At 41.7% G+C, this 100,957-nt stretch overlaps 3 protein-coding genes across 4 annotated transcripts; 1 reads left to right on the top strand and 2 right to left on the bottom strand.

Annotated features, from left to right (window-relative positions):
* Positions 1 to 3,458: 3,458 nt before the first annotated feature.
* PKNOX1 (PBX/knotted 1 homeobox 1) lies at positions 3,459 to 40,820 on the bottom strand. 2 transcript variants are annotated; one of them, XM_057382684.1, is made up of 12 exons: positions 40,740 to 40,820; positions 30,027 to 30,109; positions 25,735 to 25,836; positions 23,526 to 23,653; positions 22,216 to 22,387; positions 14,346 to 14,516; positions 12,924 to 13,023; positions 11,966 to 12,063; positions 9,860 to 9,988; positions 8,742 to 8,818; positions 7,060 to 7,232; positions 3,460 to 6,117 (listed from the first exon to the last, which is right to left on the bottom strand). In XM_057382684.1, exons 3-12 carry the CDS (start codon positions 25,783 to 25,785, stop codon positions 5,906 to 5,908), a joined length of 1,311 nt encoding a protein of 436 aa, XP_057238667.1. In that variant the 5' UTR covers positions 25,786 to 25,836; positions 30,027 to 30,109; positions 40,740 to 40,820; the 3' UTR covers positions 3,460 to 5,905. The 2 variants fall into 2 exon arrangements, with proteins under 2 accessions (XP_057238668.1, XP_057238667.1); XM_057382685.1 differs by lacking the exons at positions 25,735 to 25,836; positions 30,027 to 30,109; positions 40,740 to 40,820 and adding an exon at positions 24,754 to 24,864 and having other exon boundaries at positions 3,459 to 6,117.
* A 16,782-nt stretch (positions 40,821 to 57,602) lies between these two features.
* Positions 57,603 to 66,039, bottom strand: NDUFV3 (NADH:ubiquinone oxidoreductase subunit V3). The gene is made up of 4 exons (XM_057382694.1): positions 65,938 to 66,039; positions 65,772 to 65,838; positions 61,564 to 62,520; positions 57,603 to 57,898 (listed from the first exon to the last, which is right to left on the bottom strand). Exons 1-4 carry the CDS (start codon positions 65,986 to 65,988, stop codon positions 57,732 to 57,734), a joined length of 1,242 nt encoding a protein of 413 aa, XP_057238677.1. The 5' UTR covers positions 65,989 to 66,039; the 3' UTR covers positions 57,603 to 57,731.
* Positions 66,040 to 66,083: 44 nt separating this feature from the next.
* On the top strand, positions 66,084 to 85,318 carry WDR4 (WD repeat domain 4). The gene is made up of 11 exons (XM_057382693.1): positions 66,084 to 66,220; positions 67,803 to 67,865; positions 68,574 to 68,720; positions 70,970 to 71,126; positions 71,667 to 71,779; positions 73,788 to 73,848; positions 74,855 to 74,953; positions 79,974 to 80,038; positions 80,656 to 80,839; positions 81,709 to 81,778; positions 84,784 to 85,318. Exons 1-11 carry the CDS (start codon positions 66,099 to 66,101, stop codon positions 84,963 to 84,965), a joined length of 1,263 nt encoding a protein of 420 aa, XP_057238676.1. The 5' UTR covers positions 66,084 to 66,098; the 3' UTR covers positions 84,966 to 85,318.
* The last annotated feature ends 15,639 nt before the right edge of the window (positions 85,319 to 100,957 follow it).

Below are 100,957 nucleotides of genomic sequence, written 5' to 3'. Positions count from 1 at the left end.
ATTGCTCCCTGGCAGCAGTGGAGTTAAAATTATTTCCAATTATATCACCAGGAGTTACTGGCACTACTCTCAGACACTCTCCTGAGCTCAGACAAAGAAATGATAAATATTCCTTTGTCTAGAACACAAATACTCAGCTATCCACACACAGATTAACCCTCTAACAACAAAATATCACCCAAAATCTGCCCTCCTCCCTTCCTGAGGCACACATGGGTGTCACCAGGCCAGATGCTGGGGAAGAGACAGCAGCAATAAATAATGCTCCAGCAGCAATAAATAAACTCCAGTGCTCAGCAGAAGTAAATCCACAGAGCTCTCACGTCTGACTTCATCTCTGCTGAGCAGGGCTCACACGCTGGATGTGAAATGAGTTTGAAATTCTTGCTTGAGGAGACTCTTGTAATAAAAGAGCTACTCATTTCCTGAAGATTTCTGATTTAGCAGAACTTGGTAATTTTAGAAATGCATTACAACCTGGTTTAACGTGTTAACTCATGGGATCTGCAGAGAAGAAGTGTTTTCAAATAAGTCACTGCCATATATGCTTGGAACCATTATTGGAAGTTGGATGTCCATGCCATTTTTAATTCATAATTTTTAAACAACAACAAAAAAGAACCCCATCCAAAGTCACAAACATTATAGACTATTTACCTGCTAATTCTTTCTTGCATCAGAGCTGTTCCTGCATTACAAAAGTGTAATAAAAATCCCCACACTGCTAAGAACTAGTAAACATTTTTCTTCATTTGCATAAACAAGAAACCCCAAACAAATGCAAAGGCCAAGAACTTTCCCTRGCCAAGAACTGGTTAAATAGTTTGAAACTATGCTCAAGATTTCCTGAAAACGTATTTGTCTTTCAGCCAAACAATACTGTTAAWGCAATGTAAATGCTTTGCTTCAAAAATGTGCTTTTTTTTTTGTTCACAGAGAGCAGCAGCATAAAAATAAATCATCCATGAAGCATATTCTCATTTTTAATTTTATCCCTTGACAGATCAGTTGYTTCAAAATCCCTTAACAAGCAAGGAAAGGAAAGGACAGGGTTCACATTGTGAGGATTGTCGATTGTACAGACCCAGGGCTGCTAATCCACGGGCAGATTTATGGGCCACTTCCKTCACGACCTGAAAACACTGGATTCCATTAACACCAACCATGAATCTTTACAGGAGTCTGCAAGGCTGGAAAGGCATTTCCCTGCCTTCTCACACCTTGCTTTCCTCTGGCAAAGCCAGCTGGGATCGCTCAGCAGGTCCTAAACAACTAAGTCACAGAAAAGGAACAAATTTTATATTTCCAGGTGACAACAGTGAACAAATCACCCGATTTGGGCTATCACCTAAAAGCACATCAGTGCCAATCTCACCTTGCACTGTGAGATCASGTTACTGCAGGACTTGAAAATGAAAAAACCCAAAAGAGGAGTTTACCATGCAACCTTTGAARGGGTTTAGCATGCCCTGGGTAGGGGAGGGGGGAAGGAATCCACGCTGAGTTGGAATCTGGCACAATGAACCTGCTTTTCTCCTCAGCTCCGCCGCAGAATGAAGAGCAAAGGGTGTCCAGCTGATGCTTTGATGCCTTCACTCCACAATTAAACGTGCATGTTCATGGATTTGCTGTTTTCAGGAGGTGGTGAGAGTTTGAATTTATTATTAGGAAACAAAAACATTTCACTTAATTGTTTAACATGCGAGATTTTCATGAGGGAACGAAGGTTAGTTACATTTCCAACAGGATTTCAAAACTACATTTTGCCTATTCAACTCTAAGCCAAATGTAAGGCTGAAAGGTTGAAGAGACTAATAAAAGGAACAGAAGTTAGAAAGACAATAACAATATAGTACCTAAAAATGGGTAATTCACACATTTTTGACATTTGTGTCTTGCATAGACAGATACTTATTCATTTTTTTCCTCCCACGACGACTCAGCTTCAGAAAATAAAATGTTAAATCAACTTTAATTACAATTAAACCCATGTGTTCCAAATTTTCAAAACACCACGGTGTTCTGGATTTTTGTCTGCTTAAGTGCAACTATCATCCCTTGGAAAGGCTTTGTTTCACCCTGTGGGCTGCCAAGTTCATAAAGTCAGGAAGGTGAACTCCTGATTCTTCCAGAAACAAATCCATGTGTTATTTCAGACATTTCACAGAACCCACAAGGAGCCCARCTCTCACTGAATGGCTCACAAAGGGATCAAATTCTGACCTTGGTGTCACTGGCACCGTGCATTTGAGCCAATCTCAGCTCAGGAGCTGGGGTTTGAGCCACGTGTGCTCCTACTCCACTCAAATATCCATARACCTGAAGCTACTTTGGAAGCACAGGAACTGGGAACTACAACTCCTCACTGCAGTTCTGGCTTCTGGCTGCATTTTGAACGTCAAAAAATAAATGTGTTGCACACCAGGTCAACATGAAATCCCTCCCTGCCAAGCCCTTCATCCCTACCCTGGTTTCCACTGGAAGARCCAGGTGTGCAGGCAAGGCAGAGCTGGAGGGGTCTCCAGAAAATTTCTGACAGGGATCAGGTACCAGAAAAAGGAACAATTCCTTGGCAGTAAATGCAGCCTGACATGGATCCCTATGGAGCTTCCCTGGGGTCAGCAGGACTCCACTGCAACACAATGTCCAAGGTRGAAAACCTTCTGCAGAGCCAGAGTTGATTCTGAATATTTTCCAGCGTGATTATTTTTTTGTAACAGTCATTCAGAAACTTATCCTGATCRTTTTGGAATTGATTTACTGAACTGCAATGCTTCCAAAGTTAAAAAGAAARAAAAAAMCAACAGAAAACTGCCTTGCCTGTTCCAGGAATCTTGAAAAAATTGGACTGAGAACCTTGTTTTGSGTTAGATTGAAAAAAAAAAAGAAACTAGAAGTTTAAATAATCGTATTTGCAGGAGAATTATGTTGATTAGGAAAACAAAATAATTCTATTGCATATGAATATGACTTTAACTGGGGGCAGGGGGGGGGAATTATATATGGACTTGAAGTTAGGTCCCCTATAAAGACTTTTAAACTAATGTAAACATGTACCTTTCCTGAATGGTGATGCTTTGCTGAAACCAGCAATCTTTCTCACACAGCAAAAAAAATAAAAAAAGACTCTTTGTTTTTAGTTTTTTCAAATAATGAAAAGAACAAGCACTTCCCTGCAGTTCACACCCACTAGAGAATTCTCACGGAATTAAAAGAAGAGGTTTGMGTTTCGTATGTTAAGCAATAATTTTATATTGGTGAAGCCTTTTCAGTGTCAGGAATTCACATCCCTGTATTTTTTTCTAATGTTTCTAATCTGACAGTGAAACAATTCCATATTCCCTTTYCATAGTAAACTCTGTAAACTTCAGTCTCCAGGTATTGATAAAGTAGATGAAGACGAGGTCACAAATGTTTTGGAAGAATAAAACTTCTGCTGCAGGTAAGGTGGGGGGAAATATAATAAAAAAAAAAACCTAACTAGAAAATGGCTTCTTTCTGAAAAATAAACTTCCAGAAGTTTGCAAACCCTGAGGCTTGGTTGTTTCCAATTGAGTTTCCAATAAAAACCCCAAACAAACCAAGAAATATAACCTGCTATAGAATGGAAACTGTGGGGGTCATGAAGCACTCTTAAGAGTTAAAAAAATAATTYAAAACAAAAATACAGAATCTGTCTCTCAGTTCCAGTAATCTGAGCTATCTTTTCTAGGGGCAGTAGAGGCCTAATGTTTCCAAAGGAGCAGGATTTGCACATGGTTTGTATTTTTAAGTGTTTTGGGGTCAAACTGGATTTGACAACAGCCTTTGAGATAGTCATGCTATGTCAGAGCCTTCCTAATTAAATATTGCATTATTCATTTACRGTGCTGTTATACAAACATGGCACATTAGTGGCAAAGCAGAGAAGTCAGAAGAAAACCAATTCTTTAGAAAGAAACCACCAGTCCAGTGGGGCAGATCATTACAGCACTTGAACGAAGGGAGATCCTCAGCCAGGACCCRGTGAGAACCAGAGCAGAAACACCACTTGTGTTGAATAAAAACCATTTAAAACAAAACTGAAAACTCCTGTTATTCTCCATGAATGTGTGGCAATGCTACTGATTTCTTCCTGGAGTTTTTCTTCCTACCAACTCAGCCTTGCCTTGGAAGACAATCTGCCATGCCCAGCTCCAACCATTTAAGCATGTCCAGCAGTACATTCCTTCATCTTCCTGAAATCAAGGGGACCTAAACATGTRCCTGAGTGTTCTGAGAAGCAGAAATTAAGTACTCAGTTAAATATTTGCATCTGCCAAAGGGCTTTGTTCAAAKAGAGTGTCTAAAGATTCTAAAAGCTACCACCTTTCTCCCTGCCACATTAGAAACACACCCAGATTTGGTCAAAATCAGAAGTCCTGGCTTTGATCTAAGCCAACASTGTGACAAATGGACAGGGACAAAAGAAGATGTTGATCATACCACGAGGCTCTTGAGTYTCTTATTTGTACTCAACAATGGGAAGTACAAAGTTCCAAAAGCAAGTRTTCATGGATTGACAATCACAGACTTCAAACTTTGGGAAAATAAAATAAATGAACTGTTACCACAACAAAAAAAAAACCCAATCCAAAACAAAACAAAACCAAAACCCAGCTGTTTTCATCACCAGCTCTTTTTTTTTTTTAAATGACACACAAGGATTTCCTACTCTAACAAAGCCTGCTGTATATTCTGGTAGTAAACWTCAGATCTGAAGAAATTTTATATAAATCCATGTTATATCTCTTTTTGTATTAGGGGAAAATATTTCAAATGCAATAAAATAGCAGAATTCATGACTGTATAGTAGGCAACTTTTCTTTTTTTTTTAGATTCAGTTGTACAAACTATAAACTGTTARATTTCTCTAATAATTGGAAAAGTTGTGGGTATTTGAACTTACTTACCTGAATACTCATTTAGCAAATATTTTCAGATACAAGTCTAGATACAGAGTTATGCAATTTGAATATTAGTTTACACATAATATAAATCAATGTTTGACAATATCAAAATCCCATCAAACAGTGGGCCCTTCTTATGCTATTATCAAATATAGTATATCACTGTGGGACAGTTGAGAATCATAGAATGCTACTGTAGGCTTGTTTATTAAATTGGGTCAATTTTCAGACCTTCCAAATAGGAATACTAAACATTTATTTTTCCCCTCTGGAAATTTTTTTTCCTCCTGCTTAATACAGTTGTCATCCCAATTTCTAGTGAATTTATAAAAATATTTTTTTTTTATCCAATAACCCCAGCAAGGTAAAAATAGGAGTTTTTATAGCAAATGATAAAACAGGCTCACGGACTATGAGAGAAACTAAACTTATTTAAATTGCCATACATTCTCTACTGAATCACACATCAACAGTTTCTTTTTTTTTATGTGTGTTGCTGTCCACCTCAGACTAGCAGTTTTTAAGGTGCAGAAGCATCTTTCAAATATATGCATCTAACTCAATAATCAAGTTTCACACACTAGTGTCACATGCTTTAAATTTACATCACCTGCCCATCAAAAGCTGTGTTAAATAACAGCACTAATTGAAACTGCATAATTCATCAGAAACTGCAGCACTTCCAATTGAGAGAGCAAAGGGGTGCTATTGTGGTTCTTTATATTACTAGATATAATTTTCTGAAATAAGGAAAGGAAAAGAAACAAAAAAATAACACATTTGAAAGAAGTTGCTGCACCTGCAAAAACACTCTTTAAGCTTACTATGAAATACAAAAAAGTGCACCCTTCTATATCTACATATAAAACATATTAGAAATAAAACTTGTGTAAAATGTTTGCTGTGCAAACTATAAAAAGTCAGTCAGTCAGTCCATTCTTTATTCCTAAGTGTTTTTCTCCACACTCTCTTGCTTCCTACTGCAGAGAATCACTGTTATCCAAGACCAGCCCRCTGATATTTGTTGTTGAGAGGTCTCCTCCATCATCTTCACCGCTGTCCACAGACTCATCCTCGCTCTGCCCTGCCATCATCACCTGCTGCACAGCCAGAGTAGCACCATCGGATGACAAAGACTGCAGACTGTCTACATTCATGTTGACTGGAGCTGTGATGGTCACAACAGCACCTGCAGAAGGAAATCACAGCACTTGAACACCTTTCTTGTCTTCTACTTATACACAACAGAGCTTGTTTCTAATCAATAGTAAGAAAACTTACAGAAATGCATTAAAATACAAGTTTAGATAAGTTATCAAATACTTAAATATCAGGAAATGTCAGATTTAGGCTGGTCAGGAATCTTAAAACTTTATGTTGTGAATCTTAAATCTGTGTTATGGACAACACTACAGCAATTCTCCARTCAAGTCATCACAAGGCCATTTCTGCAAAGGATTCCAGCTGATTTAGTTGCAGAAAATTGGGAGTGTTCATATAAATTCAAGGTAACTTCAATGAATAGAGATGTTGATAGATCCAGCAGAGGCTGAAAAAAAAGTTGTTACAAACTGGAGAGAATAAAGCACCAGGCAGAAGGACAGAAAGGATGATCTGAGATTAAAGCAGTTCTTTATGTTTCTTAAATTAAATATCTTTGCTTAATCTGACACTGGAAGCTACTTCAGTCAAAATCTTTGGAGACCCTCTGGCATTTTTCTTCCTCTCACTGTTCAGTCTGAACCACATGAGGCAGATGTGGAATTGCAGATTTTCAGCCATGAAGCTGAAGCTGCAGCTCAGTGCTGCTCATCCAGCAGGACACTCCTGATGTGCACACAGAGTAAACTCAGGTGTATATCACAGTTTAACATCTTTTCTCCTGTTGTTTCATAACTTTTGAAACAAAAGCAACAGTCTCTCAACATAAATTCCAATACAATACCCTCCCCCAAACCACGGAAAATTGWTGGAGGAAAAAAGTGACATATTTCTGTTGTGTTTTTCCAGATTAAACCACATTTCTACTGAAACATCTAAAAGTTCCACTCCCCCCAAAGGCATCAACCCCCCCATTTCCCTGTYAGAGAGGAATTAACTTTATTATCCATGTTTAGGCAGTTGTCCTCACCGTCTGACATCGTGAGCTCGTTCGAYTGCTGCTGAGCCACTCCTGAGGCAATGGAGTCAGGCCAGAACCTCTGGACTGGTCGGTTCTGAGCTGTTTTCTTCTTTGTTTTTGGGGTTTCAGAACAACTGGAGTCCAGCATTGGCTGAAGAATTCGCCTTCTAGCATTGATAAACCTAAACACAATTGAGGGCAAGGTGAACTTAGAACCAGTTGGCTGTAAATTCCCTCTCTTTCACACACATTCACAAAGTATGCAGCAGGAAAAAAAATTAGGAATATAAAATCTTCTATCAGCTGGCCTTCACAATCTTTGAAAGTATAGAACCACTCCTAGAACACCACTTTGATTTTGGCAAACTAGCTAAAAGAGCAATCCTATCATTTTGCAGAAAACAGCATTTCTTCTCCAYCTCAGAAGGAAAAATTCTCCAGACAGCACAACAGATGTACCCTTCAGGATCTTATTAAAAACTAAGCACCAGAAAAGTTGCTGACAGCCCAGCTCAGAAAGCTGATACTCCTCTCATTAGGGTTCACCTAAAATCTAGCCCCTGCCTAACCCAGTTTGTTTGGTCTGGTTTCATTTATTCCCTTAAGCTTCTACATTACTTATTTTACAGRCTCCCTGGCTTTCCAAGGTCTGGCTCCTGATCCAGCAGACAACAGCAAACACTTTTTTCAGATCTTTCCCAATTCCTTCTAATTCTCTGATTTTCAACTTCTTACTTTGGCATGCTAATTGCTGTCCTTCCCCTTCCTGCTAGTGAAATAAGAAAATACTTAACTGAATCAACTTCAACAAGGAGCTGTGACTGAAGGTATCAACACTAAATCTCATAAAACACATCCAGGACCCAGCTTTACCTGAATAGAAGGAAATCAGGTGCAACTGGCARGTTCCTAAGCTGTAATACAATGCTCTGCAAGGACAGAAGTCAGATCCCAGAGCACAGAGCTCCATGGCCACATGTCACACAGGCAGTTACCCTGTTCCACTTTTGGAACCAGTGCTCTGTCACTATCTTGACTATTTCCCCCTGGACCTCTCCACAGCCTCCCAGCCAGCGTCATCTTTGAAATYTGAGGCAAATCCCTGGGGGACTTTGCTGCAGCAATTTTAGGAACCAGTGCCACAAGGTGAATAGGACACATGTCAGCACCTTCCCTCTTCTCTTGTGCAGGGCAGGTGTCTTATCTCACACCTCCAGGGAAGATAAGACAAGACAAAACATGCTGAACCAGGAAATGGTGTAGCTGAGGAACTGCCTCTCCATTCAGACATCACTGCTCAGGAGAGCATCCTTTGACACAAGGACAGACTCTGTGAACGGGAACTTCTTAAACATCTGCAGCCACCAAGATACTAAATGCCTTTAGACTTTAATTTCTTCACTTGAAGAAGAGACATTAGAGTACTTCCATCTCTCTCAGCAACAAAACACAATTCCTTAATGTTGTAATGTTTTCTGGAGACCTTATATMATTTATATGGCATGAGCATTATTATATCTTATAAAAATAATGTGCTCATGTGCCAGTGCATAACTCTTGTATTTCTATCCATATTTTGTAACATATGTAGAATATTTAAGTTCAACTCCAGATATCCAGGTTCTACTTCTCATTATTTCTAAGCTGTGGAGGAGACAAGGACTGATATTAAGCAAGGGCTTTGCTCTTACCAGTTGTTAACCTGGAGTAGTGTCAGATTTGTTTGTGCTGCAATCTGTTTCTTCTCGTCCTCTGTTGGATATGGATGCTAAAGAGGCCAAAAAAGCAAACAAGAAAGGCATAAGCTTRTTTCATCTCCTCATCAAAAATACCAACTCTTTTATTGCAACTGATTAAAGCTGCTCCTCATCAGAAATAAGAACTCCTTTCTTACATCTGATTAAAGATGGTAGATTAAGGCCATCTGACTCATTAAAACACAAACCTTAGAAACCCCACAAACTTTTATAGATGGAAATAATTTAACAAAGACTGCTTTACTACACAAAAACTGATTTTATCCTTGGAAGTGTCTATGGCACCATGAAGCTGCTGCTGTGCAATTCAGAAGAAAAAGCCTCTCATGGCTGACAGTCTTTATTAAAGAGCGTGATCCCTGGGCAGCACAGCATGTGAGCAGCTCTGATTAGTTCTGCTGGCCAGGGCAGTGTCATGTGAGAGATCTGAGGAGCAGCCTGGAGTTAAATAAAGCTGCTCTGAACCCAGCACATGAAGTCGGGGTGTGTAACACAAGAAGTGCTCACGCCATTTCCCTGTATCAGTTTTCTGCTGCAAAAAAGTTGTAAAAGGCAAAATATCAATCAACTGAACACTGTAGTAGCCTGAGAGCTATTTATCCTTTCAAAGTATTCATGCAAAGGAAAGACAATTRAAAGCACAAGCAGACAGTGACATGTTTGGTCCACATTAGAAAGATTGTTGGAAAGGAGATAAAGACAGAACATTTGAAATTTTCCTCTACCAAAAATATCCCCAACACACCACAAAAAGGGGTGGAATTAATTTTCCTTGTGCTATGAACCAGGGTGTAGAGAGCATTAAGTGAAATGAAGAAAGTTCCTTTTAATAATATTTATTGAGAGCATGCAGCACAAGCGTAACATATTTATTAAAATATTAATAAAAGTCAACCAGCATTAGACTGTGAAACTACTCCAAATGACTCCAGGAAAAACTGAACTGAGATTATATAAATGACAGCAAAATAAATTCACCTTGCTTATGAAGGAAAATCATAACAGTCCACATAAAAGAGCTAAATAAAAAACCAACTGTGCTCAGTCCTTACCCCTATGTGCTGAAAAAGCCARGATCTCATCACATTTGTAGCGTGCTTGGGAAGAACTCCTCTCTTATTTTTTGATGAGCCATCATCTTGATGCAAGATGCCTAGATCTTGGTTTAATTGCAACTGGAGCTGCACATGTAATTTTAGAAGAAATAAGGCAGTTAACATAGCAATGGCAGCTCTGTATCAATGAATGAACAACTCATTTATAGAAGGAATGAAAAGAAATGAGGCTTGAATATCTTGAATACACTCACTGTGTGCAAACATAAACAACTATGCAAGCTGTAAAATATTATTGATTTAAAACCTAAATGAAGGATAAAGTAAAATTAATTATGATGCCAGAGTTACAAACAAAGATGCTAAAGGTTATGCTAAATAAATGCATTTAAATTCTCAAAGATCTACACAACAGAACTTTACAACACATTTTACAATACTCATACTACTTCCTAAATATTCCTRTTTCTTTCTCTTTGCTTTTCGCTTCCCATTGATTCATCAAATCCTTTACACGTTGGTTATCTGAACATTTGAGAATACATTCTTAAATGCTTATGCATTAAGAAATAAAAAGAAACRTAACATAAATTGCATATAACATTCTATTTCAGCCAATTGTAACAGAAATAATTTGAAATCATGTTTTCCAGACAAATTGGAGCAATTTTTAAAGCCAATTAATATGTAGGAAACTAGTTTTAAATAAGGTTGAAGCTACCAAATTACAACAAATACATACCTAGAGCACATTTAAATTTCCAAAGTAATGCCTTACATTCTAAATAACCTGATTGCATATGGAGGTTTTATAATGAACTTTGAACAGCTTTTCCACAGTACTTTTCCCTACTTCCACAGCATTTTGAAACACTGAAAAAGGAGACATTGAAGAAGGATTTTGYATGGATGACCTTTGCATTGATGGGTTTGGAGACTCTTACTAACATCAGGGGTAGTCACAGATGTTCTTTTTTTATTTATAGGCTAGAAACATTATTTTCCTCTCAGTATTTTTTTTTCATAAAAGGTAAAAAAACCCTTTTAATTTTTTTTTAAATCCCTTCAATCCAGGAGAGTAATTTTACAAATTTCTTTCTGAAAGGTGTGTGAGGACAGAGCTGTCTGTGTTCTGGGGGAGAACATGGGCAATACAGATACACTCCTGCCAATTAAAGKAACATTCTGTGCACACTTTTTTGGTYSGAAGGCCAGAATAAGGRAGAAAAGAAGCCAGTGAGTCAGTGMTTACCARCAGATTTTTTGCTATGGAGAGGGATCTCCTCATTCACATTTTTAATTAAATCCAGATTCCAGTAAGTTTTGGTTTATCGCTTCCAGCGAAAGCTCCCAAGGTTTTCTGTACCAGAAGATGTTCTAGTTTTCATGTTTCTAGTTTTTCTTTAGTTGTTTCTTTGAACTCTTCAGATCCAACTCTTAAACCTCCCCCCCCCGAAAGTGCTGGTCCTTGTATTTTAGGGCGTAAGGAGCCAAAATTGAGGCTCTCCCAATGTCTCAACTGCATACTTTGAAGGTTTTATAGAAAAATGCTTCTCAAAATGGATAAACTCTGAAATACTTGCAGTTTCACACTACAAGTGGTTGCCACCATGATRAAAAGTCAAATTTCTCGCAATAGCAGTGAGGCACTTTAATGYAATACATTAAATCTATCCAGCAATAAACACAGTTCAATGATTTGAAAAGTTTTAATCATTGAATAAGTGTTTGTTTAATTCAGAAGTGGTTTTGGTTTGCATTGGTGGTTTTTTTTGGTTTGTTTGGTTTAGGAGGGGGTTGTTTTTTAATTTTAGTTTGCTTTTTTAAATTCCATGCACCCATACTCTCCTGGCATCAGTAAAGAAGACATTTAACAGGTAGGAACTATGAYGACCCATTGTGGCAAGAGGGACCTTACTGTACAACCTGTAACTCCTACAGCAGGGGCTGCACTAATTTACCATTAATTACCATTGATTTACCATTAATTACTCAGTACACAGAGCTCCTTCTGCCAGTGTGTCAAACTTAAACCAAAACTCCTAAAAACACTGAGATGTATTTCCACCCAGAACACAATTCTGTGGAGCCCACGAAACAAACCTGAGAGTTCTGGATYCGAATAGTCCCAGGTGACAGTGCCTGTGTCACCACCTGACCTTGTGGAGTGACCACAGTGACTGGCTGATASACTGTCCCCCCTTAAAGCAAAACAAAAACACAGATTATGGGTAAGGAAAAGCCCTTCAAGAATTATTCTCTTTAAACACATTAGCACTGCAGCCCATGCAAGACTTTTGATAATATATCAACTATTCTTTTCTAGTCAGCATGCAAGACGTCCTCTTTGCTACTCTAAAATTTCCTTCCATCTACAAAAAAACTGTACAAAATTTGATTTTATTTGCCTGTATTTTAGGCATTCCAAATYTATTTTCAAAGGAAAATGCCATGATTATCAGGCTACAAATCAGTTCATTGTGCTGTTTTAACTGARTTAGGTGTTCAACCAAGAAGGGTCACAACACCAAACCCACACCTATGTGTGGCCAGTGCTTAGGGCAGGCAGCTGGGTTTGATTTAAAACATTGCTCAGAAGTAAGATAAAGCATTTCAGCTCAAATGTTATTTCCATATAACGGAAGGAGGGCAACAAGGACATCAAGGATTTCACAGACTTGGAKCTGTGGTTCCAAACTCCAGGGAGCACAAGGCAGCCAAGTGCAATGGTTTAGGTACTGAATATTWTTKYYMAAWWRRAWTYYTYYTTTTKARGRAAAAAAAAAGAGTAAAACACCACAGTCTCTGGAATGTCTTAACAAATGTAGTGTTGCACAGAAAGATTTCTTAATGTTATGTATGTAACTGCCACTCTCATAGGCATACTTGGTATAGATACAAATTAAACAAACATTCATACCCAGTAAAGCATGTGACTGTATTACAACAACTTTCCAKGTATTAAAACTGAATTTTTAAAAGTGTTTGTCTAGTTTTTGTACCAACTATAAAAGAAACCAAGATGAAGAGCAAGGTGCCAGTTGTTTTTAGTGTGTCATACCTGCTACTGTTGCCATAGTTACATTTCCCTGCTGCAATGCTGATGCTGGCACCATGATCCCTTGGGGACTGAGTGTGCCTGCAAGGGCACTTGGAATTTGCTAGAAAAATAAAACAATTAGTTGCTTACATTTTTAAACTTTTTTTTTGTAAGAAGATAGAGCATGCTTGTGTATTTTTGTACTTTGTATTATGTATTTTTGGCTCTAAAATACATTTAGAGTTTAATCATAGGATTACCTTCAAAGAGAAAGAGACTTCATTAGGGGTTCATCATTACCTACATTAACTTCCTCATTATCACCAACCATTACCTTTGAAAACCCTCATGAAAGTAACTGTTAGAAAAGATGTAAAACTATCTTGAGAAATTTCAGTTCTAGGTACCTGATGAATAAGAGAAACAGTTTCCAAAGGCAAGAGGGAAAAAGGACAAATTCAATGACCCTTGATGCTCTTATTACAAGCAYCAAAGCTTTGGAATTTTAGTTACTACCTTAATTTCTTCAATTTCAACATAATCTATTAAATATYCAATATGTTTTATTCTGCTCAAGATAGCTCTTACTCATCCCTGACCAAGCAAACTCTTACACATTTCTTTCATATATATGAATAATCTCTTTTGATAGCAAATGAAAAATGAGTCCCTCCTGTCTCTATAGAAAAAAAAGACACATAAACCCCCCATTTTAAAAGCTGTTTTTGCCTGATTTTAGAATCTCCTTTCCACATTTCCAGACACCAAAACTTAAGTAAGGAGTCCAGAAAGTGAAATTTTGAAGTTATGGGTCTTTTTTGAATACAGWGCATCAGACACATGAATAATGCAGAGAAAGGCCATCCCTTAAGAGGTGGGATCCAGGGGGTTCTGGGGTGGCAGGGCTCATTCTGCAGCATCTGACAGCAAAAACATCAACAAGTTAACTGCTGGTAATTAACTGTGGTCCATTTAKTACAGAAAATGCAATATTGCAACTTTAATCCATCAGATATTGTCTGTTTATTCCAGAATACAGGTTGTGTATGAAATGTAAGAGTCATCTCAATATTTTAATAAAGGAGACAGACTAAGGAGACCTCAGCAAGGAAAAATTTTCTTCTTTGTTTATTCTGTTTTCTAACTTCCTTCCAACAAAACAGCAAATCCAGGGTATTCTGAACTGAGAGAAAATCATAAAAAGATAGACAATAAAAAATTGACTCTGTGTTCTGTCACATTTCAACAAATTTGTCCATCAGGCAGAGGCACACAGGTGTGCACAAAAAAAAAGAAAATAGCTCTTTCTACTCTTAGTAACTGATTTGAGAAAATAAAGTAAACTGCAGAAACTCTGTTTGCAAACTGATAGCAAATGAAGTGTAGCTCTAAGTTCCTATGGAAATCTAGGCAAAAATCCACTTAACAGMTTTTGGAACACACCTGAGATTGCACAGGTGAATAAGGACTTCCAGGCTCTCCACTTAATAGAGTTTCACTGTTCATTTTTGTCTTCAGGCAGGCAATGTAACGACTACAGAAATCCTTGCAGAGTTCATTAACCTTTTCTAGCTCAAGCAGATGGATACGTAGAACTTGGATTGCTTTTACCATCTGAGGGAGAGAATTGAAAAAAAAATCAGAAACAAAATAACTGTTAAATTAAAAAATATTTAATATGAGATTTAAGCAAATACTACCTTTCAGTAACAAAGGTCACCCAATTAAAGCAGAGGTACTAATTGCTAGGTCCTGGAATGTGAAAGGAACACAAGTAAACTGCCACATAGGGAAAACAAAACAGGACAAAAAAGAGATCTTTGTCACATGTGACACATCAGGGAGACAGAGCAGTTCAGGTGTCACAGGGCACAGGATGAGCCTGGACATCCACGTGGTCTTTAACCCCYTTGTACAACTCTGGGTCACGGACCACACAAGACTGGAAGTGATGGAAAACAATCCCAGGCACACAAATTATTTGGAAAGCATGGCTGGAACAGGCTTGGCCAGCAGCAGCTCTCTTGAGCTCTATAAATCAGAAACACCRGGCTCAGTTCCACATTACACCCTGACCTAAGCAAACCAGAAAGGTACAGCTGAGTTTAAGATACAGAGAGGAGACTTTTCTGTCACTAAGCCTAAATTTGTCCCACAGATTGCTAGGGAGGGTGAAAGCAATTTTTTCAATAAAAGCAGAATAAAGAGGTCCCAAATTTTCAATTTATTTTTTCAATAAAAGCAGAATAAAGAGGTCCCAAATTTAGTCACACTGTTCAACAAAGCTTAAAGTAATCAAACATTTCTTCAGTCCTAATGCTTTTAAGTTCCTTTGTGATTGTATATCAAAGATTAACAAATCTCAGGTAAAATCTTGTAAGAACTTTCAGGTGAGGAGACTGATTCTGAAATACTCAACATTAAATACAAAGCACTAAACCAAATTAAAAAAAAAAAAAAAAAAAAAAAAAAAAAAAAAAAAAAAAAAAAAAACAACAAAATACCATATTTAAACTAAAATCCAAATACAGGAGATACGTATATGAGAAGAATACTTATGCTCACTGTGAGAAAAACACTGTAAGCCTGGATAACCAATGGTATTACATACTGCATAAAAATAGCTTAGGTGATTGCAAGGGTCATGGCAGAAGATCAGAAGCTAAAACCAAATCCAGATGGTCTAAAAGCAGTAGGAAATCCAGGACATTCAAATATCTACAGAACACACCAGCAAAATAATTATTTTTTATGCAACATGCCACTGCCAACATTTCTGTGCTGTGCTGGATCTGTGAGAAAAAATATCCTTCAGTTTTATGAAACTGAATAATTGCAATTTTGAAACACAGTGCAGAGCTAGACTTCACAATTATTTGGAAAAATCTSTCCTATATGAAGGGTTATTTACCTGGGCAGAATCAGTGACCAGAAATGACAAGTTATGAATTAATCTACCTATTATTTSCAACTCAAGAAGCCAGCTGGGAGCTGAAGTGGTGTTTGCTCAAGACACCTAAAGGAGATCGGGGTAGGAAAACTTGTGTGTGCCCCCCTCTCCACCATGACACTTTAGCTTTCATTGTGGCACATCTTTTCCCTGTTTTTTTTCAGCAGAAGGTATTCCAGCTGTAGGACACTCACCCAGCGTAGATATTTGTGTGTTAAAATAAACAAGATTAAAAAAAAGAAAAAAAAAAAAGGAAATATTATTTCTTCTCAGGGCTAAAAAGAAAAAAAAAAAACAACCCCATACATCTTTCAAAAAAGAAATGTAGGTTTGAGGGAGTTGATCCAAATGATTATCTGGTAACTCTTCTGACCTATGACACTGAAAGCCTTTGAAACACMAAGTGCAGTGACCCAGCACTGAGACACAAACCAGTGATCTTCTAAACCAGCCCAGGTTGCTGTTTAAACTGTGCTTAAGCACCTTTAAACACAATAAAGTCAAAGTATGCAACTCTAACTAATTTTTAACACAAAACAAAGGTCATCTGTGTTTAAAGTAATTTGGTCTCTGTTTCAGAGACAAAAAAAGCTTAAAATAGAAAATTCTTCATGTGTGACAGATCAACACACTGCACATAATATTAGTGARTGCTTTAAACATTCAGTTAAACTGAGGTAACAAAATATGCTTTTGGACATGTAATATTTGACCATGTTAGAGATTAGTTTATTTTGGTTCAGTCAACAGAGTTAGGATTTTTTAAACATTACCCATATTTGTATTATTTTTATATCAGCATGGGCTTGGAGGAAAAGTGAAAGTCCTTCCTTCAGCTTAGATTTAGTTTAAAATTGATGTTTGACACTTGAGGTGAAAATTGAATTAAAGTCAAAATTAACCACAAACCCAGACTCAGTAACACTCCCCAGGTTTCTGCAGAGCCCTGCTGTGCCACACCACTCTTGCAGGAAACTGTGCTACTGTGGTTAGGAGGCAAACAAAACTTTGCCAATATGCCACGCCTGTCACCAGGACTTATTAATYCATTTACAACTACATTAATTGTGCCCATATGGCTCCTGCTGTCTTGCAGAATGGGTTGACCAAACTTAATGTTAGCARAAGTTCACTTTTTCCTTAAAACCACAAAAATCAAGAATTCCTGATAAAATAGCTCATATTGGAAAAAGTAATACAAAGAAGTGGTTTTAGATAGGTCTCAACAGCAGTAATATTTCAGTAATTCAGGGCTCCTGCAAAGAATACGCCACAGAATAATGTATTTTTATAATCCAATTGATTTAGTCCTTTCAGCTGTTGAAATAWGCCTGGAGCATCATTTCAAAGAAATGCACGAAGATGAAGTAACCATGAGATTTGCATATATTCACAGAATCCTAGAATGGTTTGGGATGGAAGGGACTTTAGAGATGATCCAGTTCCAGCCCCCTGCTGAGGGCAGGRCCACCTTCCACTATTGTTGAAATTGTTGTAAGTAAAGATAATGGTAAACTATTAAGCAGAGAAAGAAAAGTTACTGAAAAAAATCCACTTCTTGCTATGTAGAGCCTATTCACCTATAAATATGTCTATAAATTTAAGAAATGGTATCTTTAACCCYAAATATGCTTTAAACTGTGCCTGTGTGCTGTGGTCAGTGCCTCAAGCCCATGGTGCAAAGGCACAGGCACAGCGTGCACTGCYTTAGCCACGATCCCCAGCTCACCCTGGATGATGGAAAACACAGAGCCACAGTTYTTTTATGGATTTCAGAGCACACAGCAACTACACAGGTGGGCAAAGTACATGAAAGAATCTCCATATAGTGATACGTAATCTCACTCAAATGACTCTTTTCATTTGAAAAAAAAAAACAACTGAAAAATGTACATTCACAGCTCACCTACCTTCCTAACCCAAATGCTCCTGGGGAATTTAGATTTCCAGGGGGAGAACACAAACTCTGGGAGCAAGGGTATTTTGTTTTCATTTGTTTTGATTTGACAACCTTTCTCCTCAATATAGAGTCCCCACTTACRAGACATAGCTAGCAAAGGTGTTGGGATAATTCTGCACATTAAAACAGTAAAAGCACTGTTTAAAAATGCTTGTTCAGTCAATATTCAAATGATATCAGCTGGCTTCACCACTGCAACTCTTCCTGACACAACTAAGAGTTCAACAGAATTGAGAAGAGGGTACTGAACCAAAAATCCTTACCCCAAATGAAACAAAAACTTGGGGGGGAGGGTCTTCAAAAAAGGGCAGTGTCCTGTTCAAATACAAAAGGGAGAGTATATTTCACACTCCTTGTCTTGTGTTGTGTCTAGACTTGACAAAGCCATAAGCAACGTGCTCTGACTTCACAGCTGACCCTACTCTGTGCAGGAGGTTGGSTTACAAACCTCTTGAGCTTGCAGTGCAGTCCAAACTATCCTATGGTCCTCTGAATGTGGAGAAATTTAAAAAATTGAAAATTTGAAGAGTTTACCCTGAACAGAAGCYACACAAGAGGTAGGGACCACCCTGAGGCAATGTGATATTTCTGCAGCAACCAGGTTGGCAGTGAGCATCAAAAAAGGTTCAGCAATGGAYGTCTTAAAACATAAAACAATCTGTGAAAGGGCTAAAAAAATTCTCTGTAAGCACTGATGCTGAACAACATCTCAGACATGGAGGAATCTGTCTGTGTATGTCCTGTGCACAAAAGGAGACTAATGGAGAACAAAGAGCAGTCAATGCCTTGGTTCATTCCAAGATCTGTGAAAATGAGGCAGASAAAGCAAAGGGTAAGGGGCAAAGTGTGTGGAGCTCCAACAGATGATTCTTCAAGTTAAGAGGATACAGCTGGGAACACTTCCAGAAAGAAGTTTGTGCACTTCAGAACCTCTGACTAGCAACACAGACCACCAAAATCTGATTATCGACACCAAAAACACGTCTTCTGACAGTGTGCTTGATACAAGGACTAAGGGGGATGCAAATAATAACATTCCAAARTGATATGGAGGAAGTTAAAGCTTTAGGAAAGCACATTTCCAGTCTAGTAAGAACATGAACACAACCTTCAGCTTCCAGAATTTGAAAACAGGAGTGCTGCAGCACAGAATCACAGGGTCACCCCAGAGCACATGGCACAGGATTGCCCCCAGACTTGGGAAAGACACTGCAAAAGTAAAAGGCCTGGTAACTGCAAAAGTAAAAGGCCTGGTAACAACTCTCCTGGAGAGACCACGACCCTTTGCCTTGCTGCTTCAAGATCATCAACTGACACTGCTGGAGAGCTTCACTGGGAAAAACAGAATCCCTCCATCTGGATAAKAACAAGGGTTTGAAACCTGGTTTACAGGCCAGGCTTAGCAATATATGAGTATCTTAAAACTAAGTTTCAGGTGGATGCTACCTGCATTTCCCAGCGCTGAAATCCTTTTATGACACTAAAGCAGGAAACAACCAATTAATTCAGACKGGGAATTATAATRCCCAAGTAACAAGATAATCTAGACYATAGCTTAGTAAAAGCTACTCAAATTGGAACAAGCATCCACTGCTCTTAATGAACTTCCTTTCTGGTCAAACAGATCTAAAGCCTGTGCCACCCAGATTAACATTCTGTGGTCCTCTGGATGAACTCCAAGCTGCTCTTGTGGAGTATCCAAGACGTTTCAAGTGARTGAGCAATGTGGAACTTTGCCAGGACTGTAAGTGACCCTACAATCACTATCTGTGACCCTTCATAATTTCTGCTATCTATTTAATTAGCCACAGRCAGCATGGAATTATATTCTGCTGGTTTGGAACTGTCATCTGAGGCTCTGTCACAGAAACTGCAATCTGGCTGAGTTCTRCATGCCACTTCCCAAAGAGGTTAAAAGGAAAAAAAATGAAACAGCTGACCGATTTCCTTAGTGCAGCAGGCTTATGACTCTCAGATAGGACTTGAATTTGCCTCTTTAGACTGTTGTGATGCTCAGTTCATCTTAGTTTAGCTCTGGCTTCAAGTTGAGGCTACTGAGCAAGAATTTACACCTTATTTGTTTGAGTCTGTATGGCCTACCTGCTCTACCCCTCTAGCCCAGTCTAATTATCAGTTTTAACAGCTTCTCCTTTCAAGTGAATGGTTGAGTTAACACTGGAGTTAAAAAGGGAAGGACAGCAAGAACAGAAGATACAGCAAAGATGCACAATAACGTTCCTCTCTACTAAAGAAAGACTTTTAATGTCTAAAAATAAAAATATATGTGACACAAGGCAGCAAAAATTGCCCATCCACAGCCTTCTCAGTGGCAGGCACCAATATTTCATGCTGAAAAGAGMCTGAAAACCATGCTAGCAGCTCACAACTAGACAAGAAACTTGTGCTCACTGCCCCAGACAAAATGAAGAGGCTGTCAGAACTGTCAGCTGTTCAGARCTCCCAGCCTCCAGGACAGGCAGAGGACAAGCTGCACTCAGGTTTCATCTGATATCCAGCAACAGAAAGTCAGAGCTAACAATACRACCACAGGACAGGAGTGCAATGCCAAGGAGTTCTGATTTTGCAACACGGTTCCAGTTTAAGCCACTACTGACCTCAGCAGCCACAGAATCCAGGGCATAAACAAATGCTACCTCATCCACCTTGAGCACTATCAGCCAGATTTGTGCAGCCCATCAGCAAAGGTGAACACCACAGAAACCAAGAGACTTTGTCACTAAAACCACACACTGAAACCACAAACAGGCCAACCAACAGGAAGGACTATTTGAGTGCACCAAACCCAGCTACAACAAAACTAAGCTGCATCTGAGAAAATGTCTATGTATGCCCAAAAGCACAGAGAACAGACCAAGGCATGCATGATCTGTGGGAAACCAATTTTTGGAGGCTCACAGAACCACAGAGTAGCTGAGGTTGAAAGGGGATCTCTGGATTTTTCAATCCAACCCCTCTTCTCAAAGCAAGGTCAGCTAAGAGCAGGCTCCTCAGGGCCWTGTCCAGCTGAGTTTTGACTTTCTCCAAGGATGGAGACTCCACAACTCTCTGGGCAGCCTGCAGTATTCAATCACCCTCACAGTAAAAAGGTTTTAATGAAACTTCCTGTGTTTCAATTCATGCCCATTTCCTCTTGCCCTTTCACAGGGCACTACTGAGAGAGACAGAGTCTGTCTTCTTTATTCCCCWATTAGGACTTGGCATTTCCCTTTGTTGAATTCCATGAGATTCCTGTTTTTCTGCTGCTCCAAAAGCAATAAAGTACTTTAGAATGGTGGCAGAGTCATCTGTGGATCAGTTGCAAAAGATCCTCCCACTTTTGCAACAYCTGCAAACTTGCTGAGGGYTCACTCAGCCTCATCACCCCAGTTATTAATGGAGATGCTAAAGAGTTCTGGGTCCATGATCAATCCCTCGAGGACATTACTTATGAGTAGCCCTCAGCTGGACTTCATGCTGCTGACCAGAATCCCTTGAGTKCAGGAGTTCACCCAGTTTTCAGCCATCTCACTGCTCATCTATCTASTCCATATTTTATCAACTTGTCTATGAGAACATTGTAAGAAACATCAAAAGYCYCTAYTAAAAAGAGACTTGTATTAAAATTYGTATTAAAARGATAAACCACAACCACTGCCCTTTCCTCATCCACTGAGCTACAGCTACTACATTCCAACTGTTAGATTTCAGCTGAAAAAAGAACTTCAGATTAGAGAGACACAGGCAAACAGTGTTTTTGTGTTGAATTCAGAGAGTTACAAATGAAGAAAATAACCCGAGGCTTAGCAAGTCAGCAGACCTGCTTCATGTAGAACAGAGCTAACTCTAATTTTTTGAGTAAGATATTGAAGGGAAGTATATTCAAAAAGGGGAAATCACAACTCCATCACAGGAAGGACTTTCAGAAAACCTAAAGGAGTCAATGACTTGAAAGAAAAAAATTGTTTATGTTAAAGACTTCCTAAGCTCATCTTATATCAGCTCTTCTCCTGCATTAACTAGATGAATCTTGATTTTAAAAAAATTGGAAAAAAATTTACATCAATTACATGGTTTTGATAAATATGTTAAGCACCTCATACTGCAAAATCAATTTGCAAAGTCAATCTGGCTACGGAAAGGATTTGTTTCTTTTTGTCTCTAATACACTCACGTCAGCTAGCTGAGAAGAGGAAACAACCATGAAGAATTTACAGATAAAAGGGAAAAGGGGGTCAGAAGAAATTTAAAAAAATAGGTATTTTTAAGCATTACCATAAAGCAGAATCTCTCACTGGCAGAAAAAATGTGAGGAGAAACTATAAGGACCAGTTGAGATCAGAAATTAGGAAGAAGTTGCAAACGTGGTGATTGTTTCAGAAATGAAACAAATTGCTCATRCTTACCAAATTATCAGTTTCTGGATCTTCACAGAAAAAAGGTTTTCCTTCTTTCTCCTGCTTTCTTACAAAGTTTTCAATATCTACATCAAAACTGGCAGAAGTTGTGCCTTCTGAGCCTTGTGTAGATTGTTCACATTTTTCAAATAATAGTGCTAACAAGGGAAATAGWGGGTGCCTAGAAAAAAAAAAGGTTTAAATACATGAATAAGTATTTTCACTTACAAAATTAAGACAACCAGATCAGGCAAAGTCATAGTCACTCATGTAAGTGTGACAAGTCCTGGAAGAGATTGCATGTAACACTGGCTAGAATAAAGTAAGATAGAGGTTTATTTTCATTTTGATTTAGTACACTCTAGAGGCAAATACAGCAGTAAAATGTGTATATATTTAATTAAAGAGAACAATCAAAAGCAAAAAAGCTCTGACTGCTTAATTCACTGTAATTCAGTGACATGAGATAGATTAATACAGTGCACTAGAAATTATATTTAGAATTTGCAAAAGAATAAATGTGGATTTAATTTTATCAGGCTTCATTCAATTTATTCTTTAATGTGGGCCATACTTAAACATCACAAAATAGCTTTAAAAAATTGTGAACAGTATCCGGTATGTGCTCACAGGCCTCCTGTGAAATCATGCTCTGAGAAGAAGATGATTTTGTTAGTACAAGTCTGTAAATGAATGGATACATTTTTCTGCCTCAGGTTGGGTTTTTTTTTGTTTTGTTTTTTTGTTTGGCTTTTTCCTGTACATCTTTTTTAAATTTGAAAACCAGTAATAATTCTGTCTTTATAAAATAGTGAAAGAACACTTAACCAAATCAAAACTGAGCAAACTGCTTAGCACAGCACTTAACACTGAAAAATCTCAAATTAGTGTGTTCATACATCAATATTCAATCTTTTTTTTTAGCTAATTACAGGGGAATATATARTTATACCTAAAGAAAAAGGAGAAAAGATTGACCTAATTACAATAAAAGTAAAAACTCTAATTAAAGGTATAAACTATATCATGACAAACAGTGATCACAGTTTGAAGTCTAAGGWAGCTTGCTGAATTTTGCAGCCACCCTTAGAACACCCTTTAAAATTCTGCTGAAACTCAAGAATACCACAGTCTCAGGAGGCTTTTTTTCTTGGCTGATGACTGACAGCAAAGCYTATTTGATCTCATTCTTTCCCTACAAACTGTGGAGACAGCCAAGAGAACACCTGATTTCAAGCTACTTATTATTTATTTATAAAAAAAAAATCCTCTACTCTATCCTTTACCCTTCAAAAGACAGAACACGAGTCCATCACTACCTGTAAATGGCCTGCTTGTCTGCATCCATTGGAGTCTGGGATTCTACGGGGGCAGGACTCACCCCTTCGGCATCAGTTTCAGAGCAGTTGGGATCTTGTTCAGTTTTTAACTCTGTTACTACTTGCATCTGTAGAAAAAAAGAGTAAGTTRTAAGTAAATATGCAGCCCTGATGTAAAATAAGGGTACTGTGCTCTAAGGAAAGAGCAGTGCAAAGGGCTCCCAAATTGCCAGAAGGTTGGTATGACTTGGCAGTGACACGAGGAGCTGTAGAAGTAACAAAACCCCTCTTTTAATCCCTGACACTTTCTGATGGATAAAGGTCACTTCAAGTTTCAGCATTTGGCTTTAAAACGAGAATGACAGATATTAGTAGATTGGTAAAGAGTTTTGTCTCTGAAGYGACTGTTTTTGGAACAGCCTACAGTACATTGCTCCAAAATGTTTATGGGAATGTCTGCACAAAAATCCTTTAGGGTGAAATCAACATAAAGAAAAGTTTATCCTCTTAAGTTTTCTATTTTATTTCTTACTGTACACTGCATCAGAATACCCAAAAAAAGCATCTTCTTGGGTTTTTTTTCCATTAAAATGCACATTTTCTTAAGAAGATCTGATTCTGTGTCACTTCAGTCCTTCAATTATAGGACCAAACCTCCCATGACCTTTACCACTCCCTTTCACATATGGTAAGAATCAATTATTTTAGGACTATYAAATAGCAGTAACTCCTTCTACACATCCATTGAACACACATTTATACCCTRGAAAGGCAACAGAGAGCCACAGCTTCAACTGAGCACCTCCTAAGTTGCATTAGGAGGTYGGGAACACCTTTGGGGTGCTTCGAAGGGTTGAAAGTGGTTTTTCCATCTCCTCCAACCAAATATCTTTTGGACTGAAAGTGTCTTAAAGGAACCTGAACTGTGAAAGCCACATTTCCCACCCCTCAACCCCAACTCCTTGATTCTCTCCTATTTGAGCATCTGCACAAAGACATGAAACCACTGCAATCTTTTCTTATTTCTCTTCTGTCTCAGTAGAGGACAGATATATGTTCTAGATCTCTCCAGGCAGCCAGAACTGACAGCTGCAGAGAGGAAGGCCTCCAAAAACTATCAGAGAATCTGCCTTTGATAGAATCTGATTTATTTCCACACGACAGCAGCAGAAACATTTTTACTATTCTCAACACAGTCTGGTGAACCAAAAGGTTTGTGCTTTATTACCTGTTGGGGCCAAGCCATCTCCTAGCAAAGTCAGAAACTGAGAGAATCCAGCATCTCCCACCCACCAGAGCAGCCTGCCTTGCAAAGGGCTTCCTCAGCAAGCAGAGATGATTTTCAAGCCAGAATGCTTGCAAAAAAAAAAAAAAAAAAAAAGGCAACTAATGGACTCATTCCTTGGGTAATGACCGGAAGGAGGAGCAAATTAAAAGGGGATGACTCAGACAAGTGATTATAAATGTTGGCCATACATCTGCAGAGTTTGAAGGCAGAGAGTGTGTTCAGTTAGGTTTCTGTCTCACTGGGAAGAGGAAATAGCTCACTCAAAACTACAAATTTGTTTCTGTGGGCCCTTTCCAGATTAGAAAAAGAGAAGGCACGTGAATTACCTATCTGTCTTGGACACTGAGAGCTTGAAATAAAAAACAAATAGGAAGAAAAAGCTCTTTCCTGATCTGTTATTTAGAAAAGAACAGATTTTACTTTCAGTGCCACGGGATGGTAGGTATTTGCTGGAGGAATAAAGTCAAATATATAAGGTAGGTGAGAGGAGAGAGAGAAATTCGAATTGCAGTAAAAGAAACTAACATGAAAACAAAAAATCAAAACTCTGACTGTGTTCAGATTAACATTTTATAAGAGATGTGGGAAGTTTTCTTCTGACTGTTCACCATTGTTGCCATCTGCTGACAGAAGTACTTGTATTTATTACTTGGGGCTGACACAGTAACAGAAAAAGGARTCCTCAGAGCACAGGCCACCTCATAACTTTTCGCCAGTTAATAGCACTTTCATTTAGCAAATAAAGGGAAGAAATACACACCATGCTCTGCTAGAAAGAAAGAAACATGACMAGACATACATGAGTATGTTTCATTATTCCAGCTTAAACAATGTCAAAACAGGCATTAAAGACAAAATCACTTTTTAAAATTTTCTCTTCCTAACTATATTTAGTACTCAGAGAAAGAAAAATACACCTACCTGTTGTCCATCTTGATAGTTGTCTATACTTAATGTCTGTGTTGCCATCATGGTTATTAAGACATTAATTGTGTCAAATCATCATAAGCGTGAACAAATGTTCTTTAAAGAGAAAAAAAATCAGCAGTTAAAAAAGTGTCCACTTAGAATCCAGTTCTAAAAGGTGAAGGTAAAAATTAAGAATTATACACACTCATTAGAGAGTTTATTGACAACAATGGCCACATGAATATTAGAACAGCCAAAAAATTCAGTTTGGAAATATCACAGGTTTTATCAACAAAAAGTTCATAGTATCTTTTTATATTTTAAAGTAAAATTTTTAATAAGAGGCTGAGGTCCTTTTACACTCACAAACTTCAAGTAAACTTTAGCATTTATTTCTGTACTACTTAACTGACATTCTAATGCAACACATGAAACCTAGAAACAGGCAGGTTTGTGTTTCTGAGTTTTGAAAAGGCTACCAACACACTGAGTATCACTGTAATTAAAATAAAAATAATAAAAACTGAGGAGCCAAATGCAAAGTGTTAAGGAATACCCTGTTCACTTATGAATGCGAATCCCATTATTCTGAAGTAGGGTCTGAAACTACTTTCAGATACCCAAGGCTCAAATAATTTCTGACACCAGGAATTTGCCATCCAAGCCATTTAACAAAGAGTGGAACAATATCTAACCACTTTTAAACAATTGGGCCTTCGTGATTATAAAGTTTCAAAAGTGACCTAGGAATTCAGAAGTCTCAATTTCAGAGACATTCAATACTTTGGGAAATATTAATTCCAATAAGATTTAAACACAATTAAATGCATCATGTTATTTCCTCTAGGCATTAACTGGAGTTTGGTGCCCAGATGAGTTAAACATTTTTAAGTTAAGACATCCAATAATTAAAAAAAATAGATTAGCAAAGCACCCCCACCAGATAGAGTGTACCCATCAAATTACTAATTCACATTTCATTTTCTTGTCAGAATTGCAGCCATTACAACTGAAATCACATAACTCATTACGCTATTACGAGTAACTATTATCACTGAAGTCAATTTTCCTTGACATGTAGGAGTCCTAATGTTTAGCTACTATTAAAAAATCYGTATTTAAAAAGAAGCTGGAGCTCATGTATTGAAAAAGATTACATTCAGGTAATGATTTCAGGTTTTCTGCTCTTTTCCACTTATGTCATTGTTGAAAAACTAAGTTCTAAAATTTTCACCCATTTAAAATCCAAAACAGATTTTTTTTTGTAATGTATTCAATCCCTACAAATTTTCAACTATTTTTAAGTCCTTCCCTTACCATTGCATACTACTACTGCCTATGACCAATTTTAAGAGCAATTTTTACATTTCTGGATATTTTCCCCTACAGATTATAATTGTCTCAAGTGAGTGTTTCATTTTGCAAACACAGGACAAATTTCAATCAGTTACACTTTGATAACAGTTTTAGGCACAGAGACAAATCAAACTCCTCAGCACAAACTTCAAGCCTTACTTTGCATCAAATTCTACTCAGTGTAATTTCTGAGTGCAATTTTTAAATTMATTTTTTAAACAGCTTCAAAGACCAGAGAAGTTCAGCTGGGTGATACAAGCATCTTCCTCTACAAACTACATTATATCACTTTTTACAGAACATCAGTATTCTTTCTTTGAAACTCCAAAAATGTTACTGATTTCTCCATCAAAACTAAAAATAAAACGGGAACAACATAAGTGCACTCACTGACAGAAGTACTTCAGATTCTAAAATTTTGTTTACACTTACTTAGTGTTAAAAGTTAAATCAGCATTTGCCACAATAAGTGATCCACCTCCAAATACTTTAAGGGAACACATTCTAAAACATTAGCCCTGTAAGCATTTGCCTGATGTTTAAACATTTATTTYCTTTCATAAATGGCAGCTGATGCCAGGGCAAGTGTCTGTCTGTATTGATGGAGTGAACAGGCACATAGAAAATKTTGCTTTTCTTCCTTCTCAAAAGACATACATTTAATTTATGACTGTGACATCCAAAAAATGGACCAGACTACCCTCAAAAGAAAAGCGGAACAGTTGAAATGATCAACAATGAAAGAGCAAACACTATTTAATGATTATTTTAAAGCCAAGCAAGCTCCACAGAAAACACTGCTAAAGAAATTATTTGGCTGTGGGAGAAAGATGAAATTCTTAGGCAAAAAAGAGAAAATAAAAAGTAAAACGGTCATACAAGAGGAAGAGTGTCTTAGAGTTCACAGGCATGTGAGATCGTATTAGTGGTATGAAGAAAAGCCTGGAGAGGGAAGCAACAAAGATAATACATGTAAACTGGTAAACACAATAGAACATGGAAAGAATTTYTGGGGAACAAGACAAGCTGGATCAACCCCTCCTTCCAGATTTCCATAAGGAAGAGACATCCCACATCTGGAAGGCCCTCGGGCCACACAAARGAAGAAAGGAGGTGCACAGCTTTGAGCTAGATCCATAATTTCATCTAGAAGGACTTTTGCCCTGTTTTCTCCCAGGGGAACATCTGAAAAGAATTCTACGTGGSTATATCCCTTATTTCCCACAAGAGCTTCCCCTCTGACTTATAATTACAGTAAAAAAAGATTAAGCYATTAGGCAAGATAGGAACTGATGAGATTTAGTGAAGACAACCACTGCAAATCAAGAAGAACAAATTGAGCTAATCACACACTTAAATTGAGGCAATTAACTGAGGAATTACTTCGGTTCRCTAAAAAGAAACATCTCCTCATTACTCAGCAGAGGCAAGAAACAAACTATGTTAAACTTTGAGGAAAGTAACAGAATAGGTATTTACAGATTTGGCTTTTATGACCTCATTTGGGATGCAGCAGCCAGGGCTCATCAGCAGGCACAGCCTGGGCAGATGCTCAGGCTGCAGACAGCGCTGGCGCTGCGATCGCTCCCAAATGTTTATCACTGTCACCCTGCCACAGCTAATGACTTCCACAGCTCCTCCACCGAGCTCCCACAACACGTGGATGCTTTCTGATCCTTCTTACATCAGGCTGGCCCAGGCCTCTCCCTGTTAAAGGTGGCCATGATGGAAAGCAGCTGACTTGCTCTGAAGCGGTTGCTGTGCACTCGAACAACCCCTGCTCTTGGCTGACCTACTCGTGTGGTAATTTCTGGCTCRTGTGTGTCGATTCTCAGCTCACAGCAGGGCCATCTCTAACCAGAACATTCTACCTCAGGACGCAGAATATTTGGAATCTGAGCTGAACCCAAGAATATATGACTTCTGGACATCTTAGCTTTCAAAATGCCAATTATTCTCTGTGAAAGAAAGGGAGAGTAGASGGAAAACAGTGTGTTTGTGTTATATTCAAAGACTTATAAATAACAAAAATAACCTGAGGGTGAGTCGGCCAGTCTGCTTCACTCAGACAGAACTAACTCTCATTCTATTTATTTTRAAAGCAAAGTGTGTGGAAAACCCAAGGAAGAACGTAAGGTCATGTAAGTGGAAGCTGATGCATGAACTGCAATCAGAAACACCACTGATACCTGTGGCGAAAAGCAATTCCTAAAAGCATTGTGGTCTGAAAAGCAGAGGGAAAAAAAGAAAGCATTTAATGAAATTAATTATGAAAGGAAAATGTAAAGCAGAAAGGAAACTAAATGAAGCGGGCAATCGTAATTACAAATGCGGAGACTTTGCGCAAGTTGAGCACAGAAGAGATTAAAGGGGAACTGAAACATACACACGAAGTGATCACTTAACATACATCACTCCTCACTTGTTCCACTTACTCCTTCACAATTAAGGGTACAGGGACCACCCAGAAACGTTAACAGAAGGTGCAAGTGAGSTGTTGGAGATCAGTGGTATCATTTTTAACATATACAAGCTACAACAGATGTTTGTAAGAGATATAAATAGTTATGCTTCAGGCTACAAACTAACCACCAACCCTCTTAGGATTGTGAAGGAACTACCCAACAGACTTGTTAACAAGTAATCATTCCTTCTAATTTTCCCTCGTACAAGTCTCTTTGAAGTCCTTCAGGGAGAAATGCATGACTGGCAGATTCGGCATGGCTCTSTGTTCATTCTTATTTAACTTCAGTCTTGGCACTTGCTATATAACATTTAGATCCTTACATTCACGGACCAAGTTAAAAGAAACAAAAATCAATTCTCTTTGACACATGAGAAGCATCTAGAACTGGCTTCCTTTTCAACATAACACATGATGATATTTATTTCCAGAGCATGCTGTTTTCTAAAGGAGATAAAATACTGTCTGTGAGAAAGTTGCTCACCCCTTTCCTTCAATGAGTTGAAGACAACATTATCTTGTTCCAGCAGAGAGATCCCACTGATGTACAACGTGGAAGACAGAAACCTAAAAATCAAAGAAATAGTCAGAAGAAAACAACACAATAGAACACACATTCTAACACTGAATATGATTAAAAAAAAAAAAAAGGGTTTTTTATGAGGCTTCCTCATCAAGTTTAAATGAACAGACAGGATTTTTTTTTGCAAGTTTTGCACATTTTTGCATTGTTAATAATCTCTAATCACACCCATTATCCCACGCTTGAACTTCTTATCCCATTATTTGATCTTTCTCTCATCTTATTCCATTCATTCTCCACATTCACCTTTGTCTTTGCTGACACCTCTAACAGAAGGCTCCATTTGGATAATAACTCACTCCTTGTTCAAATTCCATATTTTACTCTCTGGCTCTGTGTCTGACTGCTAAGACTAGACAAGACACATCCCAAAAATAAAACTATGGAATGCAAATAGGAATAACTCACCAGTGTTGTGAAAAYTGAGCATGAAATCAAGAAAGGTGAGAGATTCCTCCTCCCCCCAAATTAAAATCTCCTTCATAATAATTTGAATACAATCCATGGTAAAATCAAAGCATGATGCTAGAAATGGGCCATTGTTAGGATCCTGTGTTCTGTGACGACAGGTTCTGCTACAGGATTATCTGGCAATTCCAAAAAGCTTTCAAAAAATTACCACTTAAAATTACTTTAATTGCACTTAATAGCACCCATTTGATACATTGAAGCTATTTTTTAAAAGTAGTAAGGATTGTGAAAGCAAAGTAGCAAAGACTGTGAAAACACAACTGCTGAAAAGCATTAAAAAACCATCTCAGGGGAAGTTCCAGACACTAACGGTGCAGAGAGGCCACCCGAATTATATGATGGCTAAAACATACCGGAGATCTTGAATCAGATTATCTTTGTTTCTCACACCAAGTTCTCAATAAGAACTGGAGAGAAAGTAACTCCAACGTTTTTTAAAGCAAGATGAAATTGGTCTTTGGATTTGAGAATCAATATTTACACGTGTTGTCTCAAAAAGTGACGTTTTTCAAAGAAGTTTACAGAAAAACAAARTATGAAGGGCCACTCAATCTAGATATCATCTCTGGTTCATGAAACCCGCTTCTAAAAAGAGTAGGGAAAATACCTGAGGAGTTTTAAGGCAGTTTGAACTTCAGCCTTTGGTTAGAGATTGGACACTGGGCAAGAAGGAGTTCAGTTCCAAGTGATACACCTTGTCTTGAAGGCTCAAGGAGCAGAAGGCACATTAAAAATTCTTACCACTTTTTCCTAAACTATGAAAGATCTATGTCTTCACACAATGGGCTTCACTCATTTTTGCAGCTTCTTAATTCTGTTCTGAGGACAGTATAACCCTCCTATTCCCTTCTTCACACACTATGTATTTTGTATAATTTTGGTACTCATTCTCACTWCAATTTACTGGGCTACTTTCAAAGAAAAGATTTCTCACTATTCATAGCACCTTCAGAACAGAGGTCACTGCCAGATAAATTGGGATAGATAACTAGAAAAATTACCCATTCCTTGTCTCTGGTCAGASATAAAGAGGACTATTGCAAATCTGAAAATCCTGCTCCTCCATTCATAAACAACTRCAGACAAGAACCAATGGTGCTACTGCTGCCAGATCTGGTCGRTCAAAAATATTYCATGTATGAAGAAATAGCCCTTGCCTGCAAAGCCTTCAGCTGAAACTCTGGAAATAACAAGTTTCTGGACAGCTTATGAGATATCGAGGGCAGGAATAAAGAGGTGCTAAAGAAACACAGGGCCAAGTGAAAGRTGCTGCAGAGGGAAAAGTGTGGCTGGGAAGGAGCCAGAGGATATTGCAGTTTAATTGCCCTCTTCCAAGAGACACTGAACAACATTTAATACTGCTGTCTGCCTAAAACATATCAGACAAGAGAGATCTGAGCCTGAGATCTGAGCAGATTATGTCTTCTTGCACATCTTCATGACAAGAAGAGGGAGCAGATACACCTGTTAAAGGGTGGAGACAACACCAAGGCACTGTGGAGTCTTAACCTGGACTTGGTATTGCCAATCTGTATTTTCCTTCAACTCTTCTTGCAGACAAGCTTTAAAGTAATGCCACCATAATGAAAATACCTGATAACTATGAAACCAAAACAAAGGGCAACTTGCTTTGTCTCTTAGAAAGTGAATCACCACTGAGGTTTTTACTACAAAGTAAAATAGGAACTTGTTCATTCAAGTGTTGAAGAACCGTCTTTTGAGTCATTCTCTCATTTTGCATTTCAGYTTGTGTAGGAAGCAAAGGCCTGTGCATACACTCACATGTACAAATACGAGCAGACATTAAGATCAACCTATTTTCATAGATTCAAATAATAATAACAATAGTAATAATTGGTTCCACTAATGAAGCAGTAAGCGGAATACACATGGCATCCAGGATTCATTCCAYCTTTGCTGCAGTGGTTATCCATCTCCAGCAACCTGCCCGTGCAGAGTCGTTCAGCAAAATTAAGAAAAACAAATCAATACGAAGTTGATGCAGACAAGTTTATTAAATGAGAATGTTCTCCTCATTTAGCACCAAGGTGGTTTCCATTTCCTCCATCTCATGTACTTACAAAGCACAGTCATTATTTAGAATATTATACTTTTAAGAAAGACAATGTTCCTGTTCAGGAACATAATACCAGCCTCAGGGAGTTCCATCACACAGATACAGCCACTCAGTTACTACACAACAGCTATGCTGTCAATTGCCCTGGGAGTCAAGCCCTAAAAAGCCACAAAACCAATTTTTGGCTGCAGTAAAATGAGATTTATTTTGTGTCACTTTGTTGCCTTTATTGTTTAGTGATACAACAGCGTTATTTATATGTTAATCTTGAATATGAGATTACATTTAAAAAGARGGAATGCAAATTATACTTTAAGAAACTGAAAATTAAAAATAAATTAAAGAAACAAAACTGAAGTTGAATTTCTGCAGAAATTCAGGCTGCACTCCAAGCTACCATCAACCTTGTTTTGCATGTAGGATTTTCAACATAAATACTATGTAACAGTGACTTCATTCAGCAAGACCTCTCCAACGGGGTATCTACAGCTTTGTTGTCCCATTAATCTTTCATAGYATCCTCTCTTCACATCCCTCCATTTCAGATCTTAACAAGCCATACCRAGTATTCATATCACAGACCACCTCCCAAGCACACCAGGTATTGTCACACAGCATGACCAACAACAAACCTCCTCATTAAAAGATTTGTGTCCCTTTAGCAACTCACTCTTTGTTTAAACTCTGCTTTTGGTATGTTTGACCCTGTAAATCCTCCTGTATATAAGTACCAGAAAAAAATTATAAAAAAATGTGCCACTTTATAAGGTAAAATTGCATGTACAATTAACTGATAAAAAGGATATTAAGAATGCATAGATCATAAAAATTCCTCCAGAGAGAACAACACAAGTAAAATTGAGGGGATCTGGGTGTTCTGCACACATCCTTTGTGTGTAAACCAGCATATTTCTTGAGAAAAGTGCATAATCATGGTTCACAATCCTGATTCATGCCATCATCAGTTTGCCACAGTCCTTCTCAACAAGTACAAGAAAGATAGGGAATCCTACCCAATCCAGTCATAAAATGATGTCACCTCAATATGCCAGGCATCCCGCCCCCAGGTAGCTCTTGGAATTCAAGACAGAAATCCTCAGGTTGCTTTCCTACCTCCTGTGAAATGGAATCCTCATTCTTCTGAGCACGGAAAGATCCTCAGATTCAAGGAACTTCCTGCAGCATCTCAGTTTCTCCTACCCAATTCACACTGAAATTCAACCCTGCTTTATTAGYCCCATAAAGTAATAGTAAGGAATTTAGGGGACTAAACAGCAATTTTGGCAAGAGAAAAGCAAAWCTTGGGGGAAAGAAAACCTCCCTCTTTAATTGCTCCAAGACTCCAGAGGGATTAGGCTACAAGGGAGCAGAAGTATTTCCCATCACTCCCTCATCCACCACCAATATTCACATCGTAAATGAAGATTCCTTTTTTCCTGTATTATTGATGCTACAACCTGAAGGACTTTTTATGGTTCCAGCATAAAAACTGACTCTGAGACTCTTCACACACACATCACGAATCCTGACACATATTTCTTGTTACAAGACAGARAAGGATCTTCTTGTCCTCAGTTTTTACCCAATGTGCTGCCAGGAAGATTTTGGACCCAAAAATTAGGAAGACTGTGGTATCTGCCTTGCTGCTCTCATGGCAAAAGGGTGGCATTGGAAAGACTAAACACACCTTACATCCCAGAGGATGTGTATCAACACTTCCACAGCTGGAACTGATCCTGTACAACTTTCCCACCTAAGGATGTTTAATTACTTTTACAAACACAACTTCATTTAGTTAAGAAAAAAAAAAATCAATAAACAAGGAAAAGATGAGAACTCCATCACCCTCCCTGTTTCCCTGGCACTCCCCACATGGATAAACAGGATTGCCTGTGTCCTAGACACAACTCCATCCCTTTGTCACTGAAGCCTTTGGAACATCCATGCAAGCACGTCCAACATTTCTTATTTTTGGAGACACTCATAGAACCATCCCCTTCCAGGCAAATAAATCAAAGCTGCAGGAAATCCTATTTTAATCATGATTTGCATCAACACCCAATAAACTATGACTGAAATTAATCTTGTTTTGTGTTTATACTTTGTGGTTTCATAAAGAAGAYGCAGAATAACCACCAGTCTCTCTGCCTTTATTGCTATTGAATACTTTACAATGTGAGCAGTTTGTGTAAGCATGTGTTAYGTTTTCCAACATTTTTACTATAAAACCATAAAAGTTTCCAATTATTCCATGAAGGGCTGAATTCCTGATGATATTGAAGTACAGTTGAAGGGTGAAGAGGAGTTTTATTTAAATAATAACAGTATTTAAAATMCTTGAGATGTTTAATGAATAAGAAAATGCCCTCTACTCATTTTTGGCATTTAAACACTTCATCAAGATCRAGATGTTCCCTTATCARTTATTTCATTTTTATCTCTTTTATGATTTCTGGAGTAACAAACCCCTMAATGAATCAAGTATTAACTTGGACTAGCCAAAAACCCTGAAAGTAACACAAAATCCCGGTCCTGCAACTGTCAAACCCAGTTCCAATCCATCACTAACTTTCCCAGAATCTTCCCTGTTTTGACTCTAATATTTGGTCAAACCTGAACAACTAACTTCGTTTTGCTACTAAGTCTAGGCCCTAAAATGACCTGTTACTTTCTGTTCAAAATGATTAAATAAAAACCCTTCCTTTCCTGCTCCACTCTTGTTTCCCAGCTCTCCCAAACACCAGGCTCCATCCCTCCAGGAGTTCTGACTGCTGCCTAAGTGCTCTGGGGTAAAGAAAGACTATTTAGGATTAAACTTTCCCATCACCTACTGCTGTGAGCTGCATCGTGTTTAACTACTTGGTCCAAGTGGTGACTGCACAGTCAGGTGACATGAAAGGACCAACAGACAGGAAGACACTCATGTTACATGGAATATTCAGGTAATTAATAAATATTTGCCCAGAAACATATATAAGCGATGTTTTCCAAGAACTTAGGGTCTGTTGAAGTTTCTTGAGGAACAGTYGTGTTTTGTGTGAATGTTTATGCTCCCTTCTCTTCTGCCACACTAAATTCCATAGCTCAATTGGTGATATGTTCTTATTTAAGAACAATCCCCCTTTCCTTTAAATCAATGTATTTTTTCTTCATTTTCAAGATGCTGAGTCATTTTATTTTAAAGCTGCCAGAATAACCTTGCTCAAACATACTCATTATGACAAATTCCAGTACAACTAAGAAATAGGCCACTTGAAAACATCTCAAAATTATAATAAACAACCAGGTAATCTTACTCCTGGTATTTCTACTATCATAGTCTAGAACACATAATTAAGTGATCACACTGACCTAGAAGTTCTTTAGTTACAAAAACACAGAACTCAGCACACACGTTTTCATTCCCCTGTTCTCTAGGCATCTTAAACATGTACAAAGCTCCAATTTCTGTTCTCTAATTGCCTCTATTTCCTTAAAATATAAAAGGCTTGGACTCTATTTTTCAGTAAGTATGATGATATCCTTTTCCCTTTGCTTTGTTTGCTATGTAACTCATAAAAAGCCAAGCAGGATGTGAAGTATAGCCACATTTCCTAGCTTCTTCTGTCCTCAAGAAAAAAACACAAGCAATTCCAAAAGCTCACCAATAAAATAAAAATTGGAATTTGGAGGTTTAAAAGAAATGGATCCCTCTTTCAGTACACCAGAAATAAGCTGCCATATTCTACTTTTGTTTGCCTGAATTTCCCATCAGCTGCAGGGGACAGTTGCAGATCTCTYGGCACAGCAGGGTAAGGGACAGTCTGTGATTATCACTCTCAGCTCCCATTTTCAAAAATCACCTTTTGACTCTCTGTGTACTTAAGTTGCTCTCAGGTTTAATAGCAAATACCTCTTTTGTACACCTATGTACTAAAAAATGAGAACACCACGGCCTGGAGCAGCTGACAYATCAAACCCCAAACAATGTGTTCCTGTAAAGGATGAGAACCAACCATGCGAGAACAAGATCTAAACTTTATTTCCCCTTCTAACACCAACTTTTGTCTCTCAGTGCCATATGTGACCTTTTGTCTCCTCACTGCTGGCAGGGAAACCAAGTTACTGCCCCTCRCCAACTCCATAAAAACATGTCACAGCTCCATAACAACAAAATTGGCACTTTAGATCTGTGGTGCCATTTTTTTATTTTCTACTCCACCCCCAGTTCCACCTGATGAATCCTGTGTTCCACAGCTCTACCATGAAATTACCTCAGTAAACAAAGTGAAGAACCTGCTAAAAGTGTGAATACTTCAGTGTTCAGTTACCTTGGGGAGATCTATAATGGCATGGGTAAAAGATTTCGGTAACATCTGGCACCAAGTAAACAAATGAAAGAACTCCATCAGCAGCTTTTTCTCCTTGCTCTTGGAACCCTCTTGCTTAGAAGAGCAGTAAGTTGTTTTACATTTTGTACAGCACTGAGCTGTGGCAAAATAAACCCCTCTGAGACCTCTYATTTTTAAATCTCAGACTCTTTGAACAAGTGAGACTAAAGTAACCTGCTGCTGCTGCATGAGAAGTATCATTTGCAAAATTTTTAATTTCACACAAAAAAAATTGAATTTGGTCCTACTTACATCAAAATAAAAATATTAATCTGTTTTACTGTACGCTTTCACATATGTGCCAGTTTTGCAGAGGCRACATTTGGCTCCCAGACCACGACATAATATTCTGAAATACAATTTGAACTGCTTCATTCAGAACATGGCCATTAGAACAGGCAGTTCCACTGCCAGTGGTGGCTCTGTGGATCATTCACCCTCAGCCACTAGTACAGGGCTTAATATCACCAAAGTTACTCTTTTCCAGGAAATTGAACTGCTCCTGAACACTCCTAAACTTGCTGTGGTAACAATCAGAATTATTAGGGCTTTATGTATTTACAGCACGGGGAAAGGCATGAGAAAAATACAGTTGAAAAGCAAAATTCTGAAGAAGAAAGTGCAGCTTCTAGAAAACATACCCATTTCATAAGACTAAAGTACTTTAAATAAATTTAGATTGGTCTTTCATTCATTCTAAACTCCTTTCAGTCCTAATCATAGAAGACTGCAAGGTTTTAGCTTTAAAATGTTATTTTTATTTAACCCTAGTATTTAAAATTGTATTGAGATTAAGAGTATGAATCAAGCTGTAAATTACTTAATATCAGATTGASTTTTTACATGCCAAAGTGAAATTTCCAAATGCAAAATAAAATCCCCACCAACTCTAACAACAATGTACTCAAAATGTGAAGAATTCTTGGGTTTTCTATCAGCACATGGGAAATGGTAACAAGAAAATTTTCAGCCCTACAAAACACAAAAGCACAGATTAAAAAATAAAAAAAAAAGCATGGCTCAAACCCACTGAGGATATCAATGAGAAATTATGTGAACCACCAAAATCCCAGTGCAGCGTAACAGCCTCTCATTTTTACTCTGTGATTGAAGAACACTGAGCTCCGCTTTTCACCACTTAACTGGAGATTATGAAAAGAAAACACAGTGAAATCTACACTGAAGTTTTCCTGTGGATACTTTAATTATGAGATGACAAGAAAGTATGTCAAGCAGTGACAGTCAAGAGTAAAAATACACTGTACAGTTCATAAAGTAAATTAAAGACAGAACATACATGAAAAAATAATTAGAAATATTTGGAACAGATTATGTGAAATGTTTTGGGCTTTTTYCCTCAAAAATTTATGAAAACTTGAATGATTCTGTATGTGGCTACACACAAACTCTGAAAAGGAAAATCTGCAAATTCACTTGACGGAAAATGTACTCAAAATGCATTTGCTGTTGCTCGATACTGTAGCAATGTCATTGCCTGGAAATACATGTAAAGATGGATTTCTGATACAATCACAACAATTTGTTTCGTGCCTCAGTGTAATCCATAAAATTCACACAGGCAGCTAACAGAACTAAAACCAGGACTCCATCCAGCTGCAGAAGCCATCTCACTTCAACCACACATACAAATATAGCTAAAGGGATATAACCCCATAGCACAGGCAGACCATAAACAGATTATATCCCATAGAGGACAGGGAACAACCTCTGAGTGTATTCACACCACGGAGAACAGCAAGATGTGTGGATATCCTGAGCCATAGTTGTTACAGTTCTCCTCATCAAACAATCTACACTGGTGAAATTTTAGGCAAAAGCACACTCGAGAATAAAATCAAGAACTATATGTGCATGTTATTTTAATTTTGTTTTTGTATTTTTAAAAACTAAGAAAGGATTTTTTAGTGAAAAAAAAATAAATGAGACATTTAGCACACTTTGAAAGTGACCTACACTCTCTTGCTATCCTCCACAGGATCTTGGCCCAAGTGTTTTCCAGCATCCAGAACATAATGCCCATGTTCACTGTTCCTGTCATCTGTTTAATGGAATGCACACAACATATTCCACAGAGGGGTAAGGACAAAAATGAATCTTGCCTGGGCAGCTCTTAAGGGCATGAGGAAAAAAAAAAGGCCAACAAATCAGCAATTAATTCACTTTTAAGAGTTTCATTGGCGATATTAAATTATTTACTGTGAAACTGGTGAGGCACTGGAACAAATTGCCCAGAAAAACTGTGGATGACCCACCTCTGGAAGTGTCTAAGGCCGGGTCAGACRTGGTTTGGAGCAACCTGGGATAGTGGAAGGCATCTCTGCACATGGCCCAGTGGAACAAGTKGATCTTTAACGTCCCTTCCAACCCAAATCATTCTGGGACTCTCCCTCCCTCAACCACACTAGTAATTTCCTTAGACAAAACTGCAAAAAGGGACCAAAAACTGCAACAGCAGATGATCCAAAAAAAAAAAAAAACATACTGTGACCTGTCTCTGAAATTACACTATATATCACAATTCAAAACTACAGAAAATATTTAATACATTATTTAAAAATAGCAATAAGCTATTCAGTGAATTATTACACAAACGTTTTAACTACTTATATTGTGATATTGTTAATTGACAGATTCCGGTGCGGTGGGAATGAGGGAAAGCCATGGACTGCTCCACGGAGACCTCGGACATGTGGCTCATTGAGGCAATACTTGGGGATGAAACCAGCGCTTGATTTATTATTGTTTACACACATCCCCGGCAGAGCCTCTGGGCAGTGTCAAGTCTCAGCTCCTAATTGCGGCCGCGTAAACACCCGGGAACCCTCGGCCTGGCTGTCGGGAAGGTGTCTGCTCACAAGCGAGCCGGGAGACCACGGGGTCACACCGAAAAGATTAAAACGAGGGAGGAAACCCCAACCGGCTCTGCGCACGCTGCCCCGACCGGGCTGYGCTTTCTATGAACGGAGGAGGCGAGGGGAGCATCCCCAAACCGGGGACAGCGGCCGGGGGACAACGCCGCATCSCCTTCCCGCTGTCCCCCCGGGGCAGGGCAGGTGTGCAGGAGAGGGATCACAGGAGGCAGAGCGGGATGCAGCTGCCGCGGCGGTCCGAGCCCGGCTCCGGCGCTGGGGCCCGCGGCGGCGAGGGGCGGCGGCGGCGGTGGAGCTCCCGGAGCGCCCCCCGTTTCCCCCCCGCCTCCGCGGAACGGCCAGCACGGCGCTGCCCCTTTAAGCATCGCGTCGCCTCCTCTCCCTCGCTCCCCCCCCATCCCATCGCCCTCATCTCCTTCCTCCTCCTCCTCCTCTTCCTCCTCCTCCGCGCGGACCCGCGCGCGCTCCCGCGTCCCCTCCCCGCGCGCGCCCCCGCCGGGACACAACGGGCGCACGGCGGCCGTTCCAGAACCTTCCTCGCTTCGCTCCCCCCCCCCCCCCCCCCCCCCCCACCCCTCCCCGCTTTTCCCCTCCTTCCCCTCCCCGCGCCCGCCACCGCCCCTTAAACCCCCCGGTCCGTGCGAGCGGCGGCGGAGAGCGGGTGCCCCTTTCTCCCCTCGCCGCCGCCGCCCCGCTCGCCCCTTCCCCAGCCGCTCTGCCGCTTCCCCGGTGCGGCCGTGCCCGGGCGGCGGGCGCGCCGTGATGGACGGCGGGGCTGGAGCGGGGTTTGAGTGACAGCGCTTACCTCGGGTGCCAATCTTCGTCACACTGACAAGCGGCTGCAGCAATCGGGACCCGCACCGCCGCCGCGCGCGTCACCGCGCGCCGCCGCGCCCGGCCAATCAGCGCCCGCGCCGCCCCCGACGCCACGGCGCGCCTCATCAATATTCATCGTCTGGAGGCGGGGCTTGGGCGCACCGCCCCTCCGCATTGGCGCCGCCCGGCTCGCCCTCATGAATATGGAAAAAAGGCGGGGAAACTCGGGAGGGTGAGGCCACGCCTCTCGCYGTGTGTGAGGCGGGGGGGTGAAACCACTGCTGGGGGTGGGGGAGGAGGGAGCTACCAAGTGGCTCCGCCATGAGGGGAGAGAGGTGGCCGCTATGGCGGGCTGCCGCTGGGCTGCCTCGGGCAGCGCTCGCCGCTCCCCCTGGGGACGCTTCAGGCAGCGGCTCCCCGGGCTTCRGCAGTCCCTTGCCTCGGTTTTTGGGGCTGTGAATGACCGCGCCTTGTGGRGTGCCCCCGGGAGCCGCCTGGGGCGGGCGGGGGTCGCCCGGGGAGTCCCAAATGTGGGAGCCACGGTGGAGGCTCCCCACAGGCCGTCCCAGCAGCTTCTCCTCCGTCCTGAGTGGGGTGAAACTGCGCGGCTGACCCTTGTGACCCTTCCAGTCCCAAACCTGCGGTCCCCTCTTCTCCCAAAACCCCCAAACTGGGATCTGAGTGAGGGCGGACCCTGCGCTATCCCTCAGGATCCTCCCTATGGATCCAGTCTTGTTCGGGTCCTGCCGTGCCCTGAAATAAAAATGCTGATCACACATGGGTTTTTGTTCTGAAACTCCACTTGGGAGGAACCAGCACTATCACAGCTCTTTCCCCCATGAATTACCACTGTTAAATATTGCCCCTTTTCCCAAAAGATTCCTGTAAAGGGGCAGGAGAGTGTCAGGAATGTGGTTTCAGACAGGTGGYCCTGTGGCTTGGCCGTTTTGCTGTTGGGATATTTTAAAAGTGTCTCTGCTGTGCAAAAGGCTGGAATGTCTTTGACTCACCCATGTCACAGATGATCTGTCCTCTCCACCTTGTTCCTCATTCTCAAGACTTCTGAACGATCATCCCCGCAACTCCTCGCTGCCTTTGAGAGCAGGGGTTTGCAAGGGGAGGAAGAAGCTGACACACAGAGAACAAATCTCATTTTAGGGAGCTCAGTTTAAACCCAAAGCAGGTTTACTYTCAGGTCTTGTAGTCGCTCTGCAAAGCAGCCCTTGGGAATCTCCTTGATTATCCTGTACCCAGTAAACTGGGAATACCCTGCATTTTTTCATGGTCTGTGCCACCCTTCCAGTAGCAAGTCAGCTATTTTCTTTTTTTTTTTTCTTTGTTTTTTTTTTATATAACACTTCCCTGGGCCAGGCCACTTTAAAAAGATCTGGCTCATAGTTTGGCAATAGAAACAGCTACTTAAATGTTCCTGCAGACCAGGTCTGCCCTCAATCCTCTGCACGTCACTGTTGTGTCAAGACCCTGCTCAGCCAACACAGTTGCTTCAGGAATCTGGTCACCCTGTGCACACTGCCACCATTTGTCCACTGACAAAACAGTTGCTCCATCCCCTCTCCAGACCGCTTGGAGCCTTCACAGGAGTTCCTTTTCCAGCCATTTCTCCCTGCACAGTCAGAGCCACAGGGACATCGGGCTTGTGACCAAGCAAAGAGGGTGGGAGTGGAACTGAGMTGTGCTAATCTAGAGCACTCAGTGTTAATGGGAATGATTTATTTTTAAAAGATTAGGGAAAAAAAAAAAAAAAACAACCAACTCTTAGCTTGTCTCATTCACAAGAGCATCTTTCTCTGTTTCCGCTCCTGTGTCGTGTAACAACACCTCTCATACAGTTCCTGTGGCCAGGTTGGCTGCTTCTACCACAAGTTTCAGCCCTCATTATCCCTGACACATTCATTAGTGACACATTCACTAAACAGTGCTTAAAATTAACTGGTTCCCATGCCCAGACCTGCCTCTTCTTCAATTTGATTCTCCCTGCAACCCCTTTGTTCTCCTTCTGCCTCGCCTGCACTTCTTTGGATAGGAGTTCACTGATTTCTTCTGAGAACGCACAGATTAAATTAAATCTAATTTAGTTTCTGTTTAGTCTCTCCTCTCAGTGATCTTCAAAGCCTTTCTTGATGCCTTTCCCAACTTGAATTTTATTTTCTCCTYCTGCTTCCCTTTGCTTTTCCTTCCCTTCCTGGCAACCACTTTTTCTTCCTGAGCTGCCCTGTCACGCACAACAGGTGTAGAAATTCCTCATCTGCTCTTCCGCCCTCACCCCAGTAATCCCATCTTTTGGTTGCCTTTGTAGTTAAAGTTAATTCATTTATTACTCTCCTCAGCCTCTTACATTTTTATGATCTCAACAGATATTTTAACTCCCTCAATCTTAAATCTTGTGACCTGAATGAAGGAAACCTGGATCCCCACACGTCTGTGTCCCATGGTTTGTTAACTTCAGGATGTGAAGTGCAAGTTTTAACCGAACTCTCTTCCAAGTTGTGATTTACTTAAGGCTTCTTTTTACTCAGTGATTTTTAGTCAGTGGATGCTGTTGCCCAAAAGTTGCTGTTGCCCACTACAGATTTTCCATAATTCGGGGAGAACATTATACATCCCCCSTGCTCCACAACTTATTTCATGGAAGTCACAGGAACYAAATTATTTTGGTCAGCTTTAATCCTGCCTGCAGTAAGCCACTAGGTTCAAACATCATTAAGCTGTATGGATACGCCCTCAGATATACCTGTACCTACATGACATGACCATATAAATCTCATTCTCACAAGAAGGTAACCTAAAAATCATTCAYGATCAAACTCATGACTTCCAGCTCACTGAAAGCTCTGATCCCACTCACTGTCAAGATGTCCCTGCTTTTCAATTTGTCTTCAGTGGTCTCTGATACTGCTTCTKCAGGCTTAATTTTTAAAGCTTAAGGTTAATTTTTAAACTATCACATCTGAAATGTGTCCAGAAGATGAAGATTTAAGAAAAGGCCTAAAAATTACTGGGCCCTTGAGAGAAGCCAGCTACTTGGAAAACAGGAGCAGCAGGGGAAAAGAATGAAGAAGTAACTGAGGTGAGTGATCCAAAGGCAAACAACAAAAATCCCCAATAAAACGAAACAAAAAGGGAAAGGACAGGTGCCTTTTCTTTCTGTTTCTTATTGTCCAAACAAACAGTGTTGTCCCTCATCAGTTCTGCAAAAGAGCGAGGATCCAATCCATAGGATGGAAGACAGCACTCCTGAGGAAATTCTCCATACTACAAATCTTATAAGGATTATTACACAGCTGATGAGGTTTTATGGTCTGAGCTCCCATTGGTATGGGTGCACTCRCTTCAATGCAGTGGTGAGAGGGCTGCTTTTCTTTCTGAAAAAGCAAAAGCCACATGCCAGGGTGAATGAAATGCCGTTTTAATATTTTGTAACAGCAAATTACAAACACATAAAAAAGAGGTTTGGTAATACTCAGGCAACTAACAAAACACTCAGATTCTGTGACTTCTGTTAACCTCTTCACATTGTACATGTTAGATACACTTATTAAGTATAGCTTATTACTTAAAGCCCAGATATATTTGTGGGGTCAGGACATTACCTGATTACTGAGAACAGTCCCTTATATATAAGAGCAAGAGCGCTCCTCTCAGCTGGCCCAAATAATTGCACWCACTAAACTATTGAGATCCTACACTTTCAATATCAATTTAGGCACAGTAGGATTGTGTACGTATATTGGGGGGCAAAACTCTATCCCACATACAGCTGCTAGAGGAATTAAGCGTACTCTGACATCCTTCAGCAATTAYCCCGTTATGAATATTACAACTGTGTGCAAAACATAATATTCATCTGCATTTAACCTGYTCAGATAACTTCTCCTGCCTCTCGACTGTGTATGTGTCAACTCTTTCATAATTAAGCTTTCAAAGGAAACATTTACATAGAGGTGAAGGGATGAGCTTCCATGCAGGTGGCAGTAATCTGTACTTGTAACTTGTGGAATAAAGTCTGTAATTGCAGTGATAAGACTGGAATAATCTAAAGAGAACAGTCTTTCCCCTAGATTTCCATAAAAATCAGGTGAGTTTTTARGTGTTGATCCCCTGACAATGGGAGGCCTCTGCAGAAAACCAGTTTCTCCTTTCATCACTCCAAGGGGAAAAAAAGGATGTAGTAAGACAGTCAACACCTTAGATGTCCTCTGGCTGTTTGGAGAGCATTCCAAAGAACAGCCTTGGTGTGTGCCCTGTTCACAGGCAYAGCACATTTACATCTGCAGCCACAACTTTACGTGGTATAGGAGGAGTCTGGAAAAAAACGTGTGATTTACTTTATAGTGAATACAGCTTTTAAGATTTTTAAAGCYGAAATTAATGAGTTAACTCAGTCTAAATAAATGCTAAGCTTTGCTTGAACTAGATCATGGAGATCTGCGTAACTCGGCTGGGAACACTCCCTCTGGAGAAATTAAGAGCTTGTGTCCCACAGCAGGGCTTGGTCTCAGACCAAGAGCTGGCACTGCAGTGCAGCACTACTGCAAGGAGTTGCTGTGCAAGGATCAGGATGCCATCCTTTGAATCAGCTGTTACTGGTTTATGTTTTTCCACCCTCTGTTCAGCAGAAAAGCCAACCTACTTACAGTCTCCTTAAATAAAAGGAAAAATTAGAAATGCTTTGTTCAATATTTCTCCTCATGTTAAATCAAATTTGAATTTTCCAGAGCTGTACATTAGCTGAATCACTGGCTGCACACTACTCACTCCATCTGTTTATATGGTTGAGTCACTGCATTACYGATATTTTAACACGTTACTTGGAAAGAATTTTGGGCGATCTGGAGGACAAACCCCCAGAGCTCTGTAAGATAATGTTCCCTTCTCTGTGTTCTGTAGCACCATACTCTACTCATTGCTCCCTTTCTGCTACCAGAAAGATGTTAATTGGAACAAACTGCTATTTTAGGAATAAAAGCACAGCTTCCACTTAAAAGCTGAAGATCAAGCTATGATGTAGAAATCCACTGTCGCCTTCCTGTGTGCCATGTTTTGCCCTGGGAACTGTGCAAAGTGTTCCATGGTGATGGAACAAACATCTTTCACAACCCAGTGTATCTTCTTTCCACTTGAGATACTACAAACAGGTCACCTTCTGAGGGCAAACTGTCTGCCTTTAATGATGCCAAAAGTTGAGAGTGCTTACTGTTCAAAGTTTCTTAAAAAATGGGCTATACATAAGAAGAAATTTTTATTTACCTTTGTGTGGAAGTTGGGGAGGGTGGAAGAGGGMAAAAAATGGCTGAAAAACTGAGTCAAAAGGACAGAAGGCAGAATTGCTGATACACGTTTTATGAAAAACATWAAAAGAGAATATTTTGTATGAATCTCACCATGGAGGACTATGAATGCATTCATGTTATTCTGGGATTTGAGAAGCAGAAAGTGAAACCAACTGAAATAAAAGAAAACCAGTGAGACTAGTTTTGCTTTTCAGACCAGGGGTTAGATCCAACCCTCGCAGAAGTCGGTGGAATGATTCCCACCGGCTTGAGTGGGATTTGGATTCAGCAAAGTGAAATGCAGAAAAAATAACCAGGAAGCTCTAATGAAAGGTTCTCAAACACTGCTCTACAGAGCACTTTCTTCATTCCATTGAGACCTGACTTCCCTCTCCATTACTCATTTACTTCCAGCTGCTTTTATGGGTTTCTGCATTTTGGAGCCCTGAAGGACTGAGAAGTTTTGGAACCAGAAATGAGAATGGCTGGCCAGCAGAGCTGGCTCTTTGAAGATGGAAGAGGAAAGAATTCAGCTGCTGAGCAAATAGGGAAGGAATAAAGAAGGGACTATCTGAAGGAGCAGAAGGCCATTAAGCTGAGAGGATTAGGTGGCCTTCAGTGAGGATTAGGTGCTTTGCTGCCTAATGCAACTGTCTAGCCAGCACCTGAGCTCCCAGCACAAAGCAAAAGCAAAGCTGAGCCCCACACAGACRTCTGCACGGAGCTAAAAGCAAATAGGAAATGCCAAGGGCAGGCAGAAGCCTTCCACAAACATTCCCCTTCTCATCTCTGCCAAGGTGGGATTTGTGGAAACTACTACGCACCCTCATCCCTGGGATGAAGGTAGCCAAGCCTGCCTCTGATGGTCCACACTTGCACCATCTCCTCCAGTCTCACATCCACAATGACATCCCAGAGGTACCACACATTCCTACTACCGCATCTGGCTGAAGCCTAGATCTTTAGATCAGTCAGGAATACGGACCAGGCTCTGGGTCCGCTGTCGGGTTATATTTGGGGCAGCATTCCCATTAATGCTTTCAGGCTCTTCCTCAGCACGAGGGGCTGCTGTCAGCCGAGTACAAGGACACCATGTCCATYTAGGTTGGAAAAGACCTCCAATATCATTGAGTTCAACCTTTATGAATCTCTACCTTGTCAACCAGAGCAGACCACTGAGTGCCACGTTCAGAGGTTACTTGAACCCAGGGTGGGGACTCTACCATCTCCTTGGGCAGCCCCTTGCAATACCTGACAACCCYTTCCATGAAGAAATTCCTCCTGATGTCCAACCTGAACCTCYTCTGGCAGAGCTTGCACCTTTCTGAATCTGAAGTTGCAATCAGACCATCATATTCAATGGCCACTGGCAGACTTCTCATTAATTCCTTTATTCCCATTTTTGAACAGATTGCAATTATATAATGTCTTTTTGCCTGCCAATAAGTGTCCTCTGCAGCTGGATTACCCAAGTCAGCCTTTCCTCACAAGAAAGAGGAGATACAAGAGACTTCCTAGACAGTTTTTCTGAGATTTACTGATCAGAAAACATTGTAGGGAAGAAAGGCTGTGTCAACACCTTGCAGAGCAATAAGGTACAGAGATCCCTATACTGGCTCTGCATGAAATAGCTTTGGCTCTGCAAGCAGCAGAAGAAATACCAACCTCCTGCTGTTCCTGGGTTAGCTGGTGGGCTGGGAAGCAAATTGGCTTGAGGCTGAAYGCTCTGCTAGCAAGGCAGTGCTGTTGCTGTGATCCAGGCTTGTATCTCTGCCAAGCTCTGCTTCTTCCTCTGAGGAAGACTGGCCTGTTCAGCCCTGGGCTGGGATCGGCAGCACAGAGATGCTTTGTGCATGGCATTCTCCCCAGGATCTGCAATGCCTGCACATACAGACCCACCTCCCCCGCAGACCACCTAACTGGGCAGTGACTTTTCGGCTCTTTTCAGTTTGCAACATCCTGTTTATTTCCCAGAGCAGGTGCAGTTTCCCAGGGAGAGACTTAAGCTTCCTTCCACAGAATGAGTGCATGAAACCCCACTGACCACATGGCCCCTACAATTGCTGTGGGGTCTCTTGGGACGGGGGTTGCACCCAACCAGCACCGGGATTCTTCCTCATTACACACAGTATTCATTGACCAGCACAGGTCACAGTACACACAGTATTCATTGACCAGCACAGGCAGCAAAGGAACAGTGCTCCTTCAGGGGATGTTCAGGTTGGGTATCAGGAAAAAGTTTTTCACCCAGAGAGTGGTTGGACACTGCAACAGGCTCCTCAGGGAGTGGTCACAGCACCAAGCCTGCCAGAGCTCAAGAAGCTTTTGGACAACGCTCTCAGGGWCATGCTGGGATTCTTGGAGTCCCAGCTCCCTGCTCCAGGCAACAGCCAATGCAGCCCTGGAGAAGAGAGCTGTTAGCAACTCATTCCCTTTTACTCATGCAAGGAATAAGTCACAGCAGYAAGATTTTCCCTTTTTAGATCTAAATAAGTGAAGTTCATGTAGACTGCATATCTTTTCTGTTAATCTGTATGCTTTCAAAGAAACAGAATCACAGAATGGTTTGGGTTGGAAGGGACCTTAAAGATCATCCTGTTCCAACTCCCTGCCATGGAGGCACTTTCCACTTTCCACTTTCCACTTTCCACTTTCTACTTTCCACTTTCCACTAGCCCAGGTTGTTTGGAGCCCTTTGCAGCCTGGCCTTGGACACTTCCAGGGATGGGGCAACCACAACTTCTGTGGGCAACCTGTGCCAAGGCCTTACCACCTTCACAAGGAATAATAGTTTCTTCTTAGCATCCAATCTAAACCTGCTGTCTCTCAGTTTGAAGCCATTCTCCCTTATCCTGTCACTCCAGGCTCTTGTGAACAGTCCCTCTCCAGCTCTCTTGTAGGCTCCCTTCAGGCACTGAAAAGCCACAATTAGGTGTCTCAACATATTTTGATACTTTACTGACATAAATACAGCATTGATCAGGATCAGAGAGAACAYGCTGGAATCAGCAGAGACCTTTCAAAAAGTGCCAGAAACAATACTGCTCCTGGCTTTGTAGGTGTTCAGAGAGCAGGACCAGCGCTGCAGTCCATTTCATAACTAAACTTGCTCTCCATAAGTAGTTTAAAGCAACGGAAAAGGCAGCAATGAAATTCCCTCTTCATYGAGAGGTGACTCTTGCTCTGCTCTCTCCCCATGTCAGGGATTTACAGTTCAGCTGCCTCCAGGGTTTGCTTCCCTCAATTCTACTTTCTGACAACCGTCACCGAACCCAGTCAAAATTGTGCTTTTGTTTTKCACTGCTTTGTCCAATTCTCTTCTAAAAATGGTCATGCTTTTGCTTTTCCAGTCACACAGGAATCAAAAAGCTGTTTCAAACTCAGCGTGTTTGTCTCAGTACAACATCCCACGTATAAAATGTGTGCCTACTTTGCATGTCAATCTTCATTATTTTCTTTACTTCAATCAGACACAGAGTAAAAACATGAGACACTCAGTGGATTTTTTTTCTCAGTACTTTTTCAGGATGCTGGCATTCCTTTGGCTGCCAAAGAAGATATTCCCTGATTCCACAGCCTCCGTAGGCAGCAAGCAGCCAAGCTCCCGTGCTGCAGTTTGTGTGACAGACTGGATTTGCACTGTGAGATTCAGTCCTGTCTGCTTTTAGGGACATTCCTTCTTTTTGAAAACTTGGGAACAAAGTTTTACATTATCAAAGCTTTGGTGTTTTGTGTTTTTTTTTCCTCAATTAGTATAACACAAGCTGCATGTAGCCAGAATCTGTGGTGACTATAAATTCTAGCTGCTTTCCTAGAAAACGCAGTGGTAGGAGACTACTGAAGCAGTTAAACATGGAAAAATGAAAGCTTTCAGAGCCTCCATTTTCCTGTCATACCTAGAGACAGCCTTGCCCCTTTCTTATSCTCCTGTTCCGTTTTGTATCACCACCTCCACTGCTGACAGTCCTTTTTTCAATGGGAATATCACAGCTGCAGCCACTGCCAGAATCTCTTGGCAAAGGAGCTGCTCTCTGAGTCAGAGCCTAATGCCATTACAAGGTCTGCAACAGCTGCAGCAGTCAGACATCTGCAAGTCATTTGAACATTTTATGATGAATAAAAACTATCCATTACATAGACCTATACATTATATATTAACCCTAATACTTATTCAGTTACACTAACAATAACCTTTTCCCTCTGCATACTGTAAACTTCTTTGGCTGCAGCACATGTTAGCAGAGATACTCAGAGCTCCAGTCTGGTGAAGCAGTCCCTGTGTACGTATTACCTAACTTTTCTACCTATTTAACTATGAAATGATGGAAAGAAAGAAAGAAAGCGAATGCAAAGCTATGAAAACTCATACTATGCATAAGGAAACCATTTTTATATAATTACACGAGACTAACAAGAGGATACAAAACAATGAGAAATGCAGAGGAAGAATGAGAACATGGACTCAAAATGAAGAGATCTGATTATGATATGCACAGATCTCAGACTCATCCAGATGCCTGCAGCCAGCAGGCAACCTGATCCTCAACAGTGCAGCCAAGCCATTTGAAATTGAAAAAATCAGAATATTGAAGACAGGGTAGCAGGGCTTATGGAAAAAGAAACTGGYGTTGTGAGTAGTTAAAATCCTTTAAAATAATGACGACAATAAAGAAACATAAATGTGGTTTCATGAAGGAAATATATCCATGGCCACAAATTATGAAGTCAGCCCTCTAGGAATTACATTCTTCATGCAACCTGCTGAGCCTGCTCCGCATAAATAAGTGTAAAATACACTCACCGGCTTGGTGACTTCAAGGATGGAGCCCCATATGYGATTCCCTACCACTGAGTCCTCTACATATGTACACTTTTACAACAGTAAATGCAAACTGGGCAAGACATACCTCTCCCTGAGTTTCACCATGAGAGTTTTAAAGAGACAAGGCGAAAGTCTGGCATGACAGAAATTACCATAAATTTTTCATGAGATTCATCCAGAGCCAGAATTTTCCTAGCAACCCATATGCATGTCAATATGATTTCATGTTTGTTCATTTGCATCGTTTGCAAACTCTTTGGATTCCTAGAAATACATCCCTATTGCTTCCCCTTCACTTTTACTCTGTATTTCATGTCGCAGTTTGGTGCCCATCATAACACCAGTTTTGCTTGGGAAGCAGAATGTCAATTAAGTTCCACTTCCACACACTTTCACAAGTTAAATGTGTGTATTATTAAAGTGGAGAATAGTGTAAATTTAAGTAAGAATCAGCCATTAAAATTGCCTTACAGTTAGAAAAGTGACTTTTAGAAAATGTTTTCTTGACTTGATCTGCTTCCTCTGTGCAGTCAGAGGCCAAACTGTTTATTTTACTGGCAATCCATCTTTATTGCTTATGTTGGCTTTAATGTTTCCATTCAGACAATYCACACATTAAATGTGAGAAATGCCCTAATATCCTAAAATCCTAATAAGTTTACAAACCATTCATTTAAAAGGGATTCAAAGGGAATCCAGCAGAGTTTGGGGGTTTTTTAAGGGTCAGAAAAGCATTACATTTCAGGGCTGAAAACCCATTTTGCCCCTGACAGATGGGACACATAATGTGACCATCTATTTGTGGAGTACCTACCTCCCACAAAATACATTTAAAAAAGGGAAAATCCTGGCCCTTGTGATGGCAGAGATAACTTACCCAGCGTGAYGTGACGCAATGATGCCTTTCTAAGTCAGCAGCCAGCCAGCTGTCTCCCTGCTGCTGCTCCTGCTTTTCCCATGCTCCGGAGGAGAGGGGCTRGAGCAGCCAGGCCACTTGCACAGCCGCTGTCAAGTCAAAGGGCAAGAGCAAAGCTTAGAATAAACACGTTGTTTTCACCCGCTCGCTTGAAGTGCTGCCAAATCTCTTAACATTAGCGCACATAAATCGGCGAGGATCGTGGAGCCCGAGGCCCGAGCAGCAGCTGGAATCTTGTAGCTGTTACCTGSAAACTTAACGTCCCAAAAACCAGCTTCCCCATTCCTTGAGGCTACATGGAAAATCTCAAAAAACACGATCATAAAAGTGCAGCCAACACCAAGGAAAAGAACCCCCAATTATTTCTTTCTTTGCTTCTCTTTTATAGTCATCTCRAATTTGCAGTGAACAGAGGGGGGAGGAACGGGATGTCCTTTTGGAGATGTTTAAAGATGCTGGTTTTCCAAGACTGTGCAGAAGAAAGCAGTCATTGATTCAGGAGGTAAATCCTGAAGTTACTCAGAGGGGAGGAAGACATTGAAGATAAGCAGCTCAGGCCCCAGCAGTAAAYATGGAACAGCAGGACCTGGGCAGCTGGAGGAAGGGTAGATTSGTCAGTTTTTCTCTGTCCAGTGGTGACCTTCAAGAGGCAGGAGTGGGGCAGAGTGGTGAAGCTCCTTCCCTGAACTCCAAAGTTCAACAGCTTTGAAATGGTTCTTCAGCAAGGACTTGAGAGAGAAAGCTCCTTCTCCACATCCAGTCGCCAAGAGAAAAGGAGTTGAAAAACACCGATTTCTTATGGCTAACGGGAGGGTGATATAAAAGATGGAGTCCATTGACTGGTGTCCAGAGACAACAACCTGGTATGAATTCCAGCACCAYTCCACTTCCCAGCAGCTGGATTTCGCACCAGGGTGGATTGCTGGTTTTGGACACCTCCCCATTTTTTCCTGTCTGTTAACAGTCTTCCACTAGTAAGTATTTGGAACAGTTGCAAAGCTTTTTTTTTGTATCTCAACAGCCTTACCATTGCCTGAATGCAGTTTCAAAATCACTGGCATTTCTGCCCAGCCCATCTGAAGTGTATTTTTTGTCACGCCATTAATAAGCAATGCATCTCCTGGGAGAACTTCAGCAAGCCCAGAGCTCTTAAATGATGTGAGCCCTCAAGACAGAAGTTGTAAGGAAAAAATCTTGCTCATTTTTTACTAGCTTTTATTCTGAGTTGCTYGCTAAATAGATGTGATGTACAAAGAGAAAGTTGGGACCACTAACTCCTCATCTATAAAGCAAGGATGAGAACCTAAGGAATTATGCAACTTGCCAGGCAGCCAGAGGTCTCACAAATGAGCCAGTCCAACACCTGAGTCATGAGGACCATCCTTGCTCTCAGTTCCTACAGAATTTTCCTTCTGTATTCTTTATTCTGAGTTTTTTTCCAGCTYCCCTCACAGTTCTCCCAGTCCTCAAACAATTGCAGCTCACTTTCAGGAATACCCCAGGAGAGTTTGGAAAACATCCATACAGTTCCGAATGGCCTTGTCTGGCATGACTTTAAACTGGGGGGAAAAAACCAAAAAGCGTGGGACATGCCTTTTGGAAAAGGAGCGCCTGGAAATGAGCAAAGAAAGCATGAAGGGGTGGTGCTCTCAAGTCCCTTTCTGAGCCTCCAGGGAAGAGTAACTCTTGCTCAGTTCTTTAAGACATGCATGAGAGTTTGCATAGCACAAGGTGTGTCGTGGCTTGCACTTTCCCTCTCCCCTGAGACAGAAATGCTGTCACGCATTTTGGAAACCAAGTGAACCCCCGTGGCCAAATGGAATAGTAAGAGCACATCACTGTCATGGACAGACRTGAGACAGAAACAGAAAATGAAGCAAAAACTCAACCAACAAAACCCCAGCATAAATCATCTACATTAGCTCATTTTTTTAAATTACCGCTTTAGGAACTGTCTGGGAAGGGGCACTGCATTTGAAACCCATTTCAGGCTGGAGCAACAAAACCAACTACACTAAGAATTTTAGGCATTGGTTTAGCTGAGACACATGCCATGGGCTCTGTGAGTGTTAGAAGTTAAAATGCATATGGGCTGTATTCTGTGATGCTACAGATTTACAGAAACATGTTCCTGTCAATCTGTTTTACTGCTGAAAGTTTGTAAAGAGGACAGGAGAGACCAAAATAAATGTTGAGAGCTGACCCATTGACTTCACACACTAAGCCAAAGTTTTTGGGGTGTTTTAATATAAACACATGTATTTAAACTTAGGTCCCTAACTGTGTTTTAATACAGTGTTTTCTAGGCCAAAAAAAAAAAAAAAAGGGGAGCTCAAAAATACTTGTAGATTGTATTAGGAATAATCCTGAGCTGAAGACTAAGGATGATATCTAATCACTGACACCATAGAATCATAGAAATGTTAAAAAGCATTTACAATTCCATTAAATAGAACAACATGAGAGGAGAAGGATGACCTGGAAACTTGATGGGTATTTTGTTTAAAATACTAAGAGTTTAAATCATATTACTCATGGTTTAGAGGAGTTTCTTGAATACATTCAGTACTCAACTGGAGAAGGTCCAGGACAACCTGATCTCATTSCACCTGCTGCAGAGCAGGGGACTGATCATCTCAGGACTTCCCTTCCAACCTCAATTTGCCCAGTTCTGATGTTAGGATGCCACACAGGATACTGGGAGTCTGTTTTCTGCTCACTCACTGCAGACCAGCCATTGATTGGACCCACCAGGATTTCAGATTGTTTGGAACAGACAAGCAGTGCAAATAGCTGAGATGATGGCATCTCTTGTGGTGAGAGAAAAGACCTGRGGCAGGTTTTTAGGGTTTACTGGATGTGTTCTGATTGTTGAACATTGGGAATGTATTGTGGAAGATCTGTCAGTGAACTCAGTTCAAAGTCTCATCTCCCAAATTTGAAAGAAAATTTGAAGAGGTCTTTATAGATTTCACTTCTTGTTATGACTGGAGGCCACAGGAAGCACCAGAAGGGCCAAAAAAGTCCTGAACTTGTAATGCCTAAAGCAATCACCGCAAGCTGTGTTTGCAGCACCATTTCTGGACCTTAAATTAATGAATTTCCAATGGCTGTCCTAAACCTTCTGGGCTCAAAGTTACTTAGAAAGTTCCAAGTGTGAGAAAATTATGAAAAGTGAGTATGTTAGCAGTTTGCTACACTTAAAAAAAAAAAAAAACCAAACAAAAAACAAACAACCCAACTAAAAATGTATTCCCTGAAGTTTGGAAAACATTCCCTTTGACAAGGAAAGTGGTTGCTTCATCATTTCAATGAGAGGAAASTGAATTTCACTTCCCAGATTTTCCTGTACTCCCCCAGTAATGCAATTTACATTGAAAACTCCACTTTTGAAATCTATGCTGAGTCTGAACAGCTGGTTTTCACAGTAACTAAGCTGAGACATAATTTCTTTCACATTTGAGGTTTTCCAGGAATTATGTTAGTATCCTGGATTATACATTCTTCCAAACAAGGCCCCTGACTTATCTGACAAGTGCCTGGCAGAGCAAGACAAAGTTACCAATTTTACAGAATTTGAGCATATTGTGTCACATCCTGCTTGAAATTTAAATGTTAGCATATGACTCAAACACAGCAACCTCTGATAATAGCCAAAGACAAAAAAAAAAAAAAAAAAAAAAGAAAAAAAAAAAAGAAAAAAAGAATCCTTTTTCATTGAAATCTGGGAAAACACAACGGTGGGAAAAAGTTGTGGTGCCTTCCTTGCATTATCTGCTGTTCCTGGAGCAGACTGGCTCATTGAGCAGGGCAAATCTAAGACAGGCACCACAAGAGTTATGAGGTTATTTGAGTTGCAGCTTCATTTTAGAGGTGCAGAAAGATCACCAGAAGACACCAAGACAGGATTACATGGACAGGAAAGGTACCCACCATTAATTTTTGCCCTGATCATGAAACAAGCGTAGCAAAGTGCCCGTCCCAGATTCAGATTAGAATCTCCTTAGTTAGAAATGCAGCTGAGGAGAGGGTGGGAGCTGACTGAAAGCAAGACACATTTCTATCTCAGCCCACTCCTGGGCTGATTCAGTCACTTTTAGAACACCAACCCTCCTGAGAAATAAAAAGGGCACAAGGTGAGCAAGTTTGACTCCCAACAGCCAACAGTGACAGCTACCGTGGGTAGGCTGAGTAAATACACATTTCACTTTCACTGCTTAGAGTCTGACAATTTGCAGCCTCCTTCTGTAATGACAGAACAGCTCGGGGCACAGTTCAGAGCACAGTTCAGCTCTGAGCTAKGGGGCTCGGGTTACTCCATGGAGTCTCAGGTAATAACAAATCACAGCAGCTTTACTGGGGCCCTCCCGTGGGCCCTTCATAAAGGAAGACCCCGATTCTTTCATGTTTTTAATGTTAGCAGCAAATTTCTCTCCCTTTTACAAGTACAGTGTACATGGGACCAGTGGTGTCTGTGTCCAAATGACTTTCTGCTCTTTATTCCTCAGCACGTGGATTTATACATTAACAGATTTCTGAATTTCAGTTGGAGTCACTAACATGCTCTTTTATTTTTTACAGGACAATAAAATTGCTTGCCAGGGGTTTCTGACTTAAAATTCTACACAGCAAATTGAYGTAGGCCTCTTGATCCTTCTTACMACTTTTTTGCCAAGTTACAGTATAAAATATCTGCTCTACTAATTGTACCCAGGGATTCACATCCAATATCCAGATAGACTCCTAAAGCTGACTCGGTTTTCCCTTTGATCTTGCCTGGTCTGTTGCTTGAAAGAATACAGACAGGTGATGGAAAATGCTGGAGTTATTGCAAGAACTGCTTGAAGGCCAATTAACTACAAAAAACCCCAAATGAACAAGAAGCCAAAATGGAACTAAACCCACAACAGCTGGCGGCCATCAAGGCGATTTTCCCAGAAGGCAGAAGACTGTTACTAATAGGATGGAAATACAAAATTTACTGAGACCAACTGTAACTGCTGATAACGTGCATTGAAAAGTGCCTCCTGGCTCATATTTTCTGCAGAGCAAGACTGAAGCTGGACAGCAATTTGAACTTTTATTGTGAGTAAAAAAGAAGTGGGAAATTAAAGATACTCCCAACAATTAGTACCAGGAGCTGTTTTTACCCGTGCGATATTTTCATCACATTTAAAAATAACATTCAACTGTTTCTATCCACAGAAATGTTTTTTCCTCAGAGTTTAATCAATGCAGTATAGTTCATTAGTAACTGCCCAGTGAGATCCTCTTACATTTTAAATTATTTCAGTTACTGCAGAACCTAGATGCTGGAGCCCCCAGCAGATGATTAAATAAAAATTGTRTGTTCTGTTCTCCCTTTACAAGAGCAGAGGTTTTAAGATGTTTCAATCACATTACACAAACTTGCATTCCTCCACTAACACAAAACATTCACTCTTGCCACAGGAGACAAATACTTCTAGTGCTGCTCCCAGCCAATGATTTCAACTCCAAAATCCAGAGTAAACAGAACCTCTTCAGAACTGGGAACATGTTTGTGTGCAAGAGCACAGCCCACTGCAGTACAGTGACAACACCACCAAATTAAACATGGCACAGACTCCACAGGCAGATGAATCCCAAGGGYTTCTTTGACATGTTTCTGAAAGAATGGTCAATTATCAAAACTTTGGCCACTGAAAAGTCAGGACTGTTTTACACTATTACCAAATCATATCTATGAAGAGCCAGAAAAGATACCTTTATTCAGTGGTGATTCATTTGCAGTTCACTCATAAAAGTCAAGAAGTGAGGGACTCCAAGAGCCAGGAAGAACTGTTCAAAAGTGCAAGTTAGTATGCATTTATTTATTATTTATTATCTGATTTAAATTATACAGATGAAGCAAGAGTGCTAAATAGAACAATTTGTCATCCTGTCTGGGTGTTAGTTGTAAATGTGGCTGTTTCAGTGCCTTGGTGATGGTCTTCCAGAGGATGGCTGAGGCTGCCTGTACTTGTCGAGGACAGTGATATAATCAGCAAAGGTGTAAGTGTGATAGTCGTGGTGCTGCAGGTTCTTGTAGGTGGAATTATCRAACTTCTCTGGAGGAGGTGCAGGAGGGGCTTTGGTCTCTGCGAAAACAAACAGTAACTGGTGACTATGAGGATGCCACACCAGAGGACAGTATGCTTAAGCACTGAGTCAGCCTTTATAAACTGTCAGATCCCTCACCCAGTCAACATTTAAAAGAAAAAAAAATCAGCAACTACAACATAAAGAATAGTTTACTGAGTCCAGCTGGTGCCTTGTCTGATCCTAAAGCAGCACATTACAGTGCAGTGGGGACACAGGGATCAGTACAAAGCATCTCACACAGCACAGGTTTTAAAACWCAAACTACCACTTAATGCTGGGGGTGGCCAGGGCAGAACAGTTAATTTATCTTTGGAAGACATATGTCTGCATTTCCTGGCTTTCTCATAGTTGTCTTGGTTTTCATTCCAGCCAGAACAGTAGGTGACGTTCTTAGCAAACAGGAGGGGCAAAGGAGYAGTACAAATGATGTATCATCCTGTCAGACCATGACATACTGCTATTAGAGCTACTTTATAGATTAAATTTTTGCCATGGGGAGAAGRGATGGAATTAACAAGATCTCCACAATTTAATTTCAAATGTGGTTATACCAAACAATAATATATCAAGAGCCTTTGGTATAAATCTCCTTTCTTGTAAATATAATCTTCTAAACTTTGTATCAGCTCCACTTCAAAAAAGAATAACCCAATAAAGTTATTTAGAACTCCTTACTTCATGTTAAAGCCAACATTARTTCTTATGCTCTTAGAATATTATGCAAATCTAGGCAGTATCATTTACATAAAAGGTTCCTGTTGCAGGCTGATTTTACAACCAAGGAAATTGCAAGTAATAAAACTTTAYGCCAATATTAATTTATTCTTGCATAGCGAGAGTTTTAACAATAGGAAAGACATACAATGTAGTGAAAAGCTTTGTCATATAAATTTGTATGTGGTACTTCAGGTTAGATTGTATTAAGCCCGTTTTGTAACAGATCCACCTACAAAAAAAAAATCACAAGAACTTGAACACCAGGATTTGCCTTTACTTATGACATAATTATTGCAGTGTGAAGCTATCAGATTAAGAACAATATCTGTAGCATTTAGCAAGACTTGCTCATAAACCTCAAGATAGTAAGTCATGATTTCAGCAAAACACACAAAGCCTGTGAGAGGAAATATTCCTGTGCCTGCTGCTCAGTTCCTCCTGACACAGCTCACAGGAGACAACACTACASAGAGAAAAGCCAGATGATGCTCTTGGCTGCAAAGAGCCCCAAGAACAGGCAAGTGGAGGCAAGAGTACGCTCAACCTGAAAGAGACAGTTGTTCCAAATTCAGAGACAGATGCGCAGGAAGGAAAACAGATGGAGCCTCATTTTTCCTGCCCAAATACACTGCACTTGGCTTCTCGAAGGAAAAATTTATTCCTGAGTTCATCCTCCCCAYACTTCATCCTTCGTCTCTCTGCTTTGTCTCTTAAAGAGCAAGCACTTCATGGGATGTTCTTCCGAAATGACTCACAGGCCTATTTCTGAYTTACCAGCTACAACTTTGCTCCTTACTCAGCAGTTCAAATCAGCAAATCAGCAGTTTTTGCTGACTGCTCTACAAAGGGATGACATCACCTGAACATCGAGGTTTGTATTGAGAAAAATTCCTTTTGCATCTTCTGTGCGGCTGCTGCRGAGTTGCACACAAGCAAAAGAGCACAGGGACAGGACAGAAGTACCCATTACAGGTGATACAGTCAGCTGTGAATATTAAACAAAGAAAAGCAGTGGCTGTTCTCAAGAAAGGAAGAGAGAACAAGATAAATCTGGAGATACCAGAAAAAAATAATGTTTGAGCATCTAGAACTTTACTGTGGATAAATGGAGAGAAAAGCATGATCTGTAGATAAATACAAATAGCCCTTCCCAATTCTTTTGTTATTTTTTAAAGAAACCTTCTGCTGTTGACTGCAACAAGAAACAAGAAATTCAAAATATAATTTGCTAGCAGTGCTGCATTTCATTATTTGAATGGCAGAATCATTGAGGTAGGAAAAGACCTCCAAGATCATTTAGTCCAACCTTTGGCTGGGYCCCACCTTGTCAACTGGACCAYAGCACTAAGTGTCACTTTCASTCATTTGAGTTGCCATCAGRGAAGAAGAACATAGATCATGATCCAATTAACCCCTCAAACAGAAGACAGTTCTTTTAATCAGCACCATCTCATGGAAGCTGACGTGCAAACACAATTATTTAGTCACTTAACCTGGTTAGACACTCCAGAGTCACAGAATAGTTGAAGTTTAAGACACCTCTGTAGGTCACCTGGTCCAACCCCAAATGCTCAGGCAGGGTCAGCTACAGCAGGAGGCCCAAGACCCCTTCCAGACAGCTTCTGAGTGTCTCCAAGGATGGAGACTCCRCCACGCTCTGCACAATCTGTGCACTGCCCCATCACTCACAGTAAAAGATGGGTTTACTGATGTTCAGGCAAAAACCTGTACCCACTGTTTCTTGTCCCACCACTGTGTACCACTRGAAACTCTTACCTGTCTTCTTTGCACTCTCCTTCAGCTATTTACACACATTGATGTTGTTCTGTCTGAACCTTCTCGCTTCCAGGCTGAACAGTCCCAGCTCTCTCAGCCTTTCTACACAGGAGAGATACTCCACTCCCTACATCACCTCAGTGGCACTTTGCTGAACTTTGTCCAGCAGCCCCACATCTCCCTTGCACTGGGGAGCCCCAAACTGAACACTGCACCCTGGGGTGCACCTCACCATCAGGGGAGGAGCTGCAGCTCCCTCAGCCTGCTCCTCATACTCCTTGGTGGCCTTTGCTSTGAGAGCACATTGCTGCCTCACATTCAGCTTGCTGTTCCCTTGGCCCACAGAGCCTTTCCTGAAGGATGATATCAAAGCAGCTTTACAAAAAATGCTGCTTTCACTTCCAAATAGGCAAATTCTTTAATTCAAAGTAGCAACGAGAAGGGGGCAGGTCTCAAGAATGGCAGATTTATACTGCCAAAGTTGAAAGGCAGAATCACAACAGATCAGGACAGAAGGGCAGCTGCTACTGAGATGCACAAAAATGAGATCAGCAGRCAAATTAACAGGATGGAAGTAAATAAATCAGATAGGGAAGCACAGCTAAGGAGATGATTATATGATGTGTGATAGTCTTTCCTAAAAACACACCACTGTCTCCTCCCCAACCCACTTTGAAAACAACTCACTACTTTCACATGAGTTGCGTGCAACGTTACAATCTCAGAATCAACAACACCGACAGACTGAAAACAACCCTCATCAAAACAAAACCAAAAGACAGCAGGGTTTAAGTAACAATGAGATGGCATCAAATCTGGCTCACGAGAATGGCAGATACCAAATCCTTCAGAGAAAAGAATGAAAACAAGTGTTGTCATACAAAACCCATRATTTTGCTCACAGTGGAAACAATCTTGTTTCCATTTTATAAGTAACTAGTTTATGAAACTATACAGAGAAACGAAACCGATTTCTTTCACAGCATAGCTGGAGACGGAGTATTACTGACAACTTACAACAAGTAGCAATGAACAATTTATCTTCCAGAAAGTCACTGCCACTCTGTCAGCTTCAGTACAAAGATCAGAGAAGATGTGGAAACCCTTTAAAAAAAGTTACACGCTAGCCCTGATGAATCAATACAGTTCAAACAATTTAAAGCTGTACCCTCTATTGTGCTGCTTTCTCCAGCCTGGAGTCCTGCTTCCTGYGTGGTCTCCTCCTTTGCTGTGGTGCCCATCACCAACACTGTGCTTCCAGAAGTCTCTTCCACTTTAGGAGCAGTTGCTTCTTTTGCTTCCAACTCCTGTGCCTCCTTCATCTTTTCCTTCTCTCCTCTGGATACCAGTTTTTGCTTTTTGTCTTCCTGAGTCACTGCTGAGGCTTTCAGCTGAATAGCTGCTACTTGGGTTCCAATGGACTTCTCCTCCACATCATCAGATTTGCGAGTGATATCGGTCAGGTCTAGACTTCTCACCACGCGTGGTTCTAAAACCAACTTCTGGTCTTTTGGAGTGGATTTTACTTTGGGGTCTCTTGCTTTAGCTTTTGATGTTTCCTGGCTGACTGATGTTTTAGATAATTTGACCTGCTTTACCGAAGACACATCAATCTCTGGTTTGCGTGGCAGCTTCTTAATTCCATATTCTTTGAAGGATTTCTGGGACAATTTCTCTTTTGCCAGCATTGATGCCTTTACTGCTATGTTCTCAGAAGAGATGGGTTCTCGTCTGGGAAACTCAACTTTAGTTTTAATGGCAACTTCTGAATCACCAACATTTTCATCCTCAGAATCTGAGCTAGAATCTGACTCTGAGCTGGATGAAGATGAAGTCTGCTCCTCAAATAACCCTTTCCTCAAGCCTCCTCCTGTTGCAGGCATAATGACGTTTTCCTCCTCATGGGAGGAAACAACTCCTCGCTGAGGAAATGCAACCTCAGTTTTTCTTGACATGGACATCCTTGTGTCATCAGCAGGTTTTGAAGCTTCCTTGAGGCTGGTACTAGGTATGCTCTCACCTTTGTCTGCAGACAGCAGGAGAGAGCTAGAAGACAACATTTTACGAAATTCAACTGGTRCCTTCCTGGCAAGCAGCTTGGTGCTTCCCTGTGGAGCCACTACATCTAGGAAACGGCATAAAGAGGATTATAATCATTGTACTGGACATCACTGTTACTGATCATAGTCACACAGTTTTAACTTTCAGAGGTAATCTGGTACAAAAATAAATTTAAAGGAATTATTATATTAAATACAGGCATTGCAAAGCAGGAAGTTCTAAGACTCTTTATGTTAAAGAAACTGGTGTTCTAGTAGCACGTAACAGTTTTTGCTGCTGCGATGCCAAAACTCAAGASATAAACCTTCATGCTCCTCACTTTGCCAGACTCCTCCAAGAGCTGGCTTTCCCTGTGCTTCAACTCTGCATCAATGGAAATGGTTTGCAGACACTTCCCTATCTCAAGTGAGCATTAGGATGGCTTGTTAGCCAAGCTTTTCAAATGTGCTGCTGCAGAGACAACACTTGTCTGTGAACAAGCCAGCAAAGCAGACACAGTAAAGAGACACAGCTGCTTGCAAGAGTTATCCTGGAAGCAAAAGGGAGGGATGACTCTCAAAAGGCAAAACAGTGGAATAAWAGATATCTGAGGCCATCCATTGCCCGTGTCACCTGCCAACAAGCTGTGCCCCCAGAGTTCAACACTAATTCCCCAAGACCTCATCTACTTCAGTCTTCACTTCCTATTTCTGGTTTGAGACCTCTTCGCTAAAGAAGTCTTACAAGATCTCCTGATGCTTCATGTTTGTTTCTGTCCTCTGCTTCTTTTCCCTGCAGTGGATACCTGCATTAAGCTAAATTCTCCAGACAAGGAACCAACTGTTGAAAGAGAAGGCAGCAATTTTCAGGTCCTTTCTGAGAATACATAATACCCTTTAGATGCTTATTTTCATCCTCAAGAGGCTGAGCAACAGCAAATACCGTTCTGGTTACAGAAAGCAGGTCAAGGGGGACTGGGAGCACATTAACAAGATTCACCATAGCTGAAATTGGCTACAGCAAAGCCAACTCCGTTAGGAGCTGCATCACTTCCAACCAGCAGCAAAATTCAACAGATTTCYAGTCCATTATGCAGATTTATCTGCAGAGTTTGGAAATCCAGATCTAYTTTATAAGACTATAGACTAAATGCAGTTTCCCCCTCACTGGTATTTTACAGTAATACCTTGTATGATTTAAGGAGTTACTAGCATTAGTTCTGAAGAGAAGGAAGTCTTTAGCAATGTCCAAACAAAAACATCACAGAAGAGACAAGCACATGAAAATAAAAGCGAAGTATTTAAGAAAGAAAAGCAGAGTTTTTATCATAACAAAAAATAATGAAAAAGGGTATCAAGTTTGCAGGTAATATTTTGAGTAATTTCAAGCACATACTTCTCTCTGCCAGATGGAAGGTGCAGAATGGGAAAGAAGGGCAAGGGGAGGCAGGAGGATGGGCAGCYGCCTTTGGAAGAGGTCTGACTCCACTGACCCAGCCAAACAGCAGCCTGGAGAGACTAAMGTGAGGAAGTGTTATTCAGGATGGAAGAGTTCTTCAAAGAAGCACAGAGGAGGTCAAACTRACACAAGAATGGCCAAAGGAAGGACAGACAAGGGAAAGCTGRGCAAAACCTGAAGAAGTATTAACGKAAATAGATTCTAAGAAACCAAGAAGGMAGATAAAATTCAACTTGAGCATTAGTTACTGAGGAAAGACTTTAAACAGTTAAGTTTGGATACAGGAAAAAGATAGACTTTATGTTAAAAGTGGAAACATCCAATACAACKGATACAGTTCAATTATGCTATTTCAAACTTAGCACCAGCTCATCTGTGCCTGCATCTCTTTGCCCAAAGAACAACATATCCAAACCAGTCACAGGACTATCATTCCCAGATGTGCTCTTCCTGATGCTGGGAACATCAGCATCATTCCCAGAATGTGTTTAAAGCCTGTTTACACTCACAGAGGTGACAGGCAGAAATTACAGGTCTACTTCCCATCATTAACTCTGTATGTAAACACAATCATTTTATCAAAGCAAGATAAATTTGCACATCCTGTTCCAGCCAGAATCTGGCAAAGGCAGCTGCATCCTATACRTGTTAATTAACCTGGAATATTTGCAGGGGAAGCAGCTGGCTGGGAGAGGTGGTCTAAGAGGTCTCCTTACACAAATTCAGAGCTGTAGGACAGTGAATCCAGGAACGGATACCAAAGTACAACTCAAATACACTTAATGCAAAAAAAACTATAATAAAAAGCAATTTGCTGTTCAATCTGTGCAATGAAGGCTTTCTTAATGGAACGGCCAGGCTTTTRTTTGCTTTGGCATTTAAGAAGGTGGTAGAAGTCTGCATTCAGTAACTCTTCCAGTGATCTTTTCCAGCAGTCAACAAGCCTGATCATTCCTATSATGTCTCAATGAAGCTTTCCTGTTTCAGCACCTGGATCTCTAATTTGGGATAGGAAACCTCACTGAACCACTGACCCTCCATTTATAACAACAAGATTATTAGTCTTTGAAATTTGTATTCCTGTTTTGACTTTRGTCAAGGACAAAAGGGGTTCAAATACTCCTGAATGGGGGATGCAGGGCAGCACCCAAACCAAGGTTCAGACATTGCCTTGCTTGCAAACCCATAGATCAATAAACATTATAACCAATTTAACACAGCAGGGACATGGCAGCTTCTTACACTGCTGCCTGGAGCTGATATTTGGATCTTGGAAGTCTTTCTCTAAGTCTTTTTATTTTCTAACCCTGACAACACAAACGTTTCAAAGCACAWGGACAAACACCTAAAGTTAAAAACTACATTTTGCACCTCAGTAAAAACACTTMCAGAGATGATRCATCCGCAGCTTTTCTGGGCAAYCTATGCCAGGGCCTCACACCCTCACAGTAAAGAAATTTTTCTTGATATCTAATCTAACCCTACTTTCTTTCAGTTTGAAGCCACTCAGTTTCAGTTTGAAACCAACCCTTCACCTTWTAGACGTTGAACCGTTTGATACTGCCCCATCCCCTTGAATGTTAAGGTGAAGGCAAACAGGAAAGAAGTGACAAGCTCATAAATATAAAACTATATGCATACATATATATATATATATATCCTATAAATATATTCCACACAGTCAAATGTTTACTTTTACTTTTATTGTTACATGGTACATTTTATCAAAAACCCTCGGTTACAGGGCGATGACCTTTCAGTCCTTGTTTTTCCCAGSTTTCACAGCGCCTCTTCCGAGGCGTGACCCTTCCCAAGCTCTCTTCACCCATTTCTCTTATTGACACCCCGATACCTCTCACAACCAAACCACCCTCTTACTCTTTGGCGGCGCCGTCCCGGTGCCCCCCGGCTTCGTGCAGAGCCCCCGCGCCTCCAACTGCAACACCTGCAAGGCAGAACGTAACAAGAGTTAACAAAGCGAGAGGAAATGCCGACAGCTGAATGGGGTTGGGGGGCAGGAAAGCGTCCCGAGGAGCCCCTTTACCTCGCGGGTCACGGCCCGCCCGCCGCCCCTCAGCGCCGCGGCCGCCGCCATCTTGCCGAGCCCTCACGGCGCCCCCGCGTGCCTGCCGGTGGGCGGGGCCGAGSGGGGTGACGTCATCGCGGGGCGCGGTGACGCCATAGCGCACGTGGCGGCGCGGGCGCATGGCGGGCGGCGATGGCGGCGGGCGCAGTCCCGGGGCCCGTCCGGCGCTGCTGCTGCACGGGGCGATGGCGGCGGTCACCGGCGGGGAGCGGCTGCTGGTGGCGCGGCCCAGGCACAACGGGTCAGTGCGGGGCGTGGGGGGCCGGGGCAGCGCGGGGCGCGGTGGGGCCTGGCGGGTCGGAGCGGMGGAGGCCGCCCGGTGCCCCCTGAGGGGGCTCGCAGGGTCCGTGTGAGGCCCCGCCGGCAGGGCCGGGAGGTGGTGGGGGAGCAGGGAGGTGCAGGAGCCCCTGCCCCTGCTGCGGTTCGTGCTTCTTGTCTGAGTTTCCTGCTACAGAAACATCTCTTTTAAACTTTTTATCCTTGGCGGTTTTCTGTCACGGTTGTGCTCCCCCAGTTGCAGGTCACTGCTGTGTGAACGATTATATATAACATAGAGATTATATACGTATGCGTGTATATGTACATAATACATTGATAACATATGCGCATATATATAAAGTGCACATATATATATAACATCTGTATAATATGTACGTGTATATATATAGCATGTATCTAGCTTATATATATAACATCTATATAATATGTACGTGTATATATATAGCATCTATCTAGCATATATATGTACAATACATATAAAATCATGAATACATAGAATATCTATAACTATGTATTTTGTTATTTTATATATGTGTATACATATCTATATACACACATAATAACAGTCTATTTTATGTCTATAAGTAAGGTGCTTAAAGCTGTCTGTAAGGCAGGGGCCAAGAGAACGGTGCCAGACTCATTTCAGTGGTGCCCGGCATCAGGACAAGGAGCAGTGACCATAAAATGAAGCACAAGAAGTTTTGCCTCAACACAGGGAAGAACTTTATGTGTAGTGTGGCAGAGCTCTGGARTAGCTGCCAAGGAAGGCTGTGGAGTCTCCCTCTTTGGAGACATTCCAAACCCACCTGGACACRTTCCTGTGTCACCTGCTCCAGGTGACCCTGCCTAGGCAAGGGGGGGTTGGACTGGATGATCTCCAGAGATCCTTTCCAACCCAAATGACTCTGAGAACCTGTGAAGTATCTGAAAAGAGGTGTCAGAGCATGGACCAGGCTCTGCTTGGTGGTACCCAGCAATGGGACAAGAGGAATGGGCATAAACTGATGACCAGGGAGTTCCACCTGAACCTGAATGTGAGAAAGAACTTCACTGTGCAGTGACTGAGCACTGGAACAGATTGTCCAGAGAGGGTGTGGTGTGTCCATCACTGGAGATATTCCAGAGYCATCTGGGCACAATCCATGGCCATCTGCTCTGGGACAGCCCTGCTTGAGCCAGGAGGTGGGACCAGATGACCCCACTGTGGTGCTTTCCARCCTGAGCCATCCTGTGATTCTGTGACTGGGTAAATGCTACTGTCAGATTGTCGAGTCTGACAGAAGTAAAGTGTATGCAAAATACAGAGTTACTTCACCAGCAGAGGAGGATTTCCTTTTTGRCATGTGCATACAGTCCAAAAGTCTAAACTTCTGCCACATCTGCAGCACTCTGGGAACTTACTTGTGCAGAGGTGGTTCCTCGAGATGGGGGTATTTGTACAAATAACTGAAATATGAGAATCTTACAAAAGAGGCACCATTCTTTGTAGTTAAGCTTGTGGTTGTTCTAGTCCCAGTAATTTTAGGCTTCTTTTTCACTTGCAGTGATGACAGTCTCTTCATGTACAATTGCAGCAGCGCAGAGAAGCAGACCTTAGGAGAGAAAGGGTGAGAAAATCTGCTCTTTTCCTGGAGGGTGCATCTCCTGAGCTTGTGTGGCAGTGAAAGCAGTAAAAGAAAGCCACAAGATAACTCTGTGAGTAGGTGAAGGGTTGGTTTTGCTAACCCTGATGGATATATATGGATCTRTTTTTTGTTTCTGTTTCATCCAGAGTTTCATTCCACTGTGCACCTTTTTCTCTTTTTTTAGAGAAACACCAGTGGTAAAATTAACAATTCTCTCTCTTGTCAGTCAAGACATTTATGGAAAAGTCCTGCATTTTTTATTAGATATCTAAGGCTGAAAAATCCCASAAATTGGTTGCATAAGTTCTTCTCCAGATCTGTTTTCTAAGTCATGAGAGTTCAAAATACACACAAAAAATGTATTTTTTTTTAGTTTAGATTCAGTACTCTTTTACTTGTAGCYAGACAGGAAATATGTTACTGTTTCCCCCTAAATTTATATCATGGTTTGCTCGCACAGACTTTTGTTTTCTAAGCAGGTRTTGATACAGGCTTAGATCTTATATCAGTTTCCTTTATCTTGACTTATTTCCTTGCATTGATGTTCATATTGCCTCAACATTTTAAGCAGAAATAACAATGTTAAAAGTTTCATTTTGTTCCTCATGCTCCTGGTGGTTTGGGAACAACCTCCTCAAAGGTTTCAGTAGCTCTCAGGTTGTGAACTGTTGTTCCCCTTCTCTCTATTAGGCAGGATGGAAAAGGARCAGATAAAGGAAGTGATGACATCCTGGCTTTTGCCTTCTCCCCATCAGGAGATTATTTTGCCTTGACAGATGACAACAAACGTCTGATTCTGTTCCGCACRAAACCTTCCTGGGAATGTGTTAGTGTCAGGTAAGGAAGCAGGGTGTTTCATGTTCTTATGAAGTTATGGCTGATTGATTTAGAGTTCTAAAATGGGAGTATTTAGGATGTTGATATTTGTTATTGCTTGTCTTCTTTTATTTTTTTTAATTCCCTTGCTCAGACAAATGTAAYATTTTTGGGAATTCAGAGGTATTTGTCAAGAATTGATGTGTGATCTTCCCCCAGTCAGATATGGGAGTGCAGATGTTTAAGTCATTGGCTAAGGAAGGATAATCCTTACTCCAAAACCAGTGTTTTTATCTGTAAGAACTAAAATTTTRCCCACTCCTGGTGAACACTGAGGTTGGGCCTGTTAGAGTGAAGCTGAGTAGTTCAGTGAGYGCATTCTGTGTTTCTTCCAATTTGGAGGATGAGATGTTTTGGGGAGTTTGTGAACTTTTTAAAAAGTACATCTTTATAGATGCAGCTGCAGTTGCTTTTCTGCAGTACATTCCTCTTGAGGAAACAGCCTTTAGCTGTCCACCAGAGGTCCTCCAGTTACAAGTTTTCTGCTGCTGCTTGTGGCAATTCTCTGTAGAAAAAACAGGACCATGAAGGGCTTCCTGAGAAAGTACCTCAGCCTGTGACATCTCTGCTTCTGGTGATCTCTGAGAAATGTGAGACCTTGGCTGCAAAATAAAATTAAGTCTCTGCAGCTTGGCTGTGTGTGTAGGATACAGGATGGACCCTTGGGGTTAAACAGTAGTGAGGAAGTGGTCATGGCATGAAGCTGTGCTAGGGCGATTTAGGTTGGRTATTAGGGAAACATTCTTCACCCAGAGGGTGGGTTGGGCACTGAACAGGCTCCCCAGGGAGTGGTCACAGCTCCAAGGCTGTCAGAGCTCAAGAAGCCTTTGGACAAYRCTCTCAGGGACAGGGTGGGATTGTTGGGGTGTCCTGTGCAGGGCCAGGGGTTGGAATCAGTGATCCTTGTGGGTCCCTTCCRACTTAGGATATTCTATGACTAAACCAGAARTGCCAAATTCTGTTAATTCTGTGTCCTGCCTTCCCTCCTGCCCTGCCTTGTGTGTCTTGCCTGTTACATGACATTGGATAATTGTTGGGTGTTGTAATTTCTGCTGAAAGTTTAACTAGGACCACAGCTGGATTTTTTGGGAACGTCATGACCTCACATTGGGAAACTGGGAATATAGGCAAAAGGCTCTCTTGCATGGATAACAATGCCAAAGTTGAGCTGTGTGACTTGTGTTGGTGTTTTGTGGCAATGTGTATGAAGGTCATGATCACACAGTGATCTTGTAGTCAGCTCCTGTCAAAGGAGAACGTCTGGATCTTTGTGCTCAAGATCACTGGTAGTACARTGAATTAGAGCAAGACTTCTGGTTRGCAAAGTAACCTTTTTTGGAACTGTTGCCTATTATCCTATTGTTGTGGTATTCCTTTAAACAGCCACTAAAAAGTGAAAATTTCTGTCTTCTTACCCCAGGTATTGTTCTCTTGCCTCCAGATGGTCCCTGAATTTCAGAATAGGTGAATGTAAATATCCATTCCCTGTRATCTTTGGTGCCCCCAGTCCTGTGCTAACACACAGGATGTGTTTTCTGKCATATATTGTCCTTACATATATCTGGGTAACTGTTAGAAAGCTGGTACCTGCTGCACTGGCAGCTGGAACTCTTGAGATACTGGCAGATGACAAGGGAAACTCAGAGATCAAATTCAGAGCTTTGTCTGGACAAGGAACCCAGAGGATGTAGCTCTGTGATTTGGGATATGAGGAGAAAGAGTTCTTGAGGCTRAGCAGGAAGGGTTTCCCTTTACACTACAGAGTAGCAACTGCAAAAGTGGTTTCTACACAGCTTTTAGAAGTGTTGCTGCAAAGAACTCTTAACAGGACAAATCCTACCTTGTCTTTTCTATGTGTTTAACTCATATTTTTGTTATGTAGRGTGCAAGGAAGTCTTCCAGCCTTCATTAGAGTCCTGGCATGCTGCCTGGGTGAGGTGCTCAGTTGAGAAAGYACCAAAGCAAAATGCAGTCATGCAGCTTTTAATGTTCTCCTGGTCCTCTCCCCAGTCCAGGTGTTTGCTATTACATAATTCACTCATTTACTAGGCTCAAAAGTGCTGTTTCAGCCCCATAATGTTGCTCTCATGGCTGTCATTTTAGTAATGTTSCATCTGAGAACTTTTTGCCCAGTCTCTTGGTCTGTTTAATTTCCTCACTTGCTGAAGCTGCCATCCAGAGCTGTTCAAGCTGTGCCATTTGTCTTTCAGGTTCGTGAACAGAAGATGCACATCCCTGGTTATCACAGCTGCAGAGGATAAGATTTTTGTTGCAGAYAAGTCTGGTGATGTCTATTCTTACTCAATAACAGAGCCTCAAGCAAATGGAAAACTTGAGCTGGGTCATGTGTCTCTGTTATTGGATGTGGTAAGTGTCTGCTTCTTTGTGTTTACAAACCTGCATTCCTGCTTGTGCTTTGGTCTTTCGTTGTTTCTCTTGTCCCATGGTTTGTTGGGGCATTTTATTGTGTAAATGAAATGTGGTCCAGATTTCTTCCTACTGAGTTTGTGTTGGTGGGGTTTGGTAAGGAAACAAGCTTATGAGTGTTGAAAAAGTCTTTGTTACAGTCACAGAAGACTTGGTGACTGTCTATGGGAGTTCACCCTGTCTGCCATGTCAGCTGAGCTCTTCATTGTGATAAGTTTCTTTTTAAGATGCACAGGGACTTCCACCTCTGCTGTTRGGGGTCAGTGGCTTTCACTGAACCTGGAAGTCAGTGTTGCTTGTCTTAGTGAGTGAGAAAGTTACAGTCACAAAGATGTGTGCTTCCATTGTTGGTGCAAAAGAGTGGCTTAGTGTTTGTACCTGCCTTTTTTGGTGAGGAGATACTGCTGATCTCTTTTTCTTAGTTAAGAAGWATTTCAAACATTGAACTGCTGGACACTAAAGCTGACTCTCTCCCAACAGGCCCTGAGTCCTGATGACCGGTACATCCTAACTGCAGACAGAGATGAGAAGATCAGAGTCAGCTTGACAAAGGCTCCCTACAGTATTGTATCCTACTGCATGGGCCACAGAGAGTGAGTACCTTGTGTGCCAGAGGCATTTTGTACAGCCCTTCCCTGCACATTCACCTTTGTCCACTCTCAGTGGGTGAAATCATCTCTTCAAATCACATTAAACAACATCTCAGTCTGTGATGGAATCATGGAATGGTGTGGGAGGAAAGAAACCTTTAAAAGTCATCCAATCCAACCTTCCTGCCCTGAGCAGGAACATCTTCAATAAGATCAGGTTGCTTAGAGCCCCATTCTACCTGGCCTTGAATGTTTCTGGGCATGGAGCATTCAACACRTCTCTGGGCAATCTGTATTTCACCACCCTCATTGTAAAAAAATTCCTTCCTTATACSTAGTCTGAGCCTACACTTATTTTAAAACCATTATCCCTWGTCCTACTGCAACAGTCCTCCTAAAAATATCTATCTCCATCTTTTTTATAACAACCCCTTATGAACTGGAAGGCTGCAGTRAAGTCTTGTCAGAGCCTTCTTGAGGCTGAACAATCCCCAGTTCTCTCAGCCTTTCCACCCAGCAGAGGTGCTCCTGCTCTCTGCATGTGCTGTTTTTGTGGCCTCTGGACCTGCTGCAATAGGTCTGTGTCCTTCTTGTCCCCAGGACTTCAGCACTGGACACAGCACTCTGGGACCTCAACCAGAGCAGAGTAGAGGAGCAGGATCATCTCTCCACATCCAGAAATCATTAGCTTGGGATGGAGCTTACCTTAGTCTTAGGAAGGGAAGTCTTTGGAAGTCTTTTTGAGGTTGAACATAAGCTAATTAAATTGATGGCATCTCAGTGCAGAACTCAGACTTGGAGGTTCTGTGGTAATAAAAAAAATTTGCTGTGTCAACAGGTTGCATAGAGCATTCCTGCCTGGACACCAGACTGTAGTGTGCTGGAGACTGTGATATAAAATATATTCAAGGAAGGGAGCCTCCAAGAAAGATGGAGAAAGACTGTTTACAAGAGCATGGAGTGACAGGACAARGGGGAATGGCTTTGAACTGACAGTAGGTTTAGATTAGATATTAGGAAAAACCTTTTTACTGTAAGGGTGGTGAGACACTGGAACASRTTGYYYAGGGAARTTRTGKATGTCCCATCCCTGGAAGTGTCCAAGGTGTTCATTAGTGATTGCAGAGTGAATAGCAATATAAATAGACTGAAATATATTCAAGAATTCAATATTTAAATTGGAAATGAATAGGAAAGGATTACATAAATCAGMTGAAAGTACATTGTGTCACAATCCTGAATTTTCTTCTCTCAGCGGCACATAAAGTTTCTGGATATGTTGTGCTTGCTTTGTCCTGGAAGTCTGAATTACAGTGACCAAATCTCTTCCTTTTATTTTTTTGCTCTGGCCTCAAAATTATGCCTGTTTTCAAAAGCAAGACTGTCTCACTCAGGTCGTGTTCTGCTCAGAGGTTTTAAATTGGTGAGGTCTGAGGTAATAATAATTCCTAGAAGTTCAGGTCCTCATTACTCAGTACAGACAAAGCAGTATCAGCAGCTTCTGGAAAACAGAACTTCTGGCTGAATGTAGGCTCTGGTAAACTGCCACMTTGAAATTCTGTAAAGATGCTTTTGGATGATCTCTAACTGTGGCTGGAGAGATGTGGCACTCTGGAAGCTGAGCCATCACTATTGTGTTTTAAAATCATCTGTTGATTCATGTTTTTAATGTGCATCATGAACTGAAAAGGGGAGCGTGCTACCTGAGTAAATCTGTCTCCACTGGCATTTTTGGATCTAAATGAAAATGTTGTCAGCTGGGAGGTAGTCAGTAGAATTCCCCGAGTGCAAATGAGGAAATGTAGTTCTTTATTAAGTAGAAAGTCAGTAGTTTGTGTAGTGCATATTTACTAAGTACTGATGACTTTTTTTTTTARTTCATCCTAATTATCTTGATGTGGAAAATCTGTTCATTGTAAGGTTCTCTTAAAACCTGGYGTTTTTTCTTACTATGTGCTTAAGACCTACGTGTCATGCAAGAGAGTTCAACTTTTGACTGCTTTTCCTTTAGGTTTGTAAGCAAAATACTTGTAATACCCAACTGTCCTGATCTGCTGTTGTCAGCTTCTGGGGTATGTATTGCAATTTCTTGCTTTTTGTATGGTTGGTGTTTTTTTTATTGTTATTTAGATTAGTGTTTTGGCCAAATTCCTTGGGATACTTGGAATAATCTGTCATGGTTTGCAGCACAGCTTTCCTCTCCCTTCTTCCCCCTTTTTCTCAGTTCTGTTCARTGTTCAGCCATTCTGTTGCTGCATCACATAAGAACCTTTTACTGTGCTTACAATAAAAGCCATCTTGGAGATGATGAAATTATCATTAACTCTTGCTCCGGAGCACAGACATTGTTTGTTTGGATGAGAACTGAAGAAATGAATATTCCCTTCTTTCCTTCCTAAACTGATGGCATCCTCCTGCCATGCCAGACCTGCACAGAGATGGAGTTGGCCTAAAAGAAGGAAAACAATATTCTTTGTCTCCCAGACTACCAAAACTGCACAGCAAACAAATAATATTTCCTGTGATGATCACAGTAACTCCTGGCATTTGATTTCAGCTGCTGCTCTTGCTTCCCTAAGGCTCTTGTCCCTCTAATTATTTAAGCAGCTCTAGTGCTGTACATGGCTGTGTTTCATTCTTTGCAAATGCTCTTGCATGGCTTTGTTTTTTCCAGAGAGGTGTTTAGCTTCTCTTCRGGAGGTTACTAAATCAAATGAGAATTTGGATGATAACAAGAGCAGGGGGCAGAGAAGGGCAACCTGAAAGAATTGCCATTAAAATGCTGAGCACATGCATGACTGTGCTACTGGAGACAGGCTTGAAATGCCCTCCTCCAGCTACCCAATTTCCACTTCAAAAGGAGAATTAAAATTATCATGATTGAATAATTTAGAATGCAGGGGGAAATTACCTTAATTAAAATGCTTTATCTGCAATTTGAGGTCTTAACTAAGTGACTATTTAGCAGCTTCTGTGGGGAGCTCTTCAGGGAAACAGGGTTTAGCTGAAGGCCAGGAGTAGTCTCTCTTTGCCTGAGTGCTGGTTGTAATAGACTTGTGTCCCTTTCCATCTGTCCAGGACTCCACTCTGAGACTTTGGGAGTATAAAAGTGGAGAAGAAGTGCACTGCTCTCAGCTRAATACCATCTGTGGGTCTGAGGCAAGCAAACCAGACCAGGTATGTCCATGTGTGTCAGTGCTTTTGCTGTGCTCCTGATTCTTGGGACTCCCAAATGTTTTGGTCGCATTTTGTTAGAACTGCTTCCCTTCTGTTGGTGGGTTTAGAACTTGAGTGAAACCTAAAAACTGTTACAGTAGTCTGGGATTTTAGGATTTCAGGAAGGGAAGAAAGTTCCTGAAATCCATTCCTGTGTTTTGTGTGAATTTCTAAAATGTGCCAAGCAGTGACCAAAGGAAGCTGTGTGTAATTCTTCCGAAATATAAATTCTGCACAGTGGACAAAGCCTTCACTTGAATTTATTTTTCCAAAACCCCAGGTGTTTTAGTCTTTCTAGGCCAAAAAACATCTTGTGACACTGGGAAGATTGAAACATTCACCCATTTTTTAAAATGTTTAGAATTTCAAGTTGCAGTTTTTCTGAGCAGAAAGCAGCTTTGTAATATTTTTAATGATTGACCTGCAGTACTGCTCTGTGCAGTCAAAACACTGGACTTGTTATTTTAAGTTCTATTGCAGCTGGGCAGTGTCCAAAACTAAAATGTACAAGTCCTTCATGAAAACTGAACACCTGGGAGCTCTCCTGAGCTTGCAGCCTGTACATCAGTGGTCTCACACACACAGGATTGGTGTGCTGCTGTGATTTTAGATGTTGACCTGATATGAGCAGTTGTACTGGTAGTTCTTGATCCCTGATTTTGTTTTTTTCTTGTCATTTAATATGTCATAAGACCAATTAGCAGTGATTGTCCTTGTCCCTGCTGTGTGCATGGATTAAACCACCCACTCATCTGCTGGGTTATTTGAGTTCAACTCACCCCCCATCCTGCTGCGGGTGATTTTGCATATAAATCTCTAAAAACACTTATTTCCCTGCAGCCCACAGCTGCTTCCCAGTTAGGTGACGGGTAAGCCATGCATTGCTCTTGGGGCAAATCCACTGTGGAATCCATATCCAGGCAGAAATTGAATTGAAAAGCTCTGCCTACCCTCCCCTGTGTTGTGGTTTGGTAGTGGAAATGTGTTGTGCATGATCTCCCCACAGCTGGGAGCCCACTTTTTCAGTCTGGGTATTGGAAATCCTGGGTTTGGCCTGGAGTTGGTGTTAGCAGGAATTTGGGGTAGGGTCTGTATGGACAATTTAAGTTGCTCCTGGACTTGAAGGGTTTCTCGAAAGCACTCCTGAGCCAGGCACTTCTCACACACATTCACAAGGTCTCTGCCTCATTTCAGCTTGATGTTAGTTCTTGGAATCCTTAAAGAAGGTGTCCTTGGGTTTTCTGACAATTGAAAAACAGGAGGTACCAAATGAGGTGACAAGCCCATCTAGCTGGGATCCACTGATGTTCTGGGTGCAGCACGATTTGAGCATTTCTTTTGGAGTGAATAATGGATTTATTTTAAAATATTTTCCCTTCTAGATTTATAAGTTGACTGAGGACTACTAAGCAACTAACTGAAGTGGGGAATTCTGTTATCAGTGTTATAAATGCTACTTGTTGCTTAGACTGGCTTAGCATAAGTAAAATGGCTTGTGTGTAAATTAACAGTGCTTGCTCTGACACTGAACCCTAAATCCACTGATTACAAACAGTTAATAAAAAATCATGCTRCACTATATAATGAACCTTGACTGTAGCATTAGATAAACAACAAATKCCAATAAACCTGCTGATGCAGGTAGGAACTGATCGAAGAAAACATCTCCAACTCTCTTAGAATGTTTTTGAATGTAGTTTAGCAATACTTGCCTTGCCTCCTAATACACCTGATAAAATCCCTTCCATAGGATACTCTTCATGCTGATGTAGCCTCAGGGGAAATTTGAGATGCCCTTTGTTTGAGGAGTCTCCATTTAACTTTTTCACCTCAGTGTGAGTAAGCAAAGACAGGGAAAGCCAGCAAACTGTGGGTTAATGAATAGAACACAGCAATTAAATAATAAACCTTATTCCTGCAGTGCTTTGCAGTTCTTCCATCCACTGCCACGTGTGATGGTATTGGAAGCCACAAGGTGGCCTATTCCTTGAATGTGTGAAATCCTGGTTATTGCCCACTCTCACAGGTATTTTACAGGGGAAAGGAGACTTGTTCTGCTGGCATCATAGTGCTAGAAATGCCAGAGGTGACGTCTGGTGTTTAGTCATGCTGTGCATCCAGGTATGTCACAGATCATTTCCACAGCCTGGAGTGACATCTGTGGTCTGAATTCAAGGAAACAATCTCTTGAGTCAGTACTTTGCAGCTTGTAACAAGCACACTGTCTGCAACACTCAGCAGCCAATGATCACATGAGGATATAAATGGTTTTTTTCTCTTTTTTTGTATTGTTATATATAATTTTTTTACCATTGATAACCAGTGTGGGTGCACTGGAGCTTGAAACGCAGCTTGAAGCACAATGAGAATGGAATCATCAGCAATGCTGGGTCATGTGAGCACAAAAATGTGGGCCTATTTTGCTTGGCAGATGATGCATATGTGTCTGTTTGGGGAATGTAGGAGTGTTTTGARCAGTGTAGCATTGATTTCAGCTGATGGCTTGCAGATCCTCAGTTCATTTTCCCACTAGAATGGGAGTAAATCTYTAATTCCATAGTGCTAAATAAATATTTTCCTGCTTCAGAGCTTTCACCTCATCTGATCCTCTTGACAGCAGAAGTCTGTTTAAAGTCCAGAACATGAATTGCACAACTCTACCCCAATGCACCAGTACATTCATTTTTTATAGGGTCACCTCTTCTCACAGATGACATCAAAAGTTAATTTTAAGGTGTTGGCAGGCTGATAACAGTGTCATATAAGCACTCACTTAAGTTCAGAGAGTATCAAGTGAACATCTGTTTATCACAGAATGTTCTTGTAGCTCTTCCTTAACTGATTTCATAGCCTTGTCCTTGACCAAGATCCTACTGTGGGTCTTAAATTCATTTTGCTGATTTTTTAGCTTCCCCCCACATGGAAAGAACTTGGAAAAAAAGATTCATTTTCCTGTCTCTTTCCAGCTGTGACTAAAACCTGGTTCAAATCAAAACAGCCTCTTCCCTCCTCCAGTGAGGTTGGGGGAGAGCTGCTGCGTCATTCAAGTTCACAGAACCCTTTGTCTCTCTAACAAAGCACTTAGCTGTGTAGGTGGGCACTTTTCCTGCATATTTCTCCCCTGCAGGCAACAGGCAGAGAGGCAGAKCTTTGTTATTAGAAATAATTAGCATAGGTTCCAGTTTTTTTAATGTATGTATGTATCTGGGCTTGTTCCTTTAAGTATCTGARGAATCCACTGGTGGCTTACAGTTAACAGGAGCTGTCAGTTTTACTGGAGAGCTGTGGTTTAAATGGCTCCATCCTGCAGAAACTGCTTTTAGCCACATTASCTACAGAGAACCTTTCTGGTTCAGCCTACTCATCCATCCTACCTGGTATCTGGAACCATCTCTTATGTCTGTGTGAAACAGGGGTCCTGAGTCCCAATGCTAAAWATGGACTAAAAACTTAGTATTTCTGCAGAGTAGTGGGAAATAAGTCCCGTCTGTTCCAGGAGCTCTGAAACATATCAATCRTTTTGATAATGGTTTTTATAAAAGGCTCCTCTGTCCAGACAGGTGGTTGAGATGAGTGAAAAGTGTGTGCCTGCTCTTCTTGCTTCCCTCCATGAAACTGCATCACACAATTTTTCTCAAGTGCTGGAGAAAAAAAAAATTGTTTTCAGCTCTATTTATGCCATGAATTAATTTTCTTTCCCACAGTTGGTTTATCTCTTAGTAGTTGCATCATGTGCTGTTGACAAAATAGTTAGCTTCTGGTGTTAAACTTGCTGACTTGAATTTTTCAAAGCTGTACAGCTTGTTTTGCTTTCCTACATGGATTGCAAAACTGTGAAACAAGCATCCTGACAATGCCTGTACATCAGCTGGTAGCTCCAAGGGTAAAATCCTGTGGTTACTCCCAAATTCACCCTGACTTCATGAGCCAGAGGTTCTGTCTAGTGACCAGTGTTGTGTTAAGGGAAGAAGTGGAGGTAAAAAAAAAAAAGAGTATTTGAGAATATATCAGAATTCTGCCAGCAGAGTGTCAAAAAGATGTATTTTCCTTTCCCTAAAGGAAATAACTCTCTGCTTTTCTACTTGGAAGGTTTTAGTCATCAGCAGTGTTGGTGTTGTCACTGCTTATAAAATACATTTGAGAACCAGCCGTTTGCTGTYGCAGTTTTGCCTTTCATGTTATATAACAGATACTCTTGAAAAAGCACCCCAGGACATCATCTTGCAGTTTCTTTGCTCCTCACAAGTTCTTCCCCACTCAAGGAACCTGAAATCATTTGCTTCATATTTCAAGTAGAATGGTTTGTGCAGCAAAGGTGCTGCTTCTCTCCCAGATAAAACCATAAAASTTCTAAATTAGGAGTGTGATGTGAGGTTTTTTTTGTTGTTGGGYTGGTTTTGGGTTGTGATTTTTTTTTTAATGAGAAAAATTACCTCAGGCAGTCTTTCCTTGTCGTTCAGAACACAATTCCTGTGCAGCAGGGTGGCTTCACCCAGAGACAGGTTGAAACAGAGACAGCACAGCAGAGATATTAGGGATATTAGCTATGCATCACTATCTTCATTTTTTAATGAACAGAACAGCAGCTAATAGCTTGTGTTTGTAATATCTGAGCTGCTGGTGTGATACTCTGCCTGAGCAGGCTGAATGTCAATGTTTTTGCCATTAGCATTGCAGGRGAAAATGTTTGAAGGTGGTATGTTTTCCTTCATCTGTTGGTTTGTCTGCTAAGAGCAGTTCACTCAAACCTTTACATTTGGTCTCTGGACAGTGTGGAAGGGAGAAGTGTGGAAAGCTTCATAAAACAGCAAACACGTAYAAAAATAAACTTGACTGCAGTTTGGAGATAATTATGTTGCTTAACTCACTGTAAATTAAAACATCTGCTGAATTTTAAAAGCTCATAGTGAAATGGAATGTGAATTTTCTGCCCATAAATGGTCTTAGCTTAAAAGGATGTTTCTTTTTCTATTCCTAACAGAAATACACTGTGTCAAGAATGACCTACTGCTGTCAAGGTGGTTATGTTGCCATTCTGTGTGACAGGTAAGAATAGATGGAATAATGCCTGAAATCATCACAGCTCCTGCAAAGATGAGAGCAGCTTTTCCTGCTSTSTGTYCTGGCTGTCCCTGAGCCTGCAGGGCTTGGTGCTGCCTCACACAGAGCCTCTGAGTCCTTACTGTGCCTGTTCTGAATGCAGAGGGGAGTGCAAGGCTTACCTGGTTAGTTAAATTTCGCATAGTTTGTGGTGCTTTTCCTTCAGCTGGGATGTACAAGAGCTGAGGGGTGTTTTATTTTGACTGGTGCTCAGCTGTATATTCCTTCAAGTGCAGCCCTATAGGCCTGTGTGCCACAATGTAACACTCCTCATGTAATTCCTTAGTAATCCTTATGAAATTCTCTTTGCTACCTTTTTTTTTTTAAGAAAAGGCAGCACTGGCTGCTTTTTCTTTCACACAACACTTGAAAAGCTGTTTGACATGTTGGGTATTTACAGCTTCTGACTCAGATCATGTAAGCAAACTTCACTTGAAGTGCATATTCCAAGCACTTTGCTTTGGCTCTGTTTGGAATTAGAGTGGGTGTCTGTAGTTTGCTGTACAAGTGCTGGCTTTAGGTGGATTTGGTAATAATGGTAATTAAGCTTTTCCTCTCGAAAGTATTCCCACAGTCTACATCTTTCAGCTCGATGCCACTGCCCAGCAGCTGGTTTACAAGCAGCAAATCTCTCTGAAACACAAAGGTTGGGATGTTGCATTTGAGGAAACGGGAGACCTGTGGATTTTGCAGGAAGACAAGGAGGCTCCTCTTCTTTTGTACAGAGCATGTGATGGACAGTGGAAGGTACTTTTTAATGCTGAAAATCCGAGTGTTTGGTGATGTCTTGAGGCCACAACAGAAGTGGAGTTTGCTGTTCCCTGGAAGCTAAAAGGCTTGAGATGGAGTAAAAACCRTAGATACACATCTCCTGCTTCTCACCTGTGTATGCAAAGGTGTCAGGAGCTTGTTATGAGCACCAGTGTGTTCTCAGCTCTAAAGCTGCCATCTGGCACASCAGGATCAGAGTGCTTGTCAGCTCTCAGTGCTTTAAACCATTGCCTGAACTTTCTGTGGGCTACACTTGATGATTAAAAAAWAACAACCACAAACCAACAAAATCCCTTTGGGTTTGCTCAGGAATGTTTTCCACACAGCTTTCCTTGTGTCTGCCTCTGAGGGATCCTTTGCAGGACAAGGCATTCTGGGAGCATTAAGGGGATTACTTTATTTTCACTGAGAACAGGGAATCAAATTTGGGGTATGTGCTATCAAGTTTTCTTTTATTGCCYATTAAATAACTGGAAACTCATTTGTTATCCTTGTAAGTCCCCAGCTAATTATGGTCTARTTGTGAAGTGGTTTTAAATGAAACTTCTAAGTATGTTCTTTGATCCTAACGTGTTCCCTGGGATACTCCTTTTCCTCACAGATTAGTAAGTGGGAATGAACTTTCTTTTGTTCAAATGGCAAAGCTTTCCCAGCTGAACTTGAGATCTCAGGCCAGGTTTCAGTAACAATCTTAGAAAAAACAAGCCTAGAAGAGATCGTGGAGGTTTTACACTTGCTCTGTTTCACTACCCTCTGCTGAGAGCTGTTGCAGTTTTCAGCATGCAGTGAAACATGGAGTTGTCTGTTAATCCCAAAATAACATGCAGCATTCCTTCTCTTCCCAGGCTGTAACTGATGACAAAGGATTGCAGAAGATGTCAAAACATATTCAAGACAACTGGACAGCGTTTGAAGGTGAGAAATTTTGCTTACAGTTTTAGGTAATGCAGTTTTTACCATTTAAAGCTTAAGATTTCGAAACATGATTGGAGTTCAGGTCAGTTTAGTTGTCTGTTGAAGTGATTCAAGCTTTGTTTTCTCAGTTTCATCACTGTCTGGTGTGGAGGTCAGTGCAGATAATRAAGTGTGTTCAGGTCACTGTTATCACAGAACGATGTAGGTATTTAGAGCTGAATTGCAGCCTTGTAAYTTCTGCACAGACACCTTATCACAGGGACTCTGTCTCCAGACAGCCCCTGGAATGTGTCTCACAGCCATGGTATCAAACACTGGTGTTTGTTGTCTTGTCTCCTGCCTGGGTGTGAGACTTTTATCACAGGTGCAGTGGAGRCAGTCAGGATGGAACAGCCTTGGGAGGAGCAGCTCTGCTGTAAAGATGGGCTGCTTGGGTCCAGCTTGGCAGGGCAGATCATGTGGAGCCTGCTGTGGCTCGAAGGTTTGACCCTTGATGTGACAACAGATGACATTGGTTGCTGTCAGGGCTCATTTTGTTCTTGCTTCCTGCCTCATTCCCCTCTCTGCCAGAAAAATAATGCCTGGTTTACTAGTTCAGAAGCACCCTACACTTTCCAGGATTTTTTTAGTATTTAAAAAACCCAGCTGAAATTATAGCAGTGGTTGTGGCTGYGCAGTAGAGAAGGGTTGTGGCATGTGCTAAAATCTCAACTATATATTGAAACTTAATTAATAGAAATTKCTCTCCTGTACTTCACTGGGAGACTGGGAATCTTCCTTAAAAAATGTGTTACAGTTCCCACCAGTCTTAAAGTATGTGCATGGTGGCCATATGTAAAGATGGAAGAGCTGCAGAAATGTTCAGTCTGGCGTAAAGTCTCCTTAATATTTGGTGTTGGGTGGTTTAGCGTGTAGCAGTCATTAAGTTGGTCATTAAGYTGTAATTAAGGCGGCACAGTCTTCACAAGTCAGGTGCTCCTGTGGAAGGGAGATGTTTGCCTGTAGATGTTGCAGGTAGTTCCAGCCAGGCAGATAATTAGCAGGATGAGGTCTGAGTGAAAATGAGCAGGGAGAAGSAAAGAGAACAGGCAGGGGGAGAGGTTCCGGGCATAATTAACTGGTGGAACAAATGAGTGTGAAAAGCAGTCACTGGCTCATCTGCATCTGGGAAAGGAGCACGGCTCATATGACAGGGTTCATTATTGTTAATTAGTGAGGGGAGGCTCACTTGATGAGCACTTATTCCACTGCATAATTAGTGCTTCAAAGGTGGTTACATCTTCTGAAACAAGTGATCATTGCATTGTTTGAAACCAGTCGTAATCCCTGGGTATTGTCCTTTTATAAACTTTTCCCACTTGTTTGAGGTTTCTGTGTGATTTAAAATGCATTGGTCAATCTGGAAGGATCATAGAATCCTAGAATGTTTTGGGTTGGAAGAGAGTTTAAAGACAATCCARTTCCAACCCCTYGCCGTGGGCAGGGACACTTTCCACTCKCCCAGGGTGCTCAGAGCCCCTTCCAGCCTGGCTTTGGACACTCCCCAGGTTGGGGCAGCCACAGCTTCCCTGAGTAACCTGTTCAAAGTGCCTCAYCATTCTCATAGAAAAGAATTTCTTCCTAATACTGAGTCTAAACCTGCTCTCAGTTTGAGGCCATTTCCCCTTGTATACATTGAACAGCTTGATGTTGTGCTATAACTCATCCCAGAAAAATAGAAGAGGAAAATTTCGTGCAGACTGATAGAGTAGCATGGTTGTTCAAACCAGCAGCATCCAATTTCTCCCAGGGCCGAGGGCCAGTAAAATTCTTACTGTGTAAATGCAACACCCTTGAAAGTAAAAACGTGTGCTTTGCTGAGCAAGGAAAAGCTGCATTGTCTACCAGGAAACAGGGAGATGCTCTGTGGATGTTTCTGTGGAGGAGCACACTTAGTTGAGGACCAAACCCTAGCAGGTACTGGATTTCTCTTCATTTGTCCTTTAAAGATTGTTGATTTTGGTAAGTGGGAGAAGGTGAGTTCTGGCACTGGCTTTGTCAAGTGCCATTCTAACAGTTTTTTAGAAGTGTGGACCTAGCCAGGTAATCTGTATATTCTTTACAGAAACAATCTGGACTGGGGATTTTTGCATAGCAATTAGTCCCCAGTTAAACTTGTTTAAACCTATGGTATTGAGGATGCTGAGGAATATTGTACTGAATTCACAGAAAATGTAACACAGCCATTGAAGCAAATGCTTAGGAATCTCTGTGTGCTGTAGAACGTAACTATTTGAGGCCTACTCCTCTGGCTTTCTTTTAATTTGATCCTTTAGGAGAAAAGCCAGCTAAGCACACTTAGGTGGCAGCTCCCTTTGTGGTGCTTGTGTCTCAGGGAACAACTCCAGTGGGGTTTTGTGAGAGCAATCATTTCAAACACAGGAGCCTTGAAGTCTGCAAGTGTCCAGTGTGTGAGGGGAGCTCTGCTCTTTGCTTCAACATCAGGTGCTTGCCTCTATGAATGTTTTAGCCTAAAAATGGAGCCTCTGCCTGGCTGGTGAATGCTGAACAGCTGCTTGCCAACAAAAACCAGGCTTACACAGTGTAAATGTTGATGTTTAATCACAGGGTGGTTTGGGTTGGAAGGGACATTAAAGATGATCTCATTCCACTCCCCTTCCACTCTCCCAGGTTGCTCCAAGCCCYGTCCAACCTGGCCTTGGACACTTCAGGGATGGGRAGTCCAGAGCCTCACCACCCTCAYAGTAAAGAATTTCTTCCCAATATTTAATCTAAAYGTGCCCTCCTTCATCTTAAAGCCATTCYCTCTTGTCCTATCACTTMATGCCTGTGCCAAAATCTTTCTCCAGCTTTCTTGAAGTCCCTCAAGGTACTGGAAGGCTGAAACAGTGGACAGGACCACAGTAAATGAGCTGGAATGCCACTGTCTAAAATTACTGTGCAGGAAGGAATTGATGAGACCACTGAGGGATTTACACTTGTGTTCTTGTTTTGTCCAACTGCAGGGTTTGTTGGTGCAGAGAGCTACTACAGCAACCTCTACAAGGCCTCCTTTGAAAACATGGACGAGTACCTACAGAGGAAGGAGGAGAGGTTACAGCAGCAGAAAAAGAAAAGGCAGGATGTGCAGCRTGGTTCCAATGGACAGACAAAAAAAAAGATGAAGACTGAAGAGCCATCACTATGACTCTTGTGAGCTTGTGACCTTTGCCTGGAGGAAGGGAAGTGCTCCAACTGTGGACTCTTTATGTGTAAAATGAATTATGCAAGAAGACTGGTTTAAATTTTTTATTCTGGTTTTCAGGTAGCCTGGTAGGACAATATCCTGTTTGCAGCAAGTAATGCATTTACAATGTACCTAAACTTTCTAGCAGATTACAGTATTAGTGGTCCAGTCCTGGTAATCTCTGATGCATGTTATATGAATACTGGAGATGGTGTTTTCCTTGAARCAGGGTTTTCCTTTTGCCTACTGTGTTCAGGCTTTCTTCTTCAGGTGGAAGCACACTGATAAAAGTGGATGCAACTTTGTTTTTATTACTTTCGGTCTGGGTTGGTTTTTTTTTTTAACCTTTTTTTTATAAGTCTGTTAGTTAATGTAACTAACTTGGTGTACCTGGGTATGGGAAAGGGAATGCAGAAAAAATTGTTGCTTTATCTGTCCTTTATCTGAGACTTTGCCTTTTCTGTTTTTATCCTTTAACTTSAGTTCATATGGTTGGGATTTTTGCCTAGCTTCTGATCCATTACTTCTTACTTGGGGAATATTTCTATGGGAAGAAGTGCAAAAGTTAATTTTGTATGCTACCATGTAAAAGTAAAATGTGCCAGTCAACCTTGAGTTATTGGAAGCTCCTTCTCTTACAGTATGTTCCTACTGTGTCTGTGGAAGTTGTTCCAGAGGCCCATGAGCAAAATTTTGTTTCTGGTTTTTTTTCATGGAGAACTTTTCCATATTGTAATTATCCAAGAGATGTATCTTTTTTGAGAAGTTATCAGTAAGAGCCTTATGGGGCCACTTGTTGCTTCATCACAGGGCAGAAGACTTGTTCATCTACCAGATGGTATCATGTTCATGTGGAATATAATGTCCTTCACAAAACCAGGTGTGGAAATCTGTACAATCCATTAAAAGTATTCAGGATTAACCTGTGCACTGTGAGTGGTTCTCTCTGGAGTGTCTGGGCACGTGGAATTTTTGCATTCAAATGCAGATGTGTGGCCCAGCTGCTTGGTTTGCTGACAGCTTTTATCTTCCTCTTCTCCCGTGAAGATGCTGAATGTCAGTAATAGAGCTCAGCAAAAGGGAGGGAAATTTCCTTGTAGTTTCCCTAAATGCCATGGAAAAACCCTGTTGATTTCAGTCTTCTGAAGGACTTKGGGGTGAAAACTTCTGGACTGTGTCTGAAACAGTCAATACAGTGGTGCAGCACTGGTGATGRGAATTTTTCTTGGTCCTTGAGAAAAGATGAGAAGCTGCCATCTGAAGTGCTTGATGCTGGCAGGAGTGGTGGCTTGGAGTCTGATGCACCTGTGGTGTGATGGTGGCTTTTAAAACTTTGTAATTCTTGTTGTATTCATTTAATTTAAGAGGGGCTCTAGGGAAAGCAGTTGGAGAAGCAAATAAGCTCCAGCCTCAAAGTGTGGCTTTTATTTAGGAGTATAGTTAGCATATTTTGTAAAATATTACCAGGACCAGGCTTGTGTTCACACTCTGAACCAGGCAGGACAGGAGGGAAAGGTTGGGTTTTTACTAGCTGTGATAAAGAAATGATCCAATGATGAAGCTTGCAGATACAAAGCAAACTCCAGCATTTTGGAACAAATTTGAATGTCCTTCAGGAACCTGTGTTTGGATCACTTGTGCATTTCACCAGGTAGCAGTGCTTTTAAGGAGGTGATGTGAGATAAAGGTAGATCCTTTTTGAGTCATCAGACATTTATTTTTGCCAAGTCTTCTGGGATAGTGTGGGTTGGTCCCAAGTATTGCTCTGATGCTCTGACCTGACCCGGGGCAGATTCAGACATCTTGGAATTACAGAATGGTTTGGGTTGGAAGGGAGTTTAAAGATCATCCAGTTCCAACCCCTTGCCAAGGGCAGGGGCACCTTCCACTAAAAGCCCCATCCCACCCAGCCTTGAACACCTCCAGGGACGGGAAATGCAAATGAATGCAYTTCCAAGGATGCTGGAGGCTGTGAGTGTTCAGGGTCACCTGTGACACTCCTGCCCACCACAGAGGTTTTTGCCCAACCCTGCCTTCWCCAGCAGCTTTGATGTGAAGTGTTACAAGTCCATGTGCACAAACAAAACCATTTACTCAGAGGAGGGAAATGTGAGGAGGACACAGGTGACTGCTTTCAGGGGTTGGTTGCAGATACTAYATGCCAATATTGTTAAAATTCTAAAGGAGCAGACTTCCACAGCAATTCCTATTCCCACGGGATATTTTTGCTCAGCACAGGATAGGCCTTGACAGTGATCTCCACTGGCTGCAGGCACTCCTGTGATCCTCACCCTGCCTSCTGTCCTGGAAGAAACCCAAAATTTCTTCCAACATTTGAACTCATGACAGATCGTGGTGCGTGGGAGTGACATGAGATGTGATATCTGGCAGATGGCTCAGGCCTTTTTGTTCTTTCTCCTGYGAGTTCTCCTTTCCTATTCCATTTCATGTTTCCTTTTCTGCACACTGAGCTTCAGTTGTGAGACCATGTGTGCCCGTGGATTGCTTTGAAGAGCTCTGTGCAAAGTGATCAGAGAAAAGAAACTTTGCTGGAAGCTCTAAATCCTTCCTCAGATGTTTTCCAATCTGCTTTGTCTCACTGGAAAACAGACACACACAAATCATTAAAAGGGAGTGGATACCACTGCTGCAGAGAGGGAGACAACACTCCTCTCCCTGGTATTTGAACTATTTATTTCTCGTGGGTAAACCTGATGTCACTTGCTCRTGTTTATTTTCTGAACTTGAACCAAAGGCTGTGTGTGTGCCTGGCAGAAGGRGGTGGATCAGCCAGGGTGCAGTTTTATAGCAGGACTGGAAACCCTCAAACCATTCCAAGAATATTTGTAGGCAACAGAAATTTACCCCATGCTGCACTGGAGCTTTTTCTGGTGATGGTGCAGCTCCTGTGCTTCTCTCCTGAGCAATGACAATCAAAGGAGCTTTTAAAAATTGCAGGTAGGGAAAAGAGTATTTCTCTTCCTCAGCATTTCCAACCAAAGCATATCCTTCCTACTCCTGTTGCTGAGATTTCACCAAAATCCCCTTCAGCAGCACAGATTTGAACAGTGACCTTTTATCTGTTGTAGCAGGAAGAAATCCTAATCAAATGTAGCCCAGAACTTTGGAACAGTCCTTACATTTTTAGCAAAACTTTGAAAACAAGCTTGTTCTGTAAAAAAAAAGTCTAAACAAAAATGTTCCTTTATTTAAAAACAAAAACCCCAATACAATGTAGTTCCTTTATCTCCAGGCTAATAAAAAGTTTCTGCCAATTTCAGTGTTCTCCAGAATCTGCTTCAGCTTTCTGTGCTGAGATATTTCGCATGGAGTGCTTTGATCTCAGGAGAAAAAGCGCTGTGGGTTTAACTCTTACCTGTTGTCCCTGCTGCCATCATTCCGGTGAGGTGGTGTGAAAGGAGACCAGGGTGATGTGGAGTGTGGTGAGGAAAAGCCTCACCTGGTTCAGCAATAATTGTGGATGCAGAGGTTGGGAATAAAAGAGAATTGAATGCTGATTTTTTTATGTATTTGCACAGGTTATCACCYACTACTGCACATCAGTGCTTCTTTTAATACTCCCATTTTCCTCTCTCCTGTTCTATTAATAGAGATTAATACAGCCTTGAGTTTGAACAGCTTCTGGTGAGTTTATTTCAGTCAGTGCCCATTGGAAATGGGAGTTGAGTGCTGATGGTTCCTTARTTCAGCTTTGAATTCAAACAGCACTTTTATAGCTGGGTGGATGCATTGACTCCAGAGAATCAGCACAAAGCAAATCCAGGCAGAAGCAAACAGGACCTGAGCACAGCCATGGAGCCTCCTCTGCTTCTGTCAACAGCCAGGCTACAGCTCTCCATGGAAAAGCTTTGAACAGTTACTCACCTGTCTGAGATTTATCAGCTTTACACCTGTAAGCAGGATGTAATATTCCTGCATTTTGCCTATAGGGATAATAAGAATTTAATATTTTTATCTGACATGGAAACTCTGACTTTGGACTGTCAGATCTAGTCATATATATATATACACACACAGAGGAATATAAATGTATAAATATAAATATACATGTGTATGTATAAATGTATATATATATATATATATATGTAAGAAACCCCATACCAAACAAAAAAACCCCAATTATTAATGGACCAAACTTCTTTCTAACACAAAATAAGGAGATCCTTACCAGGTGTTTTATTTTGCTGTTACATCACCCTTTGGCCTAAGCTGCATTTATAATGCACTTGGCCCCTCACCTCCTCAACCTCTGTGGGAGAAAGAGAAGACCTCAACCCCGTGAGAAGTCCAGGGAGCATCACAGGTTGGCACTTTTGAGTKTTTTCCGTGCCTTTTGTTAAAGAAAATACAGCGTAAACAAGTGACTGCTGCTGCTAATCCTTTCTGAAGTGACTGCTGGAGGGAGGCAGTTAAGAAACACAGTACTCAATGTGAAAGCACAATTAAATCATCCATTTTTGGCAYTCCATCTGTGCAGGTTTTCAGGCTTGTAGCTTGATTCACTGCCTTTACAGCTGTGCTGCAGCCCACCAGCGTTTTGTGCTTTTAAATAAGAGCTGTGTCACTGTGTATTTTCTCCCCAGCATGTTGTCAAGGTGGCAGCATCCCATATAAATTCTGGTTGGTTTTCTGCAGTTCTGGGTGTCTTGGGTTTCTCCATTGACTTTTCCCCTTTATCACTGCAGTATTTCACATAGCACTGCTTCCTTTGCTCTCTGATATTTCAAACCTCAAGAAAGGCAGGATATGAACACCAGCTCTATCAAATTAAAAGCAACATTACTCTGATTTTTTTTCCCCCTGTTTACTGGCCTCTGGAAGAATTCATATTATTCATGTGCATTTAGTTTTACCTGAAGTAATAACCCGTCACTGCATCTAAACCAAACAAGTATTCAGCAAATAAACCAGCCATTTGAAAGTGAAAGCTTCTTATCTTCAAGGAAATAATGACTGCAGGAATTAGTCACCATCTCTAAGACTTGCATGCATTTAGTTTCTGGAATACTTTACTGAGAAATTCTGTTTTGTAAACAAGGCAGAACTGATTCGTGTCAGGCAACTTCTAGGAAGAGAAATATGAATCAGCTGGTCTCTCTCAGCTTCCCTGAAATCTCTTAGGGGAGTTTTTCTGGGGAGAAGAGCAGTTTCTACCAGTTTATTTAAAGAGAGGTGCAGGAACTTTGGTCATTATGTCATAAAATTGAATTTTAAGCCTTTTCCCTCTCTTCCCATTGCCTTTATTAAAAGCCAAAAATACCTTCCAAAAACCCAGTGACCAAATAAAACCCCCATGGCCAAATTAGAGCAAAACACCCCAATGATCCCTCTTCTCAGTGTAAAGCCAGCTAAACAAGATTTCATTTTTTTTTGGTCAAAAGCAGCCATATCAAGTCAAGCTTTGTCCCTTCTCTCCTCTCCATGGTGCAGCCAGGAGGACATTTCWGCCCCTCTTTGTTTTGTTTCAGTTTTGTAACCCAGCACAGGTACAATCCACACTAAAAAGAAAAACTAAAAAGAGGAAAATCCTCCTGTTTTCACCTTTGCAGTTGCAGAGAGCTCTGAACACTCASAGAGCTCATTCAGGTGTGGCAGCTCTGTTCAGATGTGTTGGGCACTGGCATGGAAAAGCTGCTGCTGCATTTTCATTTCCTGTGAATAAGCCGTGGGCATATTCAGGAAAGCACTGGAAATGACTGAATCATAAAGCAGGGGCTTCTTTTCACCCTGCCAGCTTTTTGTTGTGCTTTCTGGGAAGCCCAGCAAAGGGGAAATCCACGCAGGATTTAATCAGAGCTGTTGTGGTTCTTAGAAGGTTCCCAGGTCACTTCTTGCCCCGTGGCCTCATGTGTGGCTTTGCTGGTGCCACAAGGACAGTGAGAGGTGTCCCTRCCTGGGCACACACACAGAAGGAARGAAKCGTGGCTGSRYCTCTGGCTCACTTTTGCTAAATTTTTACAGGACTTTTGAAAAGGGTACATAGTGATGGAGCAAGSGGTAATGGGTTTAAAGTGAAGGAAGGAGTGGTTAGATTKGGTATGAGGAAGGAATTCTGTACCGTTAGTGAGGAATTATGAGATGGGCAGGYMCTGGCACAGGGTGCCCAGAGAAGCTGTGGCTGCCCCATCCTGGAAGTGTCCAAGGCCAGGCTGGATGGGACTTRGAGMAAGCTGGGACAGTGGAAAGTGTTCCTGCCCACAGCAGGGTTTTAAAAATGAGTTTTAAGGTCCTTTCCAGCTCAAGCTGTTCTATGGTTCTGTGGTTTTTCCCACTCCTGAGCAGGGGGCAGGCGGGCAGTGTCCCTGGGGCTGGGAGYTGATCCCACCCTGGAGCTCTAAGCCATGGAGGACATTTGCAGMAGCAGCTGTCAGAGAAGCCAGGCTGCCCTCAGGCTTTGCTGGGGGAGCTGCTCTGAGCTGGAAACCCTTTTTTGTAGCCCTGAGCTCTCCGAACCCTCTGTGATCCAGATGGGCTCCATGTGGGACAGAGCCAGCTCCTGTCCACCTGCAGCACATCCCACACACCCAACCCCATCTGCTCTGCCTGAATCAGCTCCTTCAAAGCCTCCAGCCACAGGGAATTCAGCCCTAGTGATCACTGACCATACATTTCCAGCCCTGACAGGAGGAAACCCGGCTCCTCTTGGAAAAGCTGCACCATCCCTGCCATGGGCTCTGCTTCAAGCAGCCCTTACCCACCCAGAGGGGTAAAAGGGAGTGTGAYCCATGGTGACATTCTGCCCTGCTCCCCCGGCAGCATTAGGCACTGATTTCCAGAGAAATCACGTGTGGTGAGTCAAATTCACCCCCATGTAAAGGAAAAGCCTTTCCTGGGAGGGAGGGACAGCCCGGTCCTGCCCCGGTGTTCTTTGCTTTGTGCCCACGAGTTCAATGGGCTCTTTGCTCTTGGTTGGGCTGAGCATGGTGTTCCCAACTCAGCTCACCCACTCACWGTAAAGTGACTAATTCACCAGGAAATCTAAACCATCCTGGTTTAAATCCATTGGAGGAGCTGAACATGCAGGGGAACACAGAGATCCAGGGCAGGAAGGGAAAGTCTGGATCCGAGGTTTCAGCCAAGCTCCTCCGGGAAGGGAGCAGACCCCCTCTGCAGGGTTTTCTGGCTGTAAAGCAGACTTCTGGCTGTAAAGGAGCTGCATCAGCCCCTGCACATCCTGCCGAGGGTGGGAGTTGTGCAATCAGCAAATCTGTCCCAAGCTACAGCAGCAGAAACAAGCTCTGTCCATCGCTGCCATGAGCCAAGCAAGAGACTTCAGCTGAAAAAGAAAAGTGCAGATGGGTTTGCGCTGGCAACTTCATTTTGGAGAAATGTGATTGTTGTTTTACTGGTTGGGTTCTGCATGCCTGTGGCTTTCCTGACTTGTCTCTCAGATCATGGTGAGCAGAGGTGGCCCCAGTGCTCACACCGAGGTTCACGAGCAGGAGCTGCATGGAACGAGGGTGGCAGGAGGAGTTTGCTGTCCCCACAGAACGTTCAGCACCATCACCATCACCCACTGACTCATCCAGGGCAGGCAGCGCATCAGTGGAATTTATTTGTGTCCCATTTYGGGTTTATGGGCAGCTCCTTGAGGCAGAAACTGAGCTTCACTCAACACCTGCAGGAATTCAGGGCTGCCATGGCGTGAAGCCTTCTCCCAGGGAAAGTAACGTGCAGGATTGGAAATTGAAATTAATGACATCTGCTCTCAGTTTTTCTCGGAAGTGAGACCCCTTTCCCATCTTATCCTGACAGATGTCTGTCTCCTGGTGGGACATGGCTGTCCCTGGAGAAAGCTGGATGAATTTGAAACTGAGAAGCTCCCGCTCAGCACAATGTGACAGTTTTAGGTATCACAATGTGCATAACCACTGTGGAAGTGTCATTAGGGCTAGACTAAAGAAGCAGTTTAGATTTGAGAGGTTTAGTCTGAGATTTGAGGTCAAAGTTGCAGCTTGAGCCAAACCCATTGGGGATGATTCACATCAGAGACCCTCACTAGGATCTGTGATTACTGTAAAATCACCAACTGGTAAATCTCAATTTGCTGTGGAGGAAGAAAATACTGGAAAAAYCTCATGGTAGATGCAGTGTTGAGAGGGCAAGAGGTGGCTCCATTTCAGCTGTTCTGGTTTTAGGGGCTTGTTTGTCTTTCTGGTGCCTGTGGGGCCACTCAGGGCTGGATGGCTGAGGCACATTTCTTACGGATTCCTATTCCTGGCAGATGTGTTTGAAGTGATCAGCAGCTTTTGGTAGTTGCAAAATTTACAGCCAGCACCTTGTAATCACTGAGAAAAGTAGCTATTATCCTCCCCACCCCGCTAACTCCTTGAGGATAAAAAAATAATCTAAAGATTTGGTGTAATTTCTCTTCTTTGATCCTCCCTTGGCGATTCTTTAGAGCAGTGGTTGTGCAGCTGGGAGGTGTCGTGTGGGTGTCGTGTGAAGGATTTCAGAGTTCTTTGTGAAGGGATAATGGAACAGCCTGCTTGGTTCAAAGATGGGGAGTCCTTTCAGGTGATGATTCCATTCCACCTGTAAAGACAGGCATCATTAATATTCTTCTGGGGCTTTTTGAGGAGTGTGTACCAGCATGAAAAGAAATGTCAGGCTCTTAGACGCGTCCTTGTTGTTATGCTGCTTTTCCCTACATGAGAATACATTTAGAGGGGCTAAAAAGAGGTTCTTAATGGAGTAGAGTAGCTAATACTGTAATTCTGAAGAAATGAGATGCTGGAGAAGATGAAAGGTTTCGGCTTTGGGCCGTGTGGGAAGTGGCTGGAGCTGATGGTGGCTGATGAAGCTGTATTTGGGCAGGAAAAGGTGAAATTGTGCCTGCTTTAAACACTGCAGTCACCACACAGCAGGAATACACTGTTGGGCCTCCTGCATCCGTGAGCCTGGAACTTTCAGGATGGGCCTGGTGTGTGAATTCATGTGCAAATGGCACTGCCAAAGCTGCTTTGTTAAGGTTGAGCTGCAGCTGGAGAGGCACAGCAGCAGCGTGGGGATGTTTAACTGGGGTCCAGGTGACCAGTGCTTCTCATTCTGGTGCTTTGGCTCCCAGCCCAGGCCAGCACCTCMGTTTTATTCTTCACACCAGGGCCCAGGCGAGGGGTGTCAGTGTCCTGTGTCCCCRTGGCTCCTCAGTGCCACCTCCTGCCCTGGGAGCTGCACCTTGGACAGAGCCCCCTCAGCACCAAGGACCCCCGAGCCCTTCCCGAGCCTGGTACAGAACCACAGAAAGGTTTGGGTTGGGAGAGACCTTAAAGATCATCCAATCCCACCCCTGTCACAGGCAGGGACACCTTCCACTGTCCCAGGGTGCTCCAAACCCCGTCCAATCTGACCTTGGACACTGCCAGGGATSTGGCACAGCCACAGCTTCTCTGGGCACCCTGTGCCTTCCCACCCTCACATAAAGAATTTATTCCTAATATCCAATCTAAACCGACTCTTTTCCAGTTTGAAGCCATTCCCCCTTGTCCTGTCACTCTTCACAGGCACTGGCCTTGCTGGGAGTGCAGATTGGAGCAGAAGCAGATTCTGCAGATCAAAATGCTCCTGCTGTGCACCGAGGGAATGGCAGAAGGATTTGGCTGCAGATCCTCCTCTGATGTTTCTGTGATTCTCCTCCTGTGGGCAGGGAAGGCAGGGGCAGAGCATCCCTGGCAATAAAAGCACAGCAGCAACTGGGACAGGGCAGTATGTGCCACACACCCAGCACTGATCCAGGCACTGTTATCTGCTCTGGAATACCTGGTGTGTTTATTGAAAAGCTCATTTTCCATGCAATTCCTTGGAGGCAGCAGCCTGCAGCTTCAGGAAGACTGCACTGTGTAAATGCACATTCAGAGGTGAATTCTGATACAACTGATGGTGGTGAAACCAACTTTGTGCTGAGCTCTGAAGAAGACAGGGCTCAAAAATAAAGGCAAAAAGAAAAACACGAAAATCCTGTCTGGCAAACAGGCTTTGATATCGACCCYGCTCTATGGAGAGCAGATCCATCCATGACAGCACAGGGTTCAATTCTTTTTTTGAAAGAMGTTCCCGGGGGTTGTTATTCACTTTTACAGTCTGCAAACACCATTCTCACTCTGCAAACTCCGAGTTCCTCCTGTAAGTCACGCCATGGAACCTCTCTCTCTCCATGTACAATGTGTCTTTCAGAATGATTATTGTCTCCCTGGTTAAACATTTAACAACTGGGATGAGAAAAGACCTTTGTCCTGGAGATAAATCCAGAGGTGTTACAAGGTTGTTGCACTGGAAATAATGGACTTAATCTCAAATCTTGAAAGTAATAAACACCCTGAGTTAGCCTGCACAGCTCGTGTTTGAAAGAAAAGCTGCACCATGCTAATTGCTACAAGCTTTTAATATTCATCAGCTTGTAACCTTGTCAATTTAATTTTAGGTATTTTCATGCAGAAGATGCCTGGATCTGCAGAACACCTACATGAAGCCATGTGAATTTCTGTAATTCAGGGCCGTTCAAAACTCTGGGTGCCACTGAGCCTTCACAATTTTCTCCTTGGTAGAAATAATTAGATAAACACATAAATAAAAATGTAGGCTTAGAAATGTTTTTTTTTTTTCTTTTTCTTCTTTTTTATGGAGCTTCCAGTGGATGAAGCTGGATTTTTTTTTTTTTTTTTTTTTTTTTTTTTTTTTTTTTTTTTTTTTTTTTTTTTTTTTTTTACAATTACCTGTTGTAATTTAGCGTTTTATGAAGGTTTTTAGCACTGTGCAGCCATCAGGCAGCACCTGGTGGAAAAGGCACCCTGAAGCACAGGTCAATGAATAAATCACCATGGAGGATGAAGAAATGACACAGCTGGTGGGGTGAAATGAAAGGCTGTAAAGAAAGGGGAGATTCCTGTATTTTTATTCCTGTATTTTCATTCCTGTATTTTTATTCCTGTATTTTTATTCCTGTATTTTTGTCCACCAGGATCTCCCCAGCTCTGGATGACTCAGCCTTGGCCCAGCAATCCCAAAATGGGTGATTTGTCCTCTGCAAGCAAAGGAGCTGGGAAAAGTCACTGCCCCTGGAGATCTGCCCTCGGCAGCACACACTGCAGGCAAGAGGAGGAGGAGGAGGATCAAAGTCTTGAGTGAAGGGAAGGAAAAATTACAGCCTGGAAGAGATGAAATGGTCCTTTATGACACACATTCACTCTGCTGAGCTTCCAGGAGTTCACAGTGTTTTGGACCTGGCAAGGAAAAATGGTGGAAAATGCTTCTAATAAGCATGTTACAGGATTGTTTTTTAACATAACTCTGCCTGAAATKAATAATTTTTTTTGGAAGGGAAATAATAGCTCAAAAGCATAAGCACTGCTTTGAATGCTCATTTCATTTAGCTGAGGCCTTTTCAGGAAAGAAAAYTAAATTTTGAGCTTTCAGGTTTGTACTGAATACTTTTTTTTTTTTTTTTTGGCTCATCACAAGGGAAATCTTTCCACCTTCCCAGAGATGTGGCTAATGGCCCGAGCCTTTTGGTGTTTAAGATGCGTTTGGCCAATGTCCTTAAGAACAAGTTACAAGTTTTGGCCAGCCCTGAAGTGGCAGCACGAGCCCTGTGGGGCAAATTGGCTCAGGGCAGCTGCTAACTGGGCATTCCAGGGGGCATGGCTTGGGCAGGCAAATTTGAGGAGGATTTATCTGTTTCTGTGTTGATTTTCTCGTGCCATTTTCCAGCCTGGAGCATGTCCCAGCTGCCCTGTGCCCAGAACACCATCAGTGGGCTGAGAATGAGCTCTTTTTCCTATGAAATGACCCCGAGGTGCTCCAAGTCCCTGTCAGTCCGGAGCTTTGGGGCAGAGGATCTGCCAGCCAGGCAGTGACTGCGCTTCCACGCAGTTTGGAAAACAGAGATTTTTTTTCCTCAGAGACTTTATAGCAAACGTTGGCTGCGACAACACCGGTTTACACTTTCCAAACCCTCCCGCTTTCTAAGTTTGTCTTGCAACAGAGCCAAGAGTGGTGTTACAAAAATGTCTGCAGATAGCTGTTTTATGTGTGTGCTCGTGCCTGAGTGCACCTGTGACTCCTGACTGCGTGCCAAAATAGCCAGAAAGGTTTTTTTTCCTTGAGTTTGTGAGTTTGAGTTCTCACTAACCAAGAGCCAGATCTGCCACACCACCAGGTCTGATCTGTTGGGGACGGCTCCTTCATTTATGAGGACATTTAATAAGTGGGTTTGGACAGAAGTTTTTATTTTCTGGTAATGGGAACTGCTGGGTTTTGCACCCAAAAATCACCAGAGGCCTTACAAATGTGCATCTCCCTCTTTGAAAAGAGAGGGCAGCCCTACTGACTCACTCCAGAAGGGATTTGAAGCCAGTGACAGATTATTAATTTTATTATTATGACTTTCTGGGTTTTTTTTTTTTTTTTGTGCTGTCACAGCATTCATGCACAGATCTCCAATGTCCCATTTTTTCAGAGTCCAAACCCCACCTCTGCCCAGGCACTGCCCTGGAGAGCTGAGAGAAAGGAGAGGTCACCTGCTGCTCTGCCACCTCACCTTGGAGCACCCAAACCTTTTAAAAMACACTTCAGGAAGTCTTTACTGCATTTTGCTCATTCACAAGGGTGGCTCAGGAGGGCAGGACCTGCCTGGTGTCCTCTGAACACAGCCTGGAGCTGGGATGTGCCTGATTTCTGATTTCTGAGAGCTGGGAGTCAGAGCAGCAGCTGGATAATCCTACACGAGGCTGCCCTTGGACAGAAATCCTGATCAGAGTGCATTCTCTTAATACCACAGACCAGGTACGAAGGCAAGGCTTGTTCTTCAGGTGTTTCCAGAGAAAAGTGGTAGTAATAACCTGCTGTTTTTGCAGTAAAAACCTGCTGTTTTAAACGGGAAAATTGCACAATGCATGACAGTGCTTCTCCCACGTGGAGCAGATGCTGCTGTTACGGCTGCTCAGAGGAGCTCTGAGATGAACAATTTCCATGTACAGACACTCCTGTGGCATTACAYGGCCTGTGCATTAACAGACACTAAATTTCCCTTGTAAATTGGCTGCCGTGGGGGTGCTCACATTTTTTAAAAAGCTGTTTTCTTCCCGAGACATGCAGCCCTAGCTTGACCTGATTATCAAACCATACCAAAAAAAAAAAGGAGTAATGGGCTGTGGGATCCCACAGCCTTAAAAAAAGAAGAAGTAAAATCCCAGAGCTCATCATTAGTTTCCCAGGCTAAATGGTGCAGAATTTTACATCCCATTTCCTGTTCAGCTTTGGTCCCAACTCCAGGAGTAGCAATGCAAGGCTGGGAYGCACAGAGCTCTGTCGTGATGCTGGAAATTGCAACAGTTCATAAAAAGTTCTTTGTGAGACACTGAAACAACACTGAGATCTAATATTCGCTCTTATTTTTCATTGGAATAGGGTGAGAAAAATATTAAATCCCATTTGAGACATCTCTCTGCCTGCCTCGAAAAACTTCATTCTCATGCTAAGTCTAGTTTTAAAATGTCACCTTGGAAATGTGTGACATTTTAATGGGCTGATTGCCAAGATCCTCGAATCCTTTAATTAGCATATGAATCACAGTGTTAAATATTGTGGGAAAAGCAGAAGAAACTAGAATTATGAGACAATGCCTTGCGTCTCCCTTGGTTAAACATATCTCAGGAGGACTGTCTCTCAGAAATCTAATATTACAAAGACAAATGAGATTAAAAAATGCTGTGGTATTTGCATTTATGCCATTAGCTGGTTATGATTGCATGGGKTTTTTTTTACAGCTGCCTGTGAATAGCAGCCTGGGAGTTGCCTGTTCCTTCAATAACCCTCCCAGCACCACAGCCCTGAGGATGGGCTGCATTCCCTCTTCCCACATTTCTGATGCAGCTCCAAGGAATTCAGCAGGATTTCACCGATGTCTTCCATTCATCTTTCTCCAGTAAACAGTTTTTTGGTTGCTCCTCAAAACAGTGGAGCCAAAACCAGCCATCAATTCCCAAAAAAAACCCCTGCACTCCAGTGAGGGAAAGCCAAGGAGCCTGCACTGTGCAAGGTGCTCCTCCATGCCAGGGTGCATGATTAGGCTGGTGGGAGTTAAGCACATGGATAAATACTTGCTGGATTAGGGTTTGCGGCAGGAGAAAATCCTTCCAGCTGAAACAAAACTTCCTATAAGGATCTAACTCTTAACAAATTTCTTCAGTGAAGTTTGTACAGCAGGTTTTCTCATCTCTTGTGAGTGGCTCAGAGCAGGGCTTGGCAATGCCTGAGCAATTGTTTGTGGCTCCTGGGAGATGATTTGTGACGGAAATCCGCTTGAATGAGAGCGTAAATTCGATTTACTGGTGCAAAAGTAGTGAAGAACTCAACAGCAGAACAATCTGGGCCRCGACTGGGATTTTGGATTATGAGATTTAGCAAAACCCACATAATTCAGATTCAACTTTCAAGCATCAGAAGTTTGAGGTTAATGAAAACAGGAGTGCAGTTCATCCATTCATGAAGAGGYCTGTGAGCTGGACCTGACCCTGTGCTTGGATCTTCCCATTTCCCTTGGGATCTGCTCAAATCCAGGAATCAGAACCTTTCCAATTTGCAACAGAAAGCCCAAAACCACACACAAAAACTGTTTAAAGGAGAAAGCACCACCAGACAGAACTAGCTGTGGGTCTGTCCTGGCTCTCTGGAAACTTTCAGGTAGGAACGAGGTAGAGGGATGGAAATTTTGAGGTGATTTTGATCTCCCTGAGAAGCTGGAGAGTAACTGAAATCACAGTTTTGTCCAGCTGAAAGAGACCCAACACTGGGGTAGAATGCAAGAGTTAAACTCAGAATTAATGGGCAGAAACAACAGGAAAATGAATCTGAATTTCCAGAGYAGGAGGCAGCCATGCCATGGCAACACCTGAAACCCTCAGGGAGGACAACCTTTCTYAGCTGGGACACACCAGGGGCACAGCAGGTAAACAGCATGACTGTGGCTTCATTTTGTGGTCACAAGGATGGGGAATTTATTTATTGCAGCCTTCCCTGGGTGAGGTGGTGCCCAGGATTTAATCACAGCATTGTTTGCTCACAGCTGCAGATCCCAGGCAGAGCTTGGCTCCCARCCAGTACAAAACCATCAATGGAATTGAAGCAATTCTGGTGCTGCACTCGTGATCTACCACAGGAATAAATCTGGAGCTTCTYCTCTAAGGAAAAAACATCCCTTCCCTCTCCTGAACAGCCCCTTACCTTGTACTCATTATGGGAGCTCTGGTTTTAGGAGCACAGACAGTTCTCATCTGAGMAAATACACAAAATAAAACAAGGACAACACCCGTTTCCGTAGAAGAATATATTATTTAGCAGATCAGTTTAAAAGTAAAAAAAAAAACAAAAACAAAAACAAACTGTACATCTTTGAAGGTGTCTCTTGTTGGGTTTTTTTTTTTGCATCAACAAGGATAAAAATGTGTTTGCACCATGGTTTTTTCAGCTTTGTGCACCATGGTTTTTTTCAGCTTTTCCACTTCTTGGCGTGTGCTGAAGGATCCCATGGTGTCCCAGGCCACAAAGTGACCCTGCAAACCCACTAAGGTTTCTTCTGATTTCTTCTAGTGTTTTAAAAAAAAAAATCGCATCCACTATGCTGGGCTTCTGAATGTACTGTGAACACTACAAAATTCAGAGAATAATAGGGAGAAATGTGTCATTAGGGCCTGCTAGGCAAACAGAAATGTATGCCAGGACCCTTGTCAGTGTGTAAGCATCTGGCGAGCTGTGCTGTAATTAGCTGTGCTGTAATTAGCATCCTGCTGCACACATAGAGAGGRCATCTGGACCAACACAGCTCCAGGTGCCAGGGCATCATTTCCCAGAAAAGGCTCCTTGGCTAAACCCGGGTTTGTCTCTACAGACTGCAAGCAGCTGGGTCACCAAAAAGGCAGATCTGCCGGAGATTGGAG

Source organism: Malurus melanocephalus, unplaced genomic scaffold (genome assembly GCF_030028575.1).
Source record: "Malurus melanocephalus ecotype Western Australia unplaced genomic scaffold, MMel_1.1 scaffold_579, whole genome shotgun sequence".
Lineage (NCBI taxonomy): Eukaryota > Metazoa > Chordata > Aves > Passeriformes > Maluridae > Malurus > Malurus melanocephalus.
This window is presented reverse-complemented; position numbering and strand designations above follow the sequence as displayed.